Genomic DNA, 120,205 nt, shown 5'->3' on the forward strand with positions numbered 1-120,205 from the left:
AATTGACCAATTAATTGAATCTTAGAGGGATATTTTTTTGTCTTTAAAGTATTAAAATGGATATTTGGATAAATTTTTTTTTAGTAAATTAGTAATAAACAAAACATATTATAACGTTTGACATAGCAAATATTATTTTTAATAATTTCATTGCTAGATTATTTATTATTATAACGTTTGACTAAAATAAACAAATAATTATACTATTTATAAAAAGTATTGAATTTTAGTTAAGTTAAAATATTTTTGTATTACTGATATAACATAGAGCAGAGGGGTTCATTAGACATTACCCAAAAAAATAAAAAAATAAAAAAACAATTATACATTTAAAGTGCTACATATATATATATATATTTAACTAGTTACTACGAACAAATATTTTTATTAGGAAATGTCATGACAAATTCAATACAAGCAAAATTTTCTAAAGCAGTTATACATACATTAAACAACCAACTAGAGATTGAGGAGACCCTTACCTGACATGAGGATGTGCAAATGTACTACTGGATTGTATGAGAGTGAGAGGGAGAGAGGGAGACTACAATGATCAGTTTGTATGAGAGTTAAGAGGGAAGTATTGTTCTGCTCTGTAGAACGAGTATGAGAGTTGAGAGAGGAATAATGCAGAGTAAGAGAGGATGAGTTGAGAGAGGAATAATGTAAAGTAAGAGAGGATGAGTTGAGAGAGAAGACACAAACAAGTCACGGGCTTAAAATGTCCTGACAAAGCATCAAGTAAAAACGTGAAAACACAGCAAAAACGTCAATGCTGAGCCAGAGTTAAAGAAAAAATGCTGAAGCTGGCTGTCTGTGACATGACCGGATGGGACTGGACATAATGCTATAGATCTCGAGTTTCTGAAACTCGAGATCCACGTGTCATCCACGTGGCATCCACATAGATCTCGAGTTTCTGAGACTCGAGATCTATGTGGCAGCCACGTGGATGACACGTGGATCTCGAGTCTCAGAAACTCGAGATCTATGTGGATGCCACGTGGCATCCGGCCACGTCAAACCATGAAAACCGAGCATTAAAGTGTCGAGGTATGACCGCAGAATTCGACTCTCAAAGACTCGAGGTGTTAAAAATTTATATTGTTTCCAAACCGGGCCAACTAACTAAATAGTTAAAGAAAAAAAAATACTTACCTATTTCCTCCTGGTTTTTCTAACATATGATAAAAGAATAAATTAATAAAATAGTTCATGAATAAATTTGAGCTTGTTTGACAAGAAAATTAACAAACTTTGAATATATAATCAAATTTTGGTGATAAGTTCGAGCTCTTCTTGTGTTTAAAATAAGATTAAATTACATCAATCTCATTTTGTGTTAAGTTTGTGTAAATAGAGAGATGCAATTGTTCTTGCTAACAAGGCAACAGAAAAGAGGAAGTTTGGCTTGTTTGTCCCTCTTTCTTTAAGAGTAATGCTTCAGCCATAAACTATTTTACAACATTTTTTTTTAATTAAATTGTTATGGACAATTTCTTATCGTTTTCTTCTAGACTCACCATTAACATCATTTTTTCATTTATTAATAATCACTCACCACATTAACAATTTATAATTTTTTTTGTAAAAAAGTTTGTATCTCTATTGTTATTCTTCCTCTATATAACATTAAAAAATAATAAGAAGAAGATCTATGAAGAAGTGGGATTTCTTTTCATTTTTTACTTTTTTGTTAATTGGGGGTAAACACGATGTATTGAGTTTAAGAATGTGAAATAAGTAAACGTGGGGACAAAAATGAAAATATGTAAAATTACAAGGACAAAAACGAAATAAAGCAATAAAAAAAATTCAAATTTTATATAAGCTTAGCCTTGTTCCCTTGAGATAATATTGAGAAAGAGAGAAACAAAATTCAAAATTCAAACTTATCAAAAAAAAAAAAATTCAAAATTCAAAAATTTGAGAGAGAGAGAGAGAGAGAGATGGCAACGACATCAGGAAACATCAAGGAATTCTACAGACAGAGGAAGAAGAGCGGCGTTTCAAAGCCCTCCAACTCCAAGATTTCCACCAAGAAATCGCTCAAAAACGCTGCCACTTTCGGCTCCGATATCACCCAACCTTCGGCTCTCATTTCTCACGGCTCCCCTGATCTCAAAGGTCTCTCTCTCTCTTTCTCTCATAAATTTATAGGGTTTTGTTTCAGATTCTTATACAGATTCATTCTTTCGTTAGGGTTTCAAATCTGTTTTTTTTTGCCCCCGAAAACCCGAAGAATCTTCTATGTGATAAAAACTTAGTACGACGTCGTTTTGAAAAAAGAATAATTAATTTGATAAATACTGAGTAGTGAGTAATTTTTTTTGGTTTCCTAAATTCGTTTTCCTTATGTAGGATTATTAATTAAGCAATGTGTTTTGCTCTCAAATGTACTAATGTGTTGATGTTTTTGGTTTTTGTGGGGGGTGATAGATGACCATGACGAGAATGAGGACATGTTGCGAAAATTCGACATGAACATGGCATATGGACCGTGCCTTGGGATGACTCGACTGGCCCGTTGGGAGCGCGCTCGGAGTCTAGGTTTGAACCCTCCTGAAGAGATCGAGGGCCTTTTGAAAGCCGGGAAAGCCCGGTCGGATTGCTTGTGGGATGGCCGCATATAGATATGATTAGTATGTTGATATAATGTGTTCTTTGTGCTACGATGGTATCACAGTGTAGTTGGTAGTGTATTGACTGAAAGTAGTGGTGCTGCTTGTTTCATCTCAAAGTGTTGAAGGTTCAGCCTCTGGCTGTGCTGTGCTGTTCTGTTCTGTTCTGTTCTAGATGATGTTTGTGTGCTTTGATTTGCTAGACAGTTTGGTAGTGTTAATTCGGGTTTGTTTTAGTTCATGTTTGTGATTATGGTTTTCATTGCTTTTGCTAGTTGTGTGCTGCATTGAGTGATTGACAGTTTGAAGCAATGCATAGAATGTTGCAAGTTTTGCAATTGTAGCCTGGAATATATGCTTATGCTTTGCTTGTGTGTGTGTGTGTGTGTCAAAACATTTGAGAATATGTCTATGGATTAAGATGCTTTGGGTAGTTTTGGCTAGTTTGCCATTTCGTTGTATGTTATGTTGTTTGATTAAGGTAACCAAAAAGGGCATACCTAAGTTGATGCTCTTTACTTCACAAGTTTAAAACATAACAATTCCAATTGGGCAATAATGGTTAGCATTATGTCACTAATTCATAAAGCTAAAATATGTTTGCCTTTACTTTTTGATGATGAGATGCTATATCAATTTCTGCTGTTTGTTGAGCAAAATAGACATTGAATGTTTAGGCCAATTGTTTTATAGGTCATGTTAACAGATAACCTTAAGGCATTTGTTAATTGTTAATAGACCATTTTAAGAAACTTTTAATACTACTTTTATGATAAATATATAAAACTGTCAAAAAAAGCTATATATATATATATATAATTTCAAAAAATTTATCATAAACTAATAAACCAATATTTTTAGAACATTCATTAATTTTTTCCCTTGCTATATAAATTCCTTTGGAAAAAACAAAGACGAAATAACTTATGTAGCTAGACCATTTTTTCCCTATTAAACTGTGTTAAGGATTAAGGATATCCTGGACAGATTGGATGAAGTTTTCATCTACTGCTGCAAAAAGCATGACATTATTATCTGTGAGAGAGTGCCACCTTAATCTAATCACATCTGATGCAATTTAAATACTCAATATTTTTTTATGTAATTTCCACAATTACAATAAAGATGTAGAGTGATAATTTAAGGGTTCACCCTACCCAAGGCCCCCTACCACCTCAAATTATTTACTAAATAATCATAAATTACTACTTAAAAACTTTGGAGAAATGATGCAAGATACAATCTAACCAATCAATCTTTAAAGGAATACCAACAACAGCCAGTATTATAGCAGAATTTTCCAATTTATTCAGTCACATGCTTTCACTGGGTTCACTTCAATGGTGGACCTTAGTAATAAACAGCGTTTTATCATCTATCATCTATTTTGTTCTTCCATTTCAATTATACACGCGTAGCTAATTTCCATGTAATTTTCATTTGATCCTTACAGACATACCAGTAGTACGAATAATGACTATATATATATATATTGAAACAAATGACAAAGAAATAGTTTTACAAAAATCATACTAATAACAGATAAACCCCCCTAAAATAGAAATAATTTTTAAATAGCTGCTAGGATAAACCTCCATCTCTTTTCAAATCAAGTGTTTACTCCTTTTTACTCCTCGATTTGGATTTCACATCATCAGGTATACATGATGACCAATAAATTGGCAAAACCGTGCACACAGCCTGTATTAGGAGGCCAACTGGAAACCTTGAAAAATTATTTCCTGTAACCCCAATGTATGATGCAAGTGCTACACCAAAGTATCCACTCGCTATGAATGCAAGGGCTATGGCAGACATCACAAATGCCATTAGAGATCCTTCACATCCTGGAGGGCAGTACTGCGCTATCAGAACACTGAATGGCAGAATCTTAAAAAAGAAGAGAACCTCCAAAAAGCCTGAGAAAATCACAACATATAGAGAGTCTGGTACACCCATATTTCGATAAAACCCCTTCACAAACAAGACATCAGATATCATAAGTACCGCCATCAGCACCTGAATGGCTGAAATCAGTTTCCTCGGTGGGACCGACTTCAAGTGACTATTATAAATGATGCTCCATAGAAGCATTGCTGCCTGACCAAACACCTTAGAGAGACCCAATACCGTTGAGTCGATCTTCAAATGTTCTATCTGGTAAAAGAACATGGTGCCTGTTAATGCTGGAATTATGGCATAAGATGCTGCAAACCATGCTATTGGGTAAGCAATCTCGGGTTTTTTTAATACAACTGCAAGCTCTGAAAGTTGTTTTATTATCCCAGCATTAGCTGTGCTCTTGGGAAGGTTAAGAGAGCTTTCACGAACTGTAAGTGTTATAAAGAACTGGAGGGCAAGGAGAAGGCCAAAAAACAGGAACATAGTTTGGGGGGAGGTTCTATCTATGACAATACCACCTAATAGGTTTCCAAGGACTCCACCAGCAGAGGAAGCCATCCAAACATATGCTTGGAGCTCTCCTGAGGAAGATGATTGAGAGCTGGAAGAGGAAGTTGGTTGTTTACCTACCTCTGCAACTATAGCATCATTTGCAACCTCAGCTATTGATGCACCAAGGTTACTAAGAAGAAGAAATAGGGAGATCGTGTAGATTGACATGCTTGATGGGGAGAGGGTTGCTACAGCTAGCCATGACACTACTTGTAACAAAGCTGCAACAGCAAAATTGTGGGATTAGTAAGAGACCAAATAAGAATCATATTGCACTGGGGAAACAAAAAATAGACACATTAAAAGAGAAATAAAAAATTCAAGTACATCCATCTAGAACTCTTTAGTTCTGAATTATAAGGGATCATAATATTAATCAGACCTTACGTCTACAAGCACAAGCAAATTAGCTGGGTGTAAGTTCAGAGAATCATTTTTAAAGGTAATAAACTTTATCTCTTGCAAACATCCCTTTCTCTCAGTGTCAAACTCTAGCTTTATAGAAAATTTATAAGGTTGCTTTTGGATACTTGAATTTGGATTTGAATTTTCAAGAAATAGATTTGAAATGTCTTAATTCCAAATCCAAATATTTAAGTATGTTATACGGATTTTTAAAATTCTATAGGTTAAAAAGTTATTTCAAATTAAAGGACTTTAACGGATTTGTCAAATACTTCCTTGACCCTTTGCAATCTATCCAAACAAGGTATTTGGATTTTAATCACCCAAATCCTAATCCTAATCCATGTGCCCAAATCCTACCATCCAAACACACCATAAAGAGAGCAATGCAGCTCCAAAACTCACCAAATTCTGACCCATATTGCTCAATTTCTCATTTCCTCATAAAAGGAAAGGCAACCAACAAGTCAAGCCCAAAATAGCTTTTGAATGTGTCAAAAGTTGACTGACTAAGAGTTCTCTTTCTCTCTCTCTAATGACCGAATTCTCATTTTCCTTTAAAAACAAAAGTAGATCAAATAGCTTCAGTTGTAGGGTCAGATGTGGATATTCTGGCTCTTCTGGGCAGCTGGTTTATGGCTTAATTTCTTGTGCTGCCTATTTGTTCTATTCTCGTTTTTCATGAGTGTCCTTAATATACTCCCTGTGTACTTCAGCTCGGCCTTCTTTTTCTTTTTTCTTTAATAAAGTTCTTCACTTACTGATACAAAAAATAAAAAAAAAATTAAAAAAAATTCTGAGTGAGACTTTTAAGTTGACACAAATTTGGGGATGTGTAAAAGTATAACTCATGCAGACTTTCATCAAATCTTTTTTGAAAGAAGGAAAGACTACATAAATTTGTACTTACTTCACATCAGCCAGTATAGTACTGAAACCAAGATGAGTTAGCAATATTAAACATGTGAAATAGGCACAACAGTACGTTAACTAATTGTTTCATGTTTTTATGCAACAAAAAAATTAGCCTAGGAAGCAAACATGAAAAATGCCAAGGATACATGAGATTAATTGTTTCAAGCAAGAAATTTATTGGATTGCTTAAAAAACTATGGACAGTGAAAAAGAAGTACAAATTGAACTAGATATTAGAGAAAACACATGATAACTTAAGAGGAGATAAAATTTCTTCGATAAGTTCTAATGAAATTTGTTTTTGTTAAGTATTAGACAATGCTATGGCCCAATCAATGCTGCATAAGAAATCAAAAAAGTCATTTTTATGATGATAAATTAGGCCTGCTTATTTTTACTAATGAATGGAATTACAACACAATCAGTTGAATGAAGTCAGTCTCTCCACCAAAAAGTTGCCTATATTGTTAAAAAATGGCTACCCAAGAAGTACTCCATTAAAGAAGCTTTTACGCAGCATGTTGAACAAATGCAGGCATCTTATCAATAAAGTATTGTTCTGCTGCAATAAATGTGGTAATGTGTTTTTTTTTTTCCTTTCCCATTGTTATGAATTCCAGGATTTTCTTCATCCAAGGGCCAAAAAGAGTATACATGTTGTCAATAGCTCTAGCTCAAACAACACTCTCTCTTTAATAAGAATGGATAGAAGGTAAGGTGTGGGTTTAATCCTCAGTGGTGCGTGTGTAACTTACTTAATTTAATCAACCTTGCTTCTCTAAACATTAAAGAAAAATTATTGTAATGTCCTATAGAACATAATGGTATCCATCCTTTGGCTTAGGAAAATTATTCATAAAATAGATGCTTACAAAAATGTGAGCTAATGTGGCTCTTAGATTTTTGCAACATCATGCACTCACATGACCTTGCATGCAAGTGTCCACACAATGGGTTGATTGAATTATAAGACCCTGATAATAACTAACCTAATAACTTGATATGTCAAAGGAACCATAGAACCAATAGCCAACTCTACTCTGCTCTCCCTCCCTCCAAATTGGCCATAAAAGCAAATGAAAATTTGAGACAAATGTTGACTAAGATTAAATAAATCAGACATAGACATTACAAACAACAATTAAAGAGTTAACAACTAGTATACTAGATAAACGATTAAGGCTTATGAGTTAAGAAAAGAATAATAACAATGTGCTTTCCACAAATAAAGCAAACAGCTTTCAGGCATTATCGAATCTCTACTACTTTTGCTTTTGCTCAGAGCAGAAAATACAAACTTTAAAAAACATTAAATAGCATTACATATGAAAAACCCCCCACCTTTTTAAAAAAAAAAAAAAAAAAAAAAAACCAAGAACATTAAGAATTCATAGAGTACTAAAATTCATTTTTATCATATCCAAATCACCATCACTGTTTCCATTATCTTAAAAAATGCCACCACTTTATTAGTGTCAGCACAAAAAATATTCAAAGTCATATTGGGAAATTCAGAATAACAAAATAAAGTAGAACTTAGTCAATTTACATTCACTAATCTCAGCGATTCGTAGAGGTATTACCGTAATAACAAGGCCTCAACAATGGCAAAAAATAATAAAAAAATATATTTATATTTTATATTATATATAATTTGATGTACCTACCTCCAATGGCGATGTAGGGAATGCGATGCTGACCAGATATATACACCGCATCAGAAACGACGCCGTAGAAGGGCTTAGCGACCATGGGAAGATTGGCCGAGTTTTGAAGAAGCTGGAGAGTAGAGGGGTCCACATTCAGCCCATCCTTGAGAAAAAAGTTCACAGCCATCCATGGAAAGCACCTGAAACCCTGTACAAAGAACCCGAACCCCAGAATTTTCCGGGTCGGGTTCTCGTTGTTACGATCCGACGAGACCATGAATCTGCTGGTGAGACCTGTATAACGTTAAAATACTCGAAAGGGGGTTCTGGAATCTGGGACTGAAGGTGTTTGTAGTTTAGTTTAGTAGTAGCCTTTATAGTGTTTTTTTTTGGTGGAGTTGTTGAGTGCCACGTGTTTTTTAGTACTGGTGACGTGTCTTCTTTTTTGGCTTGTCCTAGAATTTTTGTTTGAGAAATGCTATGCCTACAATATTTTTACAACAAATTTTAAGTGGCAGTTTGTTACTGGTTGTTATTGTTGGGACAAAAAAGTAATCTTAGTGTTAATTTCAAATTTGAATCAATAACAACTAACCACCTGTAATTTATTATAAAAATATTATAAAATTGTTATAGACGTAACATCTCTATGTCTGTTTTGCTTACTCTTTCTTCGGTCTGATTCTTTTGCTTTTATTAGTTTTTTTTTTTGTCATCTGCTTTTATTAGTTACGTGTAGAAGTAGAATATGTAAAAAAAAAAAAAAAAAAAAAGGAAAAAAAATTTTGGGTGTAGAATATTCTCTATGTTCGATCTTTTACTGATATTTTTTTTTTTTTTTTGTTTTAATAAAGATTTTTATATGATAATGATATGTTGCAAGGAAATGATGATTGTAGATGAGAATGAATTTGCTGATTTTTGCTTGACAAAAGAAATTGACTCAAAGGTGGTCTAATCATATTCCCCCCCAAGCTTCATGATGACATCTGTATATTGGATTTTAAACTCTCTAGAATGCGCATCTAGGGGTCACCCCCAAATACACTTGAAAGGAAAGTTAGAAAGAGCTCTGAACACTCACCTATAAAAAATTGGTAAAAGTATTATATCTATAAAATGTATTTAATTAAATAAATAGATAACATTTATTATGTATACTTTTTTTTAAAGGAAATTTTTTAATTTTGAACATATTTATTGAAAATATTATATTTAATTATTTTTTATGTGTTTTTTCCGTAAAAGAAAATTGGTAATAGACGATTTATGAAATAGAATTGATATCATAAAAGATATTATTATTACTGAGTTAGTCTTTGAACTTTTAAGTTATATTAATATTTTTTTAATATAACGATAGTTGGTGTGGGAAGAATTTAGATTTTGAATGCCTCATTTAGAAACATCAGGAAATATCTGTTGAATTACAAGACTCAACTATAATGATAGGTTAATTATTCAACTATGAAATGAAATATCATGATTATCTAAAAAATTAAAATTTAAAATTAGATAAAAAGGGATAGATCTGGATTTAAGAATATTCTGTCACATGTATAGAAAACATAGGAATATCCCCTTTACAATGGTGGTACAGCTAGCAATCCTTGGTGATTTCCACATTAAATTAGGAGTCTAAGAATGCAATAGTCACAAAGATGGATGATAAAAGGTGAGGTGAAGAGTATAATATACAAATCCAAAGCCCCCACAGAACTTTACCCAAAGCGATATTCCTATCTTATTTTTCTTTTTCTGTACAAAACAAAGAACTTTACTCAATGTTCAAGAAAAGGTAACAGATTGGCGATTCCATTGTAGCCATGTGACACGTCCAAGGTCCACCTTATTAAGTTCCAATATTCATAGACAGATTGAGTTTACATATGAACCATACCTAGTCCATTCCGACTACTAAATAACAATTGTCCAAAACTGATATCTATGTACATCCACAAACACAGGCTATATGCATGGATTGAGACTCATTGTTTGATTCGTGATCTAATCAGATTAAAAATAATATTTCGGAATTAACTTTTTCTGCTAAAACAGCAACACCGACATCCAAGCAAAACTTTCCGAAATTTGTTCATACTCACTTTACTCTCCTAAAAATAATAATTATTGGAACCTCATTTCAAAATATGAAACAAGTTTGCTCAAGGCCATTAGTAATACATATTTCTATCCATTAATTAAAAAATAATAATAATACTAGAGATACAAATTTTTTTACAAGTTGCTGATGTGGTAAGTAGTTATTGGTAAATGAAAAAATGATGTTAATGGTAGGCCTAGGTAAAAACCAATAAAAAGTTAATCACATTAACAGTTTGTAAAAATGTTATAATATAGTTTATGCTTGTAGTATTACTAAAAGAAACACATTTCTAGCTCAATGGCGTTGTCTCTATTTAAATTATTCATCACGTTATTGTAACTTGTAACTATTAAATTATCAAAAAATAATAATAATAATACATATGCACATGTTTTACAACTTACGTGTGATTGATAGGTGAGCCAATTAACATACGATCATCCATAATTAATGTTAACAACAAATGATCTTCCAGCCAAAAAACAACCGATCATCCACGATGAGTGTTCGTGTTTACAAAAACTAAAGCTAACAATATCCATATTACTTTACCAGGCATTTTACCAAGAAACCAGCTAAACCTCCTGTTGCCTAAATCATTTATAATTATTTATCCCCAAGGTCTGAAAATTTCTTGTTCTGAGGAAATTAACTAGCCTAAAGTATTATTAAAGAATGCATTGTGGGTGTAGCTGCAAAACATTGTATCTGGAGAGTTCTTCCTGTTGGGAGATTCAACATGGCAACATGCCTTTCAGAACTTGATACTCAAATAGGCTTTTTAAAATTTCCTATTGAAAGCCTACAATTTCAATTTAACAAGGCCTGTGCTTAATGATATTTAAAAGGTATCTTAAAAACGCACTTATAACCATTCTGACATAGTTACATATAACAAGAGTGATACTATTAAAAATCCAAGTTTTTTGAAGGAAGGGTAAGTGGGGGAAGAAAGATTTGAAAGATTTCCCCAAACATTACCATTCCTAGCTTATCTAATGAGGCAATGAATACTATTCCTGTTCTCCATTTCCAGGAAAATTACATTTTATTACCTTTAATTATACTTTATACCCTAAATTTTTCGAATATATGTTTTGCATCCTAAACTATAACATTGTTACACTTTACACCCCGACATCAAGTTTACCATTAACTTGGATAGAAAAATACAACACCACGTGAAAAGACCTAATTGTCCATCTTCTCAATATTTTAAAAATAAAAGATAAATTATACTTTACCACTCTAAACTATACTCATAAATTACACTTTGCACCCTAAACTTTGAATTTCCATTAAAGTTAACAACGAACTTAACATCATGGTGTAAAGTATAACAAGAGTCATAGTTTAAGGTGCAAAGTGTACATTCAAAAATTTTAAGGTGCAAAGTGTAATATAAGGTATAGTTTAGGGTGATAAAGTGTAATTTCTCCCATGTGATATTACATACACTAACCAAATCATATTCTTTTCAATTTTGCAGGATGAAGTTAAAATTGAGTCTATTATCATTTTTTTTTTTTGGTAATTTGAAAATTTTATTCAACTAGCAAGAAGGAACAAACTCAGGACAACGCCTGTTACAAGAAACACCATTACGCTTAGCTTCAACAAAGGAAATCAATTCCTTGGAATGAACATAATGAATACTAAAATCTAAGTCTTGGGAGTGGCCAAAATTAGCTAAACGATCCGCACTAATATTGGCCTCTCGGTAGATATGCCTGATACGAACAAGGGAGAATTGGAAAAAGAGAATCTTATAGTCATCAAAAATAGGAGAGATCACTGAGTTACTGTAGCTGGTAATATTGCTTAACACATCAACAAGGGCTTTAGCATCAAGCTCAACATCAATAGCAGGGAGCTTCATTTGGTGACATAACATCAAACCATCACGAAGAGCCCAGGCTTCTACCGTAAAACTGTTCACACTACCCATTTTCCTTGTAAAACCAACCACCTAGTTACCCAAACCATCTCTAATCAACCCTCCCCCTGCTGCCTTTCCCAACGTTGCATTCCAAGACCCGTTAGTGTTCAATTTTAACCGTTCAGTTTTAACCACCCTTGCTCCGGCTTCTCTAAGCACCATCCTATTAATGCGTCTTGGCTGGGAGGCACACAGGAAGAACTCCGAGCCTTGAGAAATAATAATCTTACAACATTTATTTGCAACAAAAAGTCTACAACATTGCTCCCCTTTATCTTGCTGGTAAAAATGTCAGCACAAAAATAGAGAAAGTAACAGTAGTGGCAAAAAATAACTACCGCATACAAGGGTTAAAAAAAACAATTGAACAACTAAAAAAATTTGGCATTTTATCATCTAATATGTAAAGGAATACAACCCTCTTTTAGATTCGAGGAAACATAAGTACAAAACGGTAAGAATTGCAGTTGACCCAAAAATGCAACCCTATCACAGCAAGTACTTCTCAACAACAGTTCGGCCAAACTTTTCTTGAACATCCTTTGGAGTTTCAACCTGAAAATTCACAGATAAGAGCAAATCAACATGAAATTTTGAAGAATATACAGGTTTAAAGCATCCATAATATTGAAAGATGGGCAGCTTACAGCATTCAGAGCTTTGAAGAGAGCCTTAACAGTGTTGTGAGGATTCCTTGAGCCAACAACCTGCCAAGAGTTTTTGTTGTCAGAGCAAATACCAAGATATCATGATATAATCCTTGGATTCAGTTTGGTAGTTAATTACCTTAGACTTGATATTTTTAAAGCCAGCTAAATTCAAAATGGTTTGGACAGTTTTTCCAGCTTTCATACCCGTCCTAGTTGGTGCAGGCCAGAGATATACCTAAAAGATTATGCAGGTTAAACTTAAGGTAATTGCACAAAGAAACCAAGGAAAGAGAGAAAAAGAGACAATATAAATAGAAAAAGACATGGAATCTGAAATAACCAAAAACACATATACCTTGGTCTTCTTATATGCTGTTTGTACTGCATGTGCAATCGTATGCTCCTCATGCCGTTCCACATAGTGGAGATTTTGAAAGCATTTCTCATATGCCTGGTTGATTTTAAATCAAAAAATTAATGCATTCAAAAATATCATGTGAGTAACATAAGAGAGGGCACCAGCAAACCACCACAACATTGTCTCTTGGGATTGAAATCAAAATTCTTCATTCATTTAGGTTCTAACACACAAAATACAAATTTTGCATGCAAGAAGCATGGTTAAAATATTCAAAAAGTAAAAAGGGATGGAAATGGTTACTACCCTCACAGGGTTTAATAATTTTTCCTTCTTGAGTGTATGATCCTATGCAACCAACCACACTTTGTTCTACAGAAAGGGGACAGTCAAGAAAAAACACCAANAAAAAAAAAAAAAAAAAGCAGCGAAAACAGATACAATCTCATGGGTATCAAGGGCTAACTGCATCAAAATACCTTTTGATATTTCTTATACTGTATTGTTATTGTACAAGATGAACACAAGAGTATCTATGTATTGTACAACATATATTGCACATTATTCATAGTTTGACTTATATCCAAATCCTGAATGTAATATGGTAATCAAATCAAGTAATTTTGAAACAGTAAGAAGTTAGAAAGCAGCAGATAAACAAAAAGGACCCCAAATTCATTAAAGAACTAATAGAACCAATAAAAATACCTTTTGAAGAGCAATAGGAATTGCAGGGCCTTTGGCTTTAGCAAAACCAACAAGACCATGATAGTTTCCACATGCTAAAATAGCAGTGTATTTGACCACTTGCCCACCCTACAGTAAATATGATTAAGATATAAATAAAAATTATATAGACATTATTTTCAATAACAAGAAATTAAAAAAGGGAGTCAATACCTTAGTAACTTTACAAGTTCGATTGACATCAATCAATTTCACATCAAAACCCTGCAATTAAATGATAACAGCTCATTGAATGAAGGAACATAGGTAACCGAGAACAAACGCTGCATAGAGAAAAATATAAAACTAATTGAAAAAAGCTGGAAAACACTGCAACATATCTATAATGAAGATAACTGCAGAATATAAAATATAAAAGTAATTACACGAAGAACAAACTTTGTTAAGTACAGTCAAAATCATAAAAGGTTTGAGTAAAAAAGAACAATTTATCCCAGGCAAATCAGCATAGAGATTTCAGGACAAGGCAGTCACCATGTGCTGTGTGTGTGTGTGTGTGTGTGTGTGTGTGTGTGTGTGTGTTTTGTGTGTTTCATGACAATACTTAAACTCTTGACCTCTAACTGGCTTCCACATCAACCAAGTTCCTTCAAGAAATGAGACACTTAATGTAGAGGAAACGGAAATACATTTCGTATTTTAAGTAATGGTCTATTAAACAAAGATCAATCCAAGAAATGTAGGCATTAACCTACAAGCTAAAGATCATATTGAAGTTCCAAAGATTTTATTTTTTATTTTTTTGTGATAAGAAAGTTCCAAAGAATTTTTTGAAGCAAACATGGTGCCAGCTAGGCATTTATACATGGGAAATACCAACGAATACCCTTAAGGCATTAGTTAATAATCCATTTAATGAAAGTTTTTATGGGAAAAGGAAAAAAAAAATTTAATGTTTTAACAGCTTTTTTCATTTCTCATAAAAGTGATGTCAAAACTTTTCTAAAATAGATTGTTAACTAATGTCCAAAGGGTACTCGTTAGCATGACCCTTTATACATCACAATGTTAACCAGATGAATTTTGAATATTTAGGACAATAAAAAAATCAGAAATCCTTAAGTATGCTGAATTTTATCAATTAACAACGAAAAATGGAGCAGGATGATGCATGCACTTACTTTCCTGTACAGAGGTCTTCTTTTCTTCTCTGTCAAATCATTTCTCTCCTCGGCCAGATCTCTGATCTCTTCCTCTAAAAGCTTCCCCTTCTTTCCAAATGTATGGTCCAACTCTGCTAGCTTCTCTTCAAGTTTTTTGTCAATGGAATTAATCTTTGCTATCAGTATGTCATCCCTCTCTTTCATGTCATCAAACTCTTCCTCGTCATCGTCATCCCCTTGTATCAATTGCTTTGCCTTCTCAAATCCAGGTTGGTCCAAGAGATCAGCAGAAGCCCCAACTTGTTCATGGTGAATAACTCCATAATTGGCAGGATTGTTTGGATCATAAGCTTCCGTCCATTCCACCAACCTCATAGCCCTATTTAGTTTCTGTTGAAGAATGAATTTATCCTTTCCCTCTGCTACTTTCAAACGATTCATCAACTCACCAATGACCCGATACTCAAGGCGGAGTCGGAAATGCTTTTGCTCAAACTTGTCTATTTTATACATCCACTTGAATGCGTCATCAAGTGTATCTGTTAGATATACCAAAAAGAATCTCACATCAATTTATATAAAACAACACTTTCTTTTTATTAGTAAGTAACTCACACACTATACAAGAGTTCAACCTATGACCTTGTCCTCCATCCCATTCTTATGGGGAGTCAAAAGAAGAAAACACAAACAAAGAACATGAACCCTCCATTGTGTTGATCAGAAACTTAGAAATGGATAATAAAAAAATAAGAATAAAAATGTTTGAAAACAAAAATGTCAACATTTGAAGTCATTTTTTTCAAAAATTTTACAGTTTCTCTTCCTTACATAGCAACCCTAATAGAATATTGGACATGAGCATTAGTTTGCGAACGTGAGATATTTAATTTTAAAATGCCACATCATATTACATGGACCATGTGAACTCCCGTTTGCTTAAAATTCAAGTTCACTAAACTTGATCTTTACTCAAAATTTAGCAAAATCAAGTTTCAAAAAAGGTTACATAACTAAATAACTTTGGGTAGAGACTTTTTAGTAATATTATTATTTTTTGGTGTGCAAAAAGGGAATATTTGGTACAAAAAAGCCTACTATATTGACAGGTTGAAGTTTGCACTCAATCCACTAACTTGATAAATCTAACTTAACCCAACCCAAAGTCTCGGGTCAGTATTTTGTGGGTTCGATGCATTAGGTTTCTATACATACACACACACACAGACACACACACACATATGTATATATATATATATATATATTTTTTTTTTTTTCTTTTGAAACTTCTGTTAAGTGAGGTTTAAGTTGGCAAAATTTTCAACCTTGGTAATTTGATTCAACCCAAGATATTAAATGTTTGAAACAAAATCAAATTTATTAGTTTGATTTATTTTCAAAAAAAATGGAATATTATGTCCTATTGTATACATTATAAAAAATTATTAAATAATGGACTTAAATAGTTTAAAGAATTTTTTTTTTTTTTTTTTTTTTAGTGAGACCTAGTAAAATAATCTCAAGTCAATGATTTAATTCAACCCAACCCCATCCTTACAAGTTAGGTTGGGTTGGTTTTAAGAGTTATCACGGGTTGGGGTAGAAATTTATACCCGAAGAAGTTTGATTGAAATGAAAATAACCCCAACCCAACTCTTGCACACTTTTAATAACAAGTATCTTTGGTAAATGGCATAATAAGCAAATGAGAATTATAACTGGAAGATTCATTTCTTAGGAAAAAAAAAATTTATATCTGGGTAATTATATAGTTCAATCATGCATAGGAAAGAAAGAGTATTTAGGGATGAAAAAAAAAAAAAAAAAACTCAGTTCTGCTTGACTTGTCTTTGCCCCATTTTGCCCCTAAGAGTTGATGGCACGAGGATAGGTTTTGCTTGTCGTGCTTGTCCCACGATGTGTATATACATATTTTATTTAATATATATTAAAAAAATTCCTTTATATTTCATTTTTATCTCATCAGTCTCATTTAGATTAGTAAAAAAATATATCCAACCAACCCCAAACTTGCACCACCCCTCGTGTTTTCTCCGTTCCGAAGAGGGGAATAGAGTGGAGATGAGGCACCCCTGATTAGACCTTACCCCATCCTATTGCCGTCCCTAATTTAAAGATCTCCCTAATATCAATCTAGCCTTTTTGTTTCATATTTATGGATCCAAATTATGTACCTCCTATTTTAAACATGGATTGTATTGCTATAGTGACTCCTCTACTTGTTCATAGTAGTACTATTATCAATGATTAACATGCTCCTTATTTACCAAAATAAATAATAAAAAATTGGGTACCTCCACCCAAGATCTCACATTTAAACATATTTATTATGAGAACTCATTCAAATTCTAGGGACACAAATCTTATCCACATTGCAGATGCCAGCCACCTCTAACTTGCCAATGCTTATTTATTTAACAACTTTTTTGTCAGAACCTATAAGTATTTTTGAAATATCTAAAAAAGATTAAAAAACAAAAGAAGAGAAAACCATACATTACCTTGTTCTATGAATTCCCCACACTAAATGTGCCATAATTGCACGAGAAAACATCTTGCAATATCATTTTTATATCATAGATGCTAAAAACAACATTCAAAGACAAGATGATTTATTTAGAAAATGATTTCTTTCCATTCAAATTCTCTAATTTCTTTCAATTATTATTCATACGTGACTGACTTGAGATATGGATAAAAAGTAAAAACTAAAATAAATTAAACAAACAAAATCAATTAATGCTACACTCACAGTTGACTAGAACTTGGAGGGGATTTCGCCTCGATTCATGACATATGAAAGCTGGAGTGGAAAAAAGAAGAAGGTGATTTAACCTGCTAGATTTTTTTGCATTGGGATTTAAGAACTACTTGAAATAAAAAATTTAGCACTAACCCTTATGTTTTTCTTTGAATCATCACTCTTAACGATAATTACTAGTTATGCAGTTCATGTGCACAGTAAACTCACTTGTATACCCTTTGTCTTTTGCAAACCGTTTCAGGGGAACATTACCAGCAACAAAAAAATTCAAAATAAATGATTGGCACATCTTTGTGCATGGTTTGGGTGTCATTATCGATGTTGTTGCTCAGCTTTCTCCATCAATCAAGCCTAACATTCTTTCCAATATGAAATTTTCTGGTCTCCAATAACCACCTATTGCCACATAAAACATAGAACATTCGACAATCCAGTTAAAACATAGAACATTCGACAATCCAGTTACGAAGAAAACGAAGAAGAAAATAACATGGTTCAAATAAATTAATGTAGGGTTGTTTTTCATGGACAAAAAAATCATCCACTGTCTCTAGTATTGCCTTTGAAATGGCCAACTTCTAATTCTCAAACTATTTTCTAGTTTACATGTTTTTAGCGTACCAACTTGGTGATGATGACTACTTCTCATAGCAATTACTCCATTTTTGCTGATTTAGTGTACCTTCAAAGAAGTGTATATGTTAGGGAAGAGCCTAGAACAAGAGAAAGGTATGTCAAAAATAAAGATTTATCATTCTTTGGTCGGAGAGATATGTGAGCATGAAATAAAGACTGCACCTTGAAAAATATTGGTCAGATCAACGTAATCCAATTACCTGTCTATTACTTGTGTTTTTTCAAATATTAGTGGTTGCTTCGCTTCATATATAATAATACACAAAAAAAAAAAAAAAAGTTGTATTTATCTGTTCTAGCAATATAAATATAATTAGCTTATAACCCATGTATATATATATGGATGGATTTAAAAATAAACACATTTTTTATCATAAAAATATACATAATTAATCAAATTTTATTAGAAATATAATCGTAATTAGATGCATATTAAAATTCTTAACTAAATTTAATATGAACAAAGTTTAGCTACAAAATTAGTTTAATATGAACAAAGTTTAGCTACAAAATTAGTTATAGCCTTAGCCTACAAACACACTCAATAAAATAAATATTACTGCATATTTTGAAAATCTAACCGTTAAATTATATGTTCTTTACACTCTTAATACACATGACAATTTTTGTGTCAATCGGATATTATTTACTATATAATTTATAATCTTATATTTTATGCATAATTTTAAATTACAAAAACTTGCAATTTAAAAATTTATTGATGACATAGCTATTGATCTTTAATTTTCTTGAAATTTTGCAAACATGGAGGATATAAGAAGAAGATGTAATTTAATGGTGGATTTGTCAAAATTCACCTCCAATAAAAAGATATTGAGTGAGTTTGTAGCATAAGGCTACAATAGATTTTGTAGCTAAATTTTGTCAATTTAATATTACTTACAATAATTTTTATTTTAATGTTCGATAAGATAAAACGTGAGGTGATTTTGTTGAATAGATATATGATTGATGGAGAAAGTTTAGCTACAAAATTGGTTGTAGCATAAGACTACAACTTTACTCAATAAAATAAATATTACTGCATATTTTGAAAATCTAACCATTAGTTGCAAGTTCTATACACTCTTAATACATATGTAAACTTTTGAGTTAATTGGATGTTATTCACTATATAATCCATAACCGTATATTTATGTATAATATTAAACTACAAAAATTTGTAATTTAAACAATTTATTGATGACATAGCTATTAATATTTAATTTTCTAGAAATTTTGTAAGCATAGGGGATATAAGAAGAAGAAGTAGTCCAATAATGGATTTGTCAAAATTTATACTCAATAAAAAGATATTAAGTAAAGTTGTAGACTTAAACTACAATAAATTTTGTAGCTAAACTTTGTCCAAGATTGATTTATTATTATTATTATTATTATAGTTTATTAATATTAGATTTTTTAGTATTTTGCACTCATTAATTCACTTGCACAAAAATTAAAATACTTAAATGAACAGATGTCACAAAATTAACCCACAATTAAAATTTAGTTGAATTTTCTCTCGGGTTGGACTTTATATATATATATATATATATATATAGACACAATGAATGGACCGAAGTGGACAGAATAGGACCAATGTGGACCTAATAGAGCCAATGTTGATTGAATGAGACTGAAGGGGATTGAATAAGACCTAATGGACCGAAAAGAACTTTAGTGGACAGAATGGACTAAATAGGACCGAATTAACCGATTATGATATGTGGACCGAAGAGGATAGAATGGACCGAATAGAACCAATGTGGACCAAATAATACTTTTGAATTTTTTTTATTGCATTTTTAGTTCTCATATTTCTAATTTCTAATGTCTATTTTCTTTGTATTTTTTAACTCAAAACTAAAGAGTTTAGCCTAAATATTATAAAATTTCATATTTTCAACCCAAAAATTAAGAAAAAAAGAAAAATAAATTTTGAGCTAAACTTGAAAAGCAAACCTACAAAAAGAATCAATTTAAAGCCCAATTAGTCTAAAATGGACTGAAGGTGACCAAAATTGACTAAGTGGACCAAATTGGGCCGAAGTAAACCTAATTGGACCGAATAGAAATTGTTTAATTTTTAGGAAAAATATTATACATAATATTACAATACAAAATAATTATTTATTCCCACGCATCGCATGAGTCTGCAACTAGTATATCGTAATTGATAGAATATATAAAATGGAACACTCTTAGTGGAACAAAATTATTTTTCCTTGTAATCATTCAACTCCATCAGACCATGGCTAACGCTAATAATTTCACCGATATTTTCAATGTTCAAGTGCTTCACAAAATTTCGCAAAAATAAAATAAAACTTTAAATTTTGAATAAGCTTAATTTAATAATTTTGTTTAAACTTTTGTATGTGGACACTTTGCCACTAAAACCAAAGGAAAAATGGGTATTTATCCATAATATACTAATTATGCAATAAAATGCCCTATTTTGAAACTATTTAGCAAAATGCTCTTGTTTTTTAAACTTAATTTTAACAAAATCGAGTTATATATATATTTTTAAGTGGAACTCGACATTAGCAATGTCGAGTTCCACTTGTAACTCGATTTTATTAAAATTGAGTATAAAAAATAAGGACATTTTGCTAAATAGTTTCAAAACAATGACATTTTACTGCATTGTTTATAAATTATAGACAAATGCTCATTTTCCCCTATAACCAAAACTGAAAAGCAAAGGTAAAGGTCATCATGGTCAATGCATATAACCACGAGATGAACAAAATCTTTTTAAAAGTCCGAACATTTTCTTAAAAATAACTTAGCAAACTCTCAATATAAAAACTGACGATGTTTTAACAAAATCACAATTGTTATGTCTCTTAGAAAAGAGCTAGGTAGTATTAAGCCAAAAAGAAGCTCTAATAACTTCTTTTTTTTGGAATAATGTATTTAGTGTTTTAGAAGAACAAATGTGGGTTTCTATGAATACCAAAAACCCTTCCTTGAACCTTCCTTTCAATTAATTTTACCATTCCCAAGCCCTCAACCCACGTGACCTTCTATGCTCTTTCGCACTTTCCCATTGCATTTATTTTTCTCTCATATGTTTATTCCCTTCTTTACATTGCTGCTTTCTTCTTAGCATATCAGACTCTCAACTTCGTCTTCTTAGCATATTCTTCGTATTCAGACCCACACAATTTTGGAACGAAACATAAAATTTTTAGGCCTGACATTTGTGAGAGAGAGAGAGAGAGAGAGAGAGAGAGAGAGAGAGAGAGAGAGAGAGAGAAAGAGATGACATAGCCAGCATCTGGTTAAACTCGTTTGAGAGAGAGAGTCGAGGGAAGGTGTGAGTGCTTATCGGGTATAAAGTCAAAATTTTTAGTCAGAAATTTTAAAACTTCAATTAATAAAGAAATATAGTGCTGAAGTAGAAAATTGTGAGAGTTTCAAATCCTATGTGGCAAGCTCTCATGAGGTCAAAAAAAACAGTCAAAAGCTTCAGTTATATAGTTTTGAATACCAAAAACCTTCCTAGAACCTCCCTTTCAATTCAATTTTCCCATTCCCAACTCCCAAGCCCCCCACCCACGTGACCTTCTCTGCTCTTCCTCACTTTCCTATTGTATTTATTTTTCTCTCATATGTTTATTCCATTCTTTACATTGCTGCTTTCTTCTCTACATGTCAGACTCTCAACTTCGTATTCTTCTCTTTAATTTTTTCCCACAGTGGTAGTGCCTAATTGAATATTTTGTTTCATCTTCTTTGTCTTCAAACCCACACAATTTTGGAACGGACCATAAAATTTTTAGGGGCTGACTTTTGTGAGAGAGAGAGAGAGGGTAAACACATGGGACTGAGAGAGATGACATAGCCAGAATCTGGTTAGACTCGTCTGAGAGAGAGAGAGAGAGAGAGAGAGAGAGAGAGAGAGTCGGGGGAAGGGGTGAGTGCTTATCGGGTATAAAGTTAGAATTTTTAGTCAAAATTTTTAGAACTTCAATTGATAAAGAAATATAGTGTTGATGTTGAAAATTGTCAGTGCTTCAAATCCTACGTGGCAAGCTCTCATGAGGTAAAAAAAAAGTCAAAAGCTTTAGTTATATATATATATGTGTGTGTGTGTGTGTATAAATAATTTAGAATTTAATTGGTTTTAAACTCTTCGGTTGCACTCAATAATCCACTTGCCACACATTTAAAACTTAGATGGACATGTGGCGGTGGGTTCCAGTTAACTCAACTAGTAATAAGAGATCTAAGATTTCATCTCTACCTACACCAAAAATCGATTGGTGTCTCGGTTTGATGACAAAAAGCTATTAAATGGGACATGATGTGCAAAATTGAGAATCTAATTGAAATTTAATTAGATTACCTTTAAGTTTTGTCTATTAATATATATATAGATAAAAACAATCTTAGGTTTTTTCCTTAAAAAAAGAAAAAAGAAAAGGTAATCTTAGGTTTAATTTAAGAACTTACTTGTTACGAATGGACAAAATGTTACTCCTATATCTTTTTGGGGTTGACATATATCCTTTGTTATCCAAAAAAAAAAAAAAAATCCTGTATTAGGTGACAATTAGGAATTATTATTTTCTTCCTTTTTCCATAAGTTCCCAGGATATTGGTGACTAATCTAGTGTGAGGTCAATAAAATTAAATAATAAAGAAATGGTGAAAAATTCTAGCCGTTATCGTGAGGAAATGAAACAAATTAGAAAAAAAAGGAAAAGAAAAAAAAAAGGTGTTTTAAAATCGCTTTAAATTAATCTCTAGCCTAACAAAAGAAAAAAAATAGTATACGAGTAATTAGATATATATATGTATATATATATATATATATATTTATAAACATGAGTGATTATAAAAAGGAATTAAGATCTTGTTTGGATTGGCAAAAAATGAGTGATATCACTTAATTTTCATGATCTATCAAATATCGCTCAATTTTTGTGATCTATCATCCAAAATTTGTGGGTCTCACAAATGAAATAGTGTTTGGCTTGCTTTTAAAAATTTGTTTCTATCACTCAAAAACTCATAAATTTGTTAAGTTTGGAGAATGGAAAATAGAAACTAGGGGCCATTTAATTTTCATAAGTCAATACCCAATATTTATAATTCTAACTCAAATATCATGACTCATAACTCAAACTCCACTACCACTTAAAAATTCAAAAATTGTTGTTTAGTAACAAAACTCACTCACATATTGACTTTTAAGTCTACTTTTTGCTAAAAATGTTATTGTTTTCAAAAGATAAAAACTGAGGGGCTGTTTGGTTTTGTAGTTTTTCATAATTTATAACTCTGTTTTCATAATTCATAACTCATAACTCAATTGGTAGCTCCCACAGCTGAGTGGTGTGTTTAAATATGTTTTCAGTTTTTGTTTATTTACTCAAATCTCTTATTTTTAAATGATAAACTGAAAAATATTTTAGGTATTTTCAAATTATCCAAATTGAGTTTTAATTATATTTTGGTAAATAAACACGCATCCATGGGTCCCACGGTCAGAGAAAAGTCACACCAAGCGCTGCTTTCAACAAATCTCTTCAACGGCTCTCTTCACATAAAGCAGATCACTATGCTCCATCTTCATTCCAGTACCACCACACTTCCCTAGACTCAGCCTGCCCTCGCCCATTCACGCACGCAGTCACCGATCTCCTGCTCAGGCAACCCGCGCCGCTGGGTCACGATCACGCCGTTCTTCACGCGCCAAAGGAACCGATCTCCCCCCCCACCTCTTTCTTCAGTTTTTTCACAGAAATCCTAAGGTATTTTATACATTTGAGCTGTTTTATGCATCTGATTTGTGTGTGTGTGTGGGTGTTATTTCGCATCTTTTAGATCTATTTCAACCCGTGGTAGAAGGTTTTCCTCTCTGGTTTTTTTTTTTTTTTTTTTTTTGTGATGTTTGGGTTTTCGTTTCTTCGGGTTGAGGGTTTTGAGAAGTTCTTGTCTTCTTGAGGGAGAGTGAGATTGTGCAGATGTGTGAATGGATTGGTGATTTTCTTCTCCATCCTTCCTGACTCCACCGTCGGCATCATCATCTCAATCTCAGACCCATTTTAATCTCCAAAATCAAGCAACCAACTTCTCAAACAGAACAATACCCACAAAACAGAACCACAAATTTCACTAGAAAACTTAATGGATCTATGAAAAATCAAGCCTTGGGGTTTTTCAGTAAAGAAATAAAAAAGACAGTAACTTAGACAATGTACTCACATGGGCTTCACTGTAGTTGACCACATTAGCTAAACAGAGCAGCAACACACGTGAGACAGAGTGACCCCATAAGCAGACATGATGGTTCTTGAAATGGGTCTTCTTGGGGTTGTGTTTTCATTAAAACAGTATATGAGAATTGGTGGATTCGGGCCAGTGTGAGTGTGATTGTGTAATAGATGGGTCTTGCTATTTTTATAGACAGTTTTTTTTTTTTAATTAATTTTTGATCTGGTGGTGTATCAAAAATTAAGTACGGATGGAAATTTGAATTTGGGCTGATTAGCTGCTTTAGGTGGTGTTAAATTGTGGGGTTTTCAAATGGGTTTTCCACTATTGCTGCTGCATATTTTGAGGGTTGAAAAATGGCTTTTCGGCACTAATGGACCGTTTGGATTGAGGGAGAGGGAGAGGGAGGGTGAGTAGGGTAGACTAGAGTAGGTTTAGCACAAAATTAGCTTCTTTTTAGCCAACTCTACTCTATTCCCCTTCACTCCCCCTCCATCCAAACATGCCATAAATCCATCCAAACAGGCCAAAAATTAGAATTTTTATGGATGAGAGTTTTTGTTGTATGTACTTCTTTGGTTGCACTTTGGCACTGTGACTGTGGTGGTGGTGAAGAGTCTTAACTTAAACTTGAGGGGATGTAGGATCTTCTAATCAGTTTGTGTGACTGTCACATTATGTGAAGCAGTGTTCTGTTATAAATTGTAATAACAATTGTTATAAATTGTAAATGATGACAATTGTAATAACTAGTAATATGATGATGATGATGACAAGTTCCATTACTCTATTCAAATATTGGGAGATGACAACACATCTTTGTAACTTAACTATGTTCCTTATGTTGCTATCCTGTCAATTGGTGTTTTGACTTGATTTTAAAGAGGAGACACCATTGGTCCAAATCCTATTATATCTTTGAAATGAATGTTAGCAATGTGTTCCATGAGCCGGCACACATACATAAGCACATCTTATTTAGTATCACACATGATGGTCAAATGGGACTATGGAGTATGGAAGCACTCTCTCTCTCTCTCTCTTCTTTGAATAAGATTTTTTGTATTGATGTTGGCTTTGTGATTTCATTACTGATGTAGATTGAGATTATCAATGACGATGATGATGATCAAAGCATACAAGGTTTGAGATGAGATGGTTTACACCTCACCCTTTTATCCCACAGTATACCAGTAAAGGATCCAAGTGGCCCATTCATAAAGCTATTAATATACGTATATATTAGCATATACGAACCATTCAAATTCAAAATCCCATTTTTATTTTTTCACTCAAATTCAAAATTCCCTTCTCTCTCTCTCAAACACCAACGGTCGAATACCACTGTTCTCTCTCTCTTACGAACACCAACAACACCACCACTACCACCCTCTCTCACAAACACCACCCCCATTCTCTCTCTCTCTCTCACCTAAGCCCTGAAAGAATCTCAGACTCTGTGCAATTTCTCTCACAAATGCAGACTGACAGACATATTTCTTTCTCTCTACCATGATGGCTCTACAACCAACCATGGCTTTTAAGGGCCCTATGCCGCCTAACACCTTAAGGGTGTCCAACATCGATGAGGGTTTCTTCGAAGAAGATCTACACCTATTGTTCTCAGCTTTTGGGCGCTTGGAATGGATCAAATTCCAAACGTCTACTTGCGCTTTGGTTAAATGTATCAGCTTTTACCATGGTGAGTGATTCTCATTTTCTTGGCGTTCTTGATATATCTTCTTGATGTTCTTGATAAGTTTTATTTTTATTTTTATATATGAAAATCTTTAGTGTTAAGTTAAACTGATCATGATAATCAATTGTATCTTTGATGATAAAATTGTTATCTTTCAATTTTCAGATGTATGATAAGTATATTTCACTTTTCATGTTAATGAAAACCAAATCAATAGATTGATTTGTAAGAGAAAATTAGGGGATTGATTGCTAGAGAAAATCATGGAATTGAGACAATTAATTTAATATGCAATTCAAATTTAAACTATGTTTGACTATTATATGTAATTCCATTATAAATATGAGTTCATGTAGTACTGCATGTGTTCTCTTTTTTTTCTCCTATTGAACATTATTTCATAACTTCTATTTTTCTTTCTCTTTGTGTTTCTTACAATATTGTTATCTCTATGTTCAGCAAGGGAAGCATTAGAACATCTTAAGGATATCATATTGGAGGGAAAGGAGTTGAATATTATATGGAATGAAGTGCAAACCCCATCCATAAGTTCTAAACTTTGGATAAGAATTTATGGATGTTTTCTCGATGGCCCTACATTGAAGGACATATTCTCTTTGTATGGAGTTGTCAGCCACTACAAGTTGTCTAGACGTAATGGTGAGACTAGAGGTTTTGTATCATTTGAGATAAATAGTGCTATTGATTCTACTATGTTTGGTCTAAATGGTACAAAACCTCTAGTCTCGCCATTACGTCTAGACAACTTGTAGTGGCTGACAACTCTATACAAAGAGAATATGTCATTCAATGTAGGGCCATCGAGAAAACGTCCATAAATTCTTATCCAAAGTTTAGAACTTGTGGATGGGGTTTGCACTTTATTCCATATAATATTTAACTGTCTTCCCTCCAATATGGTGTCCTTTAGATGTTCTAATGCTTCTCTTGCTAAACATAGAGATAATAATATTGTAAGAGACACAAAGAGAAAGAAAAGTATAAGTAATGAAAAAATGTTCAGGAGGAGAAAAGAAAGAGATGAACACATGCTACATGAACTCATGTTTATAATGAAATTACTTATAATAGTCAAACATAGTTTAAATTTGAATTGCATATTAAATTAATTGTCTCAATTCCATATTTTCTCTAGCAATCAATTCCATAATTTTCTCTTACAAATCTCTTTATTTGGTATTCATCAACATGGAAAGTGAAATACATATATCATACATCTGAAAATTGAAAGTTTAACAACTTTGTCATCTAAGATACAATTTGATTATCATGATCAGTTTAACTTAACACTAAGGATTTTCATAAATAAAAATAAAAATAAAACTTATCAAGATCACCAAGAAGATATATCAAGAACACCAAGAAAATGAGAATCACTCACCATGGTAAAAGTTGATAAATTTAACCAAAGCGCAAGTAGACGTTTGGAATTTGATCCATTCCAAGCGCCCAAAAGCTGAGAACAGTAGGTGTAGATCTTCTTTGGAGACACCCTCATTGATGTTGGACACCCTTAAGGTGTTAGGTGGCATAGGGCCCTTAAAAGCCATGGTTGGTTGTAGAGAGAAATATGTCTGTCAGTTTGCATTTGTGAGAGAAATTGCACAGTGTCTGAGATTCTTTCAGGGCTTAGGTGAGAGAGAGAGAGAATGGTGGTGGTGTTTGTGAGAGAGGGTGGTGGTGGTGTTGTTGGTGTTTGTAAGAGAGAGAGAACAGTGGTATTCGACCGTTGGTGTTTGAGAGAGAGAGAAGGGAATTTTGAATTTGAGTGAAAAAATAAAAATAGGATTTTGAATTTGAATGCTTTGTATATGTTAATATATATGTATATTAATAGTTTTATGAATGGGCCACTTGGATCCTTTACTGGTATACTATGGGATAAAAGGGTGAGGTGTAACCAAAGCGCAAGTAGACGTTGTCAGTAGTTCCATGCAGGTTGGATGCACACCCTTCAACTGTTGGCATGCTTGCAGGAGCCACCACTTGTTTGGGCCAGGTTTATATGTGGACATTGGGCTCAGTTTCTTTCTGTGTTAAACATGACTGCTGTTGCATCTTGATTGCTTGTATACTACTTATGTTTGCTTTTGTTTATCATGGCAAATAGTTCTAAAAATTATAACCACATGTGCATTTTTTTGTGTTCGGACCTTAAATGTGTTTTACTTATGAAGTCACTAAGATACACCCAAGATGTAGGTTGAGATAGATGCTAAATTTTTACAAGTAACATAAGAATTTCTGTTAACGGAATTTGGAAATGGAATGGCAACTACTGATTTGTTTACTTAGAGCATTAGCATTGGGGAATGCTAATGCCAAATCTAAGGGATATTTAGCATTTTAAGTATCAAAACCAGCTGCATCAGAGGATTGCAAACAGCACTATTGCAAAATTTTTTGCAATATTGCTACAGTGCAATTGCACTGTAGCAAGTATTGTATCAAAAATAATATATTTTATGATGTTTTCCCCTGAAACTTCTCTCTCATCAATACACTTTGTGCGGGGACTTCTCTCTCTATTCCTTCTTTGTTTCTCCATCTACTCTGTCATCTCTGAAGCTTCATCACCATCTCCAAAATTTCTCACCCATCTCCATCTCCATCTCCATCTCCGAAATTTCTCACCCGATTGACCCTCACCCATCTCAACTGATTCACCCTCACCCTCACCCATCTCCATCGCTGAAGCTTCACCCTCACTCATTCACCGATTCACCCTCACTGATTCACCCTCACCTCACCCATTCACCCTCACCCTCACCCATCTCAACCGATTCACCCTCACCCATTCTCAAGGGTTTTTGGGTTTGGGTTCAGATTTTGCAAAAACGAAGCTCCGTCAATGTTGGGGGATTCAGCTCCGTCGGTGTTGGTGCTGACTGTAAGGTGGGTTTTGATCAATGTATTAGAGTTTTTGTGTTTGTGTTTCTTTTCTCTCTCTGCAAGAAAAAGAGGGATTCAGCTTGTGTTTGTGTTTGGGTTTTGATGAAAGAATTGTTGTTGATGTTTGCAGAGTTTTTGTTGTTGATTTAGCATCTTCAGAAAGTTTGCTCAGGTTCATCTTCAATTACTAGTAAGTATCTCTCTCTATCTATTTCTCTCCCTTCTCTCTTTTCAGTTTTATCTATGTGGCTGTTTGTGTGGCAGTTTAAGGTAATATTTAAAATAATTTTAGATTATTTTAAATATTTAAACAGAAATCAATAGAAAATGGGCATACCTCAATGCTTTAAGCAGAGCCCCAATCTGTCCATGCAAGTAGTTCACCCTTGGCTCATCTTTTAATGATGAATTGTTCATTGTTTGATCACTTTTACTTTGAATGGTGCAAACATTTGAAAGCGAGAGTAAAACAGTTGACATATCAGTCATTTTATGGCCTTTTAGTTTATGGCCTTTGAAAGCGAGAGTAAAACAGTTGAAAGGAGCAAGAAAATGTATGTGTTTTATGGCCTTTTAATTTTAAGGCCATGTTAATTATTTTTGGGGTGAGAAAGAAAATGATTGAAGAAAAAAGGAGCACGAAAATTTATGTTTTGTGGCCTTTTAATTTTAAACTTTAGTTAATTCTTTATGTTGTTCAAAACATGAATAACAAATGGCCACTGACATTGAATGTGTTGTATTGAAAATGTGTGTAACTGTGTAAGAAGTTGTATTCAAAATGAGTTAAATTTGGCATTGGCTTGGAAAAGGTGATCTTTTGACAACAAAAAGGCAACAAATAAGAAATGGCTCACCATTCACGTTCTTGCAGTTGGATTTGAAGTTTAGACTTAAAATTTGGGTTTCTTCAAGTTTCTGTAAGACTTCTTCCGTGTTTGGTCTTTCTTGTTCATTTGGAGTAGTACATTGAATAGCTATTGATAATACATTTTGAAATTCAGTTACAATATAAGCCCCATTTAAGCATGGATTTGCCATGGTACTTATGCTTCCTCCTTTCATTATTGCATTCCTTGCCTGTATAAGTGGCAAATGACAATAGAAATATATTCAGCTAATCTGCTGGAATTTACCATCTTAGGTGAAAAAACTACTTATAAAATAGTTACATGCTAGACTATATGGGAGACACATGTCAATTAAAGCATACCTCGTCAACCAGAGATTCTGGCTTTCTTCCTGTCAAAAGTTGTAGCACAACCCCAAAATTGAAAACATCATTTGCAGTGGTTTCCATCAGTGGTTTCCATCCTTGCAGTCTTCTTTAACTTGTAGTTTGATAAGATGGGGTCTGAAATCTTAGGCTCTAGTTTCTCAGTCAGTAATATGTTTGCTAACTGAGACATATTGGAGTTTTGGTTATTAGCACCATCACACTTAGCATTAGCTATAGGTGAAATGAATTAATTTTACCTTTATGTCTCCATGAACTAATTTTTCCAAGGGATTGGTATGAAGAAACCATAAGCCCCTTGCAATGCCAATAAATATCTGCATCCGCCACTCCCATGTCAAGATTACTGTCTTTTTGTCACCTGTTATATACATTCATTGCTTATTAGTGCCATACATTGTATGTGAATTTAGGTTGAGTACATTCCTTGTGACTTAATTCTGGATTAATCTTCAATTGGATTTTGCGCAACTCATTGTATTCTTCAGTGTCTGTATATCACGCTTATCACCCCTTTTAATGCTTTCCCTTAAGAATGCCATGGGTTGTTGCGTTTTGATCATGCTATACCTTGTTTCATTGTTGCCTGAATGAATTAAATGAACAATTTAATGGCTGTAGGCCTGATATGTTGTGCACATGCATAATAAATCTGAATAGCAGATGGAGTCCTGTTTGCTTGGTGTTATTAGAAATGTATCTATTATGAAAGATGTTTTTGTGTTGTTCATTTCCTTGTATGAATATTATTGTGAATTCTTTTCTTTTTCGGTTTGTAGGTACCAATACTTGGGATAGATTTGAACTTCGTATCCACAAGCGTGTTATCAACCTGTTTAGCTCCCCAGATGTTGTTAAGCAGATTACCTCCATTACGATTGAGCCTAGTGTGGAGGTGGAAGTAACTATTGCCGACTCTTAAACATGGCAGTTAGTTTGTTGTATGAACACTTGGGTTACAAAGGATTGAGTTTGTTGTATGAACACTTGTTGTATGGCAGTTAGTAACTATTGCCGACACTTGTTGTATGAACACTTGGATTACCTCAACACTTGGGTTTTTCATTGTCATTATTCAGTTGTGATGTTTGAATGTTTGAATGTTACAAAGGCTGTGATATGTTTGAAAGGCTGTTAAAGAGAAGAGGGGTTTTTTATTTGTCTTATGTTTGAATGTTACAAAGGCTATGAATGTTACAAAGGCTGTGAATGTTATTGTCATTATTCAGATGGGAAAAGTTGGGCTATTGATGCTAAAGTGAGAAGGGATTGATTTGGTGTTGCTGGGTTTTCGGGTTTGATATTTTGATTAGGATGCATGTGTTGGATATTTGGGTGAATTATGTAAGTTTTGTTGTGAATTATATCAGTGTGAAACTATTGATGCGGAACCCAGCAAAATGTGACCGTTGGAAATCATAGGTAAGCTGAAAAAACTGAAAAAAAGTGACAGTTAGAAATCATAGGTAAGCTGAAAAAACTGAAAAAAAGTGACAGTTAGAAAGAAATAATAAAAAAAGATTAAAAAAATAATATTTTAATAAAAATAGAGTTTTGGGATGTTGGAAGTATTGTAAAATGGTATGGTATAATGATAAAGTGAGGTTTTGGAATGGTAAAATAGAGTAGCATTAGCATTTTCCAATGCTAATGCTCTTATGCATTACTATGGTTAGAAGTGAATTGGTGCGCACCAGAACCATTTCTTTATCAGAGATGTCAACAATTGGGTATAAATGAATCATTAGGTACTAATGCTGATTTTTTTAACGTGAATATTTAATTTTTGACGAAGTTGTTCGTTGTACTTGCAATGTGTATGTTTTTTGTCATAGACCAGTGCACCTTGATTTGACTTTAGACTAATGTTAGAATGAACTTCAGTCAGAGAAGTTAATGACCAACATTTGTTGAAGCTGATATATGCTTCCATCAGCCGCCCTCCTGAAATTGTTATGAATCAGCATTTCATGTTCTTTCTTCCTTTATTAAATATGGGTAACATTTCACTTTACAATTCTACTGAAGTTTCTGTATACTTGAGAAGACTTGATGAGGTTGTACATGTTCTAGGATACCTTGGTTCCATTGAATTGGAATAAAAGAATGCACGACTTTATTTGGTCTGTGTGACTCTATCTTCATGTTGGGTTGTCTGCTTTGGGCAGGACAATATAATTGCTTGGTTTGGCTCTTGTAAAATGTCATTCGACTCTAGCTGTGTCTTCCTGGTTACATGCTCTTACAACCTAGAAATATTTGACACATGTTGAGTTTCATAGATTCATATGATGTCAGCTGATTCAGAATTGTTGAATCCTTGATTCTGTTTTAATTGCAAATGAATACTTGGATAGTAGGCCTCAAGAAAAAGTTCTTGGGGTACTTTGTAAAATTGAATTAGAAAAAGCGTGGGATCATGTGAATTGGTATTTTCTTCTTATATAGCGCAGATGTGGATTTGGGGAACAGTTGTTGAACTGCATGTCTTCCTGTATTTCTTCTGTTTGGTTTTTGGTGCTTGTGACTGGAACTTTGAGTGGCTTTTTTGCAAGCACTAGGGGTTTCCAGCAAGGGGATTTGCTATCTCCACTTCTTTTGTTTTTGTAGTGGAAGCACTGAGTAGAATGCCCTCCAGGTCAGTGGAAGATGGCCGTTTATTCGGGTTCTCAATTAAGCGAACATTGATACGATGAAGATTTTTCATTAGCTATTCACAGGCAATATACTCATTATGTGTGATGCACCAGTTCAAATGAGTTACCATCGCTGTACCCTTTTTCTTTTTGGAAAGAGTCTCTAGGTTGAAAATAAATTTTGGCAAATCCCAATGGTCCCAATGGGAGAGATAGAGGATATGGGTGCTTTAGCAGATATTCTTGGTTGTAAAGCTTTGAACCTACCTTTGAAATATTTGGTCTTCTATATAGGAGCTCGTTTTAAAGTGTTAGATATATTAAGCACATATTCTTGAATGTATGGAGAAGCAGTTGGCAGGGTGGAAGAGGATTTATCTTTTGAAAGGGGGAGGGCTTTATTTTTAGTACACTTTCCAATCTCCGTATGTATTTTATGTCCTAAATCCCTTTGATGGCTAGTATGTATTTTATGTCCTAATTCCCTTTGATGGCTAGTGTGGCATATTGTACGGAGAAATTTAGAGGGATTTCCTATGGGATGGTGTGGTGGATGAATTTAAATTTCAACTTGTTAATTGGGATTCATGGGTTATCCCCTTTAGGAGGGAGGATTGGGGATTTGGCGTTTGATGATCTTCAGCCAAGCCTTGTTTGGGAAATGGCTATGGGATTTTGGAGTGGAGACAAATCTTTTCTTGGTGGGCGATTGCTACCTGTATGGGCTCTAACATGGGTGGTTGGTCCACAGCTTTTGTGAGAGGGACCTATGGAGTGAGTCTTTGGAAGTATATAAGCAAGGGATGAGAAAGTTATCTAAATATGAGAAATATGAGGTAGGCACAGGGGTTAGAGTTAAGTTTTGGCATGATGAACCTTTCAGGGATCAGTTTTTGAATCATTTCAAATTGCTAGAGATAAAGCAGCCACGGTGGCTAATTATTTAATTGTCTGATGGTGTTAGTCATTGTCATCCATCTTTTACTCGAGCAGCATGTGATTGGGAATTAGAATCTATGGATTCCTTTTTGGATGATTAGTACTTTGTTTGGATCTATTGGCATTAGGAGGATAGGATGATTTGGAGTTTTTTTTGTTGTTGATAATTTGATAGTTACAATGAGGGAGGAGGGATTTGAACCCTAGAAGTTTCCGTTAGAAAGACTAGGAGGTATCAATTGAGCTATAAGGCTCTTGGCAGGATGATTTGGAGTTTGTCTAAGGTTAGGGGCTTCAAAGTTAGCATTTATTATAGTGTCTTGCGAACAGGTGGGGATTTTTCTTTCCCCTGGCGCGCTGTTTGGAGAGCTAAATCTCCACCTTGGGTTTCTTTCTTTATGTTGGGTGGCTAGAGAATTATGGGGCTTTCATGTGGGCTGGTTGTGAATTGGGTGATGCCCAGAAGGATTTTGGATTTGCTGCTATGTTGGTTGGTCTTTCTGCTAAAAAGAAAAAGGTTGTCGTTATGGAATGCAATTCCATCTTGCTTGAGGTGGCTTATTTGGAGAGAGGAATTCTCGCATTTTTGAGGACAGATTTTTCGGTTTCCTAGCTCAAATTGCAATTAGTGAGCAACCTGTTCATCTAGAACCAGGCTTCTTCTCCTTCAAAGGATTGTGGTTCTGATTTGGCGTCCTTCTTAGATATCATGTCTCTGTGCTGATATGTTGTCTTTTCTTCCCTTCTGTCCAATGAAATCTTTACTTATTGATCAAAAAATAAATTCATAATTGTGGATTTAAGTGCAGATCTTTTCCAGTTGTTATTTGGGATTTATCGGATTGATGGATGCTGAGAAGAAGGTTTTTGATTTGGTGCATTCAAGTGATGATTCTATATATTCTCTTTCTCAACGATCAGATGATGCCAAGTGCTTATATTTTAGCGAGTGTCATGGGGGTTTGAATATCTGGGATGAGATGATTGGAAAATGCTCAAACCAATGGAATTTGCATGAACATAGGATTAACTCCATTGATTTTAACTCCCAAAACTATAACGTCATGGCTACTAGTTCCTCAAATGGAATTGCCTGCATATGGGATTTGGGAAGTATTAGTGTAGATCAACCCAAAACTCTGAAGAAAGCAAGCCATAAAAGGGCAGTGCAGTCCGCTGACTTCTCACCCTCTGGAAACTCCCTCACGACGACAAGGAATGTAGGGTTGTATTAAAACTTTGATTTTCAAATTGAATATCTTGTGACCGGGTAGAAATATATGTGGTAGTTTACTTGATACTATTTGAGTACACTTAAGATTATGTAATCTATTCTTGTTTATATGATTTTACAATTAGTTCAAAATTTGATGAATAAAGTTGACTCCTGTTTTTGGCTTCTAATCAACTTCCTGTTTTAGGTATAAACACATTCAAATTCTTGTTTTTTAACACCCTAATTGCATATATAGAATATATTAGTTATCTTGTTAAGAGAGTATGGTGTATATAAGCAGGGGTGGGGTGGTTTGGATAGAACTGTATACGATTTCAATTCTAGGAATTAATTTTCAATTGTCTTCATGTAGCATGGACAACACAGTTGGTATAGTGACTGGAGTTAATTTTGATCACACTTTAATGATTACGCATGATAATCTGAGCGGCTTCAGGTATGAATTTTGGCAGATTAGCAAATGCTGATGTATCTTTTATTGTTGAACCATCTACTTGATGTTTTATGGCAAATATGACAATCATTCTCCATTAAAGTTTGTTTAGTTCCCTAATAACAACCTTTTGCTGGTTCTAAATTTTGCTTGAGCACTTAATTATTGAAGAAACTGATGCCATGTAGTCATCAAAATAATGGTACTTAATTTTATTTTTAATGTTTTCCTTTAGAAATGGTTTTGATACCAAAGAACGGATTCTATTGAAGAACATGGACCTTGGATATTATTATTATAATAATAATAATGAGCAAACCTTATTAAGCTCAATAGTCTGCGCCTAAACTCTGCAAAAATCAAACTGAACCAGCTGCTAAGACTGCAACACAAGAAATCGAACAACAAACAAAACAATTTACCATGATCTAACCAGAAGCCCAGACTCCGAAACAATAGTTCTTCTTTCCACCAGTTGACACTGAGCAAGAGATACCCCAGAGATTGCAGAGGATTCTGTTCTGCAAAGTATTTAAATCTCCTGCAGCAATCTACTCTAGATTTCACATCCCACTTGATTGCTTGAATTCTGCTCGCCTCATACTTGATGAGACAATCAAACTCTGATTTCTTTGCAATCATATGTAATATACAGCAGATTCTGCCCATGCAATATTGCAAATCACAGATTTGAACTAGACCCTTCCCCTTTAAAGCCTTGACAACCCATTGTAGGATTTTAGACCAGCACTGCCTCCTTAATCTAATCCAATATAATATCTCAATCTGATGCCACTGTCATGGGACACTAGCACTTAAAATTCAAGTTCTCCCTTCTTTTCTATACCCTCTGCAAAATATACGCAAGATGACACCTTGATACCAACAATTTAAGTCTGGCATGGGTAGTCAATCTATTTCTTGGAGCCAACCAACAGGTGAATGCATGCCTTGGGGTGGTAGAAATATGCCTGACCATCATCCACCAACAACTGGTGGCGTTGATCTGATAGCTTCCCATGTTTCTGCACAATTGAAGATACTGGAGTTTGCAACAATCCAGTCCATTCTAAAGAATCCCTCTCTTCCAGGTTTACCTGAAGCACTTTAACTTGAATCAGCACCAATGCCCATCATATAACACTAGAATCTCTAGCATTAATGCTGCTCCCAGCATCATATACAATCCCTCCATCAAGGTCAGAGTTGTCTAGCCAAAGGAACATCAGGATGCCAAATTTTAATCAAGTTTGGTCAATTCATTCTCTGAAGCGGATTCTTGGCTAGGAGGGATGATATCAACCGTCTGACAAAGATGGACCATAGTCACCACCCACACCCCCCCCCCCCAATTCACAGAAGATGCATTGGATAACAAGTAATGTATGATTATCTTCTTGTTTTTTTTTTTTTTTTTTTTTTTTGGAGATTTTAAGATAATGCTTAAGATATGGATTAAACAAATAAGCATTCACAAGAAAAGGTAGCATCTACAATGTAGGTCCTACGTGGGTAAGAATTATCTCCCTAGAATTTTCAATAAGTTTTCACAAATGAGTTTAGATTTGAGACCTTGGGTGGGGGCACCCACATTGACACACTCTTTCCTCTCTTAATAATCAACAATTTGATAGGAAAGAGAAACATAGGGGGGAAAAAAGAAGTTTTATGTACGGACACAATCCTTACATTCCTTGCTGTCTGATTTCTTCACTTCATTTGTAAAACAAGCCAATGTTATTTTTAAAATCAAATCTTCTTTCCCATCCTTATCACAAAGCTCTTGAGATTCCCTTTTTCCTTTATCTTTCCAAATATAATAGTGTCTTTCTTTATCAATTTGTCCCATATTGCTAAAGTACAACAAATTTAAGTACTTGTAATCCACTACATAGTAACATGTTAAACATATAATAATTGAAAGAGATGCTATTGCTATGCTGCAATTTGTTAAAAATGCAAGTAGTAAATTAAAAGCATTATCTCTTTTCACATGATCTTAATCAACTCTTGAAAAAACAATATTCACTCTACAAAACCCACACATGTCAGCAGTTCCAAGCAGGTTTGATACACACCCTTCAACTGTTGTCATGCTTGCTGGAGCGACTTGTTTGGGCCAGGTTTATATGTGGACATTGGGCTAGCAACCTCAATTTCTTTCTGTAAAACATGACTGCTGTTTCATCTTGATTTTTTTTTTTTTTGGGAGTAAAATTGACAGAGTTTGTGTAGTTTGATATCTTGCAAAATGATGAGAAACTGCTTTTGTTAGGCAGAGTGAGAAATCCGGGTTATTGATCGAATGAAGGTTTTGTATAGATCATGCACACTTTCATTGTGGAGTAAGAATGAGTAGTTTAGTACAAGAAGTAAAGGAAGTTTGGAATCTCATGTAGTAGATCGGTATCCTTTTTGACTAATATTTTGTTCCAATTACTGGCACTCTCTTTTTTTTTGAACTGGAAGATTTTATAGCATAAAACCAGAAAGGAATACAGCTAAGAAACCAGCAGAACAGGGCATTAAGCCCGATACAACATGTCATTGTGGACCAACGATAGCACAGCAGGGGGGGGAACCCCATACCACATGCAAGAAGATTCTTCTCTCCGAGCCAGCTGAGCAAGCTCATGAGCCACAACATTGAAAGTCCTATTTACATGCTGAAAAGTGCAGAACTCAAAGGATTCACTTACACGCCTAATTCCTTGTAAAATATGGCCCAATTCATTACCAGTTGAATTGTCATTCAAGGCTTGAATCACAGCAAGTTCATCACACTCCAATATGACCCGAGACAGTTGCAAGTCCCCAGCAAGTAAAATGCCTTGCTCCAAAGCTAAAGCTTCCACTTGGTCTGCTGCAAATCTGCCTGGCAGATACTTATTTAAAGCTGCTACAACAAGACCATTTGAGTCCCTAATAATCACTCCAATGCTGGAATTTCGTCCTTGATCAGAGGTTGCCCCATCAACATTGATTTTGAAAACTCCAAGAGGAGGAGCCTCCCACCTGATTTGGGAATGCCTTGGAGGAATGATGTCTAGGGAAGCAGCCTTTTTAAAGTCCTCCAATGTGTTGTTTGCCATAAGCCAAACCTGAGAAGGGGAAAGAGGAGAATCATTATGCACTATTTTATTTTTGTTATACCAAATAGCCCAAGATAATACAAAAAATAATTCCAGGACCTGTGAAGCTTTAGAATGACATAAATGCAAGGCCATGTCAAGGAAAGACCAATTATGACTCTGAGGAGTTTCAGGATAATCTGACCAGAAGCACCAAACAAGGGAGGCAACTTCACAATAAAGGAGAGCATGATTGACATCCTCAGTTACTAAGCCACAAATGGGGCAAATAGTGCTACAACAGATACCTCTTTTGCTTATATTATCATAAGTGGGCAGTCCATCTACACAAGCCCTCCAAGCAAAGATTTTAATTTTTCCAGGGAGGTTTAGAAGCCAAAGTTTCTTCCAAAGCAGTCTATAGGGGTCCCCATTAGAACATTCACCCCTTTCATACGGGTCAATAATACTATGGGCTATATGATAAGCACTCTTCACCGAAAATTCCCCTTTCTTATTTCCAATCCAGATAAGCTTGTCTTCTGGTAGATTATAACTTAGAGGAATCCTCAAGATGGTTTCCACCTCAAAGGGTAGAAAGATAGAGCGAAGAACATCTGCATTCCACCATTTAGTGTCCGGGTCTATGAGAGAGGAGACCAAAGGGAATTCAAAATTGTGGATCTGGGGAGAGATAACTTTGTAAGTTGAAGGTGTTGGGAGCCATCTATCCTCCCAAATATGGATTTGTTTCCCGTTACCAACTCTCCAACGGGTTCCCCTCCTTATGACTTCTAAGCTACTATGAATGCTTCTCCATGAGTACGAGGGGGAAGAACCAAGCTTAGCGTTTAAAAGATCACCCGTAGGAAAGTATCTAGCTTTAAGCAACCTGGCTACCAAAGAGCTCGGATTATAGAGAATTCTCCAAGCTTGCTTGGCAAGCATGGCCAAGTTAAAAGCTTTTAGATTTCTGAACCCCAACCCTCCACTAGCCTTTGAATTGCACATCCTCTTCCAACAAATCCAACCCACCTTTGTTTCCTGATTCCTTTGGCCCCACCAAAAGTTCTTCATCATTCTTTCCATATCATCACATAGACCTTGAGGAAGTAGGAAGCAACTCATAGTGTATGTTGGAATTGCTTGCGCCACCGCCTTTATGAGAATTTCTTTCCCACCCATAGAAAGAAGCTTACCTTTCCAACCCGCAAGCTTATGACCAACCTTCTCCTTTAGCATTGCAAAGACTTGACTTTTTGACCTTCCGATCAGAGAAGGGAGGCCAAGGTATTTCGTGTGCCTCGAGTTCTGCATAGGGCCCAAGATGTTAAAGATCTCATCTCTAGTTTCTTGGGCTGTATTGGGGCTAAAAAAGATTGAGGATTTGTCAGTATTAATTTTCTGCCCCGAAGCTTCTTCGTATTGCCTCAAAATTGATCTTAGCAAATGGCATTCTTCATAGGCTGCTTTACAAAAAAGGATGCTATCGTCGGCAAAGAAGAGATGAGTCACCTTTGGGCAGCCCCTATTTAATGAGATGCCTGTGATAAGCTTATTCCTTGCAGCCTGGTGTATAAGTGCCGAAAGACCTTCAGCACAAAGAAGAAAAAGGCTAGGGGAGAGAGGGTCACCTTGACGGAGACCCCTCGAAGGATAGATGTTCCCATGAGCAACCCCGTTGAGGATTGAGTATGATACCGATGTGATACATTGCATAACCAAGTCTCTCCATCTGTTGCAAAACCCCATTTGTTCCATGACCTTTGCTATGAAACCCCACTCAACTCTGTCAAACGCCTTGCTCATGTCAAGTTTAACAGCCATAAAACCCTCTTTCCCGGCTGTTTTGTGATCTAAGTAATGCATCAACTCAAAAGCCACAAGCACATTATCTGTGATGAGTCTATCTGAGGTGAAGGCGCTTTGGTTTTCAGATATAATATGAGGAAGGAGAGGTTTTAGACAGTTTACGAGGATTTTAGAAATGAGCTTATAAACTACATTACAAAGGCTGATAGGGCGAAAGTCCGTCATTCTTTTGGGGTTATTTGTTTTTGGAATCAGGGAGATATTGGTTTTGTTTAGCTCGGGTATGGGTAGGTTATGGTTTAGGACATTAAGGACCATTTCAGTAACATTGTTGCCCACAATTCTCCAATATTTTTGGAAAAACACAGCGGACATACCATCTGGTCCTGGGGCCTTATTAGGGTGAATTTGTTTTAAAGCAGCCGCCACCTCTTCTTTGGTGAATTCCCTTATTAGAGATTCATTCATCTCTTCGGTCACCTTAAAAGGGATAGCTTCAGTTACTTCCTCAATCTGGCTTGGGTGGGAGGAGCTGTATATGTTGTTAAAATAAGATATGGCAGCTTGGGCTATACTTTCTTCATCATCACACCATCTTCCCTGCTCATCCCAAATGCCCACTATAGTATTCTGTTTTCTCCTTTCCGATGCTTGCGCATGGAAAAACTTAGTGTTTCTATCTCCCTCTTTAAGCCAGTGTGCTTTTGCCCTTTGACCCCAATAGGTTTCCTCATCATCAAGGAGAGCATTAATTTCTCCCCTAAGCCTATTAATCTCCAAGCTCAGGTCTTCATCTAATTCTCGCATGGCAAGAGTATTCAACCTATTTCTTTTATCCTGAATTTTCTTAGGAATCTGTCCATATATCGTTGAACTCCATTTGGAAAGTTCAGCAGCACAGATTCTAAGATTTTCTGATATTCCTTCCGGAGTACTAAGATCCACACCAAAACCCCAAGAGGCCTCAATAATAGCCTTACAATCCTCCCTTTTAGTCCACTGAGCTTCAAAATGGAAGCGTTTAACCCTTGGTCGGTGCCTGATACTGTTATCAGTGACAAGTAATGCACAGTGGTCTGAGGTTAAGTCCACTAAATGGTGCACTTTCATTCCTTCAAATTTGGCAGACCAGTCAGGGGTAGCCAGAGCCCTATCAAGTCTAAGAAAAATCCTGTTCTCCCCCTCTTGCATATTACTCCATGTGTAATCCGGACCACAATAGCCCAAATCATGGAAGCCACAATAATTAACAATATCCCTAAAACCATCCATTTGATGCTGGGAGCGGTTTGCTCCCCCAAATTTCTCATTTATAGAAAGAATTTCGTTAAAATCACCTAAACATAACCAGGGAAGTTGGAATTGACTATTAAGAAAAGCAAGAAGTTGCCATGAATAGTACCTTTTATGTGTCTCTGGATGGCCGTAAAAACCGGTTAACCTCCATTTGTAATCACAGCTAGTCTCAGATATTACTGCATCAATATGGAATCTAGTATAGCTTTTAACCTCCAAATTAATTTCCCTTGTCCAGAGAAGAGCAATTCCCCCACTTCTACCAACACAAGGCACAATCAGACCATTAGCAAACCCAATTCTGTTCTTTATTCTTTCCATGCGATTCTTTTTTAGTTTTGTCTCCATAAGAAAGACAATTTTGGGGTTCCACCGCCGCACAAGATCATGCAGCGCCCTAACTGACCGGGGATTCCCCAGTCCCCGGCAGTTCCAGCTTATGGGATTCATGGCTCCCGGCGGTGCTGCCTAGTAGACACCGCCGATCTTTCATCTTTCTCAATGAAGAGCTTGGTAGTTTCCAAACACTGTTTCTTCTGAGTTGGAGCTTCTTCATTTGTAAATGTTATTTTTCCCCTCCGTTTGGCCCCCAGAATTTGATTTTGAATTTCAGAAGTTGGGCTGTTATTCTTACCTTTTTCTCGTGCTATTCTTTTCCAGTGGCGAATTGCCTTGCCATTTTCTTCCCCCTTTGGGCTTAAGTTGTCCTCAGCAAACTTCTTAGTGTTCCTTGGGCTTGTTCTTTGCTTTGATGGGCTAGAAACATCTATCATCTCTTTTTCAACATTTACTTGATGGCCCACATCAGATAAAGATAAAACATAATCAGCCCTCCTATCTTTGTCCATAGCACTGAAGGGCCCATTTGGAGAGCTATCCAAGTTGGCCCATGGAATAGGATTCTGTTCAGGAGCACGTTCTAGTCGAATTTGAGTGGAGTTGTTCTGTCCGTCCGATTTCTGTGCTGACTGACACATTGGGCTTCCCGTGACTTCCCATCCCATCATGCTCTCTTTGTCACTTAGTGTTTGCTTCTTGCCAATTCCAGAACCACCTTCACCACCTTCCGTCGCCGATGCTTGAGGATTTCTGGCTGTTGTCTGAACGTTTTCTGCATCTCTGTCACCGCTATTTTCATCTCTGTCCCCACTACTTGTAGACCGCGACTTATCAAAGCCCACCTTACCACTTGCCCTTAACCAATCACCGTATTGCCTTGTAGCATTGCTCCAATCTGAAGTTTCTGGGCAATGTTTATCATCATGCCCCATTTTACCACACAGGAAGCAAAAAGTTGGGAGCCTTTCATATTTGAAGGTTACCCAAAATTTTCCTCCCTCCATATTAGTTATCTTCCCCCCACGTCGGAGAGGTTTTTCCAGCGGAAGATCGACTCTAATCCTCATAAACTTAAAGGTTGTTTTCAAAATTCCATGGGCCGTTTTTCTCAACCCATTTGAGTTGGTATTCTGAACCAAACTTGAACTGCAGAACATTATGTCCAACATCAACAATCTGAAGATCGGAACCCATTTTCCAAGCCGATCTCAGAGTATTTTTCAGCGCACGTTGGTTTTGTTGTCTATTCGACAAAAGTTTGCCAAAAAGACTCAAAGAACACTCTTCCAACAGGTCTGATCTACAGCGCGTTGTGATGGTGATTTCCTCCTCCTCCTCTTTCGTTAGACAGAGATTGAGAAGACCATCCACCACCACTTGCTCCATAGCGGTGCTAGAAGGAAGCCCCAAACAGCGTGAGAGAGAAAGAAAGAAGGAAGGACCTTAGAGAGAAAGAGGGATGGACCCTAGAGAAGACCCAGTCAGCGTCAGAGGGAGGGAGATACTCGACTAGCTAGGCGAGAGAAAAAGACTCCTACAGAGGGAGAGAACGCAACCCTACTGGCACTCTCTTTGAGTCTTGAATATTCTTCATTTTAATATCCTTTTGACTAACATTTTACTCACTTTTATATCATTTTTCTCTTGCAAACCATTTCATGAGAACACCATCAACAAAAGAGGGAAAAAAAATTGACTTAAGTGATTTGCATGTCTTTGTGCCCGGTTTGGGTGTTGTTATTAAAGCTGTTGCTCAGCTTTTTCCATCCATTTAGCCAATATTGCCAATCTGAAACCTTGTCTCCATTGATCAACTAGCGTCACTCAAATAAGAGAACATTTGACAACCCAGTTACTATGAAAATGAAGAAGAAAATAACATAGTTCAAATAAATTAATGAGATTTTTTTGGGGGGACAAGAAAATCATCCCAGCCACTAGTACTGTCTTTAAAATCACTCTACTTCCAATTCTCAGACTATTATTTTTTTACAACTTGTTTTTAGTATACCAACTTGGCGTTGACTTTTTATCATATATAGTAATGACTCCATTTTTATGATTGACAAGTCTCCCTAAGTTCTTATCAAACTCAAATTTCATCTTCTTGCCACAACTACTCAAAAGATGTCAAGAACTAATGGCAATGGAGCCCCTAACCAATATTCTGCACAAACTAGACGTATTCCCACACCAGGAAAGGCAACAGTGCTTGCACTGGGCGAGGCCTTCCTCAGGAGTGCTTGGTGGAGGGCTACATTCGTGACACAAAATGTGTAGTCTTTTCCATTAAGGAGAAATTGGAGCGCCTGTGTAAGCAAATATTAAATACTTCAATTTGTGCTTGGAACTTCTTGAATCTTGAGACCAAATTCAATTTCTTGCTTTCTAAATTGTCCTGGTTAATTTTTTGGTTAAGTTATATATTTGTTACTCAACTTTTTGACCTTTGTTTCAAAATTGTTTGTACACACTCTAAAATATTTCACTTTTGTTCCTATATTTTCAAAATTATTTTAAAATGGTTTTTATTATTGCCTATGTTATACCAAGTGTACAAAACTCCCACTTTTATGAGATCTGGGAGATGTTATGATAAGCAGTCTTATCCCCAATTTATTGAAAAGATTAACTCTTAAACTCGAATCTGTGACATGTTACTTTTGGTGAAAGACACTTGTTTCTCACTTTATTATCATGTATGTGACAAAACGGAATATTTCATGCCTCACCATAGGCTCCACACCATCAAAGTAAATTTTGGTTTGAATTCTGTTTGTAACATTAGCATTTTTCGACCATTGGATGATGGTAATAGCCTTTTTTTGGAACATCTCAAAGTATAAGGATGATCTTGAAACAAAGATGAAAGGTTCATGACCAAATATGCCATTTAACCTTATTTTTAACTGCTTTACATAGAATGAATGTTAATTTTTAATGAATACAATTTCACCTTTTTTTTTTTTCTTTTTTGTCAATTCTTAGACTGACTCCATTCTTCTTGTTTTAGTGTAACTTCAAAGAAGTGTATATGTTAAGCAAGAACCTAGGACTAGAGATAGGTATATCAAAATGAAAGGTTTACCATTCCTTAGCTAGAGATACGTGGGCATGAAATAGGGACTGCACCCTGAAAAATATATTGGTCAGATCAACTAATACAATTACACGTGTTTTCTCAAATAATGGTTGCTTTAGTTCAATTGATCTTCTAGTAATTGTGTGTAGTAGAAGAGAAATAAAATGCTAAAAGCATATGTTCTTGCAAGATAAATATAATTGATATCACAGAAGTCATATAAAGTTATAAACATACCACGTTCTTTGTTATTGTGCATTGATCTTTCCTAACCTAATCCACAACTCCATCCATAAGAATTCCGTTGGGAAAAAAAATTGCTATTCACCCAAACTCATATGTACAAACATGTATAAATTCTCATCATGAATCTTCTTATCGTATTATAATTGCTAAATATGTAAATAATTTTCAAATCAATACAAAATATTAAATTTGTAAATAGATTTGTAAAATATATATATATATATATATTTTGAAGAAGATGTTATTCATCTAGACCAACTTTCATGTGGAATTGTTTTCTAAGTAGAGGCAACTTTACAAGCCATGCATAGTTTAAATTGAATTCAAAGTCCCCCGCCCTTTTTTTTTGAGGTAAAATCAAGAGTAGATTAGTTATAACAAAGTTAGGGCAAAGCATCTCATAATATATATAATTATAGAATACTCTAATAGTACAATAAATGTTTATTCTCTCTTCTCACATAATAATGAGTATTACTAATTAAATTTATAATGAGAGTCACTATTCATGTAAAATGAGAGAGTATACATTTTTTGTGCTCTTGAATATTCTCTAATTTTCCCTTATAGTACATACCTAAAAAGGCATAAAATAACAATAAGCAAGTATTTAGCAGGAGAATTAATAAAAGTTACATAAAAAAAAAAAAAAAAAAATCGTGCTGCAATGAGTCCTTCTTGAGAGGCACAATCCATTGGGCCCACATTTTTTGAGTTTTGGGTGATGATTCATCAACCCAAATCAAATTCCTCTCAGTTGAATTGTAGCAATGAAACTCTCTTTCTTGAGAGGCCCAATCCAAATGACAATTTTGTTCAAATTTCAAAATGGTCTGCCTCTCTGTCCTGCCAAATGTGACCAGCCCCTCTCTCTCACACACACAGTGAGGCTGGGTGTTTTGCATTGAGCTCTCCGGCGTCTTCTCAGAAACCATTATCTTCAATGGATGGAGCTTTGTGCTCAATTGGATGCTTAGAATTGTAATAGTAAATGTAACACTCAATATTTTTTTATTGTCCTCTAGCTTTTACATTGGTTGCATGTTTCACAGTTGGTAGAGTAGGGAGTACTCACCTGTTGACACTACATGTTGTTAGACATTAGTTGCCTACCATCATGACACAAAATAAGAGATGTGAATATATTGCAATGCTTCGTAACACAGAAAACATTAGAGCATTCGCATAAGTTTGTGCGAAATTTTTATCTATTTTAGTGTAAAAACTTTTTTTTTTCTATTTTACATAATTATTTTTCGAAAACAGTCACTTTATATTATCTATTTTATTAAAATATCAATTTTTCTTAATTTTTTAATTGTTTCTCTAAGATTTTATAACATTTGCACTAATATCCCGTGTCACTTTTTGGGTGAAAGCTACTTAAATTTAATTTCATTCCTTTCATCCTCGTGCAGGTTGTCTCTTGCATCTTGTCCAGACCCAAATATATTGCTCGAGGTTCTAAATTCTATCATTTCTATTCTGTCTGATGAGGTATTGGTTGTGCCTATTAAATCATGGTTTCTAACAGCCTCATCTTCCTTGCGGGTTTAATTATTGCTCATCTCAATATCCTCTCAAGTTCGAGATCAAGATAGTATATATTTATGTGCTTTTCATGGTAAGTTCAGAAGGCCGTGAGGTAGCATGGAGATGGTTGAAGGTATGCAGTTCCTGGTTAACATCTTCATGATGAGTTTTACTTTTGACTATTACCAATATTTTGGGATTTAGAAATAATTGGGAGTATGTCCAATTGTGTATATAGTCTGGAAAGTATTATAATTGGAAGTTAAGCAATTATTTACTTCAAATGTCATCTATTGATCTTGAAATTTCTTCTTGAATTAAAATTTGTGGAGACTTATTTATTTGGTGATAAATGCAGGAGAATTGGGACTTCATCTTTGCCAAATATGGGGCATTGTTAACCCACTATATTGCATTACTAAGATACTCAACTCTTTTTTTTTGTTGAGAAACTAAGATACTCACTCTGGTAATCAATTCAGCCTGAGAGTCGCATAGCATTTAATTACAACTATGAATTATCAATATATATGGTACATGCATCTAGACTAATGACATTGCTAGAAATGTTGTCGACGGACTTACATCCTAATGGCACCTACCCCATCCTTAGTTCCTCCATGGCAGATTTGATTGGCATCCCCTCTCCTCCCCCCACCCCCCCAAAAAAAAAAATTTATAAAAAGGGGCAAGAAATGTAGTGATTTCTTGCAGTTAATTCTTCACAAGTGTTTAGCAATGCTTCAAGTTGTTGTGAGCGTAAAGATATGTTTTGACATGGATATTTAGCCAGCTTTGCAAATTGCAATCACTAAAGCACCAATTACATGTTCATTGGACAATGATTGAGCCTATAAACTACCAAAGTAAAAACTCACACACAGACACAATTGAAAGTAGTTCTCTTCCATTTCTGAATTTTCTCTTTTCTTGATATAAGCAAGATTAGATTGTTAAGGCACCACCACCTTTCTTCATCATCCCAGTCCTTGGGTGTGGGTATCTTTCCAACGTGGGAGAGAAAAAAAGGAAAAAAAAAAAGAACAAATGAATGAATGAGTGGAATCTGAACGTAGCTATCTAAATTAAAATCTTCTATTTATTTTCCATCAACTAGATCTCACCAGCCATGTCACATGTCCCCTTATTTCTTTTCCTTCTAAAGTAATTAAAGTAAAAAAAAAAAAAAAAATTACATACCGTAATTGATGAAACATATAAAACAGAACATTTTAATTTATTTTCCTTGTAAAGTAATTAAAGTTTTAATTTTTGAAAAAGACATGATATAGCGTTTTTTTTTTTATAGAAAAAATAATATATATATATATATATATATTCTATATCTATATATATCTAAAAGCTGAAGCGTAGCAATTATTGTTGCTACGTTCCAGTTAAGCCACATCAGCATCATGTCATCATTTATTTTCTTTCTTTCTTTTTTATTTTTTGATTTACCTATTGACATTTATTGAATCTCTCCTTAAATTCAAGCGTTACTCTATCTTCAATTCTTCCATGTGTCTCTCCATTAACCTGGACTCTTCCCATGCCGCTATTATATGGAATTCAGACGGTCACCAATAGATTACAACCTTCTCACCTCCTCACCTATCATGGTTTTTCTTTATAAATTTTCAATTGTTCTCAAAGTGTATGAACTCAAAATGAGTTTGATTTTTCACGGCAAATGGTAGTTCCAAATAAGGCTGACTTTCACGTGGAGAGAACGTCAAGGTATTCTCCCTACAAATACTCCTTTATTTGCAATGAAAATTGGATCACACATTGAATGTAAGGTTTGTTTCAATGATACAGAGTCCATCATTAATTTGCAATTCAGGTGTGGAGTGCTACTTCTATCTATGTACATAAAGATTTTGATAATATAAATCACTTTGAGGTACTGATGGATTTTATGCTTTGATAGAAGGGATTCATTAGTGAAATGGGAGTGCATCAAGATGTAGAGATGACTGACATGAAGTGGAGACTTCCCCCGCATAATGTTACCAAGATAAACTTTGAGGGTTGCCATAATCCAATGACCAGATCAGTGGGAATTAAGTTGATGATCAGTTATTCTCAACGTTCACAGGGGACGCAATCATGATGAATTGAAGGTTGTTTTGGTGATCTAGTTCATTTTACAGGCGAGTTGGGGTTCCGTCAGGTGGTTTTTGAAGGAGATAGCAAACTTCAAATAGCAGCTCTTAACTCCGCTGATGTGTCTTAAACTCTTGGGAGTGCTGGGCATCTGCTGGATGAAGCCAAAATGATGGCTCTACAGTTTCTTTTCGTAGAATTTCATTAGTCACATGTATATTGTATTGGTCTGCCCATGAGTTAGCTTTGTACGCTTGAATCAGTTCATTTGAATGGAAGACATTCCTTTGCCATCACCATGGCCATGGCCATTATTAATTTCTTATATTTGAGAATTTTTCTAATGTATCGCTTCTGATATATTATTCAAACTCTTCTTTTCTTTCAAAACATAAATAAAAATTTTGTCAGTTTGGTCCATGTTAGAGGCTTGGCTCAAAATTTATAATCTGGAGTCCTAGCATAGCTTAACATCTTAACTATGGACCAAATTGCTTATAAGTTTTTAGACTCGAGTTGAGCTCAAACTAACTTACAATCCCAAATTACAACTAGATCCAATCATATATATATATATATATATANAGTATACATTTTTTGTGCTCTTGAATATTCTCTAATTTTCCCTTATAGTACATACCTAAAAAGGCATAAAATAACAATAAGCAAGTATTTAGCAGGAGAATTAATAAAAGTTACATAAAAAAAAAAAAAAAAAAATCGTGCTGCAATGAGTCCTTCTTGAGAGGCACAATCCATTGGGCCCACATTTTTTGAGTTTTGGGTGATGATTCATCAACCCAAATCAAATTCCTCTCAGTTGAATTGTAGCAATGAAACTCTCTTTCTTGAGAGGCCCAATCCAAATGACAATTTTGTTCAAATTTCAAAATGGTCTGCCTCTCTGTCCTGCCAAATGTGACCAGCCCCTCTCTCTCACACACACAGTGAGGCTGGGTGTTTTGCATTGAGCTCTCCGGCGTCTTCTCAGAAACCATTATCTTCAATGGATGGAGCTTTGTGCTCAATTGGATGCTTAGAATTGTAATAGTAAATGTAACACTCAATATTTTTTTATTGTCCTCTAGCTTTTACATTGGTTGCATGTTTCACAGTTGGTAGAGTAGGGAGTACTCACCTGTTGACACTACATGTTGTTAGACATTAGTTGCCTACCATCATGACACAAAATAAGAGATGTGAATATATTGCAATGCTTCGTAACACAGAAAACATTAGAGCATTCGCATAAGTTTGTGCGAAATTTTTATCTATTTTAGTGTAAAAACTTTTTTTTTTCTATTTTACATAATTATTTTTCGAAAACAGTCACTTTATATTATCTATTTTATTAAAATATCAATTTTTCTTAATTTTTTAATTGTTTCTCTAAGATTTTATAACATTTGCACTAATATCCCGTGTCACTTTTTGGGTGAAAGCTACTTAAATTTAATTTCATTCCTTTCATCCTCGTGCAGGTTGTCTCTTGCATCTTGTCCAGACCCAAATATATTGCTCGAGGTTCTAAATTCTATCATTTCTATTCTGTCTGATGAGGTATTGGTTGTGCCTATTAAATCATGGTTTCTAACAGCCTCATCTTCCTTGCGGGTTTAATTATTGCTCATCTCAATATCCTCTCAAGTTCGAGATCAAGATAGTATATATTTATGTGCTTTTCATGGTAAGTTCAGAAGGCCGTGAGGTAGCATGGAGATGGTTGAAGGTATGCAGTTCCTGGTTAACATCTTCATGATGAGTTTTACTTTTGACTATTACCAATATTTTGGGATTTAGAAATAATTGGGAGTATGTCCAATTGTGTATATAGTCTGGAAAGTATTATAATTGGAAGTTAAGCAATTATTTACTTCAAATGTCATCTATTGATCTTGAAATTTCTTCTTGAATTAAAATTTGTGGAGACTTATTTATTTGGTGATAAATGCAGGAGAATTGGGACTTCATCTTTGCCAAATATGGGGCATTGTTAACCCACTATATTGCATTACTAAGATACTCAACTCTTTTTTTTTGTTGAGAAACTAAGATACTCACTCTGGTAATCAATTCAGCCTGAGAGTCGCATAGCATTTAATTACAACTATGAATTATCAATATATATGGTACATGCATCTAGACTAATGACATTGCTAGAAATGTTGTCGACGGACTTACATCCTAATGGCACCTACCCCATCCTTAGTTCCTCCATGGCAGATTTGATTGGCATCCCCTCTCCTCCCCCCACCCCCCCAAAAAAAAAAATTTATAAAAAGGGGCAAGAAATGTAGTGATTTCTTGCAGTTAATTCTTCACAAGTGTTTAGCAATGCTTCAAGTTGTTGTGAGCGTAAAGATATGTTTTGACATGGATATTTAGCCAGCTTTGCAAATTGCAATCACTAAAGCACCAATTACATGTTCATTGGACAATGATTGAGCCTATAAACTACCAAAGTAAAAACTCACACACAGACACAATTGAAAGTAGTTCTCTTCCATTTCTGAATTTTCTCTTTTCTTGATATAAGCAAGATTAGATTGTTAAGGCACCACCACCTTTCTTCATCATCCCAGTCCTTGGGTGTGGGTATCTTTCCAACGTGGGAGAGAAAAAAAGGAAAAAAAAAAAGAACAAATGAATGAATGAGTGGAATCTGAACGTAGCTATCTAAATTAAAATCTTCTATTTATTTTCCATCAACTAGATCTCACCAGCCATGTCACATGTCCCCTTATTTCTTTTCCTTCTAAAGTAATTAAAGTAAAAAAAAAAAAAAAAATTACATACCGTAATTGATGAAACATATAAAACAGAACATTTTAATTTATTTTCCTTGTAAAGTAATTAAAGTTTTAATTTTTGAAAAAGACATGATATAGCGTTTTTTTTTTTATAGAAAAAATAATATATATATATATATATATATTCTATATCTATATATATCTAAAAGCTGAAGCGTAGCAATTATTGTTGCTACGTTCCAGTTAAGCCACATCAGCATCATGTCATCATTTATTTTCTTTCTTTCTTTTTTATTTTTTGATTTACCTATTGACATTTATTGAATCTCTCCTTAAATTCAAACGTTACTCTATCTTCAATTCTTCCATGTGTCTCTCCATTAACCTGGACTCTTCCCATGCCGCTATTATATGGAATTCAGACGGTCACCAATAGATTACAACCTTCTCACCTCCTCACCTATCATGGTTTTTCTTTATAAATTTTCAATTGTTCTCAAAGTGTATGAACTCAAAATGAGTTTGATTTTTCATGGCAAATGGTGTTTCCAAATAAGGCTGACTTTCACGTGGAGAGAACGTCAAGGTATTCTCCCTACAAATACTCCTTTATTTGCAATGAAAATTGGATCACACATTGAATGTAAGGTTTGTTTCAATGATACAGAGGCCATCGTCAATTTGCAATTCAGGTGTGGAGTGCTACTTCTATCTATGTACATAAAGATTTTGATAATATAAATCACTTTGAGGTACTGATGGATTTTATGCTTTGATAGAAGGGATTCATTAGTGAAATGGGAGTGCGTCAAGATGTAGAGATGACTGACATGAAGTGGAGACTTCCCCCGCATAATGTTACCAAGATAAACTTTGAGGGTTGCAATAATCCAATGACCAGATCAGTGGGAATTAAGTTGATGATCAGTTATTCTCAACGTTCACAGGGGACGCAATCATGATGAATTGAAGGTTGTTTTGGTGATCCAGTTCATTTTACAGGCGAGTTAGGGTTCCGTCAGGTGGTTTTTGAAGGAGATAGCAAACTTCAAATAGCAGCTCTTAACTCCGCTGATGTGTCTTATACTCTTGGGAGTGCTGGGCATCTGCTAGATGAAGCCAAAATGATGGCTCTACAGTTTCTTTTTGTAGAATTTCATTAGTTACATGTATATTGTATTGGGCTGCCCATGAGTTAGCTTTGTACGCTTGAATCAGTTCATTTGAATGAGAGACATTCCTTTGCCATCACCATGGCCATGGCCATTATTAATTTCTTATATTTGAGAATTTTTCTAATGTATCGCTTCTGATATATTATTCAACCTCTTCTTTTCTTTCAAAACATAAATAAAAATTTTGTCAGTTTGGTTCATGTTAGAGGCTTGGCTCAAAATTTATAATCTAGAGTCCTAGCATAGCTTAACATCTTAACTATGGACCAAATTGCTTATAAGTTTTTAGACTCGAGTTGAGCTCAAACTAACTTACAATCCCAAATTACAACTAGATCCAATCATATATATATATATATTGTTACTACATCAGTGTTATGTTATCATTTATTTATTTATTTTTTATTTACCTATTGACATTTATTGAGCCTCTATTTAAATTCAGGTGATACTCTGTCAAGTGTTACTATCTTCACATGCCACTATTATATGGAATTTTGACAGTCACCAATAAATTACAACCTCCTCACCTCTCATATTTTTTTTCTTTATAAGTTTTCAATTGTTCTCTCTCCACAAATTGATCGGTATGGTCTTTAATGGGATAATTTATTGAGCGTTTTTCCCATTCTTTCAGTCATGACTCATCTCTTTCTACCAAAACCCAATCGAATTAGTACAAGAGATAGAAAGTGACTCTATAGCTTGCAAACGAAGCTAAAGCACATGAGAGACAAACATTAGTAGCCCAGGTCCAAATTGTATGAACTCAAAATGAGTTTTATTATTGTATTATTCTTATTATTTATTTATTTATTTCCATCTCATTACTAGAAAAAAATGTAATTCAATTTTGGGATTTTATGATATATTAATGAGTTTGAGTTTTCATAGTCTCAAAACTATTCGAATATGTTTTTGCATTTTCAAAATTGATTTGAATTGAGCATTTGATCATGTTTGTTATAAATTGCTTTATGATTGCCCTTCTCTAGATTGCAGGAATATTACTCTCAATATGTTTGCCATAATGTTTTTTTGTCTAATCAATTAACTTCAATGTAATGTTTTTGTTTTGGTCTTTGCTTTATAGTAAGAGTGTTATTCATTTTTATCAAAGATAAATCGTTATTGTTCTCCTTTTCCTATCGTTTTATATGTTCAACTAAATTTCATTTTTATCTCTGTTCCGTTTGTCAATTCCTCAGCAAATATCAACGATCAAGCCTCGCAATCACAAGAAGCTTTTTATTATATTGAAGGTTATACCAATCAATTGGTAACTATTTTTTTCTTAGAACCTTTCGAAGGAAAAGGGGAATAAATTTTTTGTTTTTCTTGGGTGGTGCTAGATAATTTTCTCTTTTTATGGTTCAATAAACATCTGCTATATTAGATTTCTCTTTCCTTATATTAATAATTTTTTGTTTATTATTTAATTGGACTGTTTGGTGTTCCAGTAATTGCGGGACAATGGAAGAGAAAACAAAGTTGAGTTTGAAGCTTAATTTTTTTTTTTGGTTGTATGGAACTTGGGGTGTAATAGTTTAAATCTTTTTATTTTAGTTTTTTTTTTTTAAATGAAACTCTAATTCTTCAAAGTACACCAGCTTTAGTAGATTGTTGTGCTATGGCTGGAATATTTTTGTTTTGGACCTTAATTGGCCTATTTGGTTGACAAACAACTTTGAGCATTATTTATATTTTGAGAAATTGTTTGGGATTTCAGGAGTGAGGAAATTCAAAGAATTGATTTTTTTTTTTTTTTTTAAATTCCATTTGTATCTAGCTTTAACTAATTGTTGTACAAATGGAAAAACTAATTGGTTCTTGATTCTTGAATATCTATCTGTAACATTGTCTACATGAACAACAATTGGGCTTTTAGTTTTAGATTTTGGATTATGCTACATTTTTCCAACAACTTGATTTTCTTTTTAAAATTTTCTCCTATTGAATATCTAGCATATTGTGTACATGAGTTTTAGACAAAACATAACAATACTTCTATGATTGAGTTTTAAATTTTGTATTTTGCTATTTCTTTCCTTATTACAAATAGTATGATATAGCTGATGTGATGCAATGAAAGTAGGAGCAACTGCTATTTTTGGGGTATAGCAGTTGATACATTATGATAATTTCTCATAGCCATTTAAACTTCTTGACTTGGAATGCTAATAGCCATCTTCTCTGAGGCAAAAACATTTGGTCAAGTTTAGCAAGTTTCCACTAACTTTGACCGCAATGTCATGGCAATATAGGAGTCTCAGTTACTTACAAATCATATATGCACTATTTTGATTCTTTGTGGAAATTCAAAACATTGATAAATGAATGTAATGGCAAGCGAGTGATTTGTATATAGACACATTGATGAATATGTGTAGTGGACATGAGTAGAATCAATGGCACGTGTTTGACAATTTGGTCTTTGATGGAAATTAGTATAAGTGAGGATCTATTAATTTTTTACCTCTTTATCTTCCCACTACTCTCTACTTGACTGTCTTTATTTCCTCACTACTCTCTACTTTACTATCATACTTACTTCATCATTTTCTCTTTTTTATATTTTGACTATTCTTCTCTCTATTTTATTTTGTATAAATTCGATATCATTTCTTCCATTCAATCTATATTTTCCCCTCAAATAACTGTAAGTACTCTCTCTCTCTCTCCCTCTCTTGTGGATCGTTTTTCTTTCTTATAATTCTAATTAAGGTTGATGGTTTTATTTTATTTTTTTAAGTATGTGTTTTGGTATTTTGTTTTTTGTTTTTAATTTCCCATTACAATGTCTTATTTCTCCCTTTTATAGCTTTGGTTGAATTTTGATCTGGGCCAATACTTAGTTTTTTTTTTTTTTTTTTGGTAAATAGGAATTTTAGTTTATTTCAAAACACATTTTACATGGCTATGAATTTGAATATGTCTACCAATTTTGAGTAATAAAGTACTCTAAAGTCTATATTTTATTCCTTTTGTTTCATTTTAATTCTGGTTAAGATAACATTGTAATTTTGTGATAAATTTTTATTATTATGATAATCTCATTATTCCTTAAGAGATGAGAAATTTAAATAATAAATTTGAAACTTATAAATTTTAGTTGTATATCAAATATAACACACTATAACAGAAGTTAGAAAAATATAGTGCACCTTAAAAAATATTAATCAAACATACAAAATATAATAGTATGATATATTTGTACTTTGTAGATATAAAAAGATAAAAAATAATAATAATAATAATGCTTGTAGAAATCTTTTAAAAAAATAGATATTATTTGAAGTAATTGTTGCTTTTTATATATTATATTCCATTACAAAATATTTATATATTACCACGCAATGTGTGAGTCTGCGACTAGTAATAATATAAAAAGAGAGACCACAAGCATGTGATTGTCATGGCATTTAATTTATTTAAGAAGCAAAATAGCTGGCCATCTAAAAGTCTCACACTAATCCATCTATTTGGTCTAACCAACCACACTACAACGTCAAATTCTCACTATATATGTAAATGTTTGTCTCTCATCTTGTTATTATGTTTTCCCATCTTCCATTAAAAATGGAGAGAGAAAACATGGAAGAAGTACTATTGCCAAGGTCTACAATTGTTGAAGCCAGTCCCAATGGAAATGTTGGAGAAATGCCACCAAGTGTGCCTCAGCCACACCTCTTCTTGTTCTCAGCACTGGGGTTGCCCTCTGTGGTTCACTCTGTATTGGCTGTGCTGTAAGTACCATTATATTATTATCCAATGCCACTAGAACAAACATTTCTCATATAGAGACTATAGTCTAGGAATTCTTTAGCAGTATGTTTTTTGGGGGTTTTATTTTCTTTTTGTACCATCAAATACATAACATTTAGTATTAGAGCTTGACTAAATAAGTACTTGCTAGTGATCTTATTAGTTTTGGGGGGGAGGGGGGTGGTTGGGGGAGTATATAATTGCATGGTCAAATCCTCATTCTTATGATTAAATCATTATAGAATACCGTGATTCTGTGAGAGTACAATAAACACGTATGACATCTTTTCATTTAATAGTGAGTTCTAATAATTTTAATTTAGGAAAAAGTTAATTGATACTCTAAGAGAACTAATTTAGGAAATATTTGTAAAAAAAAAAAAAATTATGGGAAAAGAAAAAAAAAAAACAGTTTTTTTGACAGTTTTTTATATTTCCGATAAAAATAAACTTTTTAAAAATGGTCCATTAACAAATACTTTAAGGACATCATTAAATTTATAATGAAATCTTCTATTCAATTGAGAGGAGGGAGGAGTACTTATTTATGCACTATGAGAATATTCTATAATTTTCTATTAAAAAAAAAATTGCAAGCAGAAGACATCTTTTGTATTTTGCTTAATCTATGACTGAGCAAAAGATGAGGTATAAGGCCATGGGCTGATTCGTTTGTTTATTATCTTAAAATTTTCTAATTTGTTTTTAATTTTTTTTTTATAACAGTTCATATGTCTAATTTGTTTTCAACTTTCTTCCTTTCTTTTTTCTTGTTTTCTTTCAAATAGAAAAATAATCCAAGAGGAAGGTCTGCCTTATGGGCCCTGTGGTATGCCATCCTTCATCTTCTAGGACACTGTCCATTGCGCTATCTTCCTGTTCAAACTAAGCGATAACTTCTTTATTTGAAGTCTGAAATTGTTGTAAGTGTTGCACTCCACTATCTGCACCTTTTATAAAATGATGCCACTATAACATGGTGATTACTGGGCTTTTAAGAAGCTAGGCCTCTTTCCACGCGTGGTGTCCTATGTTGACAAATGTAATTTTATTTTAATACTAATAAATTTCCTTCCAATTTCTTGTTGGTATTGTAATGCAGGCAATGTGGTTCTCTCAAAAGGAAAAGAAAAGAAAAGAACAGATTTTTTTGACAGTTTTTTATATTTCCGATAAAAATAAACTTTTTAAAAATGGTCAATTAACAAATACCTTAAGGGCACCATTAAATTTATAATGAGATCTTCTATTCAATTGAGAGGAGGGAGGAGTACCTATTTATGCACTATGAGAATATTCTATAATTTTCTATTAAAAAAAAAAAATTGCAAGCAGAAGACATCTTTTGTATTTTGCTTAATCTATGACTGAGCAAAAGATGAGGTATAAGGCCATGGGCTGATTCGTTTCTTCAGCCCAGTACATGGATGAGCATGGTCTCGGGCAATGGGCCCATAAGGCAGACCTTCCTCTTGGATTATTTTTCTATTTGAAAGAAAACAAGAAAAAAGAAAGGAAGAAAGTTGAAAACAAATAAGACATATGAACTGTTATAAATAAAAAAAATTAAAAACAAATTAGAAAATTTTAAGATAATAAACAAATAATAATCTTTGTTCCATGGAGCATTAGACATATGAACTGTTAACTTGTTCTAACTTCTAAACAAATATTATTATGGTTGGTTCATAAACAGGATATTCATCACTTGCTGAATCAGGAATCATTGAAGATTTGAGTCTCTCTGTGGCAGCAGTAAGTTTTAATTTATCCCTTTTATTTTTATCTTCTTAATTTTTTGCATTTCTTCATCTTATGCGCATATTCTTTTTCTTATTTTTAAGATAGGTAGATGTTGGGTTCAAACCACACATTCTTATTGAGAATGTAAAATTTAAACATTCAAGTTCTCTAATAGTACCTACTCACCTTGTACCCTCTCAGACACACACAGGAGCTTCTTTAATTATATTGTTTGGAGGTACATTTCAATGTAGCTTTTTTTTTATTTTTTTTTTTAGAAAAAGGTAAGGAAATTTTAGATGTCACCACAATGTAGTTTCCTTTATATACCGATTCCGTCGGCGGAGACCAAGACACCTGAGCACGCCGAGAAGAAACCTGTGAGGGCTGATGATTCGCATTGAGAAATTCCACAACATAAGCCTTAGCTCAACTACCCAATTCGTGAAGACTCCATGAGGGCTGCTTCTCCCTTAGCCTATTACGCCGTTGCCATAAACTCCAAGCTGTGGTGCAAAACAGAGCAACCCGAAACTGAGAACTCTTCAGCAGCATCACTGCCTCAAGCAAGTCCCGAAAAGAGCGATACCATTTCTGGAACAAGGGAGCAAAACCTGGATCAGACTTCCAAACAAACTGAGCATGGTCACACAGCCATAAACTATGCAGCAACGTCTCCTGATGATCCTCACAAAGATCACAGGTTCCATCAATGGGAATATGTCTAGCACGCAAATTCTGTTTAGTCGGAAGCGCATCTTTTGCCGCACGCCAAATGAAATGTTTTATCCTATTAGGGGCCTGGATCTTCCAGATATTTTTCCAAAAATTCTGCTGCTCACTACCTGAGGAAGAGCTTGGTTGAGAGCTAAAATCTGCCGAAGCCAGGAATCTATAAGCACTACGAACACCGAAGGAACCATCAGAAGTCGGGGGCCAAACTAGAATGTAGCTTTATATATATATATATATATTTTGTGGAGGTTAGGCAGTAAAATTAACATGAATCCTCTCTACCGTTTATTTTGTAATATATTAAATTCAAATTGTAAAGTAAGCATATCTAATTAGAAAAAATATATATATAAATCTAATACCATACTAGGAAAAAAAAATTAACATAGTTACCATAAAATGACAAAATACATAAAGAATATGAAAAATAAGAAGTAAAGAACATAGAAAGCATATGTGAAACAAAGAAAATGTATGGACTTTAACGTGGTTCAACCTTAAATGCCTATAGTAAAAAGCCCTTTTATGGTTATATCTATACTATTAACCTCTATGTTTTACAATGAATCTAAGAAGACCAGTTAGATTCCAAAGTTAATAAGCAATGGATTTATCAATTAATAACCTCTTAACCAAATTTTGTGATCACAATCATGATGATTTAAACAATGAAACTTGCAAGTGTTAAAGTTATGGTATCAGAGAATTGGCAATTTAATATGGTATCAGAATAAGAGATTATGAGTTTGATTTCTAACTTTATTTACCTCCCATTTAAAATGTTAAAAATCCTTTTTTCAATTGATTGAGCATCACTTGAATTTCTATTGAAATCTAAAATTTGATCAATTGAGAGTTCATCAAGTGACCATCGAAATCTTGACACAATATCTTCTTGAGCTGCTTTTACACACTTTGATGTTGCAGACTCCATAAGTATTACATTGTCATGAAATTATTCAATCTAAAACCTAACATAATCCAATGTAAGGTATTTATAGTAGGATATCCTAGACTGACCCAAAGTGACAATATTTGCACTACAACTAGTATTTGGATTAATTTTCTTGTACTATAAGTAAGATTGGATATGATGAACTTGGACTAGTGTTATATAACAAACTTAGGTCTTGATTAGAATTGGGCCTTGATATCTTTGACATACCCACTCAAACTAAAGGTGAAAGCTTGATGACAACTTGAGCTTGGAAAGAGATCGAGATCTTGAAGGAAATTGTGACTGAATTGCATGTGAAGTGGACCAAGCAAGACCAAATTTTTCATTGACTTTTACATTGGATATAATCATCAGGCGTTTGAACATTACAAAGCCTTAGGAGGTTCCAATTTTTATGACCTATGAAATGAGGGTATTTTTCTTTATACTTTATATGAAAACCATTGAGTTTGTACGACTATAAATATACATGTCACACAGATACATATATGCCAAATATAATATTAGTATATACATACATGCACGCACGGAATCATGTGCATATATCAGTCTTTCTAAATGCACATATGTAAACATCTATCTATATTTTTTTCAGAAGTTCACAGATCATATGAGTAATGGTAAACTTTTTTAACTAACATGTATAGTTTTGCCAAAGATGCACACAAATATTTGCTTTGTAAAGATTCAAATTTACTTTTCTTTAGATTTTACCCTTTTTGGTGAATTGTACATATTACTGTTTATTTCTCATGAAATTCAGTGGAATAAAAGGTTGCATTTATCAGTTGAAGCAGAACTGATTTTGTCACCAATCGTTTCTATTATTTATCATTTTTTTTCCTGGTTTTTGCAGTATTCAGTTTTTGGTTCCATAATCAATTTTGGAGGAGTGATAGGTGGATTACTAAATGGTAGGATGGATGATCATATTGGTCGATGAGGTGTAAGTTTCGTTCTCACATTTAGATATCTTAAGGCATACTGTAATTTATTAAAACCAAGTACTTAACATTTTTCTTTTGAATTCTGTTTGTATTGTTTTTTAGATTTTAGCATCGATTTGACCAAATATTGTACAGATTGGTTTCAATACACCTTGATACCACGATTTTACCTTGTTCACCAAGGGTTATGGGTCTGTATTTTCCTTTACAGAGAGGACTTCACTATTTTAAAGGATCTTGTTGATGATTATTGATGATAAGTGCTGTGTTGAGACTCATTACAGTGAATCTATTGATGCAATAAGCTAACAAAATTAACTACACCGATGCTAAGTGCATTAAAGATAATTTATAAAACTAAGGATACTACAGATTAAGACACTATCAATCGAGGCAAGAACTACAAGAAATCAACTCCCAGTGATGCATTAAACTTCAATAGTTGAAACAGAAATGCTCCTTATTTCCATTAATATACCAAGCAGATTACAATATATCCTATTTTAAGAATAACAAGAGTAATGAGTACAGAGGTGAGTGACTATGTCTTTTGCTTGGAGCTTGCTCTATTTATATTTGAGGTTTTGACGGTTATTTTCAGATACTTGCACCCTGTGGTATGCCATCCTTCATCTTCTAGGACACTGTCCATTGCGCTATCTTCCTGTTCAAACTAAGCGATAACTTCTTTATTTGAAGTCTGAAATTGTTGTAAGTGTTGCACTCCACTATCTGCACCTTTTATAAAATGATGCCACTATAACATGGTGATTACTGGGCTTTTAAGAAGCTAGGCCTCTTTCCACGCGTGGTGTCCTATGTTGACAAATGTAATTTTATTTTAATACTAATAAATTTCCTTCCAATTTCTTGTTGGTATTGTAATGCAGGCAATGTGGTTCTCTCAAATATTCAGTTTTGCTGGCTGGCTTTCCATTGCATTTGCAAAGGTATTTTCTATTTTTATTCTTACCTTCCTATAAATTGTATTGCTTGGATTTCAAAGATGTTCAAATAATGTTCCCAATTCATCTCATCTTGACATGTCCACTTTGAAGCCAAATGAAGCATCACGGTGTTATGGACACAGCTTTAATGAATGAGTTTTAGTTTCCAATTAAGTTTAAAAAAGGAAAAAAATTCTGATTATAATTCATATCTAATCTCAGTTTTGTTGAGTTGCACGAGCGTTCCCTTGTTTAACTGAAAGATGTTGAAAGTAGGACATTAGAAATCATTGTGGTGACATCTAAGTAGCTTTTCAGCAAAGTTACTGCCATTTGTTACTTTCAAGTTTCATGGATGTTGATGAAGGGCATGTCAGTTGAAATTATGCAAAATCATTCTGAAACAAGTCAAGGGAATTACTTTTCTACATTTTTCACTTCTGGTTTTCAACCATTAATAGAGTTCACTGCTTGATATAGAATGCTTGGTGGTTGGATCTTGGGAGACTGTCATTGGGAGTGGGCAATGGGATTTTTTGTTATGCGGTAATTTTCATTGGGTTAACATTTTATAATTGATCTGCCTATTTCAAAGACACAAAATAATGACCAGTTTCTTATCACCAATCAGGTATCTGTAGACATTGCAAAAATAACACGTCAAAATCTTAGGGGACAATTTACATCAGCTAATGAGGTATAATAAATTCATTGTGGCTTTAAACTGAATAGCCAACTCATTGTTCCCATACCTACACTAGGTCAAATGCGCAGTTGATGACATGTGGCATTTCACTGATGTATCTCATTGGAAGTGCTATTAACTGGCGCACCTTGGCTTTAATTGGTAACTTGTTACTTGGTTATTCTCTAATTTGATAGAAATATAAGCTTCTTAAAAGAGAGAACTTCTTTTCATTTGATCTTATTTTTCAGGTGCTATTCCTTGTCTATTACAACTAGTGGGATTGTTCTTCATTCCAGAGTCACCTAGATGGCTAGTAAGTACAAATACCTTGTCGGAAATGTTATTCATATGTTGTTTTGATTGAGTTACGTAAACGAATACTATATATGCTTCAATAATGTATTTCATGGCTCTTGTAAGTGTTATTTAATAATACTAATGGCTTTAATAATGGTTATTGATCAAGAAATCATGTAAAATGCACTAAAATTCTTTCAAGGTTTTCTTTGATCAGGAAATCATGTTGGATGTGCTAAAATTCTTTTAAGATTTATTCTTTAATAAAATTAAACGAAAAGTGAGCATCAATTATAATGCGTAATGTTGAGCACAATTTGTCTTTTTCTACAGGCAAAAATAGGTAAAGAAAGAGAGCTTGAAGCTGCTTTACAGCGTCTTAGGGGAGAGAATGCTGATATCTCTCAAGAAGTAGCTGATATCATAGGAAACTTCCAATTTTGTGTTTTCATGACATTTTACCGGTTTTATAAGTTCAACTATAGCTTGTTTTATTAAAATTTTTGGCACTTTGAAGAAAAAGAAAATGAGATATGCACCTACCTTTTTACAGGATTGTAAAGAAAACTTGCAACAGTACTCACAACCTAGAATTCTGGACTTGTTCCAGCGAAAATATGTGCATGTGCTCACTGTAAGGCTCACTCATTGTGGCACCTTTACTTTTCATGGCTTGTCCATTATTTTTATACTTTTTATTTAAATTGGTCTAGGTTGGACTTGGATTGATGTTACTACAACAATTTGGAGGGAGCCATGCAATTACTAATTATGCAAGCTCCATATTTTTAGAAGCTGGTATGTTAATGGCTTTAAGAATTGCTTCATGTCCCTAAGGATGATATTAAAAAAATTGGAATGATTATTATGAATTCCGGTTTATGGCAGGCTTTTCAAGTACCATTGGCACTTTATCAATGGCTATTATCCAGGTAACTAGCTCACAACTGTGGTATATGAATGATTCTGCTTAACACACCCCAAACATGTAAACATTCTTTTGCAGATTCCTGCTAGTGCTATGACTGCAATCCTTGCAGATAAATCAGGGAGGCGACCACTTCTTATGGTGAGGATGGAAGAGAATAAGTTTTATGTCTATGGTTAGTTAATCAATAATTTGATATCGGCAAATTAAGCCTACAAATTCTTGCAGGTCTCTGCTGTAGGAATGTGCTTGAGCTGCTTCCTTGTAGGCTTGACATTCTATTTTCAGGTTTCTATCAAAACCAAATCCAGAGCTTCTCTGTCTGTGGTTCTGTTTTCTGCATAAATGAATCATCATTGTTTATAATTTTTTGCTACACGCAGGACATCTACCAATCAAAGGTCACTTCCATCTTGGTGCTATTTGGGATTGTGGTAAATACAAGATCTAGAATGATGATCTTTTTTTTTTTTTTCCTAGAAAAAAGTAGACATTTCTAAATTTAGTTTTTTGCCTTCTTTTCAAGGAAGAACAAAACCAAAATATTTCGAAGTTAATTTCTTACATTCTCTCACATTTAAGCTTTAATGACCAATTAGAATCTAGGAGTTTTCAGTGGTTTGAGGGGCTTTTGGTTCTTGTACTTCTGAGCTCAGATTGGGAAGAGCTCTCTCCAATGTTGGTACTACATACTTCAAAGCGACATTGTTCCCCTTTCCAAGAAAATACCTAAAACTTCTGTGTTGAATTTCTCGCATTTTATCTGATTTATACTTCAACTAAAAATTAGACAGTGGTGCATTTTAAGTGCTTAAGGTATTCTAAGTTCTGAGCTTGTTTTGGATGGAATTGGCTTAAAGGTTGCTCTGCATTCTCTAATCTTTTAGGACTCAAAAGCCTTCTTATCATTAGAGAACTCCAGGAATTTTTTTCAGGGTCTTCCTTAAAAAGTATAAATTAAACAATCTAATAATTTGTTGTATTATTGTTTAATTAATTATAAAATTATTAATTGTTGTTTAGCCTAACATAATTTAATTTGTTCGTCTTTTATAATATATTGGTTAATTAAATTATTATTTATTATTTATTAGTTGCTTCTTTTAATTAATTATTGGTTAATTAAATTATTGTTTATTAGTTGCACTAACACACATTGACATCAACAAAGATTGAACAAAGAAATAAATGCACATTCAGAAGGGGAAAAAAAAATCATTGTTGCACTATGTACACAACACAACACTACAATTCATTAACTTTATTATATCTCAACTCCCAATTAATTTCAAAGTTTCAAACAAATTCAATTTTTACTTAAAAAAAAAAAGACACTAACAGACAAACATAACTATTTACCATTAAAAAAACTGCTATTCATGTAAACACAAAAAGACAAAAAATAAAAAAATAAGGCAACCATAACTCATAGAGCACAAACGTGGGAGGATATCATTCCACCCACCAGAGCACTAGACACTTCTACTAATTTCTTTAAAGTTATTGTTTATGTCTCTTAAAAAGAGAAAGAACTCTCTTTCTCTTTGTTTTTTGTATCGGTTTAAGAGATTTATTTTTGTGCTCATTGCTCACTGCGCATAAGAGAGAGAGAGAGAGAGAGAGAGAGAGAGAGAGAGATACCAGATGTGGTGAGTTTAAAAAAAAAAAAAAAAAATGAAGAAAAGGCAAAAATCAACTCATAGAGCACAAACGTGGGAGGATATCATTCCACCCACCGGAGAACTAGACACTTGTACTATTTTCTTTTAAGGCTGTGTTTGTTTCGTGTAAAACATTCTCCGAAAAATACATATTTTCCGGAAATGCTATTTTCCGGAAAAGGAAAATATTTTTAAGTGTTTGGTTGTTTTATGAAAATTGGTGTGGAAAATATTTTCATGTGTTTGGTTCAATTAGGAAAATGCTATTTTCCGGCAACAAAAACAACAACAGCAGCAGCAAAAAATTGATTCTGGCGACGGTGGCAACAACAACAACAACAACAACACAACAACAACAACAACAACAACAACAATCAGTTCATCAAAAAAAAAAAAAACAACAAACGGCGATGGGTCTGGTTTGTGGATCGGCGATGGGTTGCTCGTGGGTCTGGGTTCGTCGTGGGTCTGGGTGAAGGCGAGGTGAAGGCGATGGGTTCGATCGAGCTCGGAGGCGATCTGGTGTCGATCTGGAGCTCGTTGCTTAGAGTCGATGGGTTGCTCGTTGCTTGGGTTCGATCGTTCTCTCTCAACTTCTCTGGCTCTCTCGGTTGTTTCTCTCTTTTGTGCGTGATGTGCGATTTTCGGAAATGATTTGAAGGTAAAATAAGAGCGTAAAATCATTTCCGGGTCAAAGGCGTAAAAATAGTCAAACTGAAAGTAATTTTCCGGAAATTAAAATTTTCCTCCTCTACCAAACACTGGGGTCAGGTGGTAAATGATTTCCGGAAATCATTTACCACCAAAACAAATGGACCCTAAGTCATTGTTTATGTCTCTTAAAAAGAGAAAGAACTCTCTTTCTCTTTGTCTTTTGTATCAGACAGTTTAAGTGATTTATTTTTGTGCTCATTGCTCACTGCTCATAAGAGAGAGAGAGAGATACCAGATGTGGTGAGTTTGGGCTAGGGGCGGGGCTGGCGGCTCTGCTGCTACCATGCTACTGCTGCTACCTCTCCCTTCACTGCTTTACTTCAACCATCAGCCGTTGAGTCTCTTGGTTAGGCTTTTAGAGTTAGGGTTTTATTTATTTGTTTGTTTGTGGTTTTTTTTTTTTAGTTTTTGATGGAATGAGAGATTAGTTTTGTCTTAAATTTTTGAAAGGCCGGGCTATTTGTTTTTGATAAAATTTGGTTGATTGGGTTAAATTTTCTTCAGCTTTACTATTTTGTGATTTATGTTGTTGTGCTAAATTTGTTGGGCTTGCTAAATTTTCTTTTATAGATTAGATCCATAAATTCTTTTTATGGCCTTTTAAAGTACCAGTAATATTGTTGGGCTTTTTTGTGGCGTGCTCTGTTACAACTTTTTTTTTTTTTTTTTTTTTTTTTTCAGATTTTAGTTGGCTTTTTTTTTTTTTTTTTTTGCTTGAAAGTAGAACAAATAAATTTTTTTTTTTCATTGGAGGGTGTTCCTAATTTTCCTTGAGGGTGTTCCTAAAAGGGTAAACAAATAAAATTTTTTTAATTATTATATATAAATTTTTTTTTTTTTCAGGGTGTTCCTAAATTTTTTTTAATTATTATATATAAATTTTAGAATCTATTGCTTAACGTGGCGTCGCCGCTGCTTATCATCTATTGCTATTATTACTGAAAAGGAAAACTGTGCACTTTCTTATCATTTAGAATCCTTAAAAAGCAACAGAGTAGTGTTTACTGTTCTTTTTTACTAAATCAACTGAGGTTTACAAAGTGGTATATCTATTTGAGATATCTGTGATTGTCGATTGACTGGCTAATAAGCCATGCAGGGGAATGCTATAGCTTACTCAATAGGCATGGCAGGATTACCATGGGTTATAATGTCAGAGGTATGTTCTTATTTTATTGCAATTTTATTGAGAGGAATTTTGCACTAACAAGTTGGTTTATAGCCGTATTTCTCAAATGAATCTCCATTTCAGATATTCCCTATAAATGTTAAGGGGACGGGTGGCAGCCTTGTGACCGCAGTGAAATGGTCCTGTTCTTGGATTAGTACATACAGTTTCAATTTTATGACGGAATGGAGTACAGCAGGTAACCATTTGTATTTTGTACCCTTACAATTTTTTGATGGAATGGATTATTGTTCTCACTATCAATTCAAGTATATATATGATGATGCCGAAAATATCAACAGTGAGTTGCACAATGCTCGCACCCTCGAGACGACACCTGCACAGAAAAAAGAGGACCTAATAGAGAGCACCGGTGTGGTGCCGGCCAAATACCCTCCGAAGGTCAAGTCAGAAAGAATGCTCACAACTCTAGAGTGCTAGAGAGGTTAATTTATGCGTACCTTGGCTATAGAGGGCTATTGGGGCTTTTATAGTGGCTTGAGATTGACCCCCTTCCTTGATGCGGAAGTCTTTTCCTTATAGGACTCTTCTTGTGGAGTCCAAAACGTGATGAACAAGTCTCCTCCTTACGCGGAAGATTTTTACCAAGTATACCAGATTTCTAAAGTCCTACTAGCACAAGGACTCTATTTGGGCTCTTACGAGAACCGACAAAGTATCCCTCCTTAGGGGCTCAACAGGCCCATGAATATCTAGCCCACCGTAATTCAGCCCGTCCGTGTCCGGCCCGTTCACAATAGGTCCGTCCACATAGGGCCTGTGCAAACGATGGATCCGTCTACTTGGGCTTAAGAGATTCTTCCCCTTTCAATATATATATATATATATATTTTATTGCTTATCTTTTGTAATTATATCTGAATTTTCTGGCCATTCTATGTCAGGAACATTTTTCATATATTCAGGCATTTGTGGATTGACTGTTCTATTCATCATAAAACTGGTACTAGAGACCAAGGGGATGGCTCTGGAAGAAATACAGGCATCAATGACCCAATTTCTGCAATAAGATTATGTTGAAGTAAGACTTTGGTTGAGTTTTATAATAACACATGTTAGTTAAAGCGTATCATTTATAATTGATAGTATTTATTCCTAACAGTTGGGAGGGGGAAAATGATGCTAGAAACATTTGTTAGATATATAAGCTTATAATTTTTGTGTGAGCAATTGTATAATTGTATTTCCACCATTTAGTATTTATGTAATTATGTACAAAATTTAAAAGGTTCTTGTGAGTTGTGACTTTCCAGTTACTATCAACAAGTTTTGTTTACATTTTATTCTTGATAAATATATCAATTTTCCTAACATGGTGTGATTTTATTTGTTTTCTAAGTTTTATGGGAAGAAAAGAGACTGCAAAAGGTTTTCTCTTGTTAATAGTTACAACAGGAGAATGAGGATTTGAACCTTGGATGTCTCCTTTGAAAATACCAAAATGTGCCAGTTAGTTGAGTTACAAGGTTTTTGGCAAATTCCATAGCGCCTTAAAGCATACTAGGCAAAACATTGTCCACTTTTATCGTATGGTTTTGAAGATGTTGCTCAAACATACAGTTTTATTATGATGAATGATATAATATTATTACCAGAAATACTATAGATGACAATAATATACCATTGCTCACACACCAAGAGGTAAATCTGGCAGCAAATACAAAACTGAGAGAGAACGATCAAGAACTTACCTTGATTCTGAATAGCAAAGGACAACTAAGACAGAATAGTGAAGAAATAGTTCATAAATAGAGTAACGGGGTATATGGTGGGCTCAGCAATTTGATAATATTTACGCTGAATTTGGAGTTGGAATTTGTGCCTCTAAAATTTCTTGTTTGGGTTCTTCTCAAAAAAGAAAAGAAAAATTCTTGTTTGGGTGTGTCAATGGAAGGAATTCCAAATTTCAAGAGGGAAAATTTAGTTGAGAGTCTCATAACTTAACTGACACTTCCTAGTATTTCCAACTAAAACATCTGGATTCAAACCCCCAGCCCAATCCCTAATTATCGAAAAGAATTTGTGGCTTCAAGAATCAAATACTGTTTCCAATTTCTGCCTAAACTGTTTATGGGGCTGTTTTCAAATTTAGTCAGAACTAGTCGGGAAAATTCAGAAAAATGTTCAAGAAATTCATTTTTTTTTTTTAATTCATCTTCCTCTAGATTGATGAAAGCTGTAAGATTAATTCCTAAAATTCATGTACTTAAACAACAAATTTAAATGGTTAAATGTTGCAAGTTTGATGAATCCATAATCATAACCTTTAAAAATACTTCATTCCAGACTTACAAAAGAAAATTTATTAATCTTTACTCTTCCTTCGGCAAGCACAATTATTTTCCAATTGTTGTTGCAATTACAATGGTAATAGAAATAGCACAAAGAGAAACTGAAAAATACTTCTGAATATTATTAACGTAAAGAGAAATTACACAACACTATTTGGACTGAGGCGCGGCACTCGCTCTCTTTAAGGAGATTCAAGCCCTTGGTTGGCTAAACTTTGTAACCGGTGCAGACCTTCTATGACTTAAGTGGGTTAATGGCTCTTTATATTCCATAGTAAAAATGGAGTATTAATTCGGGCCATTTACTCACCAACGGATATGGTAATTGCTCTGAATGGGCTGTCAAGTAAGAGGATCCAAGAGGCTGATTCATTTCCAATTTTGATACCTCCACTCTTCACCTCCCCCTTGCGCACGTATCTAGCCCAATATCTGAGTCAATACATTTTAGCCCATTAATCACCACAATTAAAAAGAATAAAAAAGTCTCTCTCCTTTTCAATGTGGGATTAAACATTTTCACTAACTCCTCATCTCCCATATTTACTCCAATATCTTTTCATTTATGTTATTACATTTATTCATTTCATTTATTTAATATTAAAATGCTCCAACACCAATTAAATCTCCTTTCAAATAGTGTTTCTTAGTATTGGTACATTTTGTAGTTGGAAAAGAGATACACAAGTCTAGTGTTTAGTTCATATTGCAAAGTTACATGCTACTTATAATTTTTTTCTAAATATTTGAAGATTGACCTATTTAATGAGGCATGTTATATAAACTAAAAAAAAATGTCAAATTTTTCTTGATATTCAATTGGTTGAAAACACAATCAGTGCTATCTAACAAATTTTCCACTATTCATTAAATTTTATTAAAATGCAAAACCCCATTTACGACTAACAGGTATTTGCTAAACTATCTAGCCATGCAACTATATAAGTTGATAGTATATATGTAGGACAAAATTGTAAAATGCCCATTTTGGGCAAACTAAGCAGCGTTTTGCCCTCTTTCTCAAACTAATTAGGAAAATGCCTCTCTTTTGAAAATCGAGTTTCTCAAAATCGATTTAGGCTCTATAGCGGCGTTTTTAAGAAGCCTATAGTGACGTTTTCAAGACCTATAGTGGCGTTTTGTAACTCGATTTATATAAAATCGAGTTATAGGTAAAACAAATTAAAAAAATTGCCTATAACTCGATTTATTGGAAGTCGAGTTACAAAACGTCACTATAGGTTCTGAAAATGTCACTATATGTCTTTAAAAACGCCGCTATAGGGCTTCAGAATTTTTTTTTTTAATAACTCGATTTTGAAAAAATCGAGTTTCAAAATAGGGGTATTTCCCTAATTAGTTTGAGAAAAAGGGCAAAACGCTGCTTAGTTTGCCCAAAAGGGGCATTTTGCAATTTTGTCCTATATATGTAGTGTGTGGGAATGTGGATATGCATACACAAAAACACACAAAATTAAAATACAAATTTTGTTTTCCTACTTATCTATAAAATCTAAAAGGGAATAAAAACCAACATCAAAGTTGAATAAAAATTGTATTTGAAAGCATAATGTAAAAGACATTTCTTATTAACTTATATCCCAAATTTTAAGGAACATCTCAAGTAATTTAGTAGCTAAACATAGCTTTTAGTAACTATAGCATTCAACAAGAATTTTCAATATCTAGCCTAATTTACAATTTTTTTTTTCAATAAGTAACCTAATTTACTTACATGACAACTTAGCAACTGAGAGAAGATTTCCACTGAAACTTTTATGACAGCATCAAACCCCAAACTTGTCAACATGCGCTAATCCAAAATGGTTCTACTTTCTTTTAGATTCAATTTTTCCACCATGTTCTATAATAAGTTACATACAATCATTATAGAACTCCTAATCATAACTTGAGGCAAGTTTTCAAGAACTCCATAGAACTCCAGTTTATGGTTTTCTTCCGCTCTATCTATGTGTGGGAATGCACCATCAGGTACACAATTCAATATAAACATTCGTCTCTAGTCTAGAAAAAAAAAAAAAAAAAAAAAGGTAAATAATCAACAGTTGAATTATTTCCATTTAAAACATATTTTGGATGCATGTTTGATTCAATAACTCAGTAAAAAAATAATTAATAGGAGTTTTTTTGAATATATTATTTTGAACCTATGACTATAAATAGAATCTATATAAGATTTCAAAGAAACTATTAAGCATTTACAGCTTAATATAAAGGAAAAACAAAAACCTTCAGATAGAAGATAGGTAGCTCATTATCTTCGTCTAAGTCCCCCACATCACCATTCACATCTAGCAAATCAATATGAACTACAAAACACAAACATAGAAAACTCATCAAATTTTCCTCAGAAGTAAAACAATAGTATAAATACAAAATAAGTTTGTCACTAAATCGTTAACATTGAAACAGTAAGCAATGGAAATTAATAAATAGAGCTTTAAAAAAGAGCATCAAGAACTCCCATTTCCACCTTCATGTTTGTGTATTGAATTGATGTTAGTTGCATTGAAAACTATACACAAAATAAAACCCATAAACAAGTTCATCTACAATAAGAAAATTGTGTTATTTCAATTTCAACTAACAAATCAAACAGCAAAGCTATATTAAGGGAAGGAAAATAATTGAAACAAAAACATGCCAACAGACTACTTGGATGTTCATGGCCTTCATATTGAACTTAAGTTGTTCATGGCTTTCTTGTTAGACTCAAGTTGGCTTCCTAGGCAGTAAAAGTTAATAAAATTTTCACACTATTACATTCCCCAAAATTCATCAGATTTGAAACAATATTCTAACTGCAAAATTTATGAACTAAAACCCCAATAACTTGCTCAAAATTTAAAAATTAACAAAATCAAAATTCTTTCATTTAAAAAAAAAAAAAAAAACTTTTTGGGTAAACTCTATGAAATAAGAAATTTAAGAGGAAGAGAGAGAGATTTATTGTGCACAAAATCCAAAAGAAACTTGTGCCCTGCGGAAAATAACTTAAAGCTAAAAANTGACGTACAACTACAAACATGAAAGAAAAAAAAAAAATGCAAGCATCTGCAACGAAAGAAGAAGTTATTAAGGTGTTCATCTCTTATTTGAATAACTCTCGGCATTTTCTATTAGTTTATCTACTCTATTATCAATTTATCATAGCCAAATTTGGCAATACCTAATTACGTGACAATTAAATCAATTAGACATTTAAATACATCCAATCAATGCACAATCATCTATATAAAACAGGAAATTAGTATTATTGATTAAGGTATGGATAAAGGCTTCGATACAATCCATAATGACCCTCCCACACAACTCAGCAAGTAGCAAAACTACCAAATTGACATAGAAGATAGACGTACATATAACAAAGTCACATGTATTATGGCTACAATCTAAGGTTTAGATCATAAACAATCCACTATAGCGTGATGAGAATAATGTAAACCACATATGGAGATTGACCTGCAGGCTGCAGCTATACAAAAACGATGAATCTTGATATGTTCCTTCTTCACAATGCCAACCTGCACAAGGAAGGTGGAAACATTCTTCCTCTGATCCCCCTAAAGTTGTATAACCTTAACTTGTTATAAGCCTAATAAAAATAATCACAGATTGGGGTAATTTTCCTTACCATAAACTCAATACCCAAACAGGAAAACATAGAAGAATTAACCCTATAAATTTTAAATATACATAGAAAATAAAATTTAAGTATACCTCGACGGCTTGTATAGAGGAGGCAGCTAACAACCCCTTGCCATTAAAGTTGACAGTTGCCTTGAACTTGGGCTTGTGGTCAGACCAATTTGCCACTAGCAAAAGGATACGGATAGGAAATGGAGTATTGATTGAATTACTGAAATACAAAAGAGAGAGCAATTTGTCCAATAATTGAAATTAGCAAAACCCACTACAGGGCTCCAAACCCATCAATTTAAGCAAATCATTTAGAAAAAACACTCCCAAATGAAACATGAACAAATGTGAAATACCTGAAGTGAATCATCCATATTCTATCAGTATTTTTGAGCTCTTCTTCAAATATGTTGTTTTCTAATTCAATTAAATGAGGAGTTTTGAAACCATGAAATATAGGAAGAGCAAAAGGAGGGGAGATAGTAATGAGGTATGAAGGAGTGATTCACTTAAATAAGGAGAGGAAGAGATGAAGAAGGGAAGAGAGAGGTTGGAGTTAGAAAGCCGAAGGTCTGAAGTATTGAATTTGTCTTTGGAAGAGAGAGAGGTTGGCGTTAGTCATGCTGAAGGTCTGAAGAAGAAGAAGAAGAAGAAGAAGAAGAAGAAGAAGAAGAAGAAGAAGAAGAAGAAGAAAGGGTGGGCCTTTAAAAGAATAAAGGGTTGGATTTGGGCTTAACGGTGGACAGCAACGTAATATTCATTTTTTGGGGTTTATGGTGAACATAATTAAAGCTATAAAAGATTGGGCTTTATGGTGGAAATATGGCTGAAAATAATTTTCTTTTTAATAGTAGTTTAAAATTAAGAAAAAATTTAGTAAAAGCATTTTAAAATTATAGGAAAAATTCAAGGAAAGAAAATTAGAAATGACATGGCAGTTGATGTGGCTCAACGGGAGCGTAACAACATTAAATGCTACGCTTCAGCTTTTAGTAATATATAAATATAAATATAGATGATCTATTCACCTAATTTTTTCTGTCTTATTTGTAACTATATCTCCAATTTTCCTACTTATAAATCTCAAAAAAAGGTACATAAAGAAACTAAATCATAGATAATCGAATGCAAAACTATAAAAATTATGACCACCTCAATTGAAATTAGAGTTACAGAGGCAGAACTTTTCATCACTACAACTTCGTAATCCATAGCTATTGATAACATTATTGCAGATTCATCATATAACATTTTGATTATGGAGACAGTGCCTGATTTAACAATCTACAGTTCAACTTTTTGGTTCTTTTTGTATTTAATTTTTGTATCAAAATCAAACTTACCCTTTATTCTTTTAATTTGAAATTGAAAGTTTCTAACGTTACAAAAATAGAAAATAAAAATTCATTTTATCTAGAAATGTAAGTGAACCAAGTTGTTTATAAATAATTTAGTTTCAGCTCGAGAACAAGCTTATTTATATTTATTTATTTGGCAAACGAGCCAAGTTCAAGTCCAAGTTTAAACTCAAACTATTAAACAAATTAGGTTCAAATATAATAATATATTCATAAACAAGTTTATAAATATGAAGCTCGATTAAAATATATATATAATTTTTTTTTTTTTTTTTCTGATGCAGCCCTATACTTTGAGACGTTGCCCTATACTTCAAGATGTTACCCAATACAACCCGATATGCTAGGACGCGGGAACAAACTGGCAAGCAAACTAAAATGGTAAGGTTATTTGTTCCACCTCGGATTGAATTTCTGAAAGTTTCGGCCCATTTCAGCCATTCCAGTGAAGCAAAAAATTTGATGTAAATTTGATGTAGGCAGTGAGGGAAAATAAAGGAACTTACAATTTTCTTCCATATAATGTAGTACCATGGTGAGTGATTCTCATTTTCTTGGTGTTTTTGATAAGTTTTTTTAATTTTTATTTTTATTTATGAAAATTCTTAGCGTTAAGTTAAACTAATCATGATAATCAAATTGTATCTTAGATGGTAAAGTTGTTAAACTTTCAATTTTCAGATGTATGATACATGTATTTAACTCTCCATGTTAATGAAGACCAAATCAATAGATTGATTTGTAAGAGAAAATTATAGAATTTTGGTTGCTGCACTCGTGTAAAACATGTAAGGACACAGTGTGCTGCTTGAACACGAATGCACACACATCCTAAATGATTTTTTTTTTCTTCTAACGCAGCCCTATACTTTGAGACGCTGCCCTATACTTTGAGACGCTACCCAATACAGGCCGATATGCTAGGACATGGGAACAAACTGGTAAGCAAACTGAAATGGTAAGGCTATTTGTTCCTACTCGGATTGAATTTCGGGAAGTTTCGGCCCATTTTGGCCATTCCAGTGAAGCAAAAATTTTGATATAAATTTGATGTAGACAGTGAGGGAAAATAAAGGAACTTACAATTTTCTTCCATATAACGTAGTACCAAGATGAGTAATTCTCATTTTCTTGGTGTTCTTGATATATTTTCTTGGTATTCTTGATAAAAAAAATTTATTTTTATTTTTATTTATGAAAATTCTCAATGATTAAGTTAAACTAATCATGATAATCAAATTGTATCTTAGATGATGAAGTTGTTAAACTTTCAATTTTTAGATATATGATACATCAAGAACACCAAGAAAATGAGAATCACTCATGGTAAAAGTAGATAAATTTAACCAAAGCGCAAGTAGAAGTTTAGAATTTGATCCATTCCAAGTACCCAAAAGTTGAGAACAGTAGGTGTATATCTTCTTCAGAGACACCCTTACCGATGTTGGACATTGTTAAGGTGTTAGGCGGCATAAGGCCCTTAAAAGCCATAGTTGGTTGCAGAGCCATGGTGGTGGAGAGAGAGAAATATATTTGTCAGTCTTCGTCTGTGAGAGAAATTGCACAGAGTTTGAGATTCTTTCAGGCTTAGGTGAGAGAGAGAGAGAATGATGGTGGTGTTTGTAAGAGAGAGTGGTGGTGGTGTTGAGAGAGAGAGAGTGGTGGTGGTGGTGTTGTTGTTGGTGTTCGTAAGAGAGAGAGAACGGTGGTATTAGACCGTTGTTGTTTGTGAGAGAGAAAGAAGGGAATTTTGAATTTGAGTGAAAAAATAAAAATGGGATTTTGAATTTGAATGGTTTAATCCCTTTTTATAATCTCTCAAGTTTATATATATATATATATATATCTAACCACTCGTGTACTATTTTTTTTTCTTTTGTTAGGCTAGAGATTAATTTAAATTGATTTTAAAACATCTTTTTTTTTTCTTTTCCTTTTTTTTTTCTAATATGTTTCATTTCCTCACAATAACTCCTAGAATTTTTCACCTTTTTTTATTATTTAATTTTATTGACTTCACACTAGATTAGACGCCAATATCCATGAAACTTATGGAAAAAGAAAATAACAATTCCTAATTGTCACTTAATACAGGATAGATGTTTTTATTATTATTATTATTATTATTATTATTATAACAACGCAGGATATATGTCAACCCCAAAAAGATATAGGAGTAACATTTTGTCCATTCTTGACAAGTAAGTTCTTAAATTAAACCTAAGATTACCTTCTTCTTTTTCTTTTTTCTTTTTTATAACTTTTAAGGGAAAAACCTAAGATTGTTTTTTATCAATATATATTAATAGATAAAGCTTAAAGATAATCTAATTAAATTTCAATTGGATTCTCAATTTTGCATATCGTGTCCCATTTAATTTAGACTTTGTATCAACTGAATTATTGAGTGTAAAAAAAGGAAGAGTCCAAATCCAATTAAATTTTAAATTGGATTTTAATTGGAGTCTAATTTTTCGCCACGTGTGCAAAATTTTTTTTTTTTTTGAGAGAGAGTTTCAACCTATGGCGTCCGCTCCTAATAATAGCTCTTTGTCATTAGACCAAAAACACCAATCGGTTTTTGGTGTAGGTAGGAATTGAACCTTAGATCTCTTATTCAACAATCGAAGACTTTACCAGTTGAGCTAATTGAAACCCACTGCTACATGTCCATCTAAGTTTTAAATGTGTGGCAAGTGGATTATTGAGTGCAACAACCAAAGAGTCTAAAACCAATTAAATTTTATGTTATTATTATTATTATTATATAACCGAATCCTCTGAAGCTTTCATAATTTTCCACATCAGCACAATATTTAAATAAAATTATCATTTTATTTAAATAAAATTATTTTTGTTTAGTCTAAACTTAACAAGAAGTGAAACTCTATCTCTCTAACAAGTCCAACTTAAACTCAAATTCTATCTCTCTAAAAATTTTGATTTTATATTTCTAAAACCCAATAATAAAAAAAACAAAACACAAAAACTAAATCTGACTACAAAAAACCAAACCCTACACTCATGTTACGAGAAACTAACTACAAAACCCTACACGCAAGTTTTGAAAACCTAACTACAAAATTACATCCATGAAAAACATGCAGGAAACCGATATTGATTCTATAGCAGAGAGTTGTGTTTGGTTGTGCAAAATCAGATTTGATTGTGTAAACTGTAAAGATATCTCTTAGGGGGGTTTATATCTTTAATAGATTGGAAATTGAGTTATTGGTTTTGTCATGAATCTTTATTCTTGGTTTTTATGTGTAAAAAGTTTTCGTCCAACTCGAATACTGTTGGTTGATGTAGGCTGTAGTAACCGTGTTGTGATCAAATTATCAAAAATTTGTTTATGCCTTGAGCGTATATGAAATTTTGTTTAAACAAACTCATGTGATTGTACAAAGACATAAAAATCTTGCTTTGAACACATTCATGAGAACTGCAAAAGAACTATTGGCTAAGTTCATTAAGTACAAAGCCAGCTGCATATTACACAAACTCTCTTTCTTGTTTTCATTGTTGCACGTATAAGGCTAGAGTCCCTGTTGTATTTGCTACATCTCTCTATAATCCAGATTTGATTTGATTGAGTTTTGGATAGATTTTCATTCTTTGATGATGGACTTTATTTGTTTGAGCCTATCTATTTCTCTAATTAAATAATGAACTGATGATGGACTTTTATTTGTAAGCATATTTTCATTGCTTCCCTATTTTTCAAATTTATGCTTTGTTTTGTTTTGGTATGCCTGCATTCTACTGTCTAAATTTTACATTAAGCTCAGGATAGGAGAAGGCTCTAGAGTCTTGGTGTTGGAAGTGAGTTGAAACATCTCTTTTTTGAATATTTAGATTTTTTCCCCCTTTCTTTCTATTCTTATCAAGTAGTTTTCACTGTTTTTCATTTGGTTTGATATTTATCTTTTTTCTTTGTGAAGGAACTTGAGCATGCAAAAGAATCGAGATGCAAAAATCTATGCAGAGATTTGTGGCTATGGGATGTCAAGTCATTTATCATGGACAAAAATAACTATAAAATCTCTCATTATAATGCCTTTGTGGATTATTGGGTTTTGAAGATTATAATATAGTTTAGGTGATGCATATCACATTACTTAGCCACGTACTAATGGAAGAGGTGCCATTTTGGCCATGAAGCGAGCCTTAAGTCAGGTAACAATCTAATTGATTGCATTGAACCTTTTACATAATGTATACTAACTGTTGGCATGCACGTGTACTCTTGTATATGCATATATTATCATTAGCTAATTGTGCAAATGATACATATATGTAGATCAATATATCTTGTAGATCAATTCTATTTTTATTTTGGTACTCTTTTGTGGTGGCAGCACATATAGGATGTTGCAGACTATTAGCGGATATGTATTCAAATCTAATAAATTGTTATGTGCCTAAAATTTATTTAAATGATTGTTTTAACCCATCCAAATCTCATGTGACCAATTTCACATGAGAACACATAAAATTTAGTGGATGTATGGTCATAATGATCAGGTGTAGGGCTAATTGTCTTGGTGTCTAACTTCATTGCTGTTTCACTCTTTTCATTTGCCATCTTAGTATGACCCTTAAAAATAGTTCTTTTGTAGGATTGATCTAATAGTTTCCTTAACAAAATGCTTTTGATTAAGTTAAATTTTATGCCAATGCGCATTAAAGGATAATTATGGTATGTTATAATATGCTCATTTTTTTATGATCTGCAGTCTGGCCTTCATCCTAACCAGGTGGATTATGTAAATGCCCATGCTACTTCTACACCTTTGGGTAAATCATATGGACCTTCATAACTTGCTGCATTCTGATTTCATAAAGCTGGCTTAGAATGTTATTTGCTCAAACTAATGCATGTGGCCATGTCTCTAAACCCCTTATTTAGGTGATGCACTAGAAGCCAACGCTATCAAAAAATGTATTCTCAGAACATGCAACATCAGGTGCTTTGGCCCTATTCTCCACAAAGGTAATTTTTGGTACTTCAAATAGGTTGATCAAACAGGTTCATAATAAAAGAAAATTTCAACTTGCGTCGATAACACCTACTCTTCTAAGCTTATGAAATTTTACATGTATTACTTTTGCAATCTATTGTCTCTATGAAATTATATTGCTTTAGGTTTGTACAAGTGTTGTGATTAAAAATGTGACAAATTGTAGTGTTTATCTTTATTTATGAACTATTATTTTGAACAAATTGTTTTATTTTCATATATTTTCAAGCCAATACCTTAAATAAAATAATTATATTTAATTTCTATTTAACTATCCCGTGCATCATACGGGTTAGTGACTAGTTATTATTACAACCGAAACCTTTGACTTTTTTTTTCACGTCATGAGAGCTTGCCACGTAGGATTTGAAACTTTGACAATTTTTCACATCAACACTATATTTCTTTATTAATTGAAGTTTTAAATTTTTTTACTAAAAATTCTGACTTTATACCCGATAAGCACTCACCCCCTCCCTCGGCTCTCTCTCTCTCTCAAATGAGTCTAACCAGATGCTAGCTATGTCGTCTCTCTCAGTCCCATGTATTTACCCTCCCTCTCTCTCTCACAAACATCAACCCCTAAAAATTTTATGTTCCGTTCCAAAATTGTGTGGGTCTAAAGACGAAGAAGACGAAACAAAATATTCAATTAGGCACTACCGCTGTGAGAAAAAATTAAAGAGAAGAAGACGAAGTTGATAGTCTGATATGCTGAGAAGAAAGCAGCAATGTAAAGAAGGGAATGAACATATGAGAGAAAAATAAATGCAATGGGAAAATGCGAAGGAGCAAAGGAGGTCACGTGGGTGAGGGGCTTGGGAATGGTAAAATGAATTAAAAGGAAGGTTCTAGGAAGGGTTTTTGGTATTCATAGAAATCCACATTTGTTCTTTTAAAACACTAAATACATTATTCCCAAAACAAAAAAAAAAAAAAAAAAAGTTATTAGAGCTTCTTTCTGCCTTAATACTACCTAGCTCTTTTTAAAGAGACATAACAATTGTGATTTTGTTACAAATAGAATTCATGAAACCAAAAGTCACTTTGATGATGTAGAGCCTATGGTGAGGCATGAAATATTCCGTTTTGTCACATAGGTGATAATAAAGTGGGAGACAAGTGTCTTCCACTAAAAGCAACATGTTACAAATTTGAGTTTGAGAATCAATCTCTTCAATAAATTAAGGGTAAAACTGCCTACCATAACCTCTCCTAGATCTCGCAAAAATAGGAGCTTTGTACACTTGGTACAACATGGGTTATGATGAAAACCATTTTAAAATAGTTTTGAAAATAGAGGAACAAAAGTGAAATATTTTGGAGTGTGTAAAGAAAATTTTGAAACAAGGGTCAAAAAGTTGCATACTAAATATATAACTTAACCAAAAACTAAACCAGGACAATTTAGAAAGCAAGAAATTGAATTTGGTCTCAAGAAGTTCCAAGCACAAATTGAAGTATTTAATATTTGCTTACACAGGCACTCCAATTTCTCCTTAATGGAAAAGACTACACATTTTGTGTCACGAATGTAGACCTCCACCAAGCATTCTTGAGGAAGGCCTCGCCCAATGCAAGCACTGTTGCCTTTCCTGGTGTGGGAATACGTCTAGTTTGTGCAGAATATTGGTTAGGGGCGCCATTGCCATTAATTCTTGACATCTTTTGAGTAGTTGTGGCAAGAAGATGAAATTTGAGTTTGATAAGAACTTAGGGAGACTTGTCAATCATAAAAATGGAGTCATTACTATGATAAAAAGCCAACGCCAAGTTGGTATACTAAAAACAAGTTGTAAAAAAATAATAGTCTGAGAATTGGAAGTAGAGTGATTTTAAAGACAGTACTAGTGGCTGGGATGATTTTCTTGTACCCAAAAAAAAAATCTCATTAATTTATTTGAACTATGTTATTTTCTTCTTCATTTTCATAGTAACTGGGTTGTCAAATGTTCTCTTATTTGAGTGACACTAGTTGGTCAATGGAGACAAGGTTTCAGATTGGCAATATTGAAAACTAAAAGATGATTGGCAATATTCAAAGATGATTGGATATTTTGGTTGGAAATATTAAAAATACCATTTGACTACAAGGCTGTGGGTATTAATTGATTGAGGCCGAAAGATAAAAAATGTCATTCCTACATTTTAATGGGTGGGCTCTGCCCTTTATATATATATATATATATAATAACAACAAATCTTGACATTTCTTTCCATTGGTAGGGAGCCAATGGGCAAAAGGACAAGGGTGACTCTGGATATTCACTGGAGCATCGGTCTTGCAATTATTGTGGATACAGATTTTTGGACTTTTATAGATGGACTCTTACTATCTGTTTGGATTCACGTTTTGATATGTATTCAATTAAGTCTACGAGATATAGAAATAGTATTAGGCTATTAGCCCTTAAAAAACAATAAGGAAATGGTATTAGCTTCCTTAATAATAATAAAATAAAAAAGATATTTAGCTGAGGTGGTGGTGGTGGCGTGGGTTTCTCATTTCTGGCCCTCTCTACAATGGCATTTCTCACTCTGCTGATATTTGCTTCTTATTATTTTAAAATTCTTTGGGTTTTTACTATGACAGTCTTTTGCTTTAGCTCTATTATGGCTTATTAGAGTATTATATTCTACCCATTTTACAAAAGAAAAAAGAAAAAAAGGTGACTTTGTATTAAATTTAAATCATACATATGGCTTGTAAACTTGCCTCTACTTACTCAAAAAACCAATCCACTTGAAACTTGGTCTACATGAATAACATCATTTTCACAAATTTTATTTATTAGCCCATTCACAAAGTTGATATTTTGTATCGATTCGAAAATTGTGTGTATATTTGACAACAATAAAATGTTGAGAAGATTCAGGACCATAATTTATACTATTTGTATACATGAGTTTGTGTGAATGGGACTTTTTTTTTTTCCGATGGACTACTTGTTCACATGAACAAAGAATGTGGTATGTCTATAGGACTATTTTGATATCAATATTATATTTATCTCTCAAGAACAGAGTTTTATTTCTAGGTGTATTACTAGAAGATGGCCTAAACTGAAGTAACCATAATATTTGAGAAAAGACAAGTAGTAATTGGATTAGATTTTGATCTTTATGTCATGCCCACATATCTTTCCTATCAAGGAATTGTAAATCTTTCTTTTCGAGATACCTTTTCTCTAGTACTAGTTTCTTACCTAACATATACACTTCTTCAGTTCTTTGAAGGTATTACACTAAAACAACAAAAATTGAGACATTACTATGAGAAGAAATCGTCACCAAGTTGGTGCACCAAAACAACAAACTTTAAACTAAAAACTGAGCAACAGAAATAAATTGAGCAACATCTTCAATAATGATTAATGACTCCCAAACCGTGCACAAAGACGTGCCAATCATTAATTTTCATCTTCTTCTTCTTTCATTTTCATTTTTGTTTTTGGTGTGGGTGATGGTCTCATGAAATGGTTTGCAAAAAAAAAAGGGGTATACAAGGGAGGTTTTTTTTCAATTAATATAACCTGCTATTTAGATTAAAAAGAACTAACAGAGGGGCAATCTACGTTACAAACATACTCTAAGACACATGGTAGATTGCCATTATTGAAACACAAAGACTCGATAAGACTTAGAATTTGTTTTACACATGATTTGCACACATGACATGAGGCCTAGTGCTAAATATCTGGTAGACGAACACAAAAAATTTATAAGGCTACATCAAACTTCTTCTTCTTTTTTACTACTATTATGATATGTCAAGAATCAAGATAATATTTCTTCTCATTTTTAGCTAAATGTGAGACACATGACATTTATTCGATTTTGTGTGATTTACACGAGTCTTCTAACATCATTAGATTTTTTAAATGCACAAAACAAATTAACTTGGAAGATTTCAATTGGAAATGATTCTTTCCAGAGTGAATCATCTTGTCTTTAAATGTCTTTTTTTTATTAGCATCATATGACACCTTAAAAGTAACATTGCACTATTGCAAGATGCTTTCTCATGCAACTAAGGCATATGTAGCGCGGAGAATTCACAGAAGATGCATTGGATAACAAGTAATGTATGATTATCTTCTTGAAAAAAAAAAAAAAAAAAAAAAAAAAAAAAATTTGGAGATTTTAAGAGAATGATTAAGATATGGATTAAATAAATAAGCATTGGCAAGAAAAGGTAGCATCTGCAATGTAGGTCCTACGTGGGTAAGAATTATCTCCCTAGAATTTTCAATAAGTTTTCACAAATGAGTTTAGATTTGAGACCTTGGGTGGGGGCACCCACATTGACAAATACTCTTTCCTCTCTTAATAATCAACAATATGATAGGAAAGAGAAACATAGGGAAAAATAAAATGTTTATGTACGGACACAATCTTTACATTCCTTGCTGTCTGATTTCTTCACTTCATTTGTAAAACAAGCCCATGTTATTTTTAAAATCAAATCTTCTTTCCCATCCTTATCACGAAGCTCTTGAGATTCCCTTTTTCCTTTATCTTTTCCAAATATAATAGTGTCTTTCTTTATCAATTTTGTCCCATATTGCTTAAGTACAACAAATTTAAGTACTTGTAATCCACTACATAGTAACATGTTAAACATATAATAATTGAAAGAGATGCTATTGCTATGCTACAATTTGTTAAAAATGCAAGTAGTAAATTAAAATCATTATCTCATTTCACATGATCTGGCACTCCAGGTTTGATTTGTCTTGGTCTGTCCTCAAGTTCAAGAGATCTAATTTGCTCAACTTGAGAGAGTACATTTACCAAAGTATATATTCAATTGACAATTAGTTAATCTGATAACCTATTAAAGCCTTTTTATTGTGTGATCTGGAGGAATTCAGCTGTATTACATGTTAGTCATCTATATTGCTAGCCAGCAAGCATTCCATTTTGCATTGTTTCATTCGTCCAAGGATCAAAAAATATATAAAGTTAATCTTAAGATTAGAGAAGCCCTTTGTTTTTTTAGAAGAAAAGTCAATCATGTTTTTAGAATAAGTTCTTAGAAAGTCTAGGATTGTGTAGCCTTTCCTGGCCCTTTGACTTGGATTAATGTACATAGGAGAATGTACCTCTACCAACGTGGACAGTGGTTAGATCTAACCCATTTCTATTGTATGCCATCACCACTCCCTTTGAAAGTAGTCACTAATTCAAAACTTAACTTAAAAGTTATATTAAAACCTAAACATTTTCGGGATGCCCCTAACAACCAACGAATGACAAATGCCTTTCCTTGTGCATCGTGTAAATTTTTTGAAATGAAAAAATAAAAAATAAAATATCAAACAATTCTTTATGGTAGAACAAAATATCTCGTATTTCCACTTAAAATAATTTATTATTTTTTGTTTCCAAATGAATATTGGTATGTTACCTTGAACATTGTACTAATCATTTTGAGGATTGAATGATTCCTAAGAGCGGATTCATCATTTTTTAATTATTTGTATTTGCAGTTTTTTTTTTTTAATTTGGTAATTGTAATAAAGATAATAAGATAACAAATAGAATAGAAAAAAATTAATACTAATAACTTGAATCATGTATCAACAACCAATATCTGTTAGAGATAGAAACGAAAATTCCTTCAGAACAATTATTTATTTTTATTTCAAGAGATGAGAAATCATATAATCATATATCACACAAGAAAAACTTATAAACTAGTTTATCAAAAAAAAAAAAAAACTTATAAAATAGCATTTTATCTAGAAACTTATTTTAACTTATTTGTTTATGTATAAATTTTATAAGTCTCACCTTTTTTTTCCCAAATACATGCACCTATAATTTTACATACTTTCAATAAATTAGCAAAAAAATTAATCCAACCCCTCTTAGATTAATACCTAGGTCAAATTCTAAACCAGATTTTTTTTTTCTTTTTTCTTTTTGGAGAACTAGAGAAGGGGGGGACAAACAAGAAAGCACTAACCATGTAAAGCAATCATCCACATGGGTCTTCCAACTAAATCTAGAAAGGATATAAGTGCTTCTAAGAAAAAAACAAAAGAGATAAAACCAAAGTTACAGGGTCCACCAACAGGGGTACCACCATCAAATTGTGTGTTAAAAATGCAAAGTTTTAAAGCAAAATTTTTTCCAACATTAAAAACTTCAGAGGAATACGAAATTAATGAGAGACAGAAGAAGTAAATGAAATAACCCAAATAAAGGACAAGCAATTTCTGCCAATTCCCATCTCTTCAAAATTTTACTGGGCCCTTTTTCTGCTGTGTAACCATATTTTTGTCTCTTCAAGTGCTGTATTATGAGCTTTCTTTAAATTTTTTTTTAATCCCAATTTTCTCAATGGATCATTTTAAAATTAAGAATATTCAAGACTGAAGAGAATGCCAGTAATTGGGACAAAATATCAGTCAAAAGGATACCAATCCACCACATGAGATTCCAAACTTGTGGTGCTCAGATAAAAACAAAAACATTTCACTCAAATTTTGCTTTCTCAATTTGTCTCTTTCAGCCCAAAAGTCTAATAATTCTCAAGGGTCTTTATAGACTTGCATGTTTCTAGTTCTTCACAGTGACATAAAGCAAGTTAGTGATATATAGGAGGTCATAAACATATAGATCTTTGCTAAATAGAGGGGGTGTTAAAAGACTGTATATTCCAACCTCCACTACAATTCACAACTAAAGGTGAGAGTAAGGACACTACATGGAATCTCTTTTGACAAACATGGGAAAAGAATAAAGTGGTTCGTTGAAAGTCCCCATCAAAAGCAGATCATGGATAAGAAAACTAGTGGTGAAATATAGTTATAAATACCAAAAGTTCCAAAAACCATATTTAAGCCATTATGATAATCTAAATTTTTGTGGAAGTCATCTGCTATTGGTCCAAACTTCAATTAATGACAATTAACCATTCAAAGTAAGGTTTTGTTAATCATACTTGATGGTCACTCAAAGTAGGGATGAAATTTTCCAAAGGAAAAATGATAAAGTTGTTACTAGTTTTATTACAAAAGATACTTACAAAATGTAACAATGAAGTTAATTGGTTTAAGTTCAACAGCATATGCTATTGGTTCAAACTTCAATTAATGACAACCACTCAAAACTAAGGTTTTGCTAACCATACTTGATGATCACACAAAGTACGGATGATTTTTCCAAAAAGAAAAATGATTAAGCTGTTTAGTTTTACTACAAAATAAACTTAAAATATGTAAAAATAAATATACCTGGTATTACTTCAACAACATAATAAATTAATTCTTGAATTGCATTTTTTTTTTTAATTAGTGAAGCATTTTTTTTTTAGTATAAAATAATAATAATAGTGTAATAATAACAGTGTTTTAAGATTTATGTACAACCGACAAGGTAAAAACCAAGTAAATGGATAAAGGAATATTGAACTACCCAGCATTTATTATTACAGACCTCAAACTTGAAGATTTTTAATAACAGAAGCCTGTTTGATTCCAATAAGTTACCATAGTCACACAGAATTACAATAACAATTTTGTAAAAAAATGTTATTTCAATGGTAACTGTGAGAATTAAACAGAAGCAAAAGGCCTCAAATACATTATAACTAACATAGGAAGAGTTACACAATATCATCAAATCCTTTGCTTCTGGTACTAAAATACTCATTCTTATTCCACAATGAAAGTGTGCAGAATCTATACGAAAGAAATCTTCATTAGATCAATTACCCGGATCTAATTCTCTTCTGGCTGGCTTTTCCATTGGATTTGAAACTCCCACCTGAGTCTGCTTCTGATGAAACATCCACTGACTTGGTAACTGAGCTTGAAAGATCAGCATAGAGATCAACCACCCTTCTAATATTGTTATTAAGCTCTCTAATCAATCCCACATTTCGGCTCAAGTTATCGGGGATTTTCGATTCATGATTCTGGTTAATCTCATTGATTAGCAGCCTGTTCTGGTCTAAAATGTGCTGGACTTGCCCAAAGCTCTTCTGAAATGTCTGCAAAACCTTACCATCTACTTGTGCTGTACTTCCTATGCTTGAAAAAATATCACCATCCATTTCAATTACACTTCAATTCAATCAAAACCAGCCCCAGCCCTGCATTGGAAACACCATTAATGTCCAAGGGAGAGAGAAGAACTCAAATGCAAACATGAGAGACTATGAAATCTTAACCTCTGTTTGGTTTCTTAGAAAATGCAGGAAACTAAAAAAAGTATGTTAAAGTAAAAAATTCAAACCTTGCTTTTTTCTAGTACCCAGAATTCCATTGAAACAAAATATCCCACCCAGCTCTGCCTAAGAGGAATTTGGCTTGTTTCATATATATAATATGTAATTCCAGTGGAACCAACATAAACCAAACACTCAAAATTTCTTGCCTAATTTTATTTCCTTAGTTTCTCAACAACCAAACAGTTGGTTAGAAAAATGGAGCATAAGAGTCAACATAAAATGATTGAAGTAGAAAATCCAGACATGGGCATTAGTTTGTAACGTAAAAGCAAGCCCTTTTTCCAAAAAAAAAAAGAAGAAAAAAAAGCAGACTTTTTCTGTTTGTTTTATCAAAAAAATAAATAAATAAATCCCAAGTTGCTGATTTTGAATGGAGAAGAATCTGGATGACCACCAAGTCAATGCTAGAAGAAAAGTCTTCAGCCAAGAAAACAATTTAAAAAAAATGATTAAATTACGTTAAATTTACAACAAGATTAATAATAATAATTATTATTGCATAAATCTTCTATTTTGCTACAGAAATGATACCCAGATGTTCAAATTGTACACTGCAAAACAAGCAATTGTTTATATATAGAGAGACATTCAAATTAATCACAAGTGGCAAAAAAGGAAAACAAGTGGTTTGAGAATTATCCATTAAGAAATATTAAACTAGAAAAAGCAAAACAAAACAAAAGCATTGGAAATTCAAGAAAATTTTTTTTTCTTTAACCCAGATAGAGAAAAAACACAAACTCATAAATCCCACAATAAAGAATATCAAAGAAAATTCCCATAATGAAAAAGAACAAAAAGAAAAATGGATTACCTTGAAAGCATGTACCATTTCAGGGGACAGAGAGTTTGAACAGAAGGAGAGAAAGTCAGAATTTTTCTGAGGAGAAGGTAAAAATGAGACTTTTGTGGAGAAAGTAAAATATGGGAAGGGAATCAAATCTTGGTCTGAGCAGATAGAAGAAGGAGGCCCTGAAATCATGAAGAAAACAGAGAGAGACTTGAGAGAGAGTTTGTGCAAAGATTTGATTGACAGTACTCTCTCTCTCTATCTCTCTGTGTGTCTTTTTGTAAGGCTGTTTAATATAAGAGAGTAAAATAGAGATATTTTTTTTTCCTGAGTCTTGGTTCAGGTCCTCGTTTACTTCATAGCTGCAGTACTTGCGGTCCATTCATTGTCTGGTGGTGAGGAAAGATTTGTATGTTGTGCAAGACACAGCACACAGGACATGTTTTGTTTGTGTGTGTTGTGTTGCGTTGTGGATATGATTGTGATACAAACGTGGGATGGCCACGTGGGATTGTCCTCTGAGATAATCCTGGCCATTCATTGGGGGTTTGAGGACCATATTATAGGCCGTTTGATCTGAGGTTTGGCAGTGATTACTGATTAGTTTTGTCCATCAAGAAATGAAACGACTGTCGTTTGTGTTGGCAATAAGTCTAGAGATTGTATCTTGTAACATGTATCATGGAGGGTGGTGATCTAGTGGTTATTGGGCCTACTCCCAAATGGTTTAAGAGTTGGATGTCCTACATTCAAATTCCTGCAATGGAAACGCTTAAGAAAAGCTTCATGCGTAAGGCTAAGAGGCAATGTCCACTAGTGTAATTGTGGGGCTTAGGAAACAGTTATGGTTCACTGGTTTCCTACTTGCATGATCAAACTTAGAGCATCCGCAGTCGGCCTCTCATATCCGATTTCTTGATATATTTTACCATTCGGAGCCTAAAATCACCCAGCACTGGAACTTGTAAACATTCAGAATTGTAAAAAGTTTTAAGATGCTACTATAACACAATTGCATTTCTAAAAATCATTTTTTTAATTGTCTCTCTCATCCTTTTTATTCGACCAATGTTCTCTCTCCTCTCTCTCTCATTATTTCTTTTCTTTTCTCTATCTTCCTTCTCTCTCTCATTTTGCTGGATCCGGATCCTCTCCTCTCTTCAGACTCAAAACCCCATAGCCACCATACCATGGCCTGGGGTTGCTATGGCACCTCTACAGTAGCATCTTGTTTGGGTTTGTCGTGGGTTTGCCGTGGGTGGGTTGCGTGGGAGTTGCATTCTCGAAGGATTCGGTGAGCATTTGGACTACTTGTTTGAAGGAGGAACTGTCTACTTGGACAAAGGTAGTCAGGTAAGGGTTGGTGGATTCGGATCTGGTGATGGGTTTTGTTGCTTGGTGTGGAAATGATGGTGGAGTTGGAGGTGGTGTGGGTTGCTGTTGCTGTTGTTGTTGTTGGAGTCCATTGCCACTGCTATTGGTGCTACTGTTTGAGCTGTGGCTGTTTAAGGATGGCAGAAAAGTTGGGTTTTCATGGTTTCTATGAAAGATTGTGATTCCATCTATCTCTCTCTCTCTCTCTGCCTGAGTTTTTGAGAAAAAAATATAAAAGAGAGAGGTTGAGTGGGTGCAGCAGTGGTGGGGTTATGGGGTTTTGATGGTGGTTGTTTGGGGTTTTGGGTTTGTTCATGGCGGAGAGAGAGAGAGAGAGAGAGAGAGAGAGAGAGAGAGAGAGAGAGAGAGAGATTATTATTGCAAATATATATATTTTATTGTGTAGATATATTATTTTAATGTATTGAATAGAAATATAAAAGTTGGGTTGTTAAGTGAATTGTAAAATGGTATTGTATAATTGATAAAGTAGCTTTTTGGGATGTTAAAATAGGATAGGATGAAATTTCCGGCTGTGGATGCTCTTAGCAACTTAGATGTTACTATAGTAATGCCTACATAAGAAAGCCATTTTAGTCGGCCTTTCATACTTTTTTTCCCCCATTAAAAAAAAGGGTGTTTTTGTAACTTGTGGGATCTGTAGACACGTGATCACAAGAACAATGCTACAGGCACTATAAATTTCACAATAGTTGAGTTAACAAATTTATATTGATTTTTATTTGAATTCATTCTTGATATTACTTTTTTACCTACTACTTACAATTTATCACATTAACAAGTGTGAAAATTTTTGCCAAATTTTTGTATGTCTATAAACTTTCTCATGATCCCATTAACTATGGAATATCGCTTTGTAGACAATTATGAATGAGATAACTCTCCACAAGTCTAATGATATGAATTTCTTTATGATTATTGACGTAATTTGTTAATAATTAAAATGATGTTTCTACTATCATAATTTGCTTCTTTCTTATGTTAGATGTTATGTGGGGAATGAGAATGATTGAACACAAAATGAATTTTAAACTAAGAGAAGTATTTAGCTACAAAGATCATTAATAACTAACTAACTAACTAACTATTATTTTCATTTTATTTTTGGTAATTTAGGATTTCAATCAAGCAAACATCAAATTTTTTTTTTTTGTTGATACAGCAAACATCATTTTAGATTCTATCATAACAATGACCCATCCTATCTATATGTTCAAAGTTAAAAATATATATTTCTGAAGAAAAAAAAAGGATAAAAAATTCGATTGGTCCAAGTTTTAAATCGCACAAATCCATGTCAAATTTTTTGCCATTTAACTAGCACTTCCTGATGTTTCTAACAAAAACATCAACTATCAATGTAAAAAAAAAGAAAAAAAGAAAAAAAGGCGCACAAAATCTTGTTATAGTTTGGCACATATCCACTTAACTCGTTAGTGCATCAGTACATGTTTGCTTCCTTGAAGGCTGAAGCAGTGTTTCATCCTTGGATGAGGCATGTGATTCAAAAGTTTCCTGAAGTCAACAATCTCTGAAGATATATATCACTATTAGTTTTGTAGAAAATATGAGTTGCTATCAATGGATTTAAATTAACCTTAACTGACTATATGAATTGAAGAAATAAAAAAAATATGTCATTGGATCTTTCGTTGTCAATGGACATGATGTTACTAAATCGGCCTTGACATTAAACAAAACAATTCTCGTTTTTCTAATATGTCCTTAACCTTAAACAAAAGCAATGGCCAATTGCGTTCACTCAGAAAAACATATTTTTCCAAGTCAATTGGAAACATATTTTTCCAACAATTGCCGTTCAATAAGAAAATTAATTGGGTTACCAACCCCCACCCCCCCCCCCCCCCCCCCCCCCCCCCGGCGGCGTGAGGAACAATGCAATTACCTTATGGTTTGATGAAGGAAGCAATTTTTTCTTTTAGCTGAATAAGTCGTATTTGTTGCTTGAATGATGGGGACAGAGCAAATAGCCCTCCCTACAAGCTAAGAGCGCAGATATTCATATGACATATGCAATTCAAGAGAAAACATGCACAATCTTTCTTAAATTATGTCCGTAGGTCTTCATATCATTACTCCAAGCTAAAAACAGAAAAACATTACAGTTATTGTTTAATAATCAAGTAATACCCTTGATATTGCATTCCTTTAGCATCGGTGCAAGCTTGATATTTTTCAGATCTCTTAATCAACCATTAGAGATTTTACTAGTTGAGCTAAACTTGCATCTCATTAATTATAGGATTTATAATATAATATATTTTGGACAAAATTTAGATATAGTATTTAGGTGCTATTCTTTATATTTGCCTTTTAAAATTCAGTTACATAACTTTTTTCTCATGAAATAGAACTATTTTTTTAGTTAATTATTGTCACGTGACTGAATTTTAAGAGAGGAACTTAAGGAATAAAGTTTTGCCTATATACTTTTCTTGACAAAAAATATGAATAATACAGAATTTTGATAAAATGTCCCAAAATTCTGAAAAAAAATATGGGTTAAAAAAAAAAAAAAAAAAACCCCTAGTAGAATGGTAGAACTTAAACAACAAAACAAAAGGATCTCAAAGCTTGAGATCATTATACGTTATAGGCCTAATTTCTTATTTTGTGCGATAATAAGGCCTTTTTTGGGGGACTTTTAGGAGAGTTGGAAGTCTTCTCTGACTCAGCATTTTCAGAAAACCTTTTTTTTTGGACCTTTTGACACAAGGCCTGGCCTAAACCCAAATTTGCCAGAGCCACACCAACCCAAAATCAAAGCCCACTCATCTCATCTCATGTCCTTCCCCCCAAACCCAAACATCAATGATTCACAGTTTTTTGTTTTTGTTTTAGAAGAAGTTAGAAAATACATGGGATCAAAAAAAAAAAAAAATGTTAGAAAATACAGTTTTTATTTCTGCCAAATCCTTCGCTACTCGTCCCGCCATTAACACCAAACCACACCATCATCAACCTCAACATTTCATTGATTCAATGAAATAAAAACACACTCTTTTTCTCCTACATGTTCTCTCTATATATTTTCAATGGACTCAATCCTCAACTCTGCCCTTGAAGAAATCTGTTCACAGGGCCAAAACGGTGTCACTCTCCCAACCCTTTACACCAAGCTCAGCCCTCTACTCTCTTCCTTCAATCTTGATCTCTCACCAGGAGTGAAAAAGGCCGTCTGGGTCAGGCTCTTAAGCGTCCCAACCCTCCAATTCCAGGCTCACAATGTCTCGTACTCTCCCTCTGACCCTTCAATTCAGTCTTTTGAAGATGCCCAGAAGCTGAATTTGAAGGTTTTTGCTAAAGAGCACTTGAGGGACAACTTTGTTGGGCTCTACAATATCCAATCCGCCAATGCCAACATGTCTTCACCACAAAGGCGTGCCCTTGAACGACTTGCTATTGCTAGGTATGTTTTAGTTTAGCTGTAAAGTTTTTTCTTTTTAGTTTTTACTTGGTTAAAGTTGTGGTTTTTGTTGAATATGTGATTGAATGTGAAGTGGGTGTTTTTGAGTCTAGCTCAATTCGGATGATGTGTGTGTGTGTGTGTGTGTGTTTATATCAACTGGGTATTTTTCCTTTTTCTTTAGTAATGGAGTTATGGGGTGGAAATATAGTGTCGGTTCTGGTGACAATTTTGTCTGAAAATTTTAAATTTTTAGTATGCAAATTCTAAAATTTATATGAATTGGGTGTTTTTGAATGTAGCTCAATTAGATGGTGTGTCTGTGTATTTATAATAAATGGATACTTTGTTGATGTGTTAATGGACTTATGGGGGGAAGTTAGTTTTTGTGGTCTAGTTAAGCCATAAAGTTTTTGTTTTTATGTTGTTTTATTGAATATGTGATTGAATGTGAAGTGGGTATTTTTGAGTGTAGCTCAATTCAGATGATATTTGTGCGTTTGTGTGTTTATTGAACTGGGTATTTTTCCTTTTTCTTTAGTAATGGAGTTATGGGGTGGAAATATAGTGTGGTTCTGGTGAAAATTTAAAATTTTTAGGATGCAAATGCTAAAATTTCTATGAATTGGGTTTTTTTGAATGTAGCTCAATTAGATGGTGTGTCTGTGTGTTTTTTAATAAATGGTTATTTTTTTAATGTGTTAATGGACTTATGGGGAAGTTAGTTTTTGGTCTAGTTAAGCCATAAAGTTTTTGTTTTTATGTGGTTTTATTGAATATAAAAACAAAAAAAAATATGGAAGGGGATAAAGCTCTAGGTCCAGATGGCTTTTCTATGGCCTTTTTTCATCATTGTTGGAGAGTAGTAGAAAGAGATGTTTTAGCAGTCTTTGAAGAGTTCTTTCAACACTGCAAGTTTGAGAAATCTCTTAATGCTACCTTTATAGCTTTGATTCCTAAGAAGAATGATGCCTCCAACATTCGTGATTTCAGGCCTATTAGTTTGGTGGGGAGTCTGTATAAAATCTTGGCCAAGTTTCTGGCAAATAGATTGAAAGTGGTGTTAGATCAATTGATATCTAAATCTCATAATAGTTTTGTGGGAGGTAGGTAGATCCTCGATTCAGTTCTCATTGCCAATGAGTGTGTTGATAGCAGATTGAAGAGTAAGATTCCAGGGGTGATTTGTAAGTTAGATATTGAGAAAGCTTACGACAATGTGAATTGGGAGGCTTTTCTGAAGTTGTTGAAGAAAATGGGCTTTGGGGAGAAATGGTGTAGCTGGATTCAAACCTGTATTTCTATGGTGCAGTTTTCTGTGTTGGTCAACGGGTCCCCAGCTGACTTTTTTGTTAGCTCTAGAGGTTTGAGACAAGGGGATCCATTGTCTCCCTTACTATTTTTAGTTATGATAAAAGTGTTTAGTAGGATGGTGAAGAGAATGGAGGGGGTAGGTTTACTCAGTGGCTTTAGGGTGGATGGTAGGAGGGGTAGATGGGAATGTGTGTCACATCTGCTTTTTGCAGATGACACGATCTTGTTTTGTGATGCAGAGGTGGAGCAAGTCCTTCATGTTCGACTGCTGCTACTTTGTTTTCAGGCTGTGATTGGTTTGAAGGTTAACGTAGCTAAAAGTGAAATGGTGCCTATAGGGGACGTAAATAATGTGGATGTTTTGGCAGAGATTTTGGGTTGTAGGGTTGGGGCCTTGCCAATGACTTACCTTGGTATGCCGTTGGGGGCGTCCCATATGTCCCCCTCTATTTGGAACCCTATTTTGGAAAAAATTGAATGGAAGCTAGCAAGTTGGAAGAAATTGTATTTATCAAAAGGTGGTAGGCTGACATTGCTTAACAGCACGCTATCTAGCCTCCCCACTTATTTTTTTTATCTCTTTTCACCATCCCTACACATGTGGCTAACAAAATTGAGAAGCTGCAAAGGGATTTCTTGTGGGGAGACCCTAAGACTTATTTATTGGGTTGGAATAAGGTGTGCATGCCTAAGGCCAAAGGAGGCTTGGGTATTAGGAAATTGACCACTTTCAATAAAGTTTTACTAGGAAAGTGGCTTTGGTGTTTCGGGGTCGAGGAGAATAGGCTTTGAAGGAGGGTGGTAGCTTTGAAATTTGGGGAAGATTCGGGGGGGGGGGGGTGTGGACCTCTAAGTTAGGAAGGGGTGGCCATGGTTGTGGTTTGTGGAGAAGTATTCGGATGGGTTGGGAGGTTTTTAATAAAAATTTCCAGTATAAGGTTGGAGTGGGGGATAGAGTGAAATTATGGAAAGATAGGTGATGTGGAGATCTTTCTCTCAATTTGGCTTTTCCAGTCTTCTACAATTTTGTTGCAAACAGAGAGGCTTCCGTACAATCTTCTTTGATACGTCAAGGGATAGGGGATAGGAGAATTTGGGATGTTCGCTTTAATCGAGGTCCTAATGATTGGGAGGCAGATGTGGTGGATGAGTTCCTACGTCTCTTAGCATCCAATTTTCCTTCAGGGACTGAGGGTGATCGTTTGAAATAGAAGTTGACAAAAAACGGGGATTTTACTATCTGTTCTTTTTACCATAAGTTACATGGTTCTTCTTCTGTTGTTTTTCCTTGGAAAGGCATTTAGAACGTTAAGGCACCCTGACGTGTCTCTTTCTTTGTGTGGACAGCCGCATGGGATAGGATCCTCATGGGAGATAACTTGCGGCTCAGGGGTTTTGACTTTGTTGACTAGTGCATTATGTGTCATTGCTGTGGTGAGACAGTGGATCATTTGTTCTTACATTGTGGAAAAGCTCATCGGCTGTGGTGTTTTGTCTTTAGGATTTTTGGGATTTCATGGGTTCCTTCTCGTACGGTGTCAGATTTTCTATTTAGTTGGTGGAATCGGTTGGGGAAGCATTCCTCTTACATCTGGAACTTAGTTCTGTTGTGTTTGATGTGGTGTATTTGGATGGAACGCGATCGACGGACATTTGAGGATTTGGATAGATCCGAGGACCAAATGCTTGCTCTCTTTTCTAGTTCCCTTTTTGATTTGGGCTAGGGCTTGGGGACTCACATCTAGTGACTCTCTTCCTCTTTTCCTTAGCTCTCTTTCTTTGTATTTTATGTTTTTGCTTTCCTTTCTTTTTTGTACTTCTGTTTTGCTGATGCTATTTTGCATCTAGCAATTTTCTTGAATATATTTCTTCTTACCTATCAAAAAAAAAAAAAAAAAAAAAAAAAGAATATGTGCTTGAATGTGAAGTGGGTTTTTTTGAGTGCAGCTCAATTAGATGGTGTGTGTGTGTGTTTGTTTTATAATGAATGGGAAATTTTTTGATGTGTTAATGGTTTATGAGGAAGTTAGTTTTTGTGTAATGTTGTGGTTCTGGTGGCAATTTTTTTTTTTTTTTTTAAGCTGCAAATGCCAAAATTTCTTCCACAAAATGGCACCTTTGGATTCTTTCAATCTTCATTTTATGATATATTTGAACTAGTTGAAGTAGGGCCAAAAGTTCGTGTGTACCTGTGTTTCTCTCAAAAGTGGAAGCTTTGAAGCAATTGCAATTGACTTTGATGATTGTGTGTTTACAATGAAATGGCTATATTTTGTTGTGCTAATCGACTTAGTTGATTTTTGTATTTGTTTTATTAAAATGAGAGAACAATGTTGGTTGGTTACTTAGGATGATGAATGATTATTAAACACATTGGGTACTTGCAGAGCAAATGGGATTACACAAAATCAACTTGGCAAGGAATTTGGCATTGAAGGGAAGAACTTGTTTTATATAGTGAGGAACCTTGAATGTCAAGGACTGATTGTGAGGCAGTCTGCAGTTGTAAGAACGAAAGAAGCTTCCAATGAAGGGGATCTGAAAAACAGTCCATGTGTGATCACCAATATAATGTACTTGTATCGCTATGCAAAACAATTGGGCTCCCAACAAAAAATTGAGATTACCAAGGAAGAACAGACCACAGAGAGTATAGGGAATGCAGATGAAAATGATACAAGTGGTGGTGGTTTTTATGGAAAATGTGTAAAAGAGGATGTACATGTGAGGGATTATGTACCGGCAATGAAAGCTGTATGTGATAAACTGGAAGCCGCCGCTGACAAGGTGAATTTTATTCACATGATTGATCTCTCCAATTACTTAATTTACTTTATAGTTTCTATTGCATATGCTGATATTCTTTCATTCTATTCTTCTATTGAAGGTTCTTGTTGTATCAGATATAAAAAAGGATCTTGGTTATTGTGGTCCTTCAGGGCATAAAGATTGGAGAAGAGTAAATTTTAGCTAAACTTTTTATCTATTATTTGGATTAGTTATTTTTACTTGCTTGTTACCTGTGATTGTTTTGACCATATAGTTCCCTGCACAATGTGCTGCCAGATTTGCGACAAGTTGAAAGATGCACATATTGTGGAGCAGTTTGATGCTAAAGTAAATGGGAAGGTAGGCTTAAAAAATCTCTTTATGAATATTGTATCTATGTGATTGCTTGTTCAGATATTGTATTCCCTTGAATTTAAATTGCATTTTCCCCCTTTCAAACCTATCTCTACTATTAGTTTTTGCACCCTTTTCTGAATCTAATTTTTGTGCTCTTTTTTATTTTGTTAGGGTTATTATTGTTTTGATGTGCAAAATCTGCCTTTTTTGCTCAGAGGAGTTTGGAATGTATACATTCTTAGGTTTGATCATGGTCATTAAGATTTTTTTTTGTCAGGTTGAGGCTTGCCTGCGTTTGGTGAAAACATTTTCTCCAAAGCAGTTTGGACCAAATACTCATGGATGTGGAGATGATGATTTTGAGGAAGAACAGCAGGTGAAATTTGGAAAGCAACGTCAAATCACTGAGCAACTTGTAGAGCTTCCCATTGAGCATCAAATTTATGACATGATTGATGCAGCTGGATCGGAGGGCTTGACTGTGATGGAGGTGTGCTTATTAATTTATGTCTTCACATGTTTCATATTGATGTTGCTCCTATAGTTTATTTTACTCTTCTTTTTGCTAATATTTCCTCAAGGTTTTTTAACATTGATACCCTTGAAGGGGTCACACAATTGGCTGGGGACCAAGCTTCATGAAGCAGAGGTCAATAGTTAGAATTTCCTCTACCCCCTTTTCTTGGGACCAGAACTTACTTATCAAACAGATTTAAAAAAAAAAAAAAGTAATTTAACACTCCTATGCATGTCTACCCACGCTCCCCCAATTACATTGGTCTCATGCTTTGGTTTAATCAATAAGTACCTCAAGTTTAAAAGATTTTTAATCCCACCCTATGACATCTTAGGTCTTATAAGAGGAGAATATAATAATAGGACCTTGATATAAGATTTCGCAAGTGTTCCAACAAGTACATGTTACTTGTTTGCTAAAAGGTTTTATAGAGGATACCTGAAATAAAGTGCTTATGCCATATTTGCTATGGTACATGGAAGCAGTTTCTTCTGTAGTGGTTACTGATATTGTAGGACTTTGTGACCTAGGTTTGGGGATCCAATGAATACAATTATACAACACCTAGACACGCACACAAATCCAACGTGCATGCTTTAGCGGTCTTATGGGCCACACTTCCTTTAATTTAGTTATTCCTGTTTTGTCCAGCAATGTGAAACTTAAATGCCTGTTTGCCAGTTACCAATAGAGCATGAGTCTGGTTGGATTTTCTGTAAAATAATCCTGTTGTGGTACATATACAATTATAGATATCCACTTCAATGGTGCTTTTTCTAGAGCTTGCTTTGTGTGATGTATCCCTTCAAATACATAAATGTTGCATTTCAACCACTAATTTTCTTGCATATTCATCTTTGCTAAAACAGGTCTGCAAGAGGCTTGGGATTGACAACAAAAAGAACTATAACCGACTAGTTAATATGTTCTCTAGATTTGGAATGAATCTGCAGGCAGAAAACCATAAAAAATGTATGATATATCGCGTTTGGACACCTGGGAATTTTGGTCCTGAATCTGCTAATGCATTTCTGAATAAATCAAAAGATGTTCTTGATGAAAATAAATTCTCCAATATACATGTTGGCAATTTAGATGCTTCTAAGGAATCAGCTCTAATCTGTTCAGAGCATGATCCATCAACTTCAGAAGGTGATGTTGTTAGTCCTGGAAAGATCATAAATCGACAAATTGATACTGAACTTTCTCATGGGTCGCCTGGGGATGGTGATTCTAACCATATGCTCATCTGTCCTAGCAACCCACTCTTTGAGCCAAGAGATACAGTTTCTGGTGGAGAACTTAATATAGTGAGCACAGAGTTGGAAACAAATGTTGATTCATCAGAAACACCACCTCCTGCTGCCTTGAAGCCACTTACTTCTGGATCATTTCAGAGGTATCCATGCCTGCCTTTGACTGCAGATAGCGCTCGAAGGGAGCAAAGAATACTTGAACGGTTACAGGTGTTTTTCACCATCCATTTCTGAATGGTTTCTTTTCACGGGGGGAGGGGGAGGGGTGGGATTTTTTATTTACCGTTCTGTAGTTCGACAACTATAACTAATGTGCCAATCTTCTTGTTCAGGAGGAGAAATTCATTCTGAGAGGTGAGTTGTTTAAGTGGCTGGTGAGTCTTGAGAAGGACAAGTCCACAACGGCTGACAGGAAGACCATTGACCGAATTCTTAATAAACTTCAGCAGCAAGGGCATTGCAAATGCATGGTCATCAATTCTCCTGTTATCACAAATTTTGGCCGTAGCCGTATCACCCGGGTGGTTCTGCACCCATCTATTCAAAGTTTATCTCCTGAGCTACTTGCTGAAATTCATGATAGACATAGGTCTTTTGAAATGCAAAGTCGTGGCCAGGGTTCATCTCGGGTGAAAAATGATGGAATAGTTCCTGTATTGAAGGGTGTTCAGAGGATTCAGAACCATGTAGGTTCTGATGTCCGAGCTGTTAGATCAGAATCCATGCGTGCTAATGGATTTGTCTTGGCTAAAATGGTTCGCGCAAAGCTGCTGCATTGCTTTCTGTGGGATTACCTGTTTAGTGCAGCTGGTTCTAATGATGCTTTATCATCTGGAAAGCATGTCTATGAAATGAGTAGCTTGCAGACTAATAGCAAATTGTTTTCTCTAGAAGCGGCAATTAAGGCCATGCCAGTTGAGCTGTTCTTACAAGTTGTGGGGACCACTCAAAAGTTTGATGATATGATTGAGAAGTGTAAGATGGGATTGCTTCTCTCTGATATTCCTGCTGAGGAGTACAAGCAACTAATGGATACTCATGCTACTGGAAGGATTTCATTGGTTATTGACATTTTACAACGGTTGAAGGTATAATTACTTGGTCATGTTTAAAATACTTTCTTCATGTTAGTGTTATCCATCCTTTCAAATATCTATTTAAACTGAACCACCGTTGCATACTTAATTTCGAAGGTCATGCTGTAGAAATTAAACTATGGGGGTGGGGTCACAGCCCATCATGCAACTGACATATCAATAAGTGCATTCTTAGATTGAGGAACGTAATATAGTTTTTCTTTCACATCAGTTGCCTTTATTATTGCAGTTTGGAAGCTTCATTTGATTGGGACTTCACCATTTTGTGTTTTTATAAGAGAAGGATATTGCAAGCTGCTCTTAAGACTTTTTGACTTAAAATAATTTATTTGACTGTGTTTAATCATTAGATTTATTAGGCATAGAAGGACATTATAGTTTGACATTGTTTACTATAGTATTATACTAATCATCTCTGTGTAATTATGCTTTGGAGCTATAAAGAGATGCAATGCTGATTAAGGGAGATGCAAATACCTATATGAGTGTATATGGTTTTGAACCCGATCAAATATTAACTCTTAGTCTGGTTTATTCAGATTATGACCATTCTATTGACAGCTCTAGCTGCAGAAATGTCATTTTGGATTAGGGTGTTCTTTTAAAACAATTATATTATGCTCTTATAACATAGTATATTGATGTTTTTTGCCTAATAGCTTATTCGTTGATGCAGCTGATTCGGATGATAACTGATGGACATTTAAAAGGAGTCGAGGTACCACATGTCACTTATACACATGCAATGGAGCTTAAGCCTTACATAGAGGAACCACTCTCAAAATATGCTACATCTTTAAGTTTTATAGATCTTGATCTTCGCCCACGAATGAGACATGACTTTATCCTGTCAAGTAGAGCCACTGTTAATGAGTATTGGCAAACTTTGGAGTATTGCTATGCTGCTGCTGATCCAAGATCTGCTTTGCTTGCATTCCCTGGATCTGCTGTTCATGAGGTATGCACTTGGGGTAATGTTTTCTAAGTTTGTCCACTTGGAATGATTTCAAATTCATTCACCACAAACTTAAATATTCATGCTATCATTTCTGAGCTAAAATATGCACACGACTAGTTTAATCATATATATCCTTCGATTTGTGCAGTCAGCTTCTGTTTTTAATCTTTAGGATTGCAAGGTATATGAAGTACCCATCAAAAAGACTACTGTTTAAACCTTATCTTTTACAGGTTTTCCTATTCCGGTCATGGGCCTCAGTCCGGGTTATGACAGCTGATCAACGTGCAGAGCTCTTAAATCGTGTGGTGCAGGATGATATGAGTGAAAAAATTTCATATAAAGATTGTGAGAAGATTGCAAAGGAACTTAATCTGACCTTAGAGCAGGTTAGACTGTCTTCTTGTTTGCTTGCATGATTCCATATTTTCTCTTTTTACCTTTATGGCAAATTGACATAATACCATTAAGCAGATCCTTGTTACTCCCCCCCCAAACCAACACCCCCTCCCCCCCACCCCAACAGGAAAAAAGAAAAAGAAAAGAGAAGGCAGATCATATGTACAACAGGCTATTTAATAGGTTGATGTACTCTTGGTATTATATAATAACTGAAATATCCGGAATTCCAAAAGTCATGTAATTTGTTCATAATGGAGTTATTTGGTCTGTTTTAATTTAAGTGAATGCCCATGTTTCCATTGAATCCGCTCCTTAATTTATCTTCCAAAATCTAAAATAAGAAGGAAGAAGGGACTATCAATTAAAAAGTTTATATATATATATATATATATATTTATTTATTTATAAAAGCTTGAAATGATTTATGTCATCAATATAAGATTTTGACAAGAGACCTATCTCCATCCCTTTGAACGCCCTTCCTATTTTGCTTAATTAATTGAAGTCAAATGTGGCCTTACCTATCATTTGATGAAATTTTTTAAATTTAATCTATATCTATAAGTGGGTTCTATTTAACTCAATTGGTGAAGTCTTATGTTCTCAAGAACCTGAGTTTGAATCCTATTTACATGAACAAAAAAAAGAACCAATTGGTGTCTTGGCCTGACAATAAAGAGCAATCATCATTTATCATGGAGTGAACGCTATTGGTTTCAAATCCTATCCTATCTATCCCTTTTTATTTATTTTTTTTAAATTAATGCAAAATTATGATTTTATAATATAATATAATATCTAAGAGCAGGCATCTTCAAGAGGAGACTTTAATGGAATCACATCTGCTTGGAACTTGGATTTAAAATAAAGAAATAAAAAATATTTTCTTTGAGCACTTATTAGGTAGTTTATATGTTTTGAACAGATCCAGTGGCTTTTGATTCTTTTGAGGTGATACATCTTTATCTATCTATCTGTTTTTTTTTTTTTTTTTAATTAAGATTTTATCTATCTATCCGTAAAGTTTTAGGATAGTACATTTGCTTGAATGATCAATTTCTTTCCTGTTCTTGCCTAATTCACATACTAACTTATGCAAGTCTACATTTGAGTTTGGAAATAACTTTTTTTCTTTTAACTAAAAAAAAAAAAAAAACTTTCTGGTCCTATTTACTGGTTAGAATTATGGTCATCACTCTACTTTTTCTTTGGTCTTTTTCTTGTACAAACCACAGAATCATTTGTTTATATATTTATTTTGTAAATAGTTCTACTGTTCTATTTACTTATCAAAAAAAGTTCTACTGTTCTATTTACTTATCAAAAAAAGTTCTACTGTTCTATTTATTTGTTTATATTTATTTTTGCACTTCTTTTGTCAATTTACTCAATGGTGTTTCTTGTTCGCCCTCTTTTAAATATGATGCCTGGTTCTCTTTGAATATCACTTGCAGGTGTTTTGTGTGTATTATGATAGTCTCCAATGATATTTGCTTATATTTATTTTTGCACTTTTTTCCTTTACTCAATGATGTTTCGAGACCAATATTTGTTGTGTTTTTGGTTGGCATTTGTTTAAATATGATGCCTATTTGTCTCTTTGGATACCAATTGCAGGTGCTTCGTGTGTATTATGATAAGCGCCAACAACGACTTAATAGATTTCAGGGTAAAGGGGATGAGTCCCAACCGCTAAGAAGGAAACGCAATTCATCTTCTTGGAGAGGGGAAAGATCTCCAGTAGCGAGGTCAACAAAGCACGCCAGAGTTGATGCAGAAACTGGACAGTTGGACAAGCAGAGATTTGATGGATTGCCTGATACTGTTAACCAATGTATGGGAGAAAAAGATCTTTTGGTCACTTATCCAGGAGAGCATAACATTCATTTGCAAACTGTTCAGGAGGATGATCATCTCAAAAGTGAGGAGGAGCCAGGACAAAGTGAAGATGAGGAGTGCTATTCCTTTATTAGTCAGTGTGCTGTTTCAAAGATGAATCCAACTCGTCAAAGAAGGTTTTCATGGACAGATGAAGCTGACAGGTAAAGCAATTTGGATATATGAAGTATTATTTGTTGGCTATAAGAACAATCTCCTGAAAAGAATCTGGGAAATGTCAAAGTTTATCCTAGAAGCAAGCTTTAAAAAAGCTACAATTAAAGAATCTGGGAAAAAGCATAGCAGTATGGTCAACCGTATTAGAAAGGCATGGGGATTATTGAATCTCATGTAGAAAATTTCATGCTAAGTTGACCCAGTGCTATTGTTACTGAGAAGATAAAGAACATGATACTTATCCAAATTAAATTTGTCAATTGTAATTTTTTAATATTCTTTGTGTTCATCGAGAACATGAAGTAATATGCTCTTTCAATAAAATATTATTAGTTATAAAAAATTAAAGAAAAAATAAATTTGTCAAAATTACCTGACATGCAGAATTTATATTATGCATGTATGCTTTGGTTGGGTCTATTGTTTATTTGATTTATGTGATGATAGAATTATATTCTTACCTAAGTGGTATTGTTTTTTTTCTGTGTAATTCTCCTAAATCAGTATCTTCCTTTTAGGCAATTGGTGATCCAATATGTAAGACACCGTGTAGTTCGTGGGGCAAAATATCATCGCACAGATTGGTCTTCGCTTCCTGACCTTCCAGCACCTCCAGTTACCTGTAAGAGAAGAATGGCATTGCTGAACAGGAACAGAATATTTAGAAAAGCTGTAATGAGGCTCTGTAATGTGCTTGGTGCGCGGTACGCTAAACACCTGGAGAAAACCCAGAACAGGTCACTAAAGAAAGATGCTTGTGGAATGCTTGTGCAAAGTTTATCAGTGGAAGGTCTTGAGAGGAATTTTTCCAATGTTGATGAACATACTCGAGAGACAGGTCTTGAGGAAAAACCGTGGTATGATTTTGATGATGAAAGTCTAAAGGCAGACCTTGATGAGGTTATGTGGTACAAGAGGATGGGTAAACTGGAGGCCTCCAGAAGAGTTGAATCTGCAAATGTAATGCTCCCAAAATTTTCTTTTTCTTTTATTTATCTTACATGTTAATTACTTCCAAAATCTCTCATTTGAGAGATCAACCTCATACTTGGATTGCACTGCCTTTGGAGCTTCCTCTTAGTATTGTTGTGTAAAAAAAGAGAGAGAAGGTTCAGCATGGGCTGACACATTTAGTTAGCTCTAATGTTTGGTCAATGTGATTGAATAAATCAATCTGGTTGTTCTCTGTGTGAGTGTTATCCATTTTAGCTCCAGTAAATTCTAGGGCTAAGAGGAGCCTTTTCATTAACTGAGCTTCACCACAATGCGTGTAGCATTGATGTCCACGTGACTACTGCATATCATCTGCCCTTTTCTGAACTCTCCCCTAGGCTGTGGGTCCCCTTGCTGAGCATATATCTCAATATCTGCTTCATCCTTACAGTCATGGTTTTGAGTACTTTTTTAAGTTGGCAGGCAATAATATATATTTTTGTTTGCAGGACTCTCAGGAATCTGAATTGGTTGCATCAAACAGTTCTTGTCAGGATGTTGAGAACAATGGTGGGATTCTACAAAAAATAAATGCCAAAAAATCACGTCGCCGCCTTAATCAGAAGTTTATTAAGCTTTTGAATGAAGGGGTCAATGTTAGTAGACAAGTATATGAGTCATTGGCTGTTTCCAATGCTGTAGAGCTATTTAAGCTTGTCTTTTTAAGTACCTCAACAGCAGCAGAGGTGCCAAATCTGCTGGCAGAAATTTTACGGCGTTACTCACAGCATGATCTTTTTGCAGCTTTTAACTTCCTTAGAGATAATAAAATCATGGTAAGTTATGTTTTTCTAGTTCTTTGATTCCATGCATTCTATGTTAATGGTCTACGCATGTGGATTGAGGTCTTAGAGTGGTAAATTGTCAAGTCAATGTTGTGGTACTAGGGAGATAAGCATGCAGTGCCTCACCCTCCTTCAAACCGTATACTTAATTAAACCCATGTTCTTTTGGGTCTTCTTCTTATCCTTGCAGCTCATTCAAATATTATCAAGCACTCCTGCTTGCCTTGGTGAGGTTCCACATCATTCAAAAAAACACTCCTGCTTGCTGGTTATGTTGTTGGTCTCTTTTGTACATTATGGAATAACCTAGTTGATTTTTCCCTCACCTTGCCTTCTATCTGCGTCACCTCATCTAGCTTCTTGGAAATGCTTTCATACCGTTGTATCTCTTGTATTGATTTCAATCCACTTGATATCCTCATTTGGCTATAATAAGTGCAGTAGCTGAAGCACTATGTCTGTTTTATATATGGTTTAAACCAAGATTCATGCCATGTGCATGGTTATAAAACCATACTGTACTTTGAATGGACCAAGGGAGTTGTTTACCATTTCAACCATTGGATACTAGTGAACTGCTGTTTTGTAAGCATATATTTTTTGTTGGGTGTAAATAAAGCATGATTTAAAAATTAAAAAAAACATAGACGTGTACCAGCCTGTTGCTACTAACCTTGCACTTCATGCTTTAAGTCACAAGTTCAATTTTTTTCAAGAAATTAATTTTTTGACCATGTTTTACCTCTTCACCTGTGCCGCAATCATACCTAATGTCAAACCTACCTCTTCAGTTAGGTTGGCCTAGATTTGACTGAAAAGTGTAGATATAGTCTTTAAGAATATCTAACTGAAGGTGTCTGGTTCAGGGTTCAGCTGTTTCGATTTCCAGGTTAGACCAGTTCCTATAAGTATGAGAATGTGATATCAACTTGCTAGGGTTTAGCAGATATCATTCACAGTTGCATTGTTGCATTCCTGATTTCTGAATATGACTCAGTGTCGGAGCTCATGGTTGGGTTCAACTCTCACAGTGTCAAGACAACTTGCTCTAGCTCACATGGAAACTCCTCCCTCCCTAAGAAAAGGGTGAAGGGTGTGTTGTGAGTTTAAGAGCTGTACATATAAATTACCAATAAAAACCAATGAGCTTTGGTTAAAATGGCACTTTCTTCTTCCATAAGAATGGATAGAGGATGAGATTGTGTGTTCAAAATCCATTAGGTGTGTAACTTATCATTAAAAATTTGACCAATAAAAAGAGTCCCAATCAGTTTCAGTACCATTTGTGACTGACTTTTAGCAAACCTGCATATATGACATAATATTGGGATGTAAACTCAGTGTAGTGTTAGACAAAGTTTGGCATTTCCTTTATCAACATAAAACCACATTCTTAATTGGGTTTTATGCATGTTTCAATTTATTTGGCTATTTTGTCTATTGATTTGGTATTTACTTGATCATGTAATGAGCATGTTGACTGTTGGAACCATTGGCTATGTCGTCAGTTATTAGGTTGTAGGCAAACATGTTCTGGACTTTATTGAGTATCAGTTTGACAATATTTGCTGCAGTCTTGACCCCTTTTCTCAATTTTTATTGCTTACACAAGGTTTCTACTTGCAATAGAAATAGAATAGACAGACCATCATTTCAGCTCATATCTGTGAAGCTCCACAATCTTCATACTTCCCTTCAGTAAGATCTGCAGTTCTAGTCTTCAAGTAGCTTTGCCTTCTAACAAAGCTTGCTGTTGATGTCTTAAATGGTTGGTTTCAAAAGCTACAAAAAGCTTTCGATGTGTTAGAAGATAATTGGGCTCATGTTGAATGGATTTTCCATGTGTTGTTGGTTTACTTAAGAGCAGAGTATTGCTATGTTCTCTCTCTGTCTCTGTCTCTCTCTCTCTCACACACACACACACATCGGAGACAGCATTTGAATTCAGTACATTATTTCTTTGTTCACTTGCCTTGGGTTTAATAATTTTTGATGACGTGGAACCTCTCAATTTGAGCTTTCTATGAATTTTGCCTTCTTTGTTTATCTGATGTCTTGGGTTTAATAATTCAATTTGAGATGTCTTGATCTTTGGTTATCTGATGTGTGTGTGTGTATAAATTATTTTTTCAAAATATTACGTTCTTTGTTTTTTGTTTTTTAAAATGAAACTCATTTGTGGTTCTGTTCATATAAACATCCTTTTCCAACAGCTTCTCTATCCCTTTTACATTTCTACTAATCTCATATATGATCTTTCAATGAATATTGCCTTCTTATCCCAAACTTTCATGTTTTGGCAGGTTGGGGGTAACGGTACTCAACCTTTTGAACTTTCACAACATTTCTTGCATGGTGTTTCTAGGTCAAAATTTCCAACCGATACTGAAAAGAGAGCTGCTAAATTTAATAGTTGGCTCCAGGAAAGAGAAAAAGATCTTATGGAGGGGGGGATAAATCTTACCGAAGATTTACAGTGTGGGGACATTTTCCATTTGTTTGCTCTAGTTTCTTCAGGTGAACTGTCCATTTCTCCGCACTTGCCAGATGAAGGAGTTGGAGAGGCTGAAGATCCAAGAAGCTTGAAACGTAAAAATGATAACAATGAATCTTGTACCGATGATAAGGCTAAGAAACAGAAATCCTTAACGGCAAGTGAGGGAGAAATTCGCAGAGAAAAAGGTTTTCCAGGGATCATGGTATCCATACATCGTGCAACATTTTCTAGAGCCAATGTTATAGAATTGTTTAAAGATGGGACCAACTATACTTGTGAACAACTTTTGCTCGATGGGAATGATCAATCCAACATTTCGTTTGGTCAGAGCAGTAGTTCACCTTGTGTTGACCACATGAAGGAAATTCTTAGTTCAGATGCTGTTGTGCCTATAGCCAGGAATCATGGTGGGTCACCTTGGGAAGCTATGGCAAGCTTTGCTGAATATTTGATGTCAATACCTTCTGATCTGGAAGAAGCAAATCCCATCCATCCTGAGGTTTTTGGGACTGTTTATGCTGCTATTCAGAAGGCTGGTGACCAAGGTTTGAGCATGGAAGAAGTTTCCCAATTCATTAATACGCCAGGTATATGATGCTATTCCTTAGCCTTATCATTTTCTGCTTTCAGTCCAGGAAAATGATATTCATGGGTATGTTCTACTGGATTGATTATTCTTGTTCTATTTTAGGAGAAAGGATTCCTGAACTTATCATTGACGTGCTACAAGCATTTCACCGAGCCTTAAAGGTTAGATTTTCTAAAGATTTAGCCATTGAAAATTATGAATATTGAACATTTGCTTGTGATGCACCTGCAGTGCAGTGGTACAATGCCACATGCATGGGTTGGGTGGTGAGCTCTGCCTCTTTGCATCCCCTCATATGGCATCTCCAATGTCAACATCTCATATGTGCTCTATATTCTTATTATCCTGATTAATGTTATTAGTACTAGAAGTTCATCAGAGTTAGATGCAATGTTATTAGTACTCGAAGTTCATAAGAATTCGATGCTAAAATGACATGCAAATGGTACCACATTTTGACTCTTTGGGATTTTGAGTTTATGAGCAGAGTAATGATGGTTCTTGTTGAGTTTTGCTGAATTTGTTTCCACCTCCAACCTGTGACTGAGCCTTTCGGTGGAAGAGGAAAAAAGATAATGAACATCAAAAGAATTTTGTCATGAACTTTACAGACTCTTTTTTCAAGTTCCAACTGAGTGCTAGCGTTAGCTTTAGCTAGTTTGAGTCAGACCGGAAGAAGTTTAAACATGTGATTCAATACTCCAACTACATATCTGATTTATACCACGTATTACAATTGCCTCAAATGTGTTTTTGCTTTTTTATGCAGGTCAATGGTTATGATTCTGTTCGTGTTGTTGATTCTCTATATCGTTCCAAGTATTTTTTGACTTCAAAGTCCAGTTTTTGTGATAATGTTAAACCACCTTCATCAACCAAGTCTTTTGGAAGAAGTGACGACAGTCACTTGATTGTCCTGCCAGAAAATCATGTCATTGTTGATGCAAATTTAAAAAGAAAAACAGGCTCGAGTGTTGACAATCAGCACAAAGTGACGATTCTTAATCTACCTGAAGAGGTTACTGAGCCCTCAAATGAAAATCAAACAAGCAATTTGCTTCAAAAAACTGTTTTACCTAATGGTGAAAAAGAGGATGAAGCCTCTTTAATCTCTTCTGGTGAATTATGCATGCCAATATTGCCTTGGATTAATGGAGACGGGACTGTTAACAATATGGTTTACAAGGGAGTTCGACGCCGTGTTCTTGGAATTGTGATGCAAAATCCAGGGATATTAGAGGTAAATGCCTTTCTAAATTCACGCTTTTGTTTATAAATTTTTTTCATGGTTTGTAAAAACATGCTTTGCTGCCTTCTTCTAGGTCAACAGGTGGCTTTTATAAAAAGAAAAGTTTAACTGAAGGAGTTTTTTTTAAGCTTTCAAATTTCAATTAGCATATGGTGGTCGAAAAACTTCTGATTTCAAAAAGTATTTTTTTCACAAAGAAAGTGTTTTTGCAAAATGCTTTAAATTTTTTAAAGTGGTCTATAATGAAGCGGCTGAGTGGTGTCTGCTGTAGGAGGCTTCTGTGGCTCATCCGTATAGGATTTTATTTCTTTTTCTACCAGAGGCTAAAAAAAAGTAATCAATTGCCCTTTGCTTCACTTATAACTTCTGTTGATCTGCCCAGTCAATCAGCATGCGCGGGATGTTGAAATGAGTTATTTGTACTTCATCAAGAAACGGTTCTGTTTCATCTAGGGCTTAGTCAGGTTTACCACCCATATATCATCGATTTCCTGTAAAGTTGCTGTACCTCATTTTTAGTTAGAAATAGTTAGTTTCCCTATTTAGAGATTTGAACTACCTTGGTCTGACTTGTCCTGTCAAGCTTGAGCCTGCCGCTTCTTTTGGTATCTTTTGATGTTCACTTACTTTTCTTTTTCCATCTTTTTTGTTAGGATGACATTATCCGTCAGATGGTGGATATATTGAACCCCCAGGTAAGCTTTCAATACCCTATTTGTAAAGGTTTACATTGAAAATGTTAAAAAGTCTAGAATGCTTAAATTATCCTGACTATGCAATAAATGTTGTTTGGAAAATATTAGTCCCTTGCCAAACCAATCTAATAAATCTTTTTATAAATAATATTGTCTCCACTCTCCACAAGGGGATTATCAGCTACACTAGTCATTTCATGAATTTGCTCATATATGGACTACTACCTGCTCTTTCTTTGTGAATAAATGCTAATGCAAGGTCTAAATTTCTTACAGAGCTGTAGAAAATTGTTGGAGTTGATGTTTCTGGATAAACACCTCCATGTAAAGAAGATGTATCAAGCTACATCCAATGTGCCCCCAGGCATTCTTGGTACCCTCCTTGGAAGCAAACTCAGCAAGAAAAAATTTGATATTCGCGAGCATTTCTTTGCAAATCCCATGAGTACATCCTTATTGTAGGGAACAACTTTAAGCATATTTTAAAATAGGTTTTTGGGGAGCAACTTTGCTTCCTCTTCACAAAAGTACTCAAGTTTGTGGGTCAAATGTAATGAGTAGCATTGAATGCTGATTCTTGTATAGAGTATTAGAATGAGTGATCTTAGGATGTTCACTCCTTTTTTGCTCCCCCTTTTTGCTAAATTAAATAGGGTAGGGGGAAGTGATCAATCTGTCGAAGACTGACTGTGCTGATGGAATGTGTGGTCTTAGGATTGTAACTCTTGAAGCTGAAAGAAGTCTCTTTTTTTTTTTGTTAGCATTTTCTGTATAGTTCTTCACTTTTGTACTCCTGCTTAATGGGAATTCAATATTTAGTGTAGATAAAATGTACTCATAAACTCTTTTGTATAGTAATATGGTTATTAATGACATGCAGATTTCAAATTGAGGGAACCAGTGAAAAGGAAAGAAATTTTATGTATTGTGCGTACCGAAATTCTACTATTTCTACTATGCGGATTGGGCTTAGAATTGGACTCACAATTTATTTGTATAGTGGGCTTAGTGTTTCTTACTACGGGTAGTTCTACCTCAAATCACTCTATATCTCCCTTTAATTCCAATGAATACCCATGCCACTCTCCTCAGTGTTACTCATTCCCCGGGTCTCGCCTGTGCTCTTTCTCTCCCTCTTATTTTCTTCTTTCTTCTCTCCAGAATTGCCAAACCCTTTCCCTTACACAATTCTTCTATTTATAGCTTGAGTCTTGTGGGGGTTTCATGATTACATTCTGATCTCGCTCGTGTGGGTGGGGTTTGACGTGATTATTCTTGACACATAATCCATCTCGTTGGAAATAGTGGTAGTGGTAGTGGTAGTGGGGTGTTAGTGGCTTTGGAACTGGTTTTTACCCTCAAAAGATTGCTCGGTAGCGATACTCCCCAAGGCAATACCGAGCCACCAAGAAAGTATGTTATTCCGGGCATGTGTAATCCCGAACAAACAATGTACAATCGGATGTGGGCTTATCAACCATTCACCCAGGATAGATATGGGCTCACTAAGGGGTTTGGGTCCCGTTATGATTCTTGAGAATGTTTGGGCCTTAGTCCCCATACATGTATTTATGTAGCTTTTGTAAAAATGAGTCAAAATACTAAAATAAATTGTGGCCACTTAAGGAGGCTAGGGAAAATGAATATTGGTTTATTTTATTTCGTCTTTACTTGCAAGATTGTGACGTAGTGTGGCAAGCCATCTTGTTTCAATAACTTCAATTCGCCTCAACAGCCAAAAGCAAGAGGACAGTTTTTACCAAAAAAAAGAAAAAAGAAAAAAAAAAGGGTATCCTGAGAGATATTTGTGTCGATATTTTCTAACTTTAAACATGCACTTTTGATATAGGAATAGTGTTTTGTAAATAAGCCTTTTATGACAATAATAGAGGATTTATATAATTATATGGTGATAATTGTCACCTTAAGTTAAGAATGTAGTATTGCCTCCCCAACTAAATTCAGTGACACTTTTGATTTCCCATTCCCCCAGTTTCACTACCACTATCTCTATGGATGGTTGTGATATGATAGACTTAAGTAAAAATGATATTGCTTCAATCATAGTAAGTCTTACCGAAAGTAGTGAAAAACATTATTCCTAGCATTGCTCTTTTTTTTTTCTCTCTCACTCTCCCCTATAAATTAGTATTTTTTTTATCCATTTTTTTTTTTTTTTTTTTGTGTGTGTGTTTTGGGTAGCAGTAAGGGCAGTAAACCATGGAATCCCCTTTGAGGTTTACACTATTATGCATAAATTCATTAGTTGCGTTACACTTAATTAGTTGCGTTACACTTAATTAGTTGTGTTACACTTCACCCCTTTTTGGTATTGTTTTATGAGAAAAACAAATAGTGAACTGTATCCCATTAAAAAAATATAGTGAGTTGTAGCTCTAAATATGGGACTCGTGTCACCATATGAACAATTCATTGTTTATTTCACATATATTTGTGTCATCACATGAGCAAACCATGGCATATTTTACCAATGTACCTTTAACTGTTTATACATGAGAGCGAAACAATACAAAATTAGGGGTTTGATGTTGCATTCCAAACTTTTTGTGTTTTACTTGAAAACCATATGAAGGGTTTTTGTATAGTTTTAGCATTTTTAAATAGACAAAGTTTAACTACAAACTAGATTAGAAGAATCTTTTCCTACTCACTATGAGATGGTTCATTGGAGCATCCACGAGTATTAAATCACATGATCATTAAATTTTTCTTGTAAATCACGTGACTATTATGCCATTTGTATAATAAAAATTTTTCTCACCACACATAAAACTATTAAACAAATTTTACTTTAGATAAAGTTTAAATAACTATATTGATTAAAGTTCTACTATTAAGGTTTGATTTTTTTTTTTTTTTATAAATAAATTAAATTTCAAACAGTTTTGTACATTTAAGGTATACAATGTCAAAAAATGTATACAATTCTATATATTTAATATACACAATTCTATATATTTAATGTATACAAATTTTCAAAGAATGTAAATAATTTTGTATATTTAAATTACACATTTTTTAACAAATGTACACAATTCTGTATATTTAATGTACATAATTTTTCATGAAAGTAATTTTTAATGTACATAATTCAATGTACACATTTTTTCAAAGATTGTACGCAATTTTGTATATTGAACATACACAATTTTTTAAAGAATATATATAGTTTTGTATATTCAACATACACAACTTTTTAAAGAATGTACACAATTCTGTACATTCAATGAATACAATTTATCAAATAATGAAAGCAATTCTATGTATTCAATGTATACATTTTTTAGAGGAATGTACACAATTCTGTATATTTAATGTATACAATTTTTCGAAAAATGTACACAAAATTTTCAAACAATGTGTACAATTCTATACATTCAATGTAAACAATTTTTTAAAGAATGTACATTATTCTATACATTTAATATACACAATTCTATACATTTAATGACACAATATTGTATAATTAATGTATATAATTTTTCAAAAAAAAAAAAACTCTTTACATTTAATATACATAGTTTTCAAAAAATGACCACAATTTTGAATAATTAACACACACATTTTTCAAAAAAATTTAACAACTTTGTACAATCAATGTACACATTTTTAAAGAACTACAATTTTTTTATATTCAATGTACACAATTTTGTATGTTTAATGCATAAATTTTTTTCACAGAATGTAAAAAATTATTTACATTCAATGTACAATATTTTTAAAAAAATGAACACAATTTTGAATATTTAACACACATTTTTCAAAAAAAATTAAACAACTTTGTACAATCAATGTACACAAATTTCCAAAGAACTACAAATTTTTTATTATTTAATGTACACAATTTTGTATGTTTAATGCATAAATTTTTTTCAAAGAATGTAAAAAATTATTTACATTCAATGTACAATATTTTTCAAAGAATGTACACAATTCTCTATGTTCCATGTACAAAATTTTTTCAAAGACTATAAAAAATTCTTTACATTCTATGTGCATAATTTTTCAGAGAATGCATATAATTTTGTGTATGTAACGTACACAATTTTTCAAAGACCGTAAAAAATTCTTTACATTCAACGTATGCTTTTTGGCAAATGGTGTAAGCAATTCTATCAATTCAATATATACACTATTTTAAAGAATGTACATTGTAGGGACTCAGATTCAGAAAAGTTCCCCAACAATTCATTTTTAGAGAGTGGATCGAAGGTTTAGGCCCTAATAGACTAACAACGGAATCAAATCACTTCCTTAACAACGGAATACAAATCGCTTCCTTCTCCCAAAAGGGGAGTGAGCCCAGTTTACAACTAACGTTAGCTCCTCGGCACCCATCCGAGGAGGCCCCTCTCCCTGAAACCAACACCTCCCCTCAGTTCCTCCTCTTCACTCCCTTTTTTCCCTCTTCTTATATCCTGCTTCCTTCTCTTATCTTCTCTTTCCCGCTGTTGATCATCCATTGGCCTTCGCTCTGACCCTCTGTCCCATCAGAGGTCTTATCCGTACTCAAGTGACTCACCATGATCGATGTTGCCCTGCCAAGGGGTTACATCCCCATTAATGCGGCCAGGGGGGTTAGGTGAGCGCATTCAATGCGGAGGTGACTGCTCACCTAAGGCTTGCTCCTTCGTCGCGCTCCTGTCGCCGACGCGCGGCATTGGGTTCTCTCCTCCTCAGACATTAAGGATTCCTTTGGTGGGGTGGTCCTCGCGTTTTTCCGAGGTCTCGGACGCCCGAGGACAGGATCATCCTCGGATATACTCATCGGAGGTTGGTCTTCGCGCTTTCATCCTCGGACCCATCTAGCATCCTCAGCGTGGGCCATTTAGGCCTGGTTTGGAGTGGGCCAAGGCTACCCGATATTCTGGCCCCACAATAGCCCCTCAAAATCTTGCTGCACGCATCCTCGGGCGGGGAGAAGGATTTTGACATCCTCGGGCGGGGAGAAGGATTTTGACATCCTCAGCCTTGCCCCCCGTCAGCACTAGGGTCCATTCATCTGCCCAAGGCACGTCGCTGACGTTTCAGAGCGTGTAACGTGCCCGTCATTAAATTCAGGCGGCTTTGTGCTCCCCACGTCTAATGGGGCGTTACCAATCCAACGATGGAGGTTTGTCTCGCATTTATGGGCGGGAAAACCCGCATGGCTTTTCGATTTGGGGTATAAATACCCATACGAACCGCTTCTCCCTGTTCCTCATTCGTAATCAAGAATTCTCGTGTGTCTTTCCTGAGTTCAGCCACACTCTCACTTACATCTCCAACACAAAAAGCATATCCGAGGGGCTCCTCCTCTTTCCAGTAAGTCGCTCTATCCCTTTCTGAGCTCTCTCTCTTTACCCTTTCCTTTCCTTCACTTGTTCTTTCTTAGTTCCTTTAGGTGTGAACTGGGATGGGTAGGTTTAAGAAATACGTCGATACTGAGGAGGCGATGGAGAAATTCATCGTCGACTACAGAATTCCCGGCAATGTAGGTCTAAGATATTCTGAGGACGGGGATTGGCGCCTACACAGAGAGGAGGGCGAGGTGGTAATTCCTATTGTCGCCTTCCTTGAAGGGGGGATGACGATCCCCATGGGGCCGGTGATGAGAGACTACCTCACGCACTTCCGGTTGACCCCTACCTAGTGTGGGATAAACGTCTTTAGGATTCTGGGCTGTGTGGACGCCCTAAATGAGAAGATGGGGCTAAGGTTGACCCACCATGACGTGAACTGGTGCTACAACCTTCAGCTCCTTAAGGGTAAGTCTTATTACCTGAAGACGAGGGACGACAAGGTGCGGCTCATTCAGTGCCTCCCTGAGTCTAGCAAAGGGCTCAACGAGGATTTCCTTATCGTGTCAGGGGAGTGGCACGACGGCCTTCACTGCCCAACAACAGAAGGAATACCAGGTGGGGCAGTAGGAAGTAAAAGGGGTTTCAAGTTCTCGTCTTTTTTCTTCCCTTTTTTTTTTTTTTTTTTTTTTACTAACGCGATGGTGCTTTTCGTTTGCAGACCCGCACGCTTTTGAGCGTTACTTCCATTTGGTCAACCGGGAAGATTTGCAGAAGGTGCTGAGGGCATCGGTTTATATAAACGAGGACGACAATCAAGTTAGGGCCGCCCACATAATCTTGGGGTATAAACCTGCCCAGAAATCATTCCCGGTTCCAAAGCACGTCATCCTAGTCAACGATCCTCGGCTTCAGAGGATTATTGTGACCGAGGACAGATTTCAGTTCCCCGAGGGGCCCTTCGAACCAGAAGTTGTCGCTGCAGCCGTCCCTTCTACTTCACAAGCATTCGCCGAGGCTGCCGAGGAGGACACAGAGCGGGAGGAGGACGTGTTCGACGTTTTTGCCCAACTTGATCAGTTCAAGGACCCTCCCGGGGACTTGGGCGATCCTAATTTGACCGAAGCAGACCTCCTTGCTTCAGAAGCCCCTCCTCCGCCAACAATAGGTTACAAGAGGAAACCCACCACCAACTTGTTGGACCTGATTGAGAGCTAGCCAGGGAAGTCTCAACAGAAGCTTTCCCCTCATTCTCCGAAGACTAGGTCGACTTTCGCTCAGCAGAAACCCCCTCCACCTCCTTCCCAGACGAGCCCGCCCTCTGGGTCCGCGCCTGCCGGCCCCAAGAAGAAGAAGGATAAGGGCAAAAGGCCTGTGGAGGAAAAGACGGTGTCCTCGCAGGAGGAGGACAATACTCTCAGGCTGTCCAAGCAGCTAAAAATAGGCGACAAGAGTCAGGGCAGGCAGGTCGTCGACACCACCCCGTTCGAGGCTCAGGCCTGGCTCCTAGCTCCGATGCTCCATGGAGAGCCCTTGAGGGATAACGCCTCCCTCAGGGAGTTCAATGAGGGCGAAGGAGCGCGCGTGGCCGATGCGCTAGAGAGGAGCTTGCTGCTCCCGGCGGACATGGCCTAGCTTAACTCTTTGACGAGAGCAGGTCTTCCTCAGCCTTAAGCGATATGTGGGGATGGTAAGGGCTATAATTTCGACTCTCCTCCCATTCTTTTTCTTTTCCCCCTTTTTCTTTTGTTGGGCTGATAGAGCATTGATTATTCTGGCAGGCTGTCCAGGCCATCTATAGGTTGGAGGGGGCGGTGAACGACCAGAGGAAGGCCCTCAACCAGGAGCGTGATTGGCGCTTTCAGGCTACTCGGGCTCTGAAGAACTCCGAGGCCGACCTCGCCAAGGCCCGAGAGGACTTGAAGGCGATGACTAGGGCTCGGGACAGTGCAGAGTCTAGTCTTGCGGGTGCCCAGGACCAGGCCAAGGAGCAGACAAAGCGCCTGGGCGAGGCGGAGGAGCAGCTGCAGATCGCGAGGGATCTGATCGCAGATCTGCGGGCTAAGGTGACAACGGCCGAGGGGGCGCAGAGGGAGGCAGAATGGGCCAAAGACCAGGCTCGGCGGGCTAAGGACGAGGCGAATTATGGCAGGGAGATGGCCCTGACTGCCAAGGAGGAGGCTGAGACCGCAGCCTACGCTGATAGGGTGGTTGCGGTAGAGGCCCTCTATAGAGCTCAAGTTCCGGGGGTATGCAGGCGATACTGCTCCTAGGTCTGGGTTGAGGCCCTCAAACAAGCTGGGGTGAAGGCCACGTCTGGCCTGTGGAAGGCGGAGAGCGTGTATTACCCCCTGCTATCCGCGAGGAAGTGCCCCAAGAGATTGTTGAGGAGGTGGGGGTTGTTGAACCAAAGGAGCATCCGAGCGAGGAGGTGCCCCAAGAGATAGTGGAGGTCCCTTCCGATGCTCAGATTCCCACCACCGAGGAGGCAGCCGTTCTCGCCGTGCCCCTGCAGGGCGTCCTCTTAGGCCAGGGCTCAGAGGACCCAGAGGTTGCCCTTGTCCAGCCTGAGCAGAAGAAGTAGATTCCCTGGCGCCTTGGCTCGTCCGGCTTTTGCCGCTGGCTTGACCCTTGTCCATGCCTTTATGTCATTTTACTTCATTTTGCTGTTCTTCTCTCTTCTATTTTTATGTAAGGTGGCTCTCGCCGCACGACCTCTATGGACACTTTTTTGTAATGGGAGTTTAATTTCCCTTTCTATTTATTTTAATTGCTTATTCGTTTACACGCTGCCTGCTTTCCCTCTTTTCTTTTAATCTGCACGATTTTAGCTTGAATTATACGTCGGCCAATTGTGCCAACAACAATGATAAGGGGAGAGAACGTATGCATGAGCAGCCTCGTTACGTTTCAAGGGTTAGGTGGGGCCTGATCCCTTCCTAACTTGGGATATTTTGTAGTTAGTTTCCCCGAGGCCTGAGTCCGGGGACCATATAATGCCTTGGTTCTGTCTAACATCTTCATTCTTCTGTAAGTATCTAGTTTCCCCATAGGTTTGAGTCCGAGGACCATGCAATACCCTGGTTCTGTCTAGTACCCAGGTATAGTTGAGTGATTAGTTTCCCCATAGGCTTGAGTCCGAGGACCATGCAATGCCTTGGTTCTGTCTAACACTTTCATTCTTCTGTAAGGATCTAGTTTCCCCATAAGTTTGAGTCCAAGGACCATGCAATACCCTGGTTCTGTCTAGTACCTAGGTATAGTTGAGTGATTAGTTTCCCCATAGGCCTGAGTCCGAGGACCATGCAATGCCTTGGTTCTGTCTAACACTTTCATTCTTCTATAAGTATCTAGTTTCCCCATAGGTTTGAGTTCGAGGACCATGCAATACCCTGGTTCTGTCTAGTACCCAGGTATAGTTGAGTGATTAGTTTCCCCATAGGCTTGAGTCCGAGGACCATGCAATGCCTTGGTTCTGTCTAACACTTTCATTCTTCTGTAAG

At 34.7% G+C, this 120,205-nt stretch overlaps 5 protein-coding genes, 3 long non-coding RNA genes and 1 pseudogene across 9 annotated transcripts; 5 read left to right on the forward strand and 4 right to left on the reverse strand.

Moving 5' to 3' along the window:
- The first annotated feature begins 1,869 nt into the window (after positions 1–1,869).
- On the forward strand, positions 1,870–2,972 carry LOC111997209 (uncharacterized). Its single transcript, XM_024029277.2, has 2 exons — positions 1,870–2,127; positions 2,440–2,972. Exons 1-2 carry the CDS (start codon positions 1,950–1,952, stop codon positions 2,631–2,633), a joined length of 372 nt encoding a protein of 123 aa, XP_023885045.1. The 5' UTR covers positions 1,870–1,949; the 3' UTR covers positions 2,634–2,972.
- A 934-nt stretch (positions 2,973–3,906) lies between these two features.
- On the reverse strand, positions 3,907–8,410 carry LOC111997203 (probable folate-biopterin transporter 7). Its single transcript, XM_024029269.2, has 2 exons — positions 8,063–8,410; positions 3,907–5,296 (listed from the first exon to the last, which is right to left on the reverse strand). Exons 1-2 carry the CDS (start codon positions 8,319–8,321, stop codon positions 4,239–4,241), a joined length of 1,317 nt encoding a protein of 438 aa, XP_023885037.2. The 5' UTR covers positions 8,322–8,410; the 3' UTR covers positions 3,907–4,238.
- Positions 8,411–12,300: 3,890 nt separating this feature from the next.
- On the reverse strand, positions 12,301–15,507 carry LOC112028713 (uncharacterized). The gene is made up of 7 exons (XM_065775317.1): positions 14,967–15,507; positions 13,999–14,049; positions 13,807–13,914; positions 13,096–13,191; positions 12,877–12,975; positions 12,738–12,797; positions 12,301–12,645 (listed from the first exon to the last, which is right to left on the reverse strand). Exons 1-7 carry the CDS (start codon positions 15,459–15,461, stop codon positions 12,580–12,582), a joined length of 975 nt encoding a protein of 324 aa, XP_065631389.1. The 5' UTR covers positions 15,462–15,507; the 3' UTR covers positions 12,301–12,579.
- Positions 15,508–23,902: 8,395 nt separating this feature from the next.
- LOC112003601 (uncharacterized) lies at positions 23,903–31,611 on the forward strand. The gene is made up of 4 exons (XR_002882005.2): positions 23,903–24,140; positions 25,704–29,218; positions 29,346–29,405; positions 31,232–31,611. It is a non-coding gene; the product is annotated as an uncharacterized LOC112003601 (long non-coding RNA).
- A 6,593-nt stretch (positions 31,612–38,204) lies between these two features.
- Positions 38,205–42,683, reverse strand: LOC136068309 (uncharacterized). The gene is made up of 2 exons (XR_010629685.1): positions 41,983–42,683; positions 38,205–38,798 (listed from the first exon to the last, which is right to left on the reverse strand). It is a non-coding gene; the product is annotated as an uncharacterized LOC136068309 (long non-coding RNA).
- Positions 42,684–56,689: 14,006 nt separating this feature from the next.
- On the forward strand, positions 56,690–68,887 carry LOC111985091 (sugar transporter ERD6-like 5; annotated as a pseudogene).
- A 10,228-nt stretch (positions 68,888–79,115) lies between these two features.
- Positions 79,116–82,148, forward strand: LOC136068310 (uncharacterized). The gene is made up of 4 exons (XR_010629686.1): positions 79,116–79,170; positions 79,731–79,791; positions 79,904–79,987; positions 81,499–82,148. It is a non-coding gene; the product is annotated as an uncharacterized LOC136068310 (long non-coding RNA).
- A 5,281-nt stretch (positions 82,149–87,429) lies between these two features.
- Positions 87,430–89,451, reverse strand: LOC112003594 (protein ELF4-LIKE 4). 2 transcript variants are annotated; one of them, XM_065775318.1, is made up of 2 exons: positions 89,072–89,451; positions 87,430–88,119 (listed from the first exon to the last, which is right to left on the reverse strand). In XM_065775318.1, the coding sequence occupies exon 2, from the start codon at positions 88,078–88,080 to the stop codon at positions 87,736–87,738; it is 345 nt and encodes a 114-aa protein (XP_065631390.1). In that variant the 5' UTR covers positions 88,081–88,119; positions 89,072–89,451; the 3' UTR covers positions 87,430–87,735. The 2 variants fall into 2 exon arrangements, with proteins under 2 accessions (XP_065631390.1, XP_023891573.1); XM_024035805.2 differs by lacking the exon at positions 89,072–89,451 and adding an exon at positions 88,263–88,396.
- Positions 89,452–93,301: 3,850 nt separating this feature from the next.
- Positions 93,302–112,327, forward strand: LOC112003595 (uncharacterized). The gene is made up of 17 exons (XM_024035806.2): positions 93,302–93,872; positions 97,571–97,970; positions 98,071–98,142; positions 98,250–98,312; positions 98,587–98,799; positions 99,696–100,292; positions 100,415–101,170; positions 101,856–102,137; positions 102,371–102,526; positions 104,157–104,581; positions 105,113–105,554; positions 106,037–106,363; positions 108,676–109,456; positions 109,561–109,619; positions 110,228–110,698; positions 111,361–111,402; positions 111,679–112,327. The coding sequence occupies exons 1-17, from the start codon at positions 93,499–93,501 to the stop codon at positions 111,862–111,864; spliced, it is 5,646 nt and encodes a 1,881-aa protein (XP_023891574.1). The 5' UTR covers positions 93,302–93,498; the 3' UTR covers positions 111,865–112,327.
- Positions 112,328–120,205: the final 7,878 nt, after the last annotated feature.

This window comes from Quercus suber, unplaced genomic scaffold (assembly GCF_002906115.3).
Source record: "Quercus suber isolate HL8 unplaced genomic scaffold, Cork oak 2.0 scaffold_109, whole genome shotgun sequence".
NCBI lineage: Eukaryota > Viridiplantae > Streptophyta > Magnoliopsida > Fagales > Fagaceae > Quercus > Quercus suber.

Bases quoted from the DNA above. Each gene is read 5' to 3' on its own strand.
- LOC111997209 (XM_024029277.2), top strand. From the start codon at position 1,950: ATGGCAACGACATCAGGAAACATCAAGGAATTCTACAGACAGAGGAAG. The intron at 2,128-2,439 runs GTCTCTCTCTCT...GGGGGGTGATAG, and splicing joins CGGCTCCCCTGATCTCAAAG to ATGACCATGACGAGAATGAG.
- LOC111997203 (XM_024029269.2), bottom strand. From the start codon at position 8,321: ATGGTCTCGTCGGATCGTAACAACGAGAACCCGACCCGGAAAATTCTG. The intron at 5,297-8,062 runs GTAGGTACATCA...TTGCTGTTGCAG, and splicing joins TCCCTACATCGCCATTGGAG to CTTTGTTACAAGTAGTGTCA.
- LOC112028713 (XM_065775317.1), bottom strand. From the start codon at position 15,461: ATGTATAAAATAGACAAGTTTGAGCAAAAGCATTTCCGACTCCGCCTT. The intron at 12,976-13,095 runs GTATATGTGTTT...ATAATCTTTTAG, and splicing joins CAGCATATAAGAAGACCAAG to GTATATCTCTGGCCTGCACC. The intron at 12,646-12,737 runs GTAAGCTGCCCA...GTGAATTTTCAG, and splicing joins TCTTCAAAGCTCTGAATGCT to GTTGAAACTCCAAAGGATGT.
- LOC112003594 (XM_065775318.1), bottom strand. From the start codon at position 88,080: ATGGATGGTGATATTTTTTCAAGCATAGGAAGTACAGCACAAGTAGAT.
- LOC112003595 (XM_024035806.2), top strand. From the start codon at position 93,499: ATGGACTCAATCCTCAACTCTGCCCTTGAAGAAATCTGTTCACAGGGC. The intron at 98,143-98,249 runs GTAAATTTTAGC...ATGTGCTGCCAG, and splicing joins GGCATAAAGATTGGAGAAGA to ATTTGCGACAAGTTGAAAGA. The intron at 111,403-111,678 runs GTAAGCTTTCAA...AATTTCTTACAG, and splicing joins TGGATATATTGAACCCCCAG to AGCTGTAGAAAATTGTTGGA.